The sequence below is a fragment of the Ranitomeya variabilis genome, chromosome 3 (assembly GCF_051348905.1).
Source record: "Ranitomeya variabilis isolate aRanVar5 chromosome 3, aRanVar5.hap1, whole genome shotgun sequence".
Lineage (NCBI taxonomy): Eukaryota > Metazoa > Chordata > Amphibia > Anura > Dendrobatidae > Ranitomeya > Ranitomeya variabilis.
The window spans coordinates 362,360,257-362,504,435 of NC_135234.1; the positions used below are offsets into that span (position 1 = coordinate 362,360,257).

Consider the following 144,179-nt stretch of genomic DNA (forward strand, 5'->3'; position numbering starts at 1 on the left):
GTCTGGTCAACGGAGGCCGATTGTAATGAGTGTCTGCCAGTTAGTAGTCCAAAACAACAACTAAATGTGAATGTCTCGCATTAAAACAAAACAAAAACACTAAAGGGTGCAATCATTAGGTTCAGGAGTGGGATCCTCTGCGTTGTTTCAGACCTACTAATTTTGCGCAAAGTATTTACTGTGGTAAATAGAGGACACTGCCCCTGACTATGTTAAGTACCATCATACATGTCAACACAATGGTATTGTTAGTGGCAGGTATGGAAGGATGTCAGCGCATAGACTTAACATTGGTGGAAGTGTGAGAGATAACTGTGGAAGTGGTAGAGCAATGTTTGACCTGGGGGTGGGTGAACTCTCTTGTGGCCGGCGTTACAGGCCCAAGGCCCCTCATGTTACAACAGTGTGTCTGACGTTGGGTGCGCACCACCACCGCCAGAGACACTTTATTGTACTATGAGGAACCCAGTAGCAATGCCGTCGACCAAAAGCGAGTACACCCACCTCTTCAGACAAACAGCAGTCTCACGGGTGCTTGCGCCAAGTCGCGATACCACGGCCCCGTGTGGGGAGTTTGGCCATTTAGGGAGGTGTAAACATATCGTATGCTGGACAATCAGCTGCAGCAAATTAGACATTAGAAAAGTAATTCACAGTAGTCCACAGGCAAGAGCTTTTCATAGGAAAGCTAGGTGTCGGCCGGGCAAGGTGGGGCAAAAGATTTCGAAATCCAGTTGTGGTTCATTTTAATGAATGTTAGATTGTCAACATTTTGGGTAGCCAGACGAGTCCTTTTTTCGGTTAATATTGAACCTGCAGCACTGAATACTCTTTCTGATAGGACACTTGCTGCCGGGCAAGCAAGCTCCTGCAATGCATATTCTGCCAATTCTGGCCAGGTGTCTAATTTTGATGCCCAGTAATCAAATGGGAATGACGGTTGAGGGAGAACATCGATAAGGGATGAAAAATAGTTAGTAACCATACTGGACAAATGTTGTCTCCTGTCACTTTCAATTGATGCAGCAGTACCTGTCCTGTCTGCGGTCATAGCAAAATCACTCCACAACCTGGTCAGAAAACCCCTCTGTCCAACGCCACTTCTGATGTGTGCACCCCTAACACTCCTAGTCTGTTGCCCCCTTGAGCTCGTGTGAGAACGATCACGTGCGCTGTGTGCTGGGAATGCCTGAAGCAAACGGTCAACAAGAGTTGATTGTTTGGTTGCTAATATTAGTTCCAAGTTCTCATGTGGCATAATATTTTGCAATTTGCCTTTATAGCGTGGATCAAGGAGGCAGGCCAACCAGTAATCGTCATCGTTCATCATTTTCGTAATGCGTGTGTCCCTTTTTAGGATACGTAAGGCATAATCCGCCATGTGGGCCAAAGTTCCAGTTGTCAAATCTCCGGTTGTGATTGGGTGAGGGGCAGTTGCAGGCAAATCTACGTCACTTGTGTCCCTCAAAAAACCAGAACCCGGCCTTGACACGCAACCAATTTCCAGTGCCCCCGGGAAAGGTTCCGCATTAAAAATATACTCATCCCCATCATCCTCCTCGTCCTCCACCTCCTCTTCGCCCGCTACCTCGTCCTGTACACTGCCCTGACCAGACAATGGCTGACTGTCATCAAGGCTTTCCTCTTCCTCTGGTGCAGACGTCTGCTCCTTTATGTGCGTCAAACTTTGCATCAGCAGACGCATTAGGGGGATGCTCATGCTTATTACGGCATTGTCTGCACTAACCAGCCATGTGCATTCCTCAAAACACTGAAGGACTTGACACATGTCTTGTATCTTCGACCACTGCACACCTGACAACTCCATGTCTGCCATCCTACTGCCTGCCCGTGTATGTGTATCCTCCCACAAAAACATAACAGCCCGCCTCTGTTGGCACAGTCTCTGAAGCATGTGCAGTGTTGAGTTCCACCTTGTTGCAACGTCTATGATTAGGCGATGCTGGGGAAGGTTCAAAGACCGCTGATAGGTCTGCATACGGCTGGCGTGTACAGGCGAACGTCGGATATGTGAGCAAAGTCCACGCACTTTGAGGAGCAGGTCGGAGAACCCAGGATAAGTTTTCAATAAGCACTGCACCACCAGGTTTAAGGTGTGAGCCAGGCAAGGAATGTGTTTCAGTTGGGAAAGGGAGATGGCAGCCATGAAATTCCTTCCGTTATCACTAACTACCTTGCCTGCCTCAAGATCTACTGTGCCCAGCCACGACTGCGTTTCTTGTTGCAAGAACTCGGACAGAACTTCCGCGGTGTGTCTGTTGTCGCCCAAACACTTCATAGCCAATACAGCCTGCTGACGCTTGCCAGTAGCTGGCCCATAATGGGACAACTGGTGTGCAACAGTGTCATCTGCCGATGGAGTGGTTGGCCGACTGCGGTCTGTGGAAGAGCTGTAGCTTCTGCAGGAGGACGAGGAGGAGGAGGAGGAGGGGGTGCGAACGCCTACAGCCAACTGTTTCCTAGACCGTGGGCTAGGCACAACTGTCCCTAAATTGATGTCCCCTGTGGACCCTGCATCCACCACATTCACCCAGTGTGCCGTGATGGACACATAACGTCCCTGGCCATGCCTACTGGTCCATGCATCTGTAGTCAGGTGCACCTTTGTACTCACAGATTGCCTGAGTGCATGGACGATGCGCTGTTTAACATGCTGGTGCAGGGCTGGGATGGCTTTTCTGGAAAAAAAGTGTCGACTGGGTAGCTCGTATCGTGGTTCAGCGTACTCCATCAGGGCTTTGAAAGCTTCGCTTTCAACTAACCGGTAGGGCATCATCTCTAACGAGATTAGTCTAGCTATGTGGGCGTTAAAACCCTGTGTACGCGGATGCGAGGATAAGTACTTCCTTTTTCTAACCAGAGTCTCATGTAGTGTGAGCTGAACTGGAGAGATGGAGATCGTGGAACTTGCGGGTGTGCCGGTGGACATGGCAGACTGAGAGACGGTTGGAGACGGTATTGTTTCCGCCGGTGCCCTAGATGCAATATTTCCGCCTACAAAACTGGTGATTCCCTGACCCTGACTGCTTTTGGCTGGCAAAGAAACCTGCACAGATACTGCCGGTGGTGCGGAAAATGGTGGCCTTACAGTGACGGAAGGGATGTTGCGTTGATGACTAGCTTCATTGGCCGAGGGTGCTACAACCTTAAGGGACGTTTGGTAGTTAGTCCAGGCTTGAAAATGCATGGTGGTTAAGTGTCTATGCATGCAACTAGTATTGAGACTTTTCAGATTCTGACCTCTGCTTAAGCTAGTAGAACATTTTTGACAGATGACTTTGCGCTGATCAATTGGATGTTGTTTAAAAAAATGCCAGACTGCACTCTTCCTAGCATCGGATCCCTTTTCAGGGATTGCAGACTGAGCTTTAACCAGATGGCAACGCTGTGCTCCAACAGGTTTTGGCTTTGACACGCGTTTTGGGCCAGATAGGGGCCCAGCAGATGGAACCTGTTGCGATGTTGATGCCTGCTGCGGCCCCTCCTCCACCTCCGCTTCTGAACTACTGCTGCCTGCACCCTGTTCCCCCAATGGCTGCCAATCGGGGTCAACAACCGGGTCATCTATTACCTCCTCTTCGAGCTCGTGTGCAACTTCGTCTGTGTCACTGTGTCGGTCTGTGGTATAGCGTTCGTGGCGGGGCAACATAGTCTCATCAGGGTCTGATTGTGGATCTGTACCCTGAGAGGGCAATGTGGTGGTCTGAGTCAAAGGAGCAGCATAGTACTCTGGCTGTGGCTGTGCATCAGTGCACTCCATGTCAGAATCTACTTGGAATGGGCATGGCCTGTTAAATGTTTCACTTTCTAAGCCAGGGACGGTATGTGTAAAGAGCTCCATGGAGTGACCCGTTGTGTCGCCTGCTGCATCCTTCTCTCTTGTTGTAGTTTTTGCTGAGGAGGACAAGGAAGCGACTTGTCCCTGACCGTGAACATCCACAAGCGACGCGCTGCTTTTACATTTACCAGTTTCAGAAGAGGAGGCAAAAGAGCTAGAGGCTGAGTCTGCAATGTAAGCCAAAACTTGCTGTTGCTGCTCCGGCTTTAAAAGCGTTTTTCCTACTCCCAGAAAAGAGAGCGTTCGAGGCCTTGTGTAGCCAGACGACGAAACTGGCTCCACAGCTCCAGACTTAGGTGGAATATTTTTATCCCCACGACCACCTGATGCTCCACTACCACTACCATCTGACAATGAACGCCCACGACGACCTCTTGCACCAGACTTCCTCATTGTTTTAAAAAATTAACCAAAGTAACTTTATTTGTTGCTGTCAAACAACTTACACGGTGAGCTATAACTTCAGTATGATTTCTATATCCCTTAACAGGTTGGTGAGACCACAAGGAAAATCAGGCACAATGTTACACACTCTGTTTTCTGTGGCACAAAATCACAGAGATGACACACACGCAGGACTGTCACTCAAGCACTAATGTCAATATTATTCTCCCACCTAATTTATTTTTTTTTTTCTCAGGGAGACTTTAGAAACCAAATAAGATAAAATGTTTTTTTCAGGGACAATTTAGAAACCAAATACTAATATAAAAAAAAATAAAAAAAAAAATAGCCTTTCTATGGCCCACAATTAGAGAGAGAGAGGTGGCACACCCAGGAGTCAAGACTGGCACACAAGCTGAAAGGGCAATATTACTCTCCCACTGTTTTTTTATGTATTTTTTTTTTTTTCAGGGAGACTTTAGAAACCCAATAATATTAAAAAAAACAAAAAAATAAATAGGCTTTGTATGGGCCACTGAATGAGAGATGGCACACACAGGAGTGGCACACAAGCCCTGACTGAGGCCAATATTTTTCTCCCACTGATTGATGTAGTGTTTTTGTGTTGAGGTAGATTTTAGAACACAAATCTAGGAAAAAAATAAATAGGCTTTCTATGGCCCACAATTAGAGAGAGAGAGGTGGCACACCCAGGAGTCAAGACTGGCACACAAGCTGAAAGGGCAATATTACTCTCCCACTGTTTTTTTATGTTTTTTTTTTTTTTTTCAGGGAGACTTTAGAAACCAAATAATATTAAAAAAAGCAAAAAAATAAATAGGCTTTCTATGGCCCACAATTAGAGAGAGAGAGGTGGCACACCCAGGAGTCAAGACTGGCACACAAGCTGAAAGGGCAATATTACTCTCCCACTGTTTTTTTATGTATTTTTTTTTTTTCACGGAGACTTTAGAAACCCAATAATATTAAAAAAAACAAAAAAATAAATAGGCTTTGTATGGCCCACTGAATGAGAGATGGCACACACAGGAGTGGCACACAAGCCCTGACTGAGGCCAATATTTTTCTCCCACTGATTGATGTAGTGTTTTTGTGTTGAGGTAGATTTTAGAACACAAATCTAGGAAAAAAATAAATAGGCTTTCTATGGCCCACAATTAGAGAGAGAGAGGTGGCACACCCAGGAGTCAAGACTGGCACACAAGCTGAAAGGGCAATATTACTCTCCCACTGTTTTTTTATGTATTTTTTTTTTTTTCACGGAGACTTTAGAAACCCAATAATATTAAAAAAAACAAAAAAATAAATAGGCTTTGTATGGCCCACTGAATGAGAGATGGCACACACAGGAGTGGCACACAAGCCCTGACTGAGGCCAATATTTTTCTCCCACTGATTGATGTAGTGTTTTTGTGTTGAGGTAGATTTTAGAACACAAATCTAGGAAAAAAATAAATAGGCTTTCTATGGCCCACAATTAGAGAGAGAGAGGTGGCACACCCAGGAGTCAAGACTGGCACACAAGCTGAAAGGGCAATATTACTCTCCCACTGTTTTTTTATGTATTTTTTTTTTTTTCACGGAGACTTTAGAAACCCAATAATATTAAAAAAAACAAAAAAATAAATAGGCTTTGTATGGCCCACTGAATGAGAGATGGCACACACAGGAGTGGCACACAAGCCCTGACTGAGGCCAATATTTTTCTCCCACTGATTGATGTAGTGTTTTTGTGTTGAGGTAGATTTTAGAACACAAATCAAGGAAAAAAATAAATAGGCTTTCTATGGCCCACTCAGTGAGAGATGGCACACACAGGGATGGCACTGTAGCAGAAATGCCAATCTTAATCTTCCACAAAAAAAAAACAAAAAAAAAAAAACAGGGACTGTCCTACAATTACTATCTCCCTGCAGTAATGTAAGCCAGGTATGGCAGGCAGCAATAGGAGTGGACTGATGCACAAATTAAATAAAAAGTGTGGACAAACAAAAAAGATAGCTGTGCAGAAAGGAAGGAACAAGAGGATATGTGCTTTGAAAAAAGCAGTTGGTTTCCACAGTGGCGTACACACAGCAATACAGCTATCACGGAGCCTTCTAGGGCAGCCCAATGAGCTACAGCGCTGAAGGAAAAAAATAAATAAAATAGCTTCCACTGTCCCTGCACACCGAAGGTGGTGTTGGACAGTGGAAATCGCTACAGCACAAGCGGTTTGGTGGTTAGTGGACCCTGCCTAACGCTATCCCTGCTTCTGACGAAGCGGCAGCAACCTCTCCCTAAGCTCAGATCAGCAGCAGTAAGATGGCGGTCGGCGGGAACGCCCCTTTATAGCCCCTGTGACGCCGCAGACAGCAAGCCAATCACTGCAATGCCCTTCTCTAAGATGGTGGGGACCAGGACCTATGTCATCACGCTGCCCACACTCTGCGTTCACCTTCATTGGCTGAGAAATGGCGCTTTTCGCGTCATTGAAACGCGACTTTGGCGCGAAAGTCGCGTACCGCATGGCCGACAAGCACAGGGGTCGGATCGGGTTTCATGAGACGCCGACTTAGCCAAAAGTCGGCGACTTTTGAAAATGAACGACCCGTTTCGCTCAACCCTAATTCCCAGTTCTCCATTCCCAAAGTTTCATCAGAATCTGGTCCTATACATCATTTGTTTCCACCCACACCTCCATGCACTTAACAGCACTTTGTATCTGGACTTGTACAGATACTGGCTGATGACTAGTTCATGCAACTTTATTGGAATTTAATATAAACATCACTGGACCAGGAACGACACGCACCTTGTATCCCACTATGTCTTATAGATTGCAAGCAGGACCCTCACTCTTCTTGTTTGAATTGTTAAATAATGTATTGCTGTGCAAGGTCTTCTATAGTTCGCACTTGTCCACTTCGATTTGAAAACTGCTGCAAAATCATTTTAAAATTTTACAGCGGTAACTTTTTAAAATTACTCTGGGAAAGAGTGAGCGCCTTCTCCATTACCTGAGTAAATCCTAGTAGGGTGCTTGTAATAGGAGTAAAAGGGGTTTGCCAGCCTGAGGAATCTTTTTTTGTGACCAGAAAAAAAAAGCTCTTGCACAATAATGGAAAATGCATTATATAATATTTGAAAGTTGTACAAAGAGACAGATTTCCATACAAATACACCAACAGCTATTTACACTGGACAAAATCATGAAAAAAAGATCTAAATTTTGCCAGAATTCAAGGTTAAGCATTAGTCTTTCATTTAGAATGGGAACAATCAGAAAGTGAACCATAATAAAGCTAGGGTTACTGGTCTGCTTCTCTTTAAGCCTTAAACAAGTAAGCAGTTATCAGGTTAATGCATGTTAAAATAAATTCTGGCCATAATGGTGCTGTTATACGGATTCACATTCAGTGAAGCAATGTGCAGCCTGGTTGTTGATTATTCCTCAGTAGATTGTGGGGTTTCCTAAAGTTTCAGTGCATTGGGGAAGGACTGTAGATAGGATCTCCAACTCTGCCCTATCCCCTCCGCTGCTTGCATCTTCATCCTGTTTTAAAGGGAACCTGTCACTCCCAAAGTTGAAGGTGAGCTAAGCCCACCGGCACCATTCGGTAATGCTGTAGATAAGCCCTCGATGTAACCTGAAAGATGAGAAAAAGAGGTTAGATTATACTCACCCAGGGGCGGTCCCGCTGAGGTCCGGTCCGATGGGCGTTGCGGTCCGGTCCGGGGCCTCCCATCTTCTTACGATGTCGTCCTCTTCTTGTCTTCACGCTGTGGCTCTGGCGCAGGCGTACTTTGTCTGTCCTGTTGAGGGCAGAGCAAGTACTGCAGTGCGCAGGCACCGGGAAAGGTCAGAGAGGCTCGGCGCCTGCGCACTGCAGTACTTTGCTCTGCCCTCAACAGGACAGACAAAGTACGCCTGCGCTGGAGCCGCAGAGTGAAGACAGGAAGAGGACGTCATCCTATGAAGATGGGAGGCCCCGGAACAGACGGCGACGCCCATTGGATCGGTCCACCCCTGGTTGAGTATAATCTAACCTTTTTCTTATCTTTCAGGGTACATCGGGGGTTTATCTACAGCATTACAGAAAGCTGTAGATAAGCTACTTATGCCGGTGGGCTTAGCTCACCTTCAGTTTTGGGGGTGACAGGTTCCATTTAAATTTCAGGCTGGGGCTGTCCTAACCACAGGTGGAGCTTGCACATATTTAGCTCCCAATGGGTTTCAGGAAAATGGTTAATGAAGGGCAGAGATCTCAATCTGCTCATACACCACCATTTTACTGAAGACCACCAGAGGTCAGTTTGGGCATGCGCCTCGACCGCAGACATTTTCCTGAATGCCGCCGCAAGATTAATCTGTGCAAGCTTTGCTCACAGTTAAGATGGCAGATAATTTATGACCAGAATATAGACACCAGAGGCAGTAGGGGGGCCAGGGCAGAGTCAAAGACCCTACCCACAGTCCCACACCAATGTTAGCAAGGCTTTGGAAATCCAGACTTTCAATGATGATTAACAACAACGCTGTGGAATTTCTTCACTGAAGGCATCTATTGAATCAGTATAACAGCGCTTTTATTTTGAACATGCATAATGCTGCCAGGTTCTCTTCAAAAGGGTTTGTCTGTTTTGCTATAAGTCTGCAGTCACTCCGTGTGATTGCTGACTTCTGAATCTTCACAGCATATGCACTGCACGCAGTTAGTATTCTTCAGTATCAGCAGAGAGTGGATGGTCATGTGATCACAAGTATGCGATTCACATACTTCAGGCCCCATTCTGAATAGACAGGCTCAGCCACTCTCAGTACAAGTGTGTTAAGAGAAGCTAGGCAAGTCTATTAGGAATATGGCTGTAAGTATTTAAATCCCATACTTGCAGTGATGTCACCACACACATACTCTTGATGCAGACACGAGAGAATCCTTACTGCATGCGGTATGCACACTATAAAAATGATTCATAGAGCGAGTGAGAGCAGACTTCACAAAATACAGGACAACCCCCTTTAAAAATTTAAATACCGATGCTTTTCTTCCTTAGTCACATTTTATTTTGCAATTTTAATCCAGGCATCATCGTTTAGATAGAATCCTGCATAAAGAGGTTTGTGGAAATCAGAATAAAATGTATAGAGGTGTTTAACAGAGTCAGACAACTCGTAAAAGGATAGCACTCCAAAATCATAATCTAGGTATATTCCAATATCTGGGCTTGGTAGAGAAGAATTCACGCCATACGATACATCATCTTCATCTGCTGTTAGTTCTTCTTCACACCATCTCAAGCACCAGGACTTGGAGTTTGCCCCAATAAGCGAGTTATCACCCTTTCGCTTCACATTGTTATAAGTGACACCAACTCTCCAGTCTCCATAATCACTGGTTTGAATTTCCCAATAATGTATTCCAGAAGTAATCTTTTTGGTGGATAAAACTTGCTGAGTGAAGAATCTCTCAGGGTGATGGGGCCGAGATTTTTCTTGGTCAGTATCGGTGGCTGTTTTCAGATCGTGTGAAAGAGCAATATAATTGTTTGCTGTATTGACATTCAAGATCAGATCTGCAGAGTCTCCTAGATTAAAGTCATACTTTTTCTTCCCCTTAAGAATGACTTCAGACAACTTGTACAATGCACTCATCAAAGTCACAGTTATTAACTCCATATTCAAATTGCCAACATAAAATGGAGACTCTTGCTCAAAGTCAGTTTTTATGGCATCTTGCTTCAGAAACATCAATGGATCTGTGATTTTACATACCTCTTCGATGTGATGCTTTTTCCTATACATGTCTTGTATTTGCTTATCCAACTTCTGAATGAATTCAGAGTAGGATGCGGAAATGCAGATTTCCTGCTTAGTGATTTCTGCAAGGACGATGTTTTCAAGATCATTTAGTTCAGTTCTGATATCTCCAAAAAGACATGTGACTCTTTTCTTTAGGCCAACTGATTTTTGCTGAAAGTCATTTCTATCTTTTTCTAGGGACCAGAATTTTTTTTCTGCTGCATCCGTTTTTGAAGACAACTCTGGAATGAACGCTTTCAGTCGCATTTTCTCTTTCTCGCTTGCTTCATTGAGCAGTTCTGTTTCATGGTCTTTGTGCTTCCAGTTCATAGTACAGCTGGTACACAGCAATGAAGAATCCCGAACACAAAAATATTTTAGAAGTTCATTATGGACAGGGCATTTTCTGTCCTCTGGAGAATTATAAGGTTCAATCAAGGTGTGGCTTGTAGACTTACTGTGGTTCTTCAGATGAAGTTCACAAAAAGAAGCTTCACAGCGTAGGCAGGTTTTAATCGCAGGACCTAGAGAAGGAGCACAATATGTACAGAAGATCTTGGTATCTGATGTATTTTCCTGAGTAGAGCGATAATGTTCAACAATATTGCACAACTTTAGGTTCTTCTGCAGAATAGGACGAGTTTCAAATTCCGCTCTACATTCAGGACAAGAGTAAACTCCAGATACCTTCTGCCTGATCCATAAAATTGTAATGCAGACCTCACAGAAGTTATGGCCACAGTTTAGTATTACAGGGTTGGTGTATATGTTAAGGCAGATAGAACAGCTTAGCTCTTCACTTAGACCAGAAGAAGCCATCTTTATCTGAAGGAGAAATTAAACATGTGACAATTGAGGTTGGCGAGACATTCTGCATCGGTAAGCTTAAAAGGGCCCGTCAGGTCCCACGTGCCCTCCAACCCAGTAGCATTCACATATGTGTGACTAAATTCTCTGCCTAACCAGCCCTGTATAATGTTACTCAGTTAAATCAATGTTTAAAAAAAAAAAAAGAAAAATAATTTATAAAAGGTCTGCTTTTCCTATGCTAATTAGGGCTTTAACTAGTTGATGGGGCGTTAGTTTCCTCAGACTAGTCAGCCCTCTTTCCATGTTATTACACCCCAGTGGGCATGATAATTTGTGTGAGCCAACATCATTGCAAGCTCCTGTAATTCTCTCGCATGCTGGTGCAGCAGCCCAGGTGACCGGTTGCTGCAGTGATGTTGCTTTTCCTTCGGGGAAGGTAATGTCATGCTCAGAGGCAATGGAGTTCTCTTCACCAGGTAAGGCACACACATGCAACACATTCTGAATCCAGGCCAGGAGGGGAGGAGCTCAAACCCGGATTCAGGGGAGCTTCCCTAAGCTATATGTATCCTGACCTGGAGGAGGAGCTAGACCGTTGGTCCAGGGAGACCAAGCAGAGCAGACGTCTAGGAGAGGCGTAGAGCAGACAGAGGGGCCTGGCAGCCATGAGGAAGCTGCAGCCTCTGGAAGGAGGAAGATCTGAAGGGTTGTATGTGGAGTAGCCAGAAGGGAAGGAGCAAAAGAGAGGAACAGGGATCAGAAGGGAACAGCGATAGGACGCCCTAAGAGCCAGAGCACAGTAGCCTGGAACCGGGAGCCCGAGGCCTTAGTGGAACTGTATGACACTTGGCAGTACCGAAGGACTAAGAACTTTATGTGATTGGCCCACACCTGAGGAGCCAGGGGCATGATAGAGTCCCTGTAAAAAGGCTCAAGCTGCCCGTCATGCAGGTACCTGTCTCAGGACAGGGGGAATAGAGGACTCTGCAGGACTTCAGGCAGCAGGGACCTCACCTTTAACTAGTTGGAAAGTCTCATGGACCTCTACTGGAACAAGGAAACCCACCATTGCCTCTGGGCCAGCCGGGCTATACCATCATCCGTGCCTGGTACCCTGGACTGTGGCCTGCTAACTACAGTAAACCAGGTAAAGACTTACTACTTGTCTCCTCCATTTATTCATCGGCACATACCATCGTCATCAACACCATAAACCTTAGGACGCCTGGGGACCCCGCTTCACCTGTAGGAAGTGTACCATCAGTGCTGCAATAACATACCCCAGAGGACCCCTTCAATGCAGCGTCTGTCCCACTGCTGACCGAACACTACAGGTGGCGTCACGACAGACTCAAACATTTTCCCCTTTAAAGACCGTAACCCTTTAACGTTGAGCCTCAGGGCCACGGGCCAGGTCACAGCCACCGTGACATCCCTCCCCCTTGAGACCGGACTCGGTACCGAGTACCCCACTGCCCTGGGTGGGGCGCTCCACTGGCCACTCATTTTGGCCTCTGTAGCTGGGTGTACGCTTCCCTGCTTCAGAGGCGCACTGCGAAGGACCGGAAGTTCAGAAGACAGACATACACCGAGGAGCCAAAGAACAGCCGGAACCAAGCAAGTGAAGTGAAGCAGGGAAGCGTACATCCGTTTTTTGTTTTTTTTGGGGGGGGGGTTGTTTGTTTGTTTTTTTACACTTTTGACCAATCTTGTAGTCTGCAATGCAGAGGTGTGTCTTTAGGGGCTAAATACCCCATCTTTAGCTAACCTAGTTATAGCTTAATAGGATTAATAATTAATAATAATATTTTAATATTTACTCTTTTACACCAAGGAGAAGGAAGCAGAGGGGCCATGCTGCCACGAGAAAGTGCTGCAGCTCCTAGAAATTCATGAGTCAGAGAAAGCCAGAGAGGAGCTTGTCACGGAACGGAGAGAATAGCTGAGCAGACGTGGGAGTCTGCAGCTCATGAACAGAGAAACTAAGAAGGAAGAACAGCGTTTAGTGAGCGTGCAGGAGAGCGAAGCACAGGAGAGTGACAATTGGGGAGGACAGCTGTGACTGGGCTACCTCCCTGGCAGAGCGCAGACTCCGGTAGCCGGAAGGCTGAGGCTTTTGTGGGACTCTAAGATACATAGCAGAAGCCATCAGGACAGCTGGATTATACATCACCTGTTCTCCCTAACACCCAGGAGGCACAGTGACACAGAGTCTGGGTCGTGATAGAGACCCTGTAAAAAGGCTCGAGTTACCTGTCATACGGGTTTGTGTCCTAACCTATATGGAAGCAGCACGGTGGTGCAGTAGTTAGCACTGCAGCCTTGCAGTTCTGGAGTCCTGGGTTCAAACCCAACCAAGGACAACATCTGCAAAGAGTTTGTATGTTCTCTCCGTGTTTGCGTGGGTTTCCTCTGGGTACTCCGGTTTCCTCCCACACTCCAAAGACATACTGGTTACAACCATAGCGGTCTGCTGGAGACCTCCGATTGTCATGCCAACCCAAGAGTGACCCGCAGTCATGTGACATGGGCGCCGATTGGCGGGATTTCTGGCGTGATTGCCAGAAGCGCGTGTTAAATGCCGCTGTCAGTTTGACAGTGGTATTTAATGGGTTAACAGCCACTGGTTGGCGATTCCACCTGCGGCTATTGCGTGCACATGTCAGCTGTTCAAAACAGCTGGCAAGTGCCTGAAAAGATGTGGGCTCACATCAAAGGGAGGGTGTCATACATCGGCGAACTTTTATGCCCCATGTCAGAAAGGGGTTACAAATGTAGCAGTAAGTTCTCGGTTTTTTTTGTTTTTTAATGGTAATTTTCAAAATTTATTTTTTAAGCTACTTATCCAAGTTTGAAGTGACTTTAGGGGTTCTAATATTGCAAAAAACCCAAAAGTGATACCATTTGAAAAACAGCACTCCGACATATTGAAAATTGCCGTCACCGAGTTTATTAACTCTTCAGGTGATTTTTAGGAATTTATGCAAAGTGACATGACAGGAATGAAAAAGTGTATTTTTATCACCTAAATGTCGCTAACTTCTGAACAGGCCGCTATAGCTGGCAGACTCTAAGGCCGCTATTTGGCTGTGAATTGCCATCGCAAACATCAGGACCACATGATCATGATCTCAGGGTGCCGATGGGGTTAAAAAGGGAGCCCCCACACTGTTAACCATTTACATGATGCAGTCACTATTGACAGCAGCATCTAAGGGGTTAAACAGATATGGATGGTGCCAGCAGCAAGTTGTCAGCTATAGTGTAGAGCCGACAGCTGCTGGATTGTCACCTTTATGGGGATGCTTTTCGCTTTTATCTCATGTCAGTAAAAAGATGTATTGGCGGTCATTAAGGGGTTAAACCCTCACTATATTCCTGCTCTGGACTACACTCTCCCTCTTAGGCCAGTCTCACAGGTCCAGATATTTCCGGTACCGTAAGAAACGGTCCCGGACCTATCCGTGTCAGTGTGTGCACGTAGGCCATCCGTGTGCTGTGTGTCCGTGTTTGCTGTCCGTGTGCCCGTGTATTGAAACAATTTGTTTCAATTTTAACCCCATGACTTTAAAAAAAACACACGGACGGCATCCGTGTGCGGTACGTGTTTACATGCACGCATTGACTTTAATGGGTCCGTGTGCTCCCATGAACACTGACATGTCTCCGTGTTTTGCACACTGACACACGGTCCGTGAAAACACTGACATCTGCAGAGACACATTTATTTGAATGTGTCTACGTGTGTCAGTGTCTCCGGTACGTGAGGAAACTGGCACCACACGTCCTAGAGCCACTGACGTGTGAAACCGGCCTTAGGACAACTTTCCCTGAACACAGTGTGTCATCACGTCATCAGGTTTAAATACAATCATGATGCAATGTGGCCGGCCACAGTAATGCTACAGCATTAGTGTCAAAACCTAAGAAAATCAAAGTGACCAAATACCCGGCAGTAAGAAAATAGAAAGTAATAATGCAGGGTACTAAGCCAACATCATTTTGATAAAAAACAAAACCACACTTAAGCCATCACATCTCGGTGACCCTTTTCAGAACAGTCCTAACCTCCAGCATTAAAATAGCGAAAATGTGAATAAGGACTGAGAAGGCCTGGAGCCTTGACTATTGGACACCCAGTACAAATGTAATGCCCAACTCAAAGAAAAATAATTATTTTCATGCATTATTGCCATTTATTTACTGACTGAAGGGTATTTGCTCACTTAGTTTTTGTCTTTTTAGTGGCCAATGTGAACATGCGCCTACACGCTGCATGCACACCAACTTATATTCCAGTACATTTCTTTCGGTTTTTGTATGAGATTACCATGCATGGCGGGCAATCCCCACTTGTTCCTTGGTTGTCTAACAGTCACCAAACATGTGGGGCAGGGACTTGGGCATGGCGCTCAAGCACCCGCAATGATTTAGTAACGAGCGTCCTGGAGCACTTGATCGAGTGTCGAGCACATTCACTTATCACTATTTTTTTACCTCAGTATTTGTAAGCCAAAACCAGGAGTGGGTGAGAAATACAGAAGTGGTGACATGTTAGTGTCAATCTGAGGCGTAGTTAGGGTTTTGGTTCGGGGGGGGGGGGCGAAGCTTCTGAGTGGGCCCTTAACCAGGTAACCTTCATTACAATTCAGTGATGCGCCCTAATAGTGGAGGAGAACCTCTTATGATGACCGTGCTATTATTGAAGATATAACGACCAACATAGATATTACCACCATATGGTCAGTGGTAAATACCAGTCCTATAGAACATAGAAGAGATCACAGCACAGTTACAGATAATGTCTTACTGCTGATGTTCTCTGATGGAATCGTTCACTTTTTCCCGTCTTTTCCATCTGGCCCAGACCGACATGACAACTTCTTCCAGCCAGGACTCGTCTGCAGAGAATACAACAAAGACACATTTCAATTCTCATATTCCAGCCCCATCACCATCTATTCCCAACCTGCACAAACTCCTCATCCTGCTGATATCTCAATACTGAGCCGCTGCTGCCATATGTGTCCCTATTACTGCCCCTGATACCCCAATACTGAGCCGCTGCTGCCGTATGTGTCCCTATTACTGCACCTGATACCCCAATACTGAGCCGCTGCTGCCATATGTGTCCCTATTACAGCACCTGATACCCCAATACTGAGCCGCTGTTGCCGTATGTGTCCCTATTACTGCCCCTGATACCCCAATGCTGTGCCACTGCTGCCGTATGTGTCCCTATTACTGCACCTGATACCCCACTACTGAGCCGCTGCTGCCGTATGTGTCCCTATTACTGCCCCTGATACCCCAATACTGAGCCGCTGCTGCCGTATGTGTCCCTATTACTGTACCTGATACCCCAATACTGAGCCGCTGCTGCTGTATGTGCCCCTATTACTGCCCCTGATACCCCAATACTGAGCCGCTGCTGCCGTATGTGTCCCTAGTACTACACCTGCTGTGCGGTTCTCTGTGCCTTCTAAATTTTAAAGCACCCCTCTATAATATAGTAATGCCAGGTGCAAGTGCCCTAGAAAACAATGCCCACATTTTGCTCCCTAGAAAGTAATATTGCCATGTGTGCCCCTTTGATTGTCATAGTAACCTGAGATCTCCTATAACAAGAAGTGCCCACTTTACATTTAATAATGTCCTGAGTCTCTCCCCTGTACAGCTCCCCTATACAGTATAATGCCCCCTCACTATATAGTACCATCCACACAGTATACTGACCCCTTAGTAGCCCCCAAACTGTTTGATGGCTCCACTGTAAGATGGCCCCTTCACTAATCTCCACACTGCATGATGGCCTCCATATAGTATAATGTACCAGATCATCCTAAATATAGTATAATGCACTCCCCATAGGTCTCCATATAGTATGATGCACTCCCCATAGGACTCCATATAGTATAATGCACTCCCCATAGGACTCCATATAGTATAAAGAACTCCCCATAGGCAGACTCTATAGCACAAGGCAGCACCGATAGGCAGACCCTGTAGTATAAGACAGCACCCCATAGGCAGACCCTGTAGTATAAGACAGCACCCCATAGGCAGACCCTGTAGTAAAAGGCAGCACCCATATAGGCAGATCCTGAAGTATAAGGCAGCCCCCCCATAGGCAGATCCTGACGTATAAGGCAGCCCCCCCATAGGCAGATCCTGAAGTATAAGGCAGCCCCCTATAGGCACATCCTGAAGTATAAGGCAGCCCCCTATAGGCAGATCCTGAAGTATAAGGCAGCCCCCCTATAAGCAGATCCTGAAGTATAAGGCAGCCCCCCATAGGCAGATCCTGAAGTATAAGGCAGCCTCCCCATAGGCAGATTCTGAAGTATAAGGCAGCTCCCATATAGGCAGATTCTCAGATCCTGAAGTATAAGGCAGCCCCCCATAGGCAGATCCTGAAGTATAAGGCAGCCTCCCCATAGGCAGATTCTGAAGTATAAGGCAGCACCCATATAGGCAGATCCTCAGATCCTGAAGCATAAGGCAGCCCCCTATAGGCAGATCCTGAAGTATAAGGCAGCACCCTTATAGGAAGATACTAAAGTATAAGGCAGTCCCCATAAAAAAAAACAAAAATACTCACCTCTCTTCATCCTTGTTCCAGCAGTGCTCCGACCTCCAGATCATCTTCTGACAGCGGGCGCCGGGTGGTGACGTCATCGCGCCCACTGTCAGCGTCGGTGACGCCAGACGCTGACAGGGGGATAATGGGAGAAGGAGCGCAGCGCTCCTTCCTTCATCAGTGCGGCGACGGGCAGGGGCCCCACTACTGGCACCGGGCCCTCCCGGGCCTGCTCAGGAGCCCCATAGCGGGCGGCAGAGCAGGGAGCTCCGGGGCGATGGCCCCCTCTGACCCCCCGGTACCTACGCTACTGGTGTCAATGCATGATGATAGCTGTCTATCCTGCAGTGTCGATGTGTTAGGCCAGCGTCATGCTAGAGAGTTTTACGGACGTATGAGAGGCGCAAAAACAATGGATTGCACACGGACCAATAATTCTGTATGGGGCAGCTCCTATCTGCCGTATATTTCGCAGCCGTATTTTACGGGCGTAGAAAATCGCAGCATGTTGCGTCTGTCAGCGTATTGTGCAAAAAATCCGCCAATGAAAGTCTATGGGTGCGCAAAAAATACAGATTACACACGGACCAGCAGTGTGACTTGCGAGAAATACGCCAGACATCGCCAGGTGGCAGGAAATGTGCCTAGCCCTCAATCAGGAAGCTGAGACATGCTAATTAGCTGAAAAGGCCAGAGTCCTGGTCGTTGCAGTACTGTTGCTCCGCCACTAAGGGGAGTGATGGTATGTCCGATGGCACTTAAGGAGTTCACCTGACCAGGTATCACAGACACCAATACACTTCACAGTCTGGCCTCCAGGGGGAGCAAAGGGTGCTATGTATTAGGCCACTCCTCACAATCTGGTAAAACTGGGGGTTGGATAGGAAGTTAGTCAGAAGCTGACTGGGTTGGAACCAGGCAACATCCTGTGGCAGAGGGTGTTGCGGGGAAAGATTCAGGGGGGTCCCTGTCAGGGGTGGGATCCTGACAGAGGCCTAGCGAACAAGACAGAACGTTAAGGAACCGCGCCTGCACTTCATTGCGGCGGTAACTCAAGAAAGGACAAGAAGCGAGGTTTATTGTGGAGAAGTGAGAAATGAGATCACAGCAAAAAGGAGATAATACCAGTAGGAGTCGTGCCGTAAGATCGAGGCAACATCCTACTGAGGCGCATAGCCGGTGGCCGGAACGCCGAGGAAGTATTGGGCTCCACGCATTACTTCAAACCAACGGCAGGACAGTTAATTATAGGTTGGCTGTCTCACCTAAATCACCTAAGCAGACATAGGGGGCAATTGTGGGAGAGGGGCGACGCTAGGGTCCCGGAAGAACTCCAGGCCTACCCGTCATACTCGTGCGTCCTATCCATATCATCTGGGGGACGGAGAAGAACATCAGAATAGATACGAGTTGTGAGAAAGAAGAACATCAGAAACAGACACAACAGTTGTGAGGACTATCCCGTGGTGCTCAGCAGGGAAGTACTACAACACACAGGCGCTAGAAGGTAGGCACTGATTTCCACGTGCAAAGGGAACTCTGGAGGTGCCTTCGGACCAGCCGGTCTCAGCCAGCCCTGTTAGCAGTACTCTGGATTGAGGATCCTGAAGCCTTCAGTAAAGAGGTAAAGAGACTGCAACCCTGTGTGCTCGTTATTCATCGCGACCTGCATCACGCACCATCATCTCATCTTTCATTGTACGCCCCTTAGCAGGGTCACGGACCGGGTCTAGCTACCGTGACAACCCAAGAACTGAGACAGAGAGGCCCGGTACCGAGTACCCCGCGGCCCTGCGTCTGGGGGTGCTCCACTTTCACATCTCCGTTCGCACACCCAGCAGCCGCTGAACTTTGATAAGTGACACGGTTCACTTATCAAAGCTCTCGTGCCTGCCGTTTTTGTTCACATCTACGTGCGCTCACCCAGCCGCCGCGTCTAACCCGTGCCTTCCTTTTCTTTTTTTTTTTTCTTCACATCTCCGTTCGCACACCCAGCAGCCGCTGAACTTTGATAAGTGACGCGGTTCACTTATCAGAGCTAGGGCCTGCTGTTTTAGACTTTTCTTTCACAGGTATTTTTTTCCCCCCCATTTGCTTTTTTTTTTACCTTTAGCTTTTTCTTTTCAGAGTAGTTTGCACCAAGCACTATCCCCCCCACACTTACACATAGTTACCAATAAAGTACACCCAAGCACCACACTTATAAAAAAAAGTCCCGCTCATCCCAACAGCGCTATTCAGCGGAGGAGGCATATTATTTTCTTGCCTCCGACACTGATAGCGAGGGAGAGGATCCCACTTTTCTTTATTTTTCCGATTCTTCCTCATCCTCTTCCCACTCCTCATCTTCCTCCTCCGGCCCTGCGGAACCACCACGCAGACGCCGCAGGACAGAAGATGAGGCAAGGCCCATCATTGATAAAGATGAAGCGCCCACCATTACTGATGACGAACCAGCGCACCCCACTGCGGACCTCATATGGACCTCGCCACCCGAAAATTATGAGCCACTGATTCCTGATTTTGTGGCAGAATCAGGAATCAAGTTTGACACCACTGGCCTCTTAGAACTAGACTTTCAAAGTCTTTTTCTCTGAGGATTTCGTTAACCTCATGGTGGAGCAAACTAACTTGTATGCTCGGCAATTCTTGGACCAAAACTCGGGTTCATCATATTCTAACTGGTTTCTTGAAGATGCAGTTGAAATGATGCAGTCTTGGGGCCTGGTCCTCCATGTGGGGATCCTGAAGAAGCCTGAACTTCGGCAATATTGGAGTGTTGATATTTTATATAACACTCCAGTGTTCCGAATGGTCATGACCCGGACGCGTTTTGAGGCCATCCATAAAGTTCCTGCATTACAACGATAATGCACGGTGTCCCGCACGAGATGACCCCAACTTTGACCGTCTGTTCAAAGTTCGGCCGGTCATCGAACACTTCAACAAAAAGTTTGCTAAAGTGTACGTGCTTCAAAGGGACATCTGCGTGGATGAGTCCTTAATTCATTTTAAGGGGCGGCTCAAATTCCGTCAATACCTGCCCAGCAAAAGGGCCAGGTAGGGAATCAAACTCTACAAGCTGTGTGAGAGTACCTCAGGGTACACCCACAGCTTTAGAGTTTACGAAGGGAAGGACACCAGGATTGAGCCGCCTGAGTGTCCTTCTATCTTGGGAATAAGTGGGAAAATTGTGTGGGATTTTGTGCACCCACTGCTGGATAAAGGTTATCACCTCTATACCGATCACTTTTACACCAGCATCCCACTCTATAAATCTCTCTCTGCGTGAGGTACCGCAGCCTGTGGTATTGTCCGCAAAAATCAGAGAGGCCTCCCGAAGACGCTACTTGGGCAGACTCTCAGAAAAGGTGAGAGCAAAGCCCAATGTAGCGACCACCTGCTGGTGGTCAAGTACAAGGATAAAAGGGATGTCCTTCTATTGACCACCATACACGGTGATGGCAGCTCCCTCAGCACTTTAAGGGGTACCTCTACAGAGGTCAGCAAACCGACCTGTGTACTGGGGTACAACAAAAACATGGGGGGCGTTGATCTCTCTGATCAACTCCTCCAACCGTACAGTGCTTTGAGAAAGGCCAGGGTGTGGTACAAAAAGCTGTCCGTGCACATTATACATATGGCAATGCTCAACGCTTTCCTGCTGTCACGATGTGCACACAACACCGATATGTCGTACCTTCATTTCCAGGAGGTAGTGGTTAAGTCCCTGATGTTTGGCACGAGGGAAGGAGCGGGCCCCAGTACTTCTAGAACTGAAGGTACACGTATCGTACCAGGTCAGCATTTTCCGGGGGTGGTCCCGCCAACTGGAAGAAAAGGTAAGCCGCAAAAAAGGTGCAGAGTGTGCTACAAAAGAGGAATACGCAAGGACACCATCTATCAATGCGACACCTGCCCCGAAAAACCTGGCCAGTGTATGAAGGATTGCTTTAAATTGTACCACACCTCCATGCACTACTAATTTACAGGAAACAGATTTATTCCAAAGGAGGCACATCTACGCAAGTTCTTTGGGGGCCTACTTTCCAAAATGTTGTCACTTGTGGGTTTTTTCCTGTTTAGGCACATCAGGGGCTCTGTAAACGGAACATGACGCCCGCAGACGATTCCATCAAAGTCTGCATTCCAAAACATCAGTACTCCCATTTCGAGCCCCAACGTGTGCCCAAACAGTTTTTTCCCACATATGGGGTACCAGCGTACTCAGGACAAATTGGACAACAACTTTTGCGGTCCAATTTCTCCTGATACCCTTGGGAAATTAAAAAATTGAGGACCAAAAGATCATTTTTGTGGGCAAAAAATAGGATTTTTTATTTTCACACCCGGGCGTTATAAACTTTAGTGAGACACTTGGGGGGTTCAAAGTTCTCACCACACATCTAGACAAGTTCCTTAGGGGGTCTAGTTTCCAAAATGGGGTCACTTGTGGGGGGGTTTCTACTGTTTAGGCATCAGGGGCTCACCAAATACGACATGGATTCCTGTCAATTTCAGCCAATTTTAGGTTGAAAAAAATCAAACGGCGCTCCTTCCCTTCCGAACCCTGCCATGCGCCCAAACAGTGGTTCCCCTCCACATATGGGGTATCAGCGTACTCAGGACAAATTGGACAACAACTTTTGCAGTCCAATTTCTCCTGTTACCTTTGGGAAAATAAAATTGTTGCTAAAAGATAGTTTTCATGACTAAAAAGTTAAATTTTCATTTTTTCCTTCAATATTGCTTTAGCTCTCATTAAGCACCTGAAGGGTTAATAAACTTCTTGAATGTGGTTTTGATGAGCTTGAGGGGTGCAGTTTTTAGAATGGTGTCACTTTTGGGTATTTTTTGCTATATAGACCCCTAAATGTGACTTCAAATGTGAGGTGGTCCCTAACAAAAATGGTTTTGTAAATTTTGTTGTAAAAATGAGAAATTGCTGGTCAACTTTTAACCCTTATAACTCCCTAACAAAAAAAAAAAAAATTTGTTTCCAAAATTGTTCTGATGTAAAGTAGACTTGTGGGAAATGTTACTTATTAAGTATTTTGGGTGACATATCTCTGTGATTTAAGGGAATAAAAATTCAAAGTTGGAAAATTGCGAAATGTTCAAAATGTTCGCCAAATTTCCATTTTTTTTTTTCACAAATAAACGCAGGTAATATCAAATAAATTTTACCACTATCATGAAGTAGAATATGTCACGAGAAAACAATGTCAGAATCGCCAAGATCCGTTGAAGCGTTCCAGAGTTATAGCCTCATAAAGGGGCAGTGGTCAGAATTGTAAAAATTGGCCTGGTCATTAACGTGCAAACCACCCTCGGGGCTTAAGGGGTTAATTCCACTTCACTTGTCCTTTTAATTCACTCATTCAACTCACCTTTTATTATCTCACACTCACATTAATTTAGTCTTACACCATTCTACATACATAATCCCTCTTTCCCATTGGTACTCACCCCCTTAGCACTCACTCGGCTCAGCATCGTTTTTCACCCATGCGTTCCACGGTGGAAAGCATTGTCACTCTCCTCCCTTTCCGCTTTACCCTCACACTGGACACCATCACACTTGCGTTCCTCTGTGCAATGCAGTCTCCTCACACCTCCGGTCTGTGTGATGCGTGTTTTGTGGCACCGGAAGTTGATTGAGAAGTACCATGCATGGTATCACGGTCTCACATCTACCTCTGGTGAACTCGTAATTTGCAGACCGCATCTCCGATTGGCTGTCCATGCCTTAAATAGTCCACTCCCTCTGTTTCCTTGTCCCTGAGCTGTGGCGAAACGCGCGTTGGGCAAGGTGGTGAGAGAAGGTAAGCAGTCCATTGCACTATCTGGCACCTTTACATTGCCATCCTTTTAGCACTAGTTACTTTACATATTTACCGTAATTATTCCTCACAGCCTGGTGCTGTATATGTACTTGTATTATGCTCTGCAGTAGGTTACTTCACTAAAGAGTCAAATACTGAATGGTCATCAAACGTCAACACTAGGGATCTGATCTTTTGCGTCATGAAATAATTTTAAATCATTACGGTTATATCCTCTAGTGAACCTCAGCTTTATTATTTCTCCTATTGGGCATTACTGTATAATTACACCTCACACTGCTACGTTACTTTATTATATATTGTTAATCTCCTGTATCATGCTCTATTAAGAGATTTTAATTCTTACTGTCCTTATATGTGCCATCATGCTAATAAACTAATATTTAATCTAATTTTCAGTCATGTGTCTTAGTATAGGTATTTTAGTCTTTAAGGATAGATAGATAGACTGACCTATGGATAAGTTCAGAATTTTACCTCAGTATGTGTAAGCCAAAACCAGGAGTGGGTGAGAAATACAGAGGTGATGACGTGTTTCTATTATACTTTTCCTCTGTTTCACGCCTGATGTTGGCTTATAAATACTGAGGTAAAATACAGAACATATGAACGTGGCCTAATGGTAAGAATAACCAGAGTGTCTCACACGGAAAAAAAAAAACCCATCTCTGAAAAAGAAGCAGTCTTACCACCACCAGGCCAGATTACCAAAGCACTGACAGAATGCAGGAAACCCTCCTGATAAAGGTGGGGGCAGCACAGGTGCAAACTAGAACCACTCACAAATCTACCCAGCAGGAGGGGGTGGTGGCCTAGAAATGCACACAGACTAGTAGAGGGCACCAGTCACACAGGTACGCGTCATGCACAGGTTACTGAGAGCACCTATACTATGAGGTCAGGCGGGATGCCCAGCAATATATAAGGGCACCCCACAAGACAGACACCTCAATTCAACCAACCAGCACTAAAGGGCCTCACTGCATCCTGCATAAAAATGGAAGCATGTGCAATAAAAAGATGAAAACTTACATAAGGTATTGGTTGACATTTTGGCCAAAATACACAAGCTCAAAACCCACATCCATACTTGTGAATATCAGAAGCCACTTGACAATCCATGTACTTCTAGAAATCCTGTAAAACCGTGTTCACACGTTCAGTATTTGGTCAGTATTTTACTTCAGTATTTATAAGCCAAAGCCAGGAGTGGAAAAATCAGAGGAAAAGTATGAGTATGTGCACACATTCCGAAATTGGCAGCCCTTTGAACGCAGCACATGTCTGTTGCCTCCAAAGTGCTGCTGGCTTTTGAGCGCAGGTGATTCCGCTTGTGTTCATTGAACCGTACGAATCTTTGTGTCCAATACATTGTATGGATGATATTTATCTTGTGGAGGCTTGTATCTCCGCAAGATAAATAGACACGCTGCGGTCTGGAAAGATGCGCCGCATGTCCATCGCAACGGGAGAGCCGCAGGTGTCTGGGCACTATGCTGTAACATCTGGCTGCTGAGGGTTGGACACTGCACAAGTACACAGCGTCCAACCCACAGCGCTTACTAATAGAAACACGTCACCACTTCTGTGTTTATCACCCACTCCTGGTTTTGGCTTACAAATAATGAGGTAAAATACTGACCAAATACTGAATGTGTGAACATGGCCTAATGCTGTGGGTTGCTGCTTTACATTACCATGGAGTAATTACTAAAGATTTTCACAAAACCGTTTCTGTGAATGTCAATGATGGCTGAACACCAGAAGGAGGAGCTGTTACCATAAGCACCACATGGGGAAGCTCTTATCATAAGCTCAATGTGGAGAGCTCTTACCATATGCTCCACATAGGAGAGTTGCTACAATAAGCTCCACATGGGGAGCTCTTACCATAAGATCAACACAGGGGTGCTCTTACTATGAACAAACGAGGGAGCTGTTATCATAAGCTCCACAAGAGGGTGCTGTTACCATAATCACCACATGGGAGAGCTGTTACCATAAGCTCCACATGGAGGAGCTCTTACCATAGGCTCCACATGGGAGAGCTGTTACCATAAGTTCCACAAGGGGGTGCTGTTACCATAATGACCACATGGTAGAGCTGTTACCATAATCACCACATGCTAGAGCTGTTACCATAAGCTCCACAAGGGGAAGCTGTTACCATAAGCTCCACAAGGTAGAGCTGTTACCATAAGCTCCACATGGGGGTGCTGTTACCGTATGAACACGAGAGGGCTGTTACCATAAGCAGTAGCACCACAAGTTGGAGCTATCACCATTAGTTACACAAGAGAGCTGGTACCATGAGCTCCAGAAGGAGGAGCTGGTACCATGAGCTCCACAAGGAGGAGCTGTTACCACAAGCACCAAATCAGGGAGCCGTTACCACGAGCATCGCAAGGTGGGGTTGTTACCATGAATACCACAAGGGGGAGCTATTATCATGAGTTCCACAAGAGGGTTAGTTTTCACCAGCGCTACCCTGGCTCATTGAGTACCACAAGGGGGAGCTATTACCACGCCGACCAGTGTTTACAAGTGCTTCACTGTCTCTCCCTGAAGGCCACCAGAGAGAGGGAGCTGCTACCTCTGTCCCAACATGCGCTGCTGTTTCATTGAGCACCAGATGGGGGAGCATCAGCCATGAGCAGCATTAAGAGGAACTTTTGCCTCACTGTCCAGTCTGAGGCTATGTGCACACGTTCCAGATTTTTCTGCACTGTTTTTGCAAAATCCGCAGGTAAACCGCACTGCGTTTTACCTGCGGATTTGCCGTGGATTTACCGCGGTTTTTGTGCAGATTCCTAATGAAGAGTAGGTGTAAACCACTGCGGAATCCGCACAAAGAATTGACATGCTGCGGAAAATACAAAGCTGTGTTTCTGCGTGTTTTTTTCCGCACCATGTGCACTGTGGATTTTGTTTTCCACAGGTTTACATGGTACTGTAAACTCAGGGAAAACTGCTGCGAATCTGCAGTGGCCAATCCGCTGCCGATCTGCAGCAAAATCCGCAACGTGTGCACATAGCCTTAGGCTATGTGCACACGTTGCAGATTTCCTGCATTTCTGCAGCTTTTTTTTCCCGAGCAGATTCGCTGCAGATCCGCAAGTGATTTACAGTACAATGTAAATCAATGGTAAAATAAAAATGCTGTGCTAAGGCTACTTTCACACTAGCGTTATCAGGCGGACGTCGCAATGCGTCGTTTTAAAGAAAAAACGCATCCTGCAAAGTTGTCCACAGGATGCGTCTTTTCCCCATAGATTTACATTAGCGACGCTTTGTGACGAATGCACTGTATATTGGCGGACCGTCGGCACAAAAAAAGTTCCATGTAACGTTTTTTTGTGCGTCATTTTCGATGGCGTATGCGCAGCCGAAACTCCGCCCCCTCCCCCCGGACATTACAATGGGGCAGCGGATGCATTGAAAAACTGCATCCGCTGCCCCCGTTTGTGTATTTATTTCAGAGCATGTGTCGGGCCGACGCATGGCGACGGCCCCGTACCGACGCTAGTGTGAAAGTAGCCTAATGGTGCAGAAAACTCTGCACGGAAAACGCAGCAGATTCAAAAAAAGGACCATGTCACTTCTTTTTGCGGATCTGCAGCGTTTCTGCACCCATTCCATAATAGAAATCCGCAGGGGTAAAATAGGAAGAAATCTGCACAAAAATCTGCAACATGTGCACATACCAACAAAAAGGCGCAGATTCTGACCTGCGTTTTCTGCCAAGAAATGCAAAATCTGCACAGAAAATTCCAGTCAAATCTGCAGTGTGTGCTCATAGCCGAACACTGCAATGACTCACTGCCCACCACAAGGGGGAGCTGCTACCAGTCCTCCCTTGCGCTGCACGGTGTCATTGGAGGCATGAGAGGGCGCTGTTTTCACGCCGTCCAGTTCTCGTTGGCGCTAACACTCACAGAGTACCACAAGGGGGCGCATTTGCTTTGCTGTCCAGTTTTCACTGCGCTACACCGACTCACTGAGCACCACGTGAGGGAGCTGTTATCTCGCGTTACTATGGCTGGCTGAACCACAAGCTCCACATACCATTACACCACCTCTGCCTCGCTGAGCGAGTGAAAACTGGACAGCGAGCACCACAAGGGGGCGCTATTTCCGCGCCGTCCAGTCCTTACTCCGGTAGTTACACTGAGTCACTGAACAGCACGGAACTTTGATTCTAGTCCACTGAGACGAGGGGATACAGTATTGCGCTGCACTTGCTATTTCCGGTTCGGGCCTTCCAAAGATGGAGACTATACTGGAGCAACAGCGGCGCTACCATGAGGAGAAAGAGCGGCTCATGGACGTAATGACCAAGGAGATGATGGCGAAGAAACCTACGGTGAGAGAGCACGTGACCGGCCGCGCACAATGACTTTCCGTACAGAGCCCCGTGCGGCCATTCCCGGTGTCTCTGCCTGTTACACGTACATAGTAATGTTCGGTATCCCACCTGTGGGTGATGGCTTTCCCTGGTACAGGCTCCTTCCAGTGCACATCTGGGCAGTGTAAGGTGTGTGCCTGCAGGACTGCAGGATGTCTGTAGGATGGGGGTGTCATCACCCGCACACCACAGCCGGTGTGCATGTATGAAGGTGACGTGGCCGCGTAAGGCATCCCCCCCCCCGTTTGTGGCCTCGCAAGGCATCCCCCCCCGTTTGTGGCCGCGCAAGGCATCCCCCCCCCGTTTGTGGCCGCGCAAGGCATCCCCCCCCCGTTTGTGGCCGCGCAAGGCATCCCCCCCCCGTTTGTGGCCGCGCAAGGCATCCCCCCCCCGTTTGTGGCCGCGCAAGGCATCCCCCCCCCGTTTGTGGCCGCGCAAGGCATCCCCCCCCCCGTTTGTGGCCGCGCAAGGCATCCCCCCCCGTTTGTGGCCGCGCAAGGCATCCCCCCCCGTTTGTGGCCGCGCAAGGCATCCCCCCCCCCGTTTGTGGCCGCGCAAGGCATCCCCCCCCCGTTTGTGGCCGCGCAAGGCATCCCCCCCCCGTTTGTGGCCGCGCAAGGCATCCCCCCCCCCGTTTGTGGCCGCGCAAGGCATCCCCCCCCCGTTTGTGGCCGCGCAAGGCATCCCCCCCCCGTTTGTGGCCGCGCAAGGCATCCCCCCCCCCCCCCGTTTGTGGCCGCGCAAGGCATCCCCCCCCCCCCGTTTGTGGCCGCGCAAGGCATCCCCCCCCCCCGTTTGTGGCCGCGCAAGGCATCCCCCCCCCGTTTGTGGCCGCGCAAGGCATCCCCCCCCCCGTTTGTGGCCGCGCAAGGCATCCCCCCCCCCCCCCCCCGTTTGTGGCCGCGCAAGGCATCCCCCCCCCCGTTTGTGGCCGCGCAAGGCATCCCCCCCCGTTTGTGGCCGCGCAAGGCATCCCCCCCCCCCCCGTTTGTGGCCGCGCAAGGCATCCCCCCCCCCCCCGTTTGTGGCCGCGCAAGGCATCCCCCCCCCCCCCCGTTTGTGGCCGCGCAAGGCATCCCCCCCCCGTTTGTGGCCGCGCAAGGCATCCCCCCCCCCCCCCCCCGTTTGTGGCCGCGCAAGGCATCCCCCCCCCCCCCCCGTTTGTGGCCGCGCAAGGCATCCCCCCCCCCCCCCCGTTTGTGGCCGCGCAAGGCATCCCGTCCCCCCGTTTTTGGCCGCGCAAGGCATCCCGACCCCCCCTTATGGCTCCTGTACCTCTTCATTGTGGAGATATTTCGCAGCCTGTGTATGAGATGTGATAAAACTCATGCACTTCTGTGGCTTTAAACACAGCAGATTGTCATATGTTTATATAAAAATTAAATTCGCCCCTCTTTTCAAACATTTATTATCATTTACCAAAAAGTCCATTCTATGAAAATGTTATAAAGTTATTGAAAATGATACGTTATAATGCCAAAAGGAAACTGAATTCTGGTACTTTTTTTCTTTTTATCTCTGCACTTCCCCAAAAAATGTAATGTACTCCAAAATGATATACCGTATTTTTCGGATTATAAGACGAACTTTTGTTCCCCCAAATTTTGGGGGAAAGTTGGGGGTGCGTCTTATAATCCGAATCTGTGTGATGTGCTGTAGAGGAGGGGGGTGGCTCTGGAGTGGTGTCAGGGGGCTGGCTGCAGAGACAGCAGGAGGTCCTGTGCTCCCGCTCATTAGCCTCATGTAATATTCACTGCACCTGCTGTCCATCACCTTGGTGCTGAACCTGTGCCGATTTGATTCACAGGGGAGCAGGGAATATTACATGTGCCTGCATCTTCCCCCTCCCATCATGGATATGCCCCCCCCCCGTGCTGCTGGCAGACAGATGCCCCCCCCTGCGCTGCTGGCAGGCACATGATAAAATAAACACTTAAAGGGAACCTGTCACCCCGTTTTTTCCGTATGAGATAAAAATACTGTTAAATAGGGCCTGAGCTGTGCGTTACAATAGTGTATTTTGTGGACCCTGATTCCCCACCTATGCTGCCGAAATACGTTACCAAAGTCGACGTTTTCGCCTGTCAGTCAGGCTGGTCTGGTCAAATGGGCGTGGTGACATCGCTGTTTCTTTCCCCAGATCTTGCTTATTTTTCCGTTGGTGGCGTAGTGGTTTTCGCCGACTCCACTGCATAGGTGAGGAAAAAGAGCGCGATCTGCGCTATTCCCCTGGTGATCAGTGGGGGCGGCCATCATCCTGAGGCCGCGCGTGCGCAGATGGAGCGCTCTGCTGCCCGGGACTTCAGGAAAATGGCCGCGGGATGCCGCGCGTGTGCAGATGGAGATCGCGGCGGACATTTTCCTGAAGCCGAGTTACGCACAGCTCAGGCCCTATTTAACGGTATTTTTATCTCATACGGAAAAAAACTGGGTGACAGGTTCCCTTTAACTCACCTTCTGATGATGGCTCCGTGCTCACAGCTCCTCGGTTGTGCGTCCTGGGTCTGTGCTGACATCCGATCATGTGATCGGCACAGCACAGTGATGACATCATTGTGTGCCCAGGTCACATGATCTGATGCCTGGGAAACAGGAAGCACAACCGAGGAGCTGTGAGCACAGAGCCATCATCAGAAGGTGAGTTAAGTGTTTTATCATGTGCCTGCCAGCAGCACAGGGGGGGCATCTGTCTGCCAGCAGCACAGAGTGGACATGTCTGCCAGCAGTACAGGGGGGGGGGGGGGGGGCATGTGCCTGCCAGCACAGATTGGTATATAGTGACCCAGGGGGGGGGTCTGTGTCTGCCAGCAGCACAGGGGGGCATATAATGACTAGGGGGGCATGTGCCTGCCAGCAGCACAGGGGGGCATAATAGTGACCAAGGGGGGGCATGTGCCTGACAGCAGCACAGGGTGGCATGTGCCTGACAGCAGCACAGGGTGGCATGTGCCTGACAGCAGCACAGGGGGGCATGTGCCAGCACAAGGATGGGGGTTATATAGATACCAGGATGAGGGACATATGATTTGTAAGACGTACACTGGCATTATAAGACAGACCCCCATTTAACATAAAAAAATATTTTTTTTCTCTTTTTCTTCACCATATTTGGGGGTGCGTCTTATAATCAGGTGCGTCTTATAAAGCGAAAATACGGTAATTTAAAAAAAAGCCATCCCTGCAAAAAAAAATAATTTTTTTTTTCTCGAATCTCTAAAAAAAACCCCACTTAAAATATCAAAAAGCTGGAAATGTTTGATACGGCCGTAATAGAACTGTCCTGGAGATTCATGCTGCCAGGTCATTTTCTGCACAATGAACGCTGTTAAGACAGAGGTGGAATTGCATTTTTGTTTTCACTATTTTACCACTTTCGGAATATTTTTCTGCTTTTCAGTACATTATATGGTAAAATGAATGGTGTCGTTCAAAACTACAACTCGGCCCACAGAAAACAAGCAGTGGAAACATAAAAAAAAAGTTAGGACTTTTGGAAGTGGTGGAGGAGAGAGGAAAAGCATAAAAATATTACAAATAGTGGGTCGTTTAGAGGTTAAATGTGCTTTTTCTATATCTAAAATATAATTTCTATTTCTACAGTTACGAGAGCAGATAAATTCAGATCACAGAGCCAGAGCAGTGCTCGATGTAAGTATTGGACTCTTATAGTGAGGGAAGATCAAATGGTGGGAAAATCTGTTCGGTTACACTTTTTTCTTTATATTTGTAGAGATATATGGACGTAAGCTCCAATGCCAGAGATTTATATGAAGATAAAGATGGGTAAGGAGTTTATATTTTCATGCCCTTTTTATATGAACCCATGGTAAATATAGCTGTACACTGTAAGGAACGTCTCCAGTCATTCCTGTGAGTGCCGAAGCATCCATCCACCTGATTGCAGGATTTTCTGTGCATTTTTATTTTTTCAGCATGCAAGTTGCGATGGATTTTGACTTTTTCAATGGAAAAGGCTAAATCTTGTGCAAGTCTACAGCAAAGTCAACCTCAGACCTAATACAGACTATTGTATATAAATGCAATGTACTGAATGGTTTAACGTAACATGGTTGTGTTTGTATTTCAGGTTAAGGAAAGAAGAACTGAATGCAATTTCTGGGCCCAATGAGTTTAGTGAATTTTATAACAGACTCAAATTAATAAAAGAATTTCATCGGAAGCATCCAAATGAGGTGAGTACAAGATGGAGTGGCATTAGCGTAATAGGACACGTGGGGATGTGTTGTACCTATGGGCCTCTGTAGGTGCAGTGTATGCCGAATAGCTAAGCGACTAGTTTGTTTTTGTGTAGAGTGATGTAGCCTATATATTGTGTATGGGTGTGTGATATATATCTTTATACAATACTATAAAATAGTACGGTATGTTATACTGACTGTACACCACAAAATGTAGAGTACACATCTACTATAAAAATCTATCTTTGTTCTTGAGAGAGGGAAGAATTTGCCTTAGTGCTATTCCATAACTTGCTATATCGGACGGCTTACTTATGATTTATTTCTTGCACACCAGATTAGATTTTTAATTATGAAAAATCCATAAAAGGAATTTCTCTGTAGTTGTAACTTTTTTTTTTTTTTTTTTACTTTTTTGAAAGATATGTGTTCCTATGTCAGTCGAGTTTGATGAGCTGCTGAAATCCAGGGAGAATCCAAGTGAGGAAGCTCAGAGTAAGTCTTAGTCCATTCCATGTCTCTAAAATTCCCAAGCTAGCCAATCTTTTAATGTGAGAATACGAGTTGGCTTTTTGCTTAAAGGTTCACTTTTGATAATTGAAAAGATGTTTAGTTTTTTTGTGAATAGCCCTTTTAATTTCTTTTTTACAGGGAGGTGGCTCTCAAGCGCCACACATCACATGTGTAAAAAAAAAAAAAAAATTTCCTAAATAAAGAAAAAAATATATATGTTGTTCCAATAAATACATTTCTTTACCTAAATAAAAACAATAAAAGTACACATACTTAGTATCGCCGCGTCTGTAACGACCCGACCTATAAAACTGTCCCACTAGTTAACCCCTTCAGTGAACACCGTAAAAAAAGAAGCAAAAAACGACACTTTATTATCATACCGCCAAACATAAAGTGGAATAAAACGCAATCAAAAAGACGGATATAAATAACCATGGTACCGCTGAAAACGTCATCTTGCCCCGCAAAAAACGAGCTGCCATACAGCATCACCACCGAAAAACTAAAAAAGTTATAGTCCTCAGAATAAAGCGATGCAATAATAATTTTTTTTATATAAAATAGTTCTCATCGTATAAAAGAGCCAAAACATAAAAAAATGATATAAGTGAGGTATTGCTGTAATCGTACTGACTTGAAGAATAAAACTGCTTTATGAATTTTACCAAACGCGGAACGGTATAAGCGCCCCCCCAAAGAAATTCATGAATAGCTGTTTTTTGTTCATTCTACCTCAACAAAATCGGAATAAAAAATGATCAAAAAATGTCACGTGCCCAAAAATGGTCAACTTGTCCCGCAAAAAACAGGACCTCACTTGACTCTATGGACCAAAATATGGAAAAATTTTAGCTCTCAAAATGTGGAGACGCAACAACTATTTTTTGCAATAAAAAGCGTCTTTTAGTGTGTGATGGCTGCCAATCATAAAAATCCGCTAAAAAACCCGCTATAAAAGTGAATCAAACCCCCGTTCATCACCCGCTTAGTTAGGGAAAAATAATAAAATTTTAAAAAATGCATTTATTTCCATTTTCCCATTAGGGTTGGGGCTAAGGCTGGAGCTAAAGTTAGGTTTTGGGCTAGGGTTAGGGTTGGGGCTAAAGTTAGGGTTGGGGCTAAAGTTAGGGTTGGGGCTACAGTTAGGGTTGGGGCTACAGTTAGGGTTAGGGCTACAGTTGGGGTTAGGGCTACAGTTGGGGTTAGGGCTACAGTTGGGGTTAGGGCTACAGTTGGGGTTAGGGCTACTGTTGGGGTTAGGGCTACAGTTGGGGTTAGGGCTAAGGTGTTTGGGTTAAGGTTTCAGTTAGAATTGGGGGGTTTCCACTGTTTAGGCACATGCAAAAAGTAAAACAGTGTTCCTTCCCTTCCGAGCTCTCCCGTGCACCCAAACAGGGGTTTACCCCAACATATGGGATACCAGCGTACTCAGGACAAATTGGACAAAGATTTTTGGGGTCCAATTTCTCCTGTTACCCTTGGGAAAATACAAAACCGGGGGCTAAAAAATAATTTGTGTGGGGAAAAAAAAAAAGATTTTTTATTTTCACGGCTCTGTTATAAACTGTAGTGAAACACTTGGGGGTTCAAAGTTCTCACAACACATCTAGATAAGTTCCTTGGGGGGTCTAGTTTCCAATATGGGGTCACTTGTGGGGAGTTTCTACTGTTTAGGTACATCAGGGACTCTGCAAATGCAACGTGACGCCTGCAGACCAATCCATCTAAGTCTGCATTCCAAACGGCGCTCCTTCCCTTCCGAGCTCTGCCATGCGCCCAAACGGTGGTTCCCCCCCACATATGGGGTATCGGCGTACTCGGGACAAATTGGACAACAACTTTTGGGGTCCAATTTCTTCTGTTACTCTTGGGAAAATACAAAACTGGGGGCTAAAAAATAATTTTTGTGGAAAAAAAAAAGAATTTTTATTTTCACGGCTCTGCGTTATAAACTGTAGTGAAACACTTGGGGGGTTCAAAGTGCTCCAAACACATCTAGATAAGTTCCTTAGGGGGGTCTACTTTCCAAAATGGTGTCACTTTTGGGGGGGGTTCAATGTTTAGGCACATCAGGGGCTCTCCAAACGTGACATGGCGTCCCATCTCAATTCCAGTCAATTTTGCATTGGAAAGTCAAATGGTGCTCTTTCCCTTCCGAGCTCTGCCATGCGCCCAAACAGTGGTTTACCCCCACATATGGGGTATCGGCGTACTCAGGACAGATTGCACAACAAATTTTGTGGTCCAATTTCTTCTGTTACCCTTGGGAAAACAAAAAATTGGGGGCGAAAAGATCATTTTTGTGAAAAAATGATTTTTTATTTTTACAGCTCTACATTATAAACTTCTGTGAAGCACTTGGTGGATCAAAGTGCTCACCACACATCTAGATAAGTTCCTTAGGGGGTCTACTTTCCAAAATGGTGTCACTTGTGGGGGGTTTCAATGTTTAGGCACATCAGGGTCTCTCCAAATGCAACATGGCGTCCTATCTCAATTCCAGTCAATTTTGCATTGAAAAGTCAAATGGCACTCCTTCCCTTCTGAGCTCTGCCATGCGCCCAAACAGTTGTTTACCCCCACATATGGGGTATCAGCATACTCAGAACAAATTGTACAACAACCTTTGGGGTCCAATTTCTCCTGTTACTCTTGGTAAAATAAAACTAATTGGAGCTAAAGTAAATTTTTTGTGAAAAAAAGTTAAATGTTCATTTTTTTTTTTTTTTTTTAAACATTCCAAAAATTAATGTGAAACACCTGAAGGGTTAATACACTTGTTGAATGTGGTTTTGAGCACCTTGGGGGTGCAGTTTTTATAATGGTGTCACACTTGGGTATTTTCTATCATATAGACCCCTCAAAGTGACTTCAAATGTGATGTGGTCCCTAAAAAAAAAATGGTGTTGTAAAAATGAGAAATTGCTGTTCAACTTTTAACCCTTATAACTCCCTAACAAAAAAAAAAATGTTGGTTCCAAAATTGTGCTGATGTAAAGTAGACATGTGGAAAATGATACTTATTAAGTATTTTGTGTGACATAACTCTGTGATTTAAGGGCATAAAAATTCAAAGTTGGAAAATTGTGAAATTTTCAACATTTTTGCCAAATTTCCATTTTTCTCAAATAAACGCAGGTAATATCAAAGAAATTTTACCACTAACATGAAGTACAATGTCACGAGAAAACAATGTCAAAATCACCGGGATCCGTTGAAGCGTTCCAGAGTTATAACCTCATAAAGAGACAGTGGTCAAAATTGTAAAAATTGGCCCGGTCATTAACGTGCAAACCACCCTTGGGGGTAAAGGGGTTAAACTTTTGCCTCTGTGCAAAAGCACCATGTCTGGCCCTTCTCCACCGCAGCCCTGATACTTTCCAATGAATTAAGACATTTTTGCTCCTATGGTCCACAAGCTTCATTGTTGTCTGCTGCTCCTCTGGTCTCCTTGCAACCTAGGACCTGTTATACAGGAAGTGAACAGTACAGCTTCCTGTTACCGGTGCTGGCGATAGAGGGTAAGGAGAGCTTAGCACGTAGTGCTGGACTACAATAAAGTGACGCCTGGCCAAAGAGGCGTGCCCAGTTCACGGCTGATGTGGCTATAATGTAAGAGAGGAAATCAGGGTCTGACCGCTGTCTCCTATGCCCAGGGGCTGCCAGTGTTGTGCAGCTACCCTTACAGACCTGCAAAGTATGGCAGCCCACAGTGGCTTCAGTAAACAATAATTTTAAAAAAACCATTAAGGGTATGTTTCCACATTCAATAAACGCTGTGGATTGGACTCTGCGTACATCCCCAGCGTCCAGATGTTACAGCATAGTGGAGGGGATTTTATGAAATCCCATCTCCACTATGCGTGTGTGGATGCCTCCGGCTTCCCTGCGGAGACAGACATGCGGCACGTCTTTCTACACCGCAGCATGTCTATTTATCTTGCAGAGACGCTCAGTCTCCGCACGATAAATATCACCGTCCTATGTATTGGGACGCTGTGGAAAAAGTGAATAGCGCCCCCCAGAGTCGGATTTTCTCTGGGGTCGAGACCCCCGAGAACATGATTTGGGGGTTTATTGGCCCCCGGGTTGCGATCGCCGGTAATTAACCGTTTACCAGCGGTCGCAAAAAAAACCAATACGCGTTTTCCTATTTAATTTCTCTGTCCTCCGATGTGATCGTACATCAGAGGACAGAGAAATGGGGTCCCCGATCGCCCTCCCGATACTCACCTGCCGGGGGTAGCCGAGACCCCAAAGAACATGATCGGGGTCGGTTTTCACCGAACACTGTTTTGCGATCACCGGTAATTAACTGTTCATCGGCGACCGCAAAAAAAACCAAACGATGTGTAATTCTCTCTCTTCTGATGTGATCGCACATCAGAGAACAGAGAAATAGTGGGATTCTTGGACCCTGTTATACTTACCGGTGTCCCTGGGTCCTCCTGTGTCCCCCTCCTGGCCGTCGGCTTCTTCCTCCGGTAAGAAAATGGCGGGCGCATGCGCAGTGCGCCCGCCATGATCGGCCGGCAGCTAGAGGAGTTGGGGCTAAATTTAGGGTTAGGGTTGGGGCTAAATTTAGGGTTAGGGCTAAATTTAGGGTTAGGGCTAAATTTAGGGTTAAGGTTGGGGCTAAATTTAGGGTTAGGGCTAAATTTAGGGTTAGGGTTGGGGCTAAATTTAGGGTTAGGGCTGGGGCTAAAGTTGGGGTTGGGGCTAAAGTTAGGACTAGGGTTGCGGCTAAAGTTAGGGTTAGAGTTGGGATTAGGGTTAGGGTTTGGATTAGGGTTGGCATTAGGGCTACGTTTGGGATTAGGGTTAGGTTTGGGATTAGGGTTAAGGTTAGGGTTGGGATTAGGGTTAGGGGTGTATTGGGATTAGGGTTAGGTTTGAGGTTAGGGTTGAGATAAGGATTAGGGGTGTGTTGGATTTAGGGTTCTGATTAGGGTTATGGTTGTTTTGGGGTTAGGGTTGTGATTATCGTTAGGGTTGTGATTAGGATTATGGATCGGGTTGGGATTAGGGTTAGGGGTGTGCTGGGGTTAGGGTTGGAGTTAGAATTGGGGGGTTTCCACTGTTTAGGTACATCAGGTGGTCTCTAAACGCCACAGCCAATTTTGCGCTCAAAAAGTCAAATGGTGCTCCCTCCCTTCTGAGCTCTGCCGTGCGCCCAAACAGTGGTTTACCCCCACATATGGGGCATCAACGTACTCAGGATAAATTGGACAACAACCTTTGAGGTCCAATTTCTCCTGTTGCCCTTGTGAAAATAAAAACGTGGGGGCTTAAAAATCTTTTTTGTGGAAAAAAAACATTTTTTATTTTCACGACTCTGCATTATAAACTTCTGTGAAGCACTTGGGCATTCAAAGTTCTCACCACACATCTAGATAAGTTCCTTGTGGGGTCTAGTTTCCAAAATGGGGTCACTTGTGGGGGGTTTCAATGTTTAGGCACATCAGGGGCTCTGCAAACGCAACATAACGCCCGCAGACCATTCTGTCAAAGTCTGCATTCCAAAACTGCGCTCCTTCCCTTCCGAGCTCTGCCATGCGCCCAAACAGTGGTTTACTCCCACATATGGGGTATCAGCCAACTCAGCATAAATTGCACAATACATTTTGGGGTCCACTTTCTCCTGTTACCCTTGTGAAAGTAAAAATTTGGGGGTGAAAACATAATTTTTGTGGAAAAAATATGATTTTTTTTATTTTCATGGCTCTACTTTATAAACTTCTGTGAAGCAGTTGGGGGTTCATAGTGCTCACCACACATCTAGATAAGCTCTTTGGGGGGTCTAGTTTCCAAAATGGGGTCACTTGTGGGGGGTTTCTACTGTTTAGGTACATCAGGAGCTCTGCAAATGCAGCATGACCATCCCATCAAAGTCTGCATTCCAAGTGGCGCTCCTTCCCTTCTGAGCCCCGATGGGTGCCCAAACAGTGCCCCCCCACATATGGGGTATCAGCGTACTCAGGACAAACTGGTCAACAGATTTTGGGGTCCAATGTCTCCTGTTACCCTTGAGAAAATAAAAAACTGCAGGCTAAAAAAATCATTTTTGAGGGGAAAAAAAAAAGATTTTTTATTTTCACGGCTCTACTTTATAAATTTCTGTGAAGCACTTGGGGGTTTAAATTGCTCACCACACATCTAGATAAGTTCCTTGAGGGGTCTAGTTTCCAAAATGGTGTCACTTGTGGAGCGTTTCCACTGTTTAGGCACATCAGGGGCTCTCTAATTGTGACATGGCGTCCGATCTCAATTCCAACCAATTCTGCATTGAAAAAGTCAAACGGTGCTCCTTCTCTTCCAAGCTCTGTGGTGCACCCAAACAGTGGTTTACCCCCACATATGGGGTATCCGCGTATTCAGGAGAAATTGCACAACAAAATTTATGGTTAAATTTCTGTTTTTACACTTGTGAAAATAAAAAAAAATGGTTCTGAAGTAAAATGTTTGCAAAAAAAAGTTAAATGTTCATTTTTTCCTTCCACATTATTTCAGTTCCTGTGAAGCACGTAAAGGGTTAATAAACTTCTTGAATGTGGTTTTGAGCACCTTGAGGGGTGCAGTTTTTAGAATGGTGTCACACTTGGTTATTTTCTATCATATAGACCCCTCAAAATGGCTTCAAATGTGATGTGGTCCCTAAAAAAAAAAAAATGGTGTTGTAAAAATGAGAAATTGCTGGTCAACTTTTAACCCTTATAACTCCCTAACAAAAAAAAATTGTTTCCAAAATTGTGCTGATGTAAAGTAGACATGTGGGAAATGTTATTTATTAACTATTTTTTGTGACATACCTCTCTGATTTAAGGGCATAAAAATACAAAGCTTGAAAATCGCAAAATTTTAAAAATTTTCGCCATATTTCCATTTTTTTCATAAATAATTGCAAGTAATATCGAAGAAATGTTACCACTAACATGATGTACAATATGTCACGAAAAAACAGTCTCAGAATCAGCAGGATCTGTTAAAGCGTTCCAGAGTTGTTATAACCTCATAAAGTGACAGTGGTCAGAATTGTAAAAATTGGCCTGGTCATTAAGTACCAAATTGGCTCTGTAACTAAGGGGTTAAAGGGAACCTGGCAACAGTTTTTTACTATCCCAACAAAAGCCACCACCTTTTTCTGCTGGTATGCTATTCACAAATGATTACATTGCTTTCTGACTCCCCCTACACCTCAAATACCATAGCAATGTAATAATTTGTGAAATGCTTAACGGCAATGGAAAAAGGTGGTGGGATTTGTAGGGATACAAAACAATTGATGACTGTTTCCCTTTAAAGACAATTATGCCTAAAAGCTAGTGCAATTCCAGTGATTAAGGTACATTTAACACTTATTTTGCAGTGAAAACTTGATTTTTTTTCCTCTGTTTGACCATATAATGCTTTTCACAGATCTGGTGGAGTTTACAGATGAGGAAGGTTATGGTCGTTACATGGATCTCCATGACTGTTACTTAAAATATATCAATCTCAAATCATCAGAGGTAAGGTAACATGCAAATTATTTTTGAAGCGAACCAGTCACCAGGTCAAGTGTCCATGTTTTATTCCCTATGATCCCCTAAGTGTTCAGTTTTCTTTTTTTTTTTTTTTTCAAATTCACCATACAATTTCAGAGCTATGGGTTTTTTTTATGTAGCACTAATTTTATGGTCTTAACAATGTGGTGTGGCTCACAGAGTAATGATTCAGTGCAGCCAAAAGACACTCTCCCCAAAAATCATATTCGCTATGCCCTTTTAGTAAAAGCCAGAATTAGCACAAAATAAAAAGTCTGTGGAACCGAATGGCAGAGTTTATGAAAAAAAAAGGATACTTTGGAACAACAGGAATAAAATAAGAGCAAACACTGGCAACTTTCTTTCTCAGTCACATTCTCCTTGGGGAGAATATCTCCGTACACATGGTGGCTGTACAACTCTACTATAATTTTTTGGGGGGCAATTCCATTATGACTGATGTAGTGCACGTCTATCTTAATGAAGCGTTTGCTGTAGTATACAGACATGATTCATTAAGCGTTGTTAACCACCCAATGAATTAGGCATGTGTGATACCCAACACCACCACAAAAAAGATGATACTCAAGTCCCAATTAAGTCAAAAAGTACAAACATTTCTTTATTATTTAAAAGCTTACAGACACGTGGACAGGAATGAAAAAAATAAGCCATAACCATAAAGGAATACTGTGCAAAAAGTAGGGGAGCACGGATCCCTGGACACACACCACTAAGTATATAATACTGATACCTGGCCGTTTACAATAACAATAGGCTATTACCACTATAGCAAAAAGACCAGTCCTCTAGGGGTTATCCATTAACGCCATAATCACAAAGCATCCCCACCCCTATTAGTACATTACTATTACCAGTGTGATACCCAGCATTTACCGGCGCAATAAATGTATGCAAGCCATAGGTTAGCGTACAGTTGTGGAGTAAGTTATGCCACTTTAGTGGCGTATCTTATAAATTTCACAGGCGTGCGTGACCTGACCAGATCCGCCCATGTCAGCCATATTGCAAATGCCAAAAGTCGCAATATTTTTCTGCAACTGCAGTGTTAACCACTTAAGTGAATAAGTACCTTAATGACAAATGACGGACATAGCACTTCATGAGCAGGTGTCAGTTTCCACACCATGACGTTCTATGCCCATCAGGACTTTGAACTGTCACTGCATGTATTTCAGTGCCGACAACTGAGCAGCACAGGAAGGAGTCCACACCTATGCCATCGGTCCCCACACCTATGCCATCGGTCCCCACACCTATGCCATCGGTCCCCGCACCCAGATCGCTATGATTGGTCAGTCAATCTGAAATATCAGCACCTCCTGCCCGATCAGAGCAGGAGCTCAGCACTGCCAGTGTCTGAGCTTCTGCACTTAACAGCCAGGAGCAGTGTCGGCTGAGCCCTTGACAGTTAACTTCCTAAATGCTGCGATCAGTCGTGACATTCAGGAGATAGGCTCAGGGACAGGAGCTCCCTATGCCCTCAGAACGGTGCCATGGTGACCTGGGGATCGTCATGATGACCCTCAGGTTACCAAGCTACGGAAAGCTTCTGAGATCATGCTCACAGCATGGTCTAAGAAGCTTTTAATATAGGTATAATGCAATGCATTATGCCTGTGATCAAAGTCAAAGTACCATAAAGGGACTAAGTAAAAAAGTTAAAACAAAAAATATTACACTAATAAAAACACACTTATGTACAAAAAGGAAAAAAAAAAACAGTTCACATTTAGTATTGCTGTATCTGGAACAACCCGCCTATAAAAGTGTCTCACTAGTCAACCCTTCTGTCAACCCCTTAAAAACAAACCAAAACGTAGGAAACTATGCTTTTTCATCATACCGCTGGAAAAAAGTGGAATAAAACACTATCAAAAAGATGAGTATAAATAAAAATGGTATCACTGAAAACATCATCTTGTGCCTCAAAAAACAAACCGCCATATAGCTCCATTAGCAGAAAAATAAATTATAGCTCGCAGAATAAAGCAATGCAAAAAAATTTTCTATAAAAGTTTTTGTGTGAAAGCATACGGTGTACGGTGTACTCACCGTAATATCCTTTTCTCCGAGCCGTTCATTGGGGTACACAGACCGTGGGTGTATGCTGCTGCCACCAGGAGGCTGTCACTAAGTGACACAAAGAAAGTTAGCTCCTCCCCTGCAGTATACACCCTCCTGCTGGCTCTCAGCTAACCAGTTCGGTGCAAAAGCAGTAGGAGATCAATAACAATATATGAGCGAAAAGCATGTCACATTATATATGAGAGTATAGCATGTCAAATTATAAAACAAGCGCAAGCTAATAGGGTGGGAGCTGTGTCCCCCAATGAATGGCTCAGAGAAAAGGATTTTACAGTGAGTACACAAAAATCCCTATTTCTCCTTCGCCTCATTGGGGGACACAGGCCGTGGGACATCCCAAAGCAGTCCCTGGGTAGGGACAACATCAGATCAGGCCTTGTGAAATTGCTACATACAAGTGCGCCACCGCGGCCTGCAGAGTCCGCCTGCCCAGACTGACATCTGTGAAAGTCTGGGAATTATAGTGCTTCAAGAATGCATGCGGACTGGACGTACCCGCAAGCTTGCAGATGTGCTTTGCCGACGCCTGGTGCCTAGAACCCAAGAAACCTCGATAGACAGGGAGGTAGGCTGACATCTAACATGGAAGGACTCCTGAATGGTGTAATGAATCCACAAGGCTAACATGGCCGATGAAACGGCTAAACCCTTCCTGTAACCGTCAGGAAGCCGTCCTCTTACCGTGAGGTAGTCCAAATAAAGTGTCCAACCTTCGGAAGGACGCCGTTCTCGAGACGTACCATTCAGAGCACTCACCTCGTCCAGAATATGGGGAACCCATTCCGTTTTGTGGACTGGTGCCGAGACATCTGCGGTTGGCATCCGACCCTATACTTTATATTGAGCTGCTCCCTGCCGTGATCTGGCCACGGCCCCTAAACCGTCCACACCACAGCAGAGGCAGGAGATCGGCGCCATCTTTCTGGAGCTCACAGTGCATCTGTGAGCTCCAGTTTCCCAGTATAATCGCAGGAGCCCTGTGGTTATGGGAGGAGGAGGAGACCAAGGACGGGAGGGAGAAAGGACTTGGCAGCGAAGCAGTGAAGTAAGTATCAGTGGGAGAGGGGGAGCGGCAATCTAATTTTATCCTTTGTGATGCTGACTCTGAGCAATGTATCTCCTCCCATGTGTGTTACTGTGCTGGCTGTGTATCTACTCCTCTCCTGTGTGATACTGTCTGCTGAGCCATGTATCTAATCCTACCCTGTGTGATACTGTGCTGAGATGTGTATCTAGTCCTGTCCTGTGTGATACTGTCTGCTGAGCCATGTATCTAATCCTGTCCTGTATGATACTGACTGAGCCGTGTATCTAATCCTCTCCTGTGTGATACTGTCTGCTGAGCCGTGTATCTAATCCTCTACTGTGTGAAGCTGTCTGCTGAGCCGTGTATCTAATCCTCTCCTGTGTGATACTGTCTGCTGAGCCATACTGTGCTGAGATGTGTATCTAATCCTGTCCTGTGTGATACTGTGTGCTCAGACGTGTATCTAATCCTCTCTTATGTGGTGCTGTCTGCTGAGCCGTGTATCTAATCCTCTCCTGTGTGATGCTGTCTGCTGAACCGTGTATCTAATCCTCTCCTGTGTGATACTGTCTGCTGAGCCATGTATCTAATACTGTCCTGTGTGATACTGACTGAGCTGTGTATCTAATCCTCTCCTGTGATACTGTCTGCTGAGCCATGTATCTAATCCTACCCTGTGTGATACTGTGCTGATATGTGTATCTAATCCTTTCCTGTGTGATACTGCATGCTGAGCCATGTATCTAATCCTACCTGTGTGATACTGTCTGCTGAGCCATGTATCTAGTCCTGTCCTGTGTGATACTGACTGAGCCATGTATCTAATCCTCTCCTGTGTGATACTGTCTGCTGAGCCGTGTATCAAATCCTCTCCTGTGTGACTGAGCTGTGTATCTAATCCTCTCCTATGCACTCCTCCCCCCCCCCCCCCCCCCCCCCGTTATGTGTGATCTATATGGCGGTATTATGTGTGATCTATATGGCGGTATTATGTGAGAATACTGGCAGTATTATGTGAGCTCTATATGGCGGTATTATGTGTGAAGTATATGGCTGTATTGTGTGCTCTATATGGCGGTATTGTGTGCTCTATATGGCGGTATTATGTGAGATCTATATGTCAGTATTATGTGAGAACACTATGGCGTCGTTATTTACAATCTATATGATGGTATTATGTGAGAACTATAGGACAGTATTATGTGTGATCAATATGGCGGTATTATGTGAGAACACTATGGCAGTATTATCTTCAGAAAGGGGACCCAATCTAGGGTGGTTCTCGTTGAGCACCTGCACACGGGTCTAGGGTAATAGAGGGGGCAGCATGACCTCCAGTTAGGTGCAGTCAGGTCGGGTGAGGCAGCTGAAGAGAGGGGTCTCATTTTTATCTTTACTATATGGCTGCATTTCCTTCCCAGCGTCACCCCGGACTGCGCCTGTCGCCTCACTTTCACACATCGCCAGGACAGGATCTGAGGAGGGGAATGGGGTCTTTGCATGCAATGTCTGGGTCAGAACAGGCCATCAATCAGCAGAAATATTTCCTGGATTTCTGTGGAGGAGACAAGCAGTCGACCCATCCATGTGTATAAAAGACAGCGCTCTATGTACAATCCCTGGCTGCTCCGCGCACCAAACATGATGCCTCCCATAGACCTGCACACTGCTCTCCTGAAATACTCTGTGCTGCTGTCACCCTGCTCCCTCCACCATATGTCTCCTAGAATCCTTGCTGCCTGCCATCCTCTGTGACTGTCTACTTGTCAGTATAACTCTGCAGTCACCAACAAAATGGCTGCTCACTGGGTTCCTGAATATCATCCTCTCTTATCCCTTAGCAAACACCCAGGAGGGAAGGAGAGGAGTGGCATCACACCCATGTCAGCAGACTCTGCCCATAATTACTGCAGTGCAGTAATGTGAGCTAATTGTACACTAGGTTTTTGTCAAATTTCATTAGCTGCTCCCCCTAGTGTTTAAAAGTGGAAATGCCAAACCTTTTCAAATTATTTTTCATATTTTACTAAATTATAAACAAATGCCAATTTTTTTAAAGAAAATTGAAACATTAATTCTTTACATTTTTTCAATCGCTGGAAAAAAAATTTTTTGATGGCACCTTACCTTTAACCCCTTCCCGACCTTTGACGCATACGCTGCGTCATGAAAGTCGGTGCCAATCCGACCTGTGACGCACCGTATGCGTCATGGAGGGATCGAGTCCCTGCAGATCGGGTGAAAGGGTTAACTCCAATTTCACACGATCTGCAGGGACAGGGGGAGTGGTACTTTAGCCCAGGGGTGGCTTTGCCCCCACGTGGCTACGATCGCTCTGATTGGCTGTTGAAAGTGCAACAGCCAATCAGAGCAATTTGCAATATTTCACCTATGAAAATGGTGAAATATTGCAATCCAGCCATGGCCGATGCTGCAATATCATGGCCATGGCTGGAAATCCTGATCTGCCCCCCCCCCCACTGCCACCGATCTGCTCCCCGGTCCTCCGTTCAGTCCGGTACTCCCCTGCGTCTGCCTGTCCGCTCCCCCGTCCTAGTGTCCGCACCCCCCTGTGCTCCGATTCACCCCCCCACCACCCCTTCATACTTACCGATCCTCCCGGAGTCGGTCCGTCTTCTCCCTGGGCGCCGCCATCTTCCAAAATGGCGGGCGCATGCGCAGTGCGCCCGCCGAATCGGCCGGCAGATTCGTTCAATGTACATTTTGATCACTGTGATATAACCCATCACAGTGATCAAAATAAAAAAAATAGTAAATGAACCCCCCCCTTTATCACCCCCATAGGTAGGGACAATAATAAAATAAAGAAAATATTTTTATTTTTTTTTTCCACTAGGGTTAGGGGTAGAGTTAGGGGTAGAGTTAGGGGTAGAGTTAGGGGTAGAGTTAGGGGTAGGGTTAGGGGTAGGGTTAGGGCTAGGGTAAGGCTATGTGCACACGTATTCTGGTACTCTGCGGATTTTTCCGCAGCGGATTTGATAAATCCGCAGTGCAAAACCGCTGCGGATTTACCGCGGATTTACCACGGTTTTTCTGCAGATTTCACTGCGGTTTTACAACTGCGTTTTCTATTGGAACAGTTGTAAAACCGCTGCGGAATCTGCAGAAAGAAGTGACATGCTGTGGAATGTAAACCGCTGCGTTTCCACGCAGTTTTTTCCGCATGTGCACAGCGTTTTTTGTTTCCCATAGCTTTACATTCAACTGTAAACTCATGGGAAACTGCTGCGGATCCGCAGCGTTTTCCGCAGCTTTTTCCGCAGCGTGTGCACATACCCTTAGAATTAGGCTATGTGCACATGGTGCGGATTTGGCTGCGGATCCGTAGCGGATTGGCCACTGCAGATTCGTAGCAGTGTTCCATCAGGTTTACAGTACCATGTAAACCTATGGAAAACCAAATCCGCTGTGCCCATGGTGCGGAAAATACCACGCAGAAATGCTGTGTTGTATTTTCCGCAGCATGTCAATTCTTTGTGTGGATTCCGCAGCGTTTTACACCTGTTCCTCAATAGCAATCCGCAGGTGTAATCCGCACAAAAAACACTGGACATCTGCGGTAAATCTGCATGTAAAACGCAGTGCCTTTTACCTGCGGATTTTTCAAAAATGGTGCGAAAAAAATCTCACACGAATCCGCAACGTGGGCACATAGCCTTAGCCTTAGGGTTAGGGTTGGAATTAGAGTTAGGGTTGGAATTAGGGCCGGGGTTGGAAATAGGGTTAAGATTAGGCTTGTGGTTAGGGTTATGGTTAGGGGTGTGTTGGGGTTAGGGTTGTGGTTAGGGTTAGGATTAGCGTTGGGATTAGGGTTAGGGGTGTGTTGGGGTTAGGGTTGTGGTTAGGGGTGTGTTGGGGTTAGGGTTGTGGTTAGGGTTAGGATTAGCGTTGGGATTAGGGTTAGGGTTGTGTTGGGGTTAGGGTTATGGTTAGGGGTGTGTTGGGGTTAGGGTTGTGGTTAGGGTTAGGATTAGCGTTGGGATTAGGGTTAGGGTTGTGTTGGGGTTAGGGTTGTGGTTAGGGGTGTGTTGGGGTTAGGGTTGTGGTTAGGGTTAGGATTAGCGTTGGGATTAGGGTTAGGGTTGTGTTGGGGTTAGGGTTATGGTTAGGGGTGTGTTGGGGTTAGGGTTGTGGTTAGGGTTAGGATTAGCGTTGGGATTAGGGTTAGGGTTGTGTTGGGGTTAGGGTTGTGGTTAGGGGTGTGTTGGGGTTAGGGTTGTGATTAGGGTTATGGCTAGAGTTGGCATTAGGGTTAGGGGTGTGTTGGGGTTAGAATTGAGGGGTTTCCACTGTTTAGGCACATCAGGGGTCTCCAAATGCAACATGGCGCCACCATTGATTCCAGCCAATCTTGCGTTCAAAAAGTCAAATGGTGCTCCCTCCCTTCCGGGCCCTGACGTGCGCCCAAACAGTGGTTTACCCCCACATATGGGGTACCAGCATACTCAGGACAAACTGGGCAACAACTATTGGGGTCCAATTTCTCCTGTTACCCTTGTAAAAATAAAAAATTGCGGGCTAAAAAATCATTTTTGAGGAAAGAAAAATGATTTTTTATTTTCACAGCTCTGCGTTGTAAACTTCTGTGAAGCACTTGGGGGTTCAAAGTGCTCACCACATATCTAGATAAGTTCCTTGGGGGGTCTAGTTTCCAAAATGGGGTCACTTGTGGGGGGTTTCTACTGTTTAGGCACATCAGGGGCTCTGCAAACGTAACATGATGCCCGCAGGCCATTCCATCAAAGTCTGCAATACAAAGCGTCACTACTTCCCTTCCGAGCCCCGGCATGTGCCCAAACAGTGGTTTTCCCCCACATATGGGGTATCAGCGTACTCAGGAGAAACTGGACAACAACTTTTAGGGTCAAATTTCTCCTGTTACGCTTGGGAAAATAAAAAATTGAGAGCTAAAAATCATTTTTGAGAAAAGAAAAATTATTTTTTATTTTCATGGCTCTGCATTATAAATTTCTGTGAAGCACTTGGGGGTTCAAAGTGCTCACCACAGATCTAGATTAGTTCCTTGGGAGGTCTAGTTTCCAAAATGGGGTCACTTGTCGGGGAGCTCCAATGTTTAGGCACACAGGGGCTCTCCAAACGCGACATGGTGTCCGCTAATGATTGGAGCTAATTTTCCATTCAAAAAGCCAAATGGCGTGCCTTCCCTTCCGAGCCCTGCCGTGCGCCCAAACAGTGGTTTACCCCCACATATGGGGTATCATCGTACTCAGGACAAACTGGACAACAACATTTGGGGTCCAATTTCTCCTGTTACCCTTGGGAAAATAAAAAATTCCGGGCTAAAAATCATTTTTGAGGAAAGAAAAATTATTTTTTATTTTCACGGCTCTGCGGTATAAACTTCGGTAAAGCACCTGGGGGTTTAAAGTGCTCACTATGCATCTAGATAAGTTCCTTGGGGGGTCTAGTTTCTAAAATGGGGTCACTTGTAGGGGAGCTCCAATATTTAGGCACACAGGGGCTCTCCAAACGCGACATGGTGTCCGCTAACGATTGGAGCTAATTTTCCATTCAAAAAGTCAAATGGCACGCCTTCCCTTCCGAGCCTTGCCGTGCACCCATACAATGGTTTACCCCCACATATGAGGTATCGGCGTACTCAGGAGAAATTGCCCAACAAATTTTAGGATCCACTTTCTCCTGTTGCCCATGTGAAAATGAAAAAATTGAGGCTAAAAAACATTTTGTGTGAAAAAAAAGTACTTTTTCATTTTTACAGATCAATTTGTGAAGCACCTGGGGGTTTAAAGTGCTCACTATGCCTCTAGATAAGTTCCTTGTGGGGTCTAGTTTCCAAAATGGGGTCACTTGTGGGGGAGCTCCAATGTTTAGGCACACGGGGGCTCTCCAAACGCAACATGGTGTCCGCTAAAGATTGGAGCCAATTTTTCCTTCAAAAAGTCAAATGGCGCTCCTTCCCTTCCGAGCCCTGCCGTGAGCCCAAACAGTGGTTTACCCCCACATATGAGGTATCAGCGTACTCAGGACAAATTGGACAACAACCTTCGTGGTCCAGTTTCTCCTTTTACCCTTGGGAAAATAAAAAAATTGTTTCTAAAAGATCATTTTTGTGACTAAAAATTTAAATGTTCATTTTTTCCTTCCATGTTGCTTCTGCTGCTGTGAAGCACCTGAAGAGTTAATAAACTTCTTGAATGTGGTTTTGAGCACCTTGAGGGGTGCAGTTTTTAGAATGGTGTCACTTTTGGGTATTTTCAGCCATATAGAACCCTCAAACTGACTTCAAATGTGAGGTGGTCCCTAAAAAAAATGGTTTTGTAAATTTTGTTGTAAAAATGAGAAATCACTGGTCAAATTTTAACCCTTATAACTTCCTTTTGTTTCCAAAATTGTGCTGATGTAAAGTAGACATGTGGGAAATGTTATTTATTAACTATTTTGTGTCACATAACTCTCTGGTTTAACAGGATAAAAATTCAAAATGTGAAAATTGCGAAATTTTCAAAATTTTCGCCAAATTTCCGTTTTTTCACAAACGCAAAAATTATCGACCTAAATTTACCACTAACATGAAGCCCAATATGTCACGAAAAAACAATCTCAGAACCGCTAGGATCCGTTGAAGCGTTCCTGAGTTATTACCTCATAAAGGGACACTGGTCAGAATTGCAAAAAACGGCCAGGTCATTAAGGTCAAAATAGGCTGGGTCATGAAGGGGTTAAGGTCTCTGACCAGGAGACCATTGCTCTACCAACACATGCGGCGGCTAAGGAAGGGTAGAGGGCTGAACCGGAGGCCGCAATAAGGAACGAACCAGATTTGCTATCTGCCAGTCTGTTGTATTTTTAATTGATGACCCATCGGGCAGGGATACTGATAGGTAATATGCCAAGTGGCAGAATGCGCGGCTGCATGCAGAAGGTCAGGAAAAGCCGTCTCTTGCTATCGCCGCTCTCTTTTGACGGTGCGGAGTTAAAATGAACCCTCGATCCACCATCCTCTTAGCAGGGAAGTGAAGAGGTATTGTCCGCCTTCTTGCATCATCTGCTAAATAGTGGAGATGCTGAGGGGGAGGGGGGTGCTTGGACGCCAAAAAAGGGTGCCTCTGTACATCCACAGAGTTAAGGTCCCCGGGTGGACAGAGCTGGTTGTCCGGCGTTAGGCCTGGCTGCAGAAGAGGATACATGGAGGCGACACTCCATGTGCTCGTCTATTGATGGTGTGGAGAGATCGCTGCCCTTTAAAAGGACCCGCCGCCCCTAAGAATCAGACCAGGCATGGCATCTCACGTCTTAGGTGGGAATACGTGGAGGGAACACCCCGCGTGTTTGCATATTGGCTGAAAAAGGATACCGCGCTTGCAGATGCTTCTGTCCAGTGGATCACTTATCCGGAAGCTCCCTGTCCGGGTGAATGGCAAATGCTCTGCTGGGAGTTTAGTTTCCTCATGAGGGACACACTGCGTGATCTAGATTAGAACCGAAGTCTTAGTCAATCTACAGAGATTGGATGATGATATCAATAGGCGAATCCATAGTTTTCTGAATTTCTGGTGAGTCCAGAACCAAGGCAATATCCGATCCATATTCAGAGACTTGTTCTCAGCAAATCATTGGTGAGGGATCAGGAAATGAAACTTCTGTTTTCTAGGCGCGTGTACGTTTCTAGACGCCTGTACGTTTCTAGAAAACTTGCGGCTCCTGCTAGCCGACGGCTCGCATGAAGGAAAGTGACCATCTATATTGGTCCTGCGAGCACTCCGAACCAGAGGGTTCACGGACTAATTCAATCTCTTGGTCAGAGAAGCCATGGGTTGCGGCAGTGACGAAGCCTACTCGGGGAACTAGGTACTCTGGGATAAGCTGGGATCGGCGGCGGAGGGCTCCTGAGCTCATTTAGGGTGACTGGCTTCGGACTGGTCATATGCCTTTAAGACAGGGAATATTGGTCATGAGCCTTTGACAAGGGGATACTGGTTCTGTGCCTTTAAGATTAGGTAATACTGGTTATGTGCCCTTAAGACCAGGGAATACTGCATGTGTATTGAAGACTAGGGAATACTGGTCGTGTGTATTTAAGACTAGGGAATACTGGTCGTGTACCTTTTAAGACCAGGCAGGAGATACTGGTCATGTGTCTTTAAGCACAGGGGGAAGATGCAGGGGAAGAGAGCAGTACTTCCTTACCTGGTTGCAGAGTCATTGTGCCCCTTTAATGCAAAACCATAGCTCGTGTGTGTGTGTGTGTGTTGGCAGGGTGGATCAAGATGGCCACCTGGAGTTGCAGAGGTGGTTAAGTCTCGCAGAGAGCGAGAGGCGAAAATTTGGGAGGCGGATCCTAGTGACTTTCATGAATAGGCCCAAGTTGGGGCTTAAATTTCTGCAGCCACCGTGATCAATACCAGTGGTAGAATAGTGGGGTGTTGCCGAGAGAAGCGATTGCTCCCGTGCCAGGGAAGAAGTGCCAGAAAAGACGGGCAGAGCCACCTTAGCGCGGGCACGGCTTCCGGGATGCGGCCTATACATTGGCTAAATTTTTGCAGCCGGCCGGAGCGTTACCTCAGGGAGGTGGGCCACAGGGAAGCTGAGGTTGCCTGTCCGCATATGAATATCCACTGCAGAGGCCCACCACTGACTAGATCCACTCACCATCAGTGCACGTCCCGGCATGGAGCTGCCGCCTATGACTGGGTTTCAGCACCGAGGAAGGCGCACGCACTCTATTGTTCTGCTGCAGGTCAGGTATTGTAGCGTGGACGGTGCAGGGATAGAGGGAAAAACCTCAATCCACCATTCCTTTGTTAGGGAGGTGGAGAGGAACCGTCCGCCTCCTTGTGCCATCCTCTTTTACAGTGATGGGACAGTGGGGGCTGCTCGGATGCCGAAGAGAGGAGGGGGCCTATGTACATCCACGGACTTCAAGCCCCCGGGTGGACAGGGCCAGTTGTCCGGCAATAGGCCTGGCTGGGGAAGAGGGTACGTGGAGGCGACACTCCATGTGCACGTCCGTTCAGGGTGTGGGGAGATAGGTGCCCTTGAAGGAACCCATCGCCCCTAAGATTTAGCTCAGGCGTGGCACGTCGCAGGAGAGGATACGGAGAGGCGATACTCTGCTCGCCTGTTGATGGTTCGGGGAGATCGAAACCTTGAAAGGATCCTTCGCCCCTTCGTTGTAGAAAGTAAAATCAAAAATGTAAAAGGTAAAAATAAAATAATGAGTTTTGGGTCTGAATAGCAGACCCGTCCGCGTGCCTCCTACTGACACTAAGCAAGAACTGGTTAGCTGAGAGCCAGCAGGAGGGTGTATACTGCAGGGGAGGAGCTAACTTTCTTTGTATCACTTAGTGTCAGCCTCCTAGTGGCAGCAGTATACACCCACGGTCTGTGGCCCCCAATGAGGCGAAGGAGAAAATATAAATGTGCTATCGCTGTAATCATACTGACCCGAGGAATAAAGCTGCCTTATCATTTTTACCACATGTGAAACAGCATAAAAAAATTCCAAAAAACAATTCCTGAATTGTTGCTTTTTCTTCATTCGGCCTCCCCAAAAATCGGTATAGAAAGCGATCAAAAAGTCATGTGTCCAAAAAAAGGTACCAATAAAAACGGCAACTTGTCCAGCAAAAACAAGCCCTCACATGACTGTCAGACAAAATCTAGAAAAATTACTCTCAATATATGGCAATGCAAAAAAACAGTTTTTGCAATAGAAAGCGTCTTTTAGTGTGTGACAACAGCCAAACAAAAAATCAGTTGTAAATCTGTATATACACTGCCCACGTAGTGTATAACACTGCCCACGTAGTGTATAACACTGCCCACGCAGTGTATAACACTGCCCACGCAGTGTATAACACTGCCCACGCAGTGTATAACACTGCCCACGCAGTGTATAACACTGCCCACGCAGTGTATAACACTGCCCACGCAGTGTATAACACTGCCCACGCAGTGTATAACACTGCCCACGCAGTGTATAACACTGTGGGCACCATATCCCTGTTATAAAAAAAAGAATGAAAATAAAAAAGTTATATACTCACCCTCCGGCGTCCAGCGAAGCTGTCCCTATGCGCGCGATGCGGCCGCCAGCTTCCGTTCCCAGCGATGCATTGCAAAATTACCCAGATGACTTAGCGGTCTCGCGAGACCGCTACGTCATCATCTCGCGAGACCGCAATGCAAGGCCCGGAGCATCGCGATAAGCGGGAAAGGCGCCGGAAGGTGAGTATATAATGATTTTTTTTTTCTTATTTTTAACATTAGATCGGCAGCATCAATAGTAAAAAGTTGGTCACACAAGGTTAATAGCAGCGTTAACGGACTGCGTTACACCGCGGCATAACGCGGTGTAACACAGCCATTAACCCTGTGTGAGCACTGACTGGAGGGGGCACTGACAGAGTAGGAAGGGGCGAATTCGCAACCAATCAGCGACGTGGGATTTCCGTGACAGAGAGACAGACAGACAAACATGGAAGTGCCCCTTAGACGATTATAGATATATATATATAGATAGATAGATATAGATGGATCCTTCAGGGGCTTAATCTGAATTACGTCACTCAGAGATTTAGATGGAAACCTCAAAGTTAGTGCTCAGCGTGGAGAGCAGGATAAATGTGACCCCAAATGTTATGTAAAATGTTCCCAATAAAAGCTTCAACTCAATCGTTCAAAAAAAGCAAGCCCCTACTCAGGTCTGTCATCTCTTAACAGAAATATAGCGGGCTTCCTCGTTACTGGTAGTATAAAATAAAAGGCTCTGTAATAGCGCTGTGACTCCTTGCCCCCCCCCCCCCCCCCCCCCAAAAAAAAAAAAAATTTAAATTCTACGCTCCCAAATCCAAAAGCCCCCCCCCTTCTGAGCCCCCACAGTGTGCCTAAACCACATTTAGCGTTCACATGTTGGGCGGGGGTATAATTTCCAAAATGGGGTCACTTGAAGGGGAATTCTGCTCTCCTAGCACTTACGAGTTCTGTATATGAAGTCAGTAAACTATTCTAGGAAAATCTGCACTCCGGGAGGCAAATAGCACTCTGTCCCTCCCGGGTCTCACTATATGGCTAAGCAGTACTGTACAGCCACATATGGGGTATTGCTACATTCAGCAGAAATTGTTTTACAAATTTTGGCACCATTTTTACCCCTTTCCCAGCGTGAAAGTGTAATATCTGGGTCTGAAACAAAGTTTTGGTGGTAAAAATGTTTTTTTCTTCATTGCTCAATGGTATAAAATTCTGTGACACACCCCTGTTATCAATATGATCACTGCACCCCTAGATGAATTCATTGAGCGGTGTAGTTTGTAAAATGAGGTCACTTATGTGTATTCTGGCACCTCAGGGGCTCTCCCAGTGTGTCATGGCACCTGCAAACCGTAACATTAAAAGAGGGATTTTTGGTACTTACCTTAAAATCTCTTTCTTCTTCTTCATTGGTGGACACAAGTAACCATGGGGTGTATGCTGCTGTCGCTAGGAGGCTGACGCTAGGCAAAAAAAAGGAAAATAGCTCCTCCTCAGCATTATACACCCGCCGACAGGCACCAAGTACCTCGGTTAGTGTTAAAGCAGTAGGAGTAGCAACCAAAACTCAACATCTGTACCAACCCAACAACAAAGGCACATGTAGGCCCAAAGCGGTACAAACAGTTAGGGGTGCTGTGTTCCCCAATGAAGGCTCCAAGAAAGAGATTTTATGGTGAGTACCAAAAATCCCTCCTTTATCGCCTCATTGGGGGACACAGGTAACCATGGGATGTCCCAAAGCAGTCCCAAGGGTGGGAAACAAAAAGAAAGCAAAGAAAAACAGACTTAGATCAGCCGGTGTGTAACCGCTGCCTCCAAAACCTTCCTTCCCAGTTCTGCATCAGACGAGGCATGGGTAGGACCCCTGTAAAACCTCACGAAAGTGTGCAGAGATGACCAGGTCGCAGCTTTACAAATCTGTAAAGCTGAAGCCTGGTGACGAACTTCCCAGTAAGCTCCCACCGCCCGTGTGGAGTGAGAGTTTACCCCCGGAGGAAGCTGTTTGTCCTGAACGCAGTATGCCTCCAATATTGCTGAATGAATCCAACAGGCAATAGTAGATTTGGAAGCTGGAAACCCCTTACGACGACCTTCAAAGATGACAAAAAGGGTATCCGAGAGGCGAAAGAACAATACTTGGGAGGTAAACTCTGATAGCTCTGACCAGATCCAAGTTGTGGAGCGTCTTCTCCAGGGGATGAGCCAGAGAGACATAGAGAGGGAAGGGACAATTTCTTCATTTATGTGAAATGAAGAAACCACCTTAGGCAAGAAGGAAGGAACTGGTCTGAGAACTAACTTGTCCTGATAGAGAATCAGGAACGGAAAACGGCAGGTCAGTGCCGCTAACTCAGAAACTCTCCTGATGGACGTAATGGCAACTCAATAGGCCACTTTCCATGACATTAGAGAAGATGGAATGTCTTCAGTGGGCTCAAAAGAAGTGCACCAAGGGCCAGCTGAACTCTCATCTTCTCCAGAACTCTCATGCAGGACCGTGGGGGAGAGGAGTTGGTCGCTTTAGAATGCTCATCCCCTGGCAGAGAGAGAGATACGTTTCCTTTGGAAGGAAGACACGGGCTAGGGCCGTGTCAAACCTCATGTTCAGAAACACCAGGTGCTGAGCTGAGATCAGGGAGAGCCTCTCTCTGTTAACAATCCAGCCGAGGCGGACCAGAATGTCCCAGGTGATCTGGAGACTCAGGTCTCAGTCTTGGCGGGACTGCCCCTTGATCAGAAGATCGTCCAAGTAATGGATTATGAGAATCCCCTTGGAACGAAGGATGGCCATGACTGCTGCCATTATCTTCGTGAATACTCTGGGGGCAGAGGCCAGGCCGAAGGGAAGAACCGTGAACTGATCGTGGTCCTCCTGGATTGCAAACCGCAGGAATCTCTGTTGCTGAACACAAATAGGGCTGTGAAGATAAGCATCCTGAATGTCTACAAAGCGAATAAATTTTCCCCGTTCCATGGAGGCGACTACTGAACGTAGGGACTTCATTCTGAAATGACTGATCCGAACTTCACGGTTCAGTCACTTAAGGTCCAGAATCGGACGGAGCGATCCGTCTTTCTTCTGGACTACGAAAAGATTCAAGTAGAACCCTGAAAACCGTTCATTCTGGAGAACGGGTACAATTACTTCTGTGCGTAGTAGGGTAGAGACGGCCTAAAGAATCCCTGGGCCCTAAGATGGGAGTCTTGGCGGGCGAGACAAAAAGAAATGTTTTCCGGGGGGGGGATAAAAGTCGATTTTGTAACCGGACGTAACATCGTCAACCACCGACAACCATGCTTCCTGGAAGAGAAACCGGCCTCCCACCCTGGAGAGATTCCCGGGTGGGGGTGACCCATCACGTCAAGGAGAGTCTGTTGTCGCGTGACCCTGAAGGATTGGAAGAGCGACCCTTTGGTTGCCAGTGAGGAGCTGGTTTGACGGACGGCTTCCTTTCCCTTTGGGCAGAAGAGCGGTCCTGCTGAGAGGAGGGTCCCTGAAGAATAGAAGGGCCAAAAGGAACGAATTGAAGCAACCTTTTCCTATTGAAAAAACGTTTAGGCTTGGACTGGGGAACAGAGGTACTTTTCCCGCCGGTAGCTTTCAAAATTATTTGATCCAGTTTGGACCCAAATAGTCTAGATCCTTGAAAGGCTAGGTTAGTGAGAGACACTTTTGAGGTTGGATCTGCATTCCACGCTTTCAACCAGATAATGCAACATATAGCAATGATGTTGCCGTTTGCCCTGGCGGAACAGCCAGCCGCATCCAAGGAGGCGGTTAGAAGATATTTACCGGCATGAGCAAATCTGGTCTGCCAAATCTGCCATCTCATCCTGGGGAGCTGGGATACCTTGGCGAAGCATTCTTGACCAGGCAGACATGGATTTTGTCACCCAGGTGGAGGCAAAAATGGGGCAGAGCGAGGTGCCAGCCACTTCAAAGGCTGATTTAGCCAAGGACTCAATCTGCCTATCCGTAGCATCCGTAAGAGATGCACCGTCAGGCAGAGACAAGACTGTCTTGGAGGACAGGCGAGAAACCGGCGGGTCCACATTAGGCGACTCTGCCCATCTACCAACAAGATCTGGACTAAAGGGATAAAGGATGTCTAGCTGCTTCCTTCCCGGGAAGCGCCTCTCAGGATGTTCCCAGTATTTAGCCATAATCGCCTCAAATTCCCTGTGATTTTGAAAAAGTCCGGGAAAGACTTTTTACCCATTTAAAGGAAAGAGTGCTCCTGAGCTGGTGCCTCATCCTCCTTTAGGTTAAGAGTTTGGGTAATTGCCAAGATAAGGCAATTAACCATATCCTGCATTTTTGAGACCTGGTCCGTATCAGACTCAGACTGGGAATCTGCATCTGACCCAAAAGCTGCCTCCGAGGAGGGGCATGGGGAGAAGAGGGCATTCTAGAGGATGCAGAGGGACCCGTGGAACTGGAGGAGGAACTGGAAAGAGCCCACTTCCTTTACTTTGTACCCGATCTGTCCCTGCAAAGATCTTGGTTAGGTGCATGCGAATCATCATGAGAGGCATTCGGAGTACTGGTGGCGGCAGACAAATGTGGAAGATGCTCCAGGACCTGGACCAGGGACTGAGATACTTTTGTCAGGTCAGAGACCGACTGTGACATGGTAACAGCCCACTCAGGAGGGAGGGGGGGGGGGTGTGCTCTCATCCCGTGCGTTAGGGTGCTCCTGTGGGGCAGACATGGTGGAATGACTGCAGGATGGGCGGAAAAGAGAAGATTGACCTGAAGACCACTTTCTTTTGCAGAGGGCACAGGCGTAATGAATTGCAGTAGGCTTACAGGGTCAATGAGAAGCCTCTCCAGGGCTGGGCATACAGTGGGTACAGAAAGTATTCAGACCCCTTTTAAATTTTTCACTCTGTTTCATTGCAGCCATTAGGTAAATTCAAAATAGTTCATTTTTTTCCTCATTAATGTACTCTCTGCACCCCATCTTGACTGAAGATCACAGAAATGTAGAAATTTTTGCTAATTTATTAAAGAAAAACTGAAATATCACATGGTCATAAGTATTCAGACCCTTTGCTCAGTATTGAATAGAAGCACCCTTTTGAGCTAGTACAGCCTTGAGTCTTCTTCGGAAGGATGCCACAAGTTTTTCACACCTGGATTTGGGGATCCCCTGCCATTCTTCCTTGCAGATCCTCTCCAGTTCCGTCAGATTGGATGATGAATGTTGGTGGACTGCCATTTTCATGTCTCTCCAGAAATGCTCAATTGGGTTTTGGTCAAGGCTCTGGCTGGGCCAGTCAAGAATGGTCACAGAGTTGTTCTGCAGCCAGTCCTTTGTTATTTTAGCGGTGTGCTTAGGGTCATTGTCTGTCTTGTTGGAAGGTGAACCTTCAGCCAAGTCTGAGGTCCAAAGCACTCTGGAAGAGGTATTCATCCAGGATTCTCTGTACTTGACCACATTCATGTTTCCTTCAATGACAACCAGTCGTTCTGTCCCTGCAGCTGAAAAACACCCCTATAGCATGATGCTGCCACCACCATGTTTCACTGTTGGGATTGTATTGGCCAGGTGATGAGCATTGCCTGGTTTTCTCCACACACACCGCTTAGAATTATCACCAAAAAGGTCTATCTTCGTCTCATCAGACCAGAGAATCTTATTTCTCATAGTCTGGGAGTCCTTCATGTGTTTTTTTAGCAAACTCTTATGCGGGCTTTCTTATGTCTTGCACTGAGGAGAGGCTTCCATCCGGCCACTCTGCGATAAAGGCCTGACTGGTGGAGTGCTGCAGTGATAGTTGATTTTGTGGAACTTTCTCCCATCTCCCTACTGCATCTCTGGAACTCAGCCACAGTGATCTTCAGATTCTTCTTTACCTCTCTCACCAAGGCTCTTCTCCCACGATTGCTCAATTTGGCTTGACGGCCAGGTCTAGGAAGACTTCTGGTGGTCCCAAACTTCTTCCATTTAAGGATTATGGATGCCACTGTGCTCTTAGGAACCTTGAGTACTGGAGAAAGTTTGCTTTAACCTTTGCCAGATCTGTACCTTGCCACAATTCTGTCTCTGACATTCTTGGCAAGTTCCTTTGACCTCATGATTCTCATTTGGTCTGACATCCACTGTGAGCTGTGAGGTCTTATATAGACGGGTGTGTGCCTTTCCAAATCAAGTCATATCAGTTTCATTAAACACAGCTGGCCTGCAGTGAAGGAGTAGAACCATCTCAAGGAAATGGACAGCATGTGACTTAAATATGATTGTCTGAGCAAAAGCGTCGAGGATATGTGCGCAAAACGGGGTTTGGACAGTTCAGTGCAGTAGAATCTCTGACCTATCGAGACCTGATAGGTGTAAAAAGAGCACGCAATTCAAACGCGCGGTGGAGAGTGGCCAGGGAAGCTAGGGAGGAGGTGCGGCCAGGAAGAAATGAGGATGGCCCCAAGGTCTGGGAGAGAGAAATGGTCATGGGCTGTGCAGGGATTATTGCATTAAAGGGAATCTGTCACCCCAAAAATCGTATCTGAGCTAAGCCCACCGGCATCGGGGGCTTATCTACAGCATTCTGTAATGCTGTAAATAAGCCCCCGATGTAACCTGAAAGATGAGAAATAAAGGTTATATTATACTCACCTAGGGGCGGTCCCGCTGCGGTTGCGGGTCCGATGGCAGTCGCGATCCGGGTCCGACGCCTCCTATCTTCATTCGATGACGTCCTCTTCTTGTCTTCTTGCAGTGGCTCCAGCGCAGGCGTACTTTGTCTGCCCTGTTGAGTGCAGAGCAAAGCACTGCAGTTCAGGCCCCGGGCCTCTCTGACCTTTCCCGGCCCCTGCGCACTGCAGTTCTTTGCTCTGCCCTCAACAGGGCAGACAAAGTACGCCTGCGCCGAAGCCGCTGCAAGAACAGAACGTCATCGAATGAAGATAGGAGGCTCCGGATCGCGACTCCCATCGGACCAGGACCGCAGCGGGACCGCCCCTGGGTGAGTATAATAGAACCTTTATTTCTCATCTTTCAGGTTACATCGGGGGCTTATCTACAGCATTACAGAATGCTGTAGATAAGCCCCTGATGCCGGTGGGCTTAGCTCAGATACGATTTTTGGGGTGACAGACTCCCTTTAAAGCCGCCCTGCCCTATGACTGAATGGGGCGAAAAATTGACGTGCGCCACTGTAGGGGGAGAAACATAAATACCTGCACTGTGGGCTTGTGGGTCCACGGTTCCTCTTCACTGATTGGGAGCTTGTGAAGGCATCCTCGATGGATGGGGGTCCTGGTGTGATAGATCCTCCTTCCCGCACCATATCCTGATGATGCAGAAGACCGCTGGTGACCATAGTCTTCCTCCCAGCCCTCTCCGAGGAGAAGGGTGGGGAAAAGACAAGGACCAGCCACCGGGAATCACCCTGAAACACCCATAAAGGTGACAGGGGATTACGTCCTGCCTGCGGGTCCGAGAGTGGGCGATGTGGGTGACACCACTCTGTCGCATAGGTACGTACGGGAAAACAAGGTGAGAAATTACACCCTGTTACCCTAAGGAAGAAGAACCTGAAAGCAAATGGAAAAGATTAATAAAACACAACAAGAAACCCGAAAAGGAAAAAATACATATCTAGGATCAGATTCAGGTCCGCCTCCTACAGACACTAAGCTTAAACTGAGGTATTTTGTGCCTGTTGGTGGATGTATACTGCTGAGGAGGAGCTATTTTCCTTTTTTGCCTAGGGTCAGCCTCCAAGCGACAGCGGCATACACCCCATGGTTACCTGTGTCCCCCAATGAAGCGGTAAGGAAATCTGCAAATTAATATGGCTCTCCTTCCCTTCTGACTTTTTCACTGTGCATTAAAAGTTCCCTATTACATGCAGGGTATTGGCACAATCAGAAGAAATTGAACAACAAACTGAGAGGTTCATTTTTCCCTATTAGCCCTTATTAAAATTTGGGGCTTAAACAACATTTTAGTGGAAAAAAATATTTTTCTTTCTTGATCGCACAATGGTATAAATTTCTGTGAGACACATGTGGTATCAACATGCTCACTGCACCCCTAGATGAATTCATTGAGAGGTGTAGTTACTAAAATGAGATAATGGGTTTCTGCTGGTCTGGCACCTCAGGGGCTCTGCCAGTGTGATACGGCAGCCTCGGACCATTCCAGCCAACTCTGAACTCCAATATGGCGCTTCTTCCCTTTTGAGCTTTGCGCTGTGCCTCAAAAATAGTTTTCCCACACACACAGGGTATTGGCACTCTCAGGAGAAATTGCACCACAAATTTTGGAGTCCATTTTCTACTGTTACCGTTGTGAAAATAAAACATTTGGGGCTAAAATAAATTTTTTGTGGAAAAATGTGATTTTTATTGGTTCTACGTTATTAACTTCTGCAGAGCACCTGGGGGTTTAACCCTGCTGTTTTGTTCGCATTTACTATACACTTGTAGTGTTCCGGGTCACTATGACCCGGCTTATTAAACCTTGATTTTAGACACTCTAACTCCATTTTTTTTTTAATACTTTTTGCTTACTAGACTGTTTGTGAACATGTTTGGTAGTAAAAAAAAAAGAAAAATGAACTAGAAATCTTTTTTTTTTTTGTTTTTATTCTGAAAAAACAGATCAATGAGCAAAACGAAAATAGAAAACTACACATATTTTGTAAAAAAACAAAAACAAAACGTGTACTGATAAGAGAAGATAAGAACCCTTCTGAAAACAAGCAGATAAGCCAGGAAGACAGACTTACTTAGCAAAAAAAAATTATTTGCAAGACTTTACAGCTCAGCTTTACAAAAAAAAAACGTCTTAGACAGCGCGTTCTGAGCAGTCCGCTCTGCGCATAATATACACGTGTAGTGCACACCTAGTGATCTCTCCGGATGCACTCTACATTTTAGAATAGACTGCGCACCAAAAATAATCAATATAAAGCCATTTTTATGGTGCGCAGATCTCAATGCATACCCCCGGTAGAGCGCGTGTACGACCCCATTGAAATAATTTAGGAAATAAATCAATTGATATACAATAGTAGATGCAATAAATAGACCCAACTGAGGTTATAACTCCTTTATTTCACTGAAAATATGGCCTCACAGCTGTAAAAAACGATGTCGGGTCACTATGACCCGAACACAACAAGTGTAACTTTTTGCGCGTAGCAAAAAGTAAACGAAAAAAAAAAAATACTCATAGGTAGGTCCCCCCAAATGAGGAAAAGTCAAGGAGTCTCAAGTTTTATAGACTTACAGAAAAAAATCTACAGGGCCGCAAAAGTCTGTTCGGGTCACTATGACCCGAACAGAACATTAGGGTTAAGTTGCTCATCACACATCTAGATAAATTTCTTGAGGGGGTCTAGTTTCCAAAATGGTGTCACTTACATTTCTACTGTTTAGGCACATCAGAGGCTCTCCAAACACGACATGGCATTCACTTCCAGCCAAGTCAAATGATGCTTATTCCCTTCTGAGCCCTGCTGTGCGCCTAAACAGTTGTTTTTCCCCACATATGGGGTATCTGCGTACTTAGAAGAAATTTCAGAACAAATATTTGGGTCCATTTTCTCCTAATAGCCTTGTGAAAATAAAAAAAAAATTGGGTCTAAAGTAACATTTTTGTGGAAAAAAAAAAGTTAAATGTTATATTTTTCCATCCACATTGCTTCAGTTACTGTGAAACACCCCTTGAATGTGGTTTTGAACACCTTGAGGGGTGCAGTTTTAGAGTGGTGTCACTTTTGGGTATTTTCTGTCATATAGACACCTCAGAGTCACTTCAAATGTGATTTGGTCCCTAAAAAAATGGTTTTGTGAATTACGTTGGAAAAAAGAGAAATTGCTGGTCAACTTTTTACTCCCTAACAAAAAATTTTTTAAAAAAAAATTGTACTGATGTAAAGTAGACATGTGGGAAATGTTACTTATCCACTGTTTTGTGTTACATTATTGATTTAAAGGCATAAAAATTCTAGGTTTGAAAATTGTGAAATTTTCAAAATTTTTGCCAAATTGTTTTTTTCTCACAAGTAAACGCAAGTCATATTGAAGAAATTTTACCAATATCTTGAAGGACAGTATGTCACTCAGAATCAGTGAGATCCACGGAAGCGTTCCAGAGTTATTACAACATAAAGTGAAAGTGGTCCGATGTAAAAAATGGCACAAATAGGCTCGGTCCTTAAGGCTATGTGCACACGATGCGGATTTGCTGCGTATCCGCAGCGGATTTTTCCGCGCAGAAACGCTGCAGAACCGCACTGTGATGTACAGTACAATGTTATTCAATGGGGAAAAAAAAAAAAGCTGTGCAGATGGTGCGGAAAAATCAGTGCGGAATTGCTGCGGATTTCAAAGAAGTGCATGTCACTTCTTTTGTGCGGATCTGCAGTGTTTCTGCACCGCTCCATGTTAAAAATCCGCATTGGCAAAAACCGCAAAAAATCCGCACAAAATCCACATCAATTCCGCATATAAACCGCACAAAACCTGCATAAAAACCGCGGCAAATGCACGGCTGCGGATTCTGCCAGGAGATGCGGATTTTGTGCAGAAAATTCTGCACTTCTTTTCCTACGTGTGCACATAGCCCAAGGGGTTATTGAATTTAGCCCTTATTTTTGTATCTGTTTTCATGTAAAGAAATAATGATGTACTGCAGAGATTTATCCTCTGATGCTACAAGAGCTTTATGATAATGTGAGCGTATATTATAAATTTATGCCTTCTGTAACACAAACATTTGACTTTCTTTTTTTCAGAAACTGGACTACATAACATATTTATCATCTTTTGACCAACTCTTTGACATTCCCAAAGAGCGGAAAAATGCAGAATACAAAAGGTAAAAGTTTAATGCATTTTGGGGTACTTAAAATTGTAATTCATTATATAGTGTTTTGGTGTGTAATTTAGATACTTGCGTATGTGTAATGCTGTTCTACGTAGATTCCATAGTTACTTGGAATTTTGTTTGTTTTTATAACTATATTCACACAGGTACTTGGAAGTGCTTTTAGAATACCTCCAAGACTACGCTGACAGAGTAAAGCCTTTGTTGGATCAAAATGAACTATTTGGAAAGATACAGATTGAATTTGAAAAGAAATGGGAGACTGGGAGCTTTCCAGGATGGCCGGTATGTAATGAATAGCATTGATAAAACATAAATTCTCTGAATTTCTTGTAAATGTTAAACCGGAATTGGTCAGTAAGTGACCGCTGTATGTTTTGTCAACAGGGGAGTGACAGCAGTATATTATCTATCTATATAATCGTCTAAGGGTCACTTCCGTCTATTTGTCTGTTTTTCTGTCACGGAAATCCCACGTCGCTGATTGGTTTCGCCAGCTGCCTGCGACCAATCAGCGACAGGCGCAGTACAGCCGCGAATTAGCACGGGATTTGAACCACGCTTCACTGATTGGTCGCGCCTGGCCGGCCACGACCAATCAGCGATATTGGCTCGAGATTTAAATTTCACTGATAATGTATATATTTTACCCGGAAAGTCCTGTGTATTCATTGCATTATTCTTAAAACTTCATAAATAAACTACATACATATTCTAGAATAGCCCACACACATGGTTAATGGCAGCGTTAACGGACCGCGTTAAGCCGCGGTGTAACGCACTCCGTTAACGCAGCTATAAACCCTGTGTGACCAACTTTATACTATTGATGCTGCCTATGCAGCATCAATAGTAAAAAGATCTAATGTTAGAAATAATAATAATAATTTAAAAAAAAAAAAAGGTTATTGTCACCTTCTGACGTCGCGTGCTGTCCCCGGCAGTGCAAGCGGCAGGTTCCGGTGCCAAGGATGCTATGCGAGAAGGACCTGCCATGACGTCACGGTGACATGTGACCGTGACGTCATCACAGGTCCTGCGCTCATACCAACCCTGGGACTGGAAGCTGCCGCGTGCACCGTACACAGGCGTCAGGACTTCAAGGGGCCTTCGGAAGGTGAGTATGTGTTTATTTTTTACTTTAAGTCTTTTTTAACCACGCGTATAGTGGCCACATTGCTATATACTAGGTGGGCTGTGTTACATACTGCGTGGGCTGTGTTATATACTACATCTCTGTGATATATACTATGTGACTGTGCAATATACAACGTGACTGTCCAATATACTACGTGGCTGTCCAATATACTACGTGGCTGTGCAATATACAACGTGCTCTGTGTTATATACTACGTAGCTGTGCAATATACTATGTGGCTGTGTCGGTTCTGTTATATACTACGTAGACTGTGCAATATACTGCGTAGCTATGCAATATACTACGTGCCTCTACAATATACTACATGCCTATGTTATATACTACGTGGCTCTGCTATATACTACGTCGCTGACCAATATACTACATAGCTGTGCAATATACTACGTAGCTGCAATACACTACGTGACTGTTACATACTACGTGGCTGTGCAATATACTACGTAGCTGTGCAATATACAACGTGACTGTCCAATATACTACGTGGCTGTCCAATATACTACGTGGCTGTGCAATATACAACGTGCTCTGTGTTATATACTACGTAGCTGTGCAATATACTATGTGGCTGTGTCGGTTCTGTTATATACTACGTAGACTGTGCAATATACTGCGTAGCTATGCAATATACTACGTGCCTCTACAATATACTACATGCCTATGTTATATACTACGTGGCTCTGCTATATACTACGTCGCTGACCAATATACTACATAGCTGTGCAATATACTACGTAGCTGCAATACACTACGTGACTGTTACATACTACGTGGCTGTGCAATATACTACGTAGCTGTGCAATATACTACGTGGCTGTGCAATATACTACGTGGCTGTGCAATATACTACGTGCCTGTGCAATATACTATGAGGCTCTACAATATACTACGTGGCTATGTTATATACTACGTGGCTCTGCTATATACTACTTGGCTGACCAATATACTACATAGCTGTGCAGTCTGTGAGGGAGAGAATAACATGGAGGACAGTGTGTGAGGGAGAGAACAACATGGAGGACAGTGTGTAAGGGAGAGAAGAAAAATTTAAATTTTCACCGTTTTTAAGTTTATCATATGGTAAAATAAATGGTGTCTTTGAAAACTATGTCATCCCGTAGAAAACAAGTTGTCATACAGCGATAGATGACTAATAAAGTTTTGACTCTTAAAATAAAGACAGGAGAAAAACAATGGCAGTGTGTCCAATGGGTTAAAACATAAATGTAAGCACCAATGTTTATATGAATACTAGATGGTGACCCGATTCTAACGCATCGGGTATCTACTATATAATCATCTAATTTTGTCTGTAACGGAAATCCTGCGTCGCTGATTGGTCTCGCCAGCTGCCGGCGACCAATCAGCGACAGGCGCAGTCCGGCCGCGAATTGGTGCGGGATTTGAACCACGCTAAGCTGATTGGTCGCACCCGGCTGGCCGCGATCAATCAGCAATATTGGCGCGGAATTTAAACACCGCTTCGCTGATAATGTATAAATTTTACCCGGAAAATGCTGTGTATTCATTGCGTTATTCTTAAATCTTCATAAATAAACTACATACATATTCTAGAATACCCGATGCGTTAGATTCGGGCCACCATCTAGTATATAATGTTATGCTTTTATAGCGCCAACATATTCTGCAACGCTAGACAGACCTAATCATTATTGTCCCCATTGGGGCTCACAAGCCCCATAGCAGTATGAATTCAGTGATTCCACGCCTCATTGGATTCAGGCTTTGAAGAAAGTAAGCAATGGGAAAACTATAGTTTCCCATTTGATCAAGTGAATACTGGGAAATTAGACAGTATCCTAAAATCAGGGCTTCTATTCATTTGTGGGTCATCTTTGTCCACAAAATGCTCACAAATGTATTTTTAGAGTAGGAACAGTGTGGAGGCTCCGAGGCCTCAATAGATGCTCTCATCCTCTGGTTTGAGATTACATGGACCAGATCTAATCCCACTGAACTCCCGCTGTTTTCCCGTGGACACAATACTACTCAGATTACACGGTGAGGGTAAAACAGCGTGACAATAATTGACTGAACCACCAACAAACAATAACATACAGAACAGTCCCAGCAAGATACCCAAGATGGTGTAAAATTATAGAGTTTCACCCTTCCGCTGACTCGCCGGGATTAGAGCAGCTGCGACTTTGAGCTTCCAGGGCCGACTACCCCCACCAGTGGCACCCTGCTTTTTGGCACCCACAGAGAGGAGGTAACGACAAGCCTAGGAAGCTGACAGTACATTGAGGCATGTGACCAGATGGTCCCAACCTGGCTTCTCAAAACATATTCATTCCTAGCTTCCTCAAATGTATCCACGGATTCCAGGGGACTGGAGGGTCACAACCTGGCTTCTCCAAACCTATCAATGGGTTCAGTGATAGTCATTGGAGCTGATCTGTATTCTTTCAGCTTGGGCCATTATCTTAAGCTGATATCCCGTAGAATGTCAAATCTGTGTTGTTCTTCTGGCCTACTGAAAAATAGATATCTGGATAATTAAGATTAAATGCTGTCTCATCACAAACTGCTTTCAGTATAGAAGCCAAGGAGATGGACAGATTAATCAGAATATTTACGCTTGTTTTCTGGCATAAATATGTTGAATAATATTGCGTTAGTGCTAAAAAAAAAAAAAAAAAAAAAAAAAAGGATTAAGCACCACTTTTTTATTTTCCAACACCTTCAAAACTATTTTCTATTTTTTAAACTGCTTTGCCTCAAGCAGTAGATTGGGCTATTTAACCATTCACAACGTGCTCCGTACTAGTACTGCACATATCGTATCCTCTACCTTTGATGTGGGCTCTGGTGCTAAGCCTACATCTTTCCCAGCACATGTCATTTGAACAGCTGTGCCTCTAACAGCCGCAGGTGGAATCACGATCCACCAACGACTGTTAACCCCGTTAAATGCTGCTGTCAATCGCTGTTGGCGGCATTTAATGTGATTGTGCCAGAAGCGCGTCACTAATCCATCCCATCGGTGACCCAGTCACATGATCGCGGGTCACTGATGGGTCAGCATGACAACCAGAGGTCTCCAGCAGACCTCTATGGTTGTCATTGCCGGATTGCTATAAGCGCCGCCCGGTGGATGGTGATTATAGCAGGTGAGCATTGCTGCTACATACAGGCGATCTGATCATCGCCTGTGAGTAGCAGAGGCGATTGGGTTATTGCAGCTTCTAGTCTCTGGAGACTATTGAAGCAGGTAAAAAAAAATAGCTTATACTCGAGTGAGTATATACGGTGAGATTTTCAGCCCATTTTTTTAGGCTGAAAGTGCCCCTCTCGGCTTATACTCGAGTCATTCCCAGGGGGTTGGCGGGGGAGCGGCGGCTGTCACATCATACTCACCTTCTCCTGGCGCGGTCCCTGCCTATCCGATGCGATGGTCTCCAGGCTGCGGCAGCTCTTCCTGTGTTCAGCGGTTACGTGGTACTGCTCATTAAAGTAATGAATATGGACGCGACTCCACTCCTATAGGTGTGGAGCGTATATTCATTACTTTAATGAGTGGTACCAGTGACCGCTGAACACAGGAACACGCTGCCAGCCTGGGACGACTGAGAAGCAGGAACTGCGCCGGGAGGGTGAGTGTAACGGAGGAGGGGAAGCATTGCGATATTCACCTGTTCCCGTTCCACCGCCGGGCTCCGTCTTCCACGTCCTCTGGCTGTGACGTTCAGGTCAGAGGGCGTGATGATGTGGTTAGCGGCGCAAGGCGGTGGAACGGGGACGGGTGAATATCGCTAGTCCCGGGGGCCTGAGTGACGAGGTGAGTATGACATTTTTTTTTTTTTTTTTCATTGCAGCATAATCTACGGTGCATCTTATGAGGCCATCAACCTTTGTGCAGCATTATTTAGGGCATAATCGAGCATCTTATGGGGCCATCAACCTTTGTGCAGCATTATATGGGGCATAATCTGTGGAGCATCTTATGGGGCCATCAACCTTTGTGCAGCATTATATGGGGCATAATATTCTATGGAGCATCTTATGGGGCCATCAACCTTTGTGCAGCATTATATGGGGCATAATATATTCTATGGAGCATTTTAAGGGGCCATCATTAACCTTTTGTGCAGCATTATATGGGGCATATTTTAATATGGAGCATCTTATGGGGCCTATCATGAACTTTATGGAGCATTATATGGGACGTATTTTGTATGGAGCATCTTACCAGGCCCATCATGAACTGTATGGAGCATTATATGGGGCTCCTGATTCAATGTGGATTTTCAAAAACACTTAGCCTACTGATGTCTCAATTAATTTTACTTTTATTGGTATCTATTTTTATTTTTGAAATTTACCAGCAGCTGCTGCATTTCCCACCATAGTCAATAAGTTTTCCCAGTTTTTTGTGGTAAAATTAGGGGTCTCGGCTGATACTCGGGTCGGCAAATACTCGAGTATATACGGTATATTAAAAAGATAAAAAAATATAAACGTTCAAATCACAACTCATTCACCCTATTCAAAATAAAACAATTTTTTTTTAAAAATAGACATATTTGGTATTGATGCGTTCAGAATCGCCTGATCTATCAAGCTAAAAAAGAATTAATCCGATCTGTAAACGGCGCGAAAAAAAGTCAAATCGCCAGAGTTTTGGTCATCGCAACATTGGATTAAAATTTAGCTATGAGCGATTAAAAGATCGTATCCACACCAAAATGGTATCATTAAAAATATCAGCTCAGCAACAAACTTTGGAATTTTTTTCACCATTTAAATAAAAACAACCTGTACATGTTAGGTGTCTACGAACTCATAATGACCTGGAGAATCATAATGGCAGGTCAGTTTTAGCATTTGGTGAACATGGTAAAAAATTCCAAAAAACAGTTGTGGAATTGCATTTTTCCAGGACATCCCTCCTGACAGCACCCTGGAGGACGTCCTCCTCCCCCTTGCTGGGACAGAAAGCACATGAGAGTTTAAAAGGTCATGTCCCACCCCCAATCCTCAGTGTTTTTCCTGTCCCCTGCAAGGAGGGATGCACGAGAGAAGCTGTGCAGGCTTACCGGAGCTCAGGGGGATCATGCAGCTTGCCAATACCCTTACCCCTGTCAAGTGGCTCAGGGTAGAAACTCTCCGGGTGGGGAGTCCCTCTGCTCCAAAGACCAGAAGCGGGACGAGACTCCTGGTGGCAGCGGCTCTCGGCTGCGGATGCGGTTCCACGTGGCAGGGAGTCGCGGCATCCAGAGCGGCGTCTCACCCGGCACGGCATCTTCCGGAACTCCGAGGGAACCGCATCACTTCCGGTATAGCGACTTCCGGTAACCGTCACTTCCGGTGACGTTGTAAAGGCGGGGAAGTGCGTGCGCTCCAGCGTTGGAACGCATAGCAGCAAGGGCGCTCCTATCCAGCCTCGGAATCGTGGGGAACCTTCTGCCTCAGTGCCATGGAAGGAGGCATGCCAGGCGAGGAAGGGGTAAGTGCGCATAGCGCAGACTTCCCTCACTGCACGCACAGGCAGGCCTATCCTATTTTTACTCCCTATCTTATGTCATTTAAGGATAAGGGAACCCCCACTGTTCCCCCCACTCCAGCTAAGAAACCCGGCAAGGTCTCTACAAAGTCCAACAGATGCCCTATATGCCACATGAAGCTCCCGGACTCCCATGGGAAGACCTTGTGTGCATCTTGCACATCTAAGGTTATGAGGGACGAACAATCTTCACTTTTGTCAGAGATGAGGTCCCCAATCCGGGAAGAAGTTCATGCTTCCTTGTCCAGTATTTCAGGGCAGTCCAGCCCTATCCCTGGCCGCAAAAGAGCCAGACGGGAGCGAGACCTGAGAGAGCCGGAGTTTAGTTCTGACGACAGGTCTGACCCAGAGGACTCGGTCGCAAGAAGAGGGGGAGCTCCCCTCAGGGAGCCAGGACCACCATAGAAAATACCTCTTCCAGGCTGAAGAGACGAATGAACTCGTGCAGGCAGTGCGAAGCACGATGCAGATAGAAGAGACATCTAAGCCACAATCCAGACAGGACCTGATGTTCGTGGGACTTATGTAACGTCGACAGACAGTCTTCCCCGTTAGTTAACATATTAAAGCTATGATACTGGAAGAGTGGAAGGAGGCTGAACGTCGGCTGGTACTGTCTCGTGACTTTAAGGCTCGCTTACCATTCGAGCCTGAGGAAGTCAAGCTATGGGAAGAGATACCCAAAACAGACCTTCCGGTGGCAAAGGTTGCCAAAAAGACAGCCATACCCTTTGAGGACTCATCCAATTTGCACGATCCCATGGACCGAAAGGCTGACATACTTCTTAAAAGGGCCTGGGAATCGTCTGCGGCCTTAATTAAGACTAACATAGCAGCCACTTCGGTGGCCCGATCTACGTACCTATGGATGGGGCAATTGGAAGAGCATCTGTCCAATAAAACCCTGATGTCCGACATTTTGAGCTCCCTTCCTATTATGAAATCAGCTATGGCTTTTCTGTCCGATATGACAGCAGAGTCGGTTAGATTTTCAGCTAGAAGCGGCTCGTTATCTAACGCGGCTAGAAGGGCGGTTTGGCTAAGATCCTGGTCAGGAGATAATGCCTCTAAGACCAAGCTCTACTCAATCCCCTTTTCAGGGTCAAGAATATTTGGTTCTTCTCTAGATACTATTCTAGAATCTGCCTCTGATAAAAAGAAAGGTTTTCCAGAGGACAAACCTAAAAGGTCTCGGTCCTTTCGGAAAGGATTCCCCTTCAGGAGACAGTACGATTTCAGAGGGGGTAGATCCAATAGAGGATCTTATAGGGGTTCCCGTAGCCAGGGCACTAAGAACAAGAGTTCCTTCTTCAGCCCCTCCTCTAAGTCCAAGACACAATGACGCCACATATATCGGGGGAAGGCTCCGCCACTTTGCAGAGAATTGGGCCCGAATCACTCAGAATCAGTGGGTCCTCCGGACTGTGGCAGAGGGATACAGCATTGAGCTCTATTCCCCTCCTCCAGAGAGATACATTGCACCTACGGTGGTCACGCAGGGCTCGGCCATGCTGATAGATTTGCAAGATATGCTCTCTTCAGAAGTCATAATTCCGGTCCCACCACTAGAAGTAGGCCAGGGACACTACTCTTCCCTATTCTCCATCTCAAAACTATCTGGCGACTACCGCACGATAAATCTGAAACCTTTGAATGCCTGGGTCAGGTACAAAAGGTTCCGTATGGAGTCCATACGATCGGCAATTCACCTCATAGATCGGGACGCTGTGATGTGCACTCTCGACCTGAAGAGTGCCTATTATCAGGTCCCCGTCCACCCGTCATCCCAGAGGCTTCTGAGGTTTGCTGTAGCTCTGCCGGCCCGGACCTGTCACTACCAGTTTCAATGCCTTCCCTTCGGGCTTGCCTCAGCACCTCATATATTCACAAAGCTGGTGTCTGAGATCATCGCCTTCCTGAGAAACCAGGGTATCATAATAGTTCCATCTCTCGACGACTTTCTCCTTGTAGCAAGATCGCCAGAGACACTGTCAGCCCACAGGAGCCGGACAGTATCGGTAATGGAACAATTAGGATGGGTCATAAACTGGCAGAAGTCCGACCTGACTCCGGAATACAGGAAGACCTTCTTGGGAGTGTGTCTAGACTCCAGAAGCAGGAAATCCCTGCTGCCCGAGAACAAGCTGGAGGCAATCCAGACTCAGATCAGGCTCCTATTACAGCACAGAGCCTCAATAAGGAAGGCCATGAGAGTACTAGGTCTAATGATGGCTTGCATACCGTAAATCAGATGGGCACAGTCTCATTCAAGACCTCTGCAGAGATTAATTCTCTCCAAATGGGACGGTCGCCAGTCTTCACTGGACAATATTTTGAAGCTAATGAATCCAGTACGAAGGTCTCTCCTCTGGTGCACACAGCCAGAGAACCTAAGAGTCGGAGTACTATGGTCTACCTCCCCCTACGTAGTAGTCACTACAGACGCCAGTGCATGGGGCTGGGGAGCCCATCTAAAAGGCAAGATCCTACAGGGAAGGTGGCCAGCAGATGTAATTCACAGCTCCTCCAACTTCAAGGAGCTCTATGCTGTTTGGGGGGCCTTAAGAAGAAATCGACACTCTTGCAAATTGTCACGTCAGGATACTATCCGACAATGTGACAACGGTCTCTTTCCTGAAACCTCAGGGGGGCTGAAGACACCATCTGCTCCAGGATCTAGCTGGAAGAATATTTTGCTGGGCAGATAATTCGGTCCTATCCATTTCCGCAATTCACCTAGAAGGCTCTCAGAACGTGATAGCAGACTATCTGAGCAGAAGGCGGGTGTTCGCAACAGAGTGGGAACTCAGCCAGGATATCTTCCAGGATTTATGTCTTTGTTGGGGAACTCCCAGTATAGACCTGTTTGCAAACAGAAGAAACTCGAAGGTCTCAAGATTCTTCTCTCTGAACCCACTGGACCTCCCGGAAGGGGTAGACGCACTGAGCCAGGACTGGACGGAACCTCTCATACGCGTTTCCACCTCTGGCACTGATCCCAGCCGTTCTCCGAAAGATCAAGGAGGTTCGAGCTCAGGTTATCTTGATCGTTCCATACTGGCCAAGAAGGAGCTGGTTCTCTCTGCTAGCGGACCTGGCGATCGAGAACCCAATAGAGCTTCCTCTCAGGGAGGATGTAATCCACCAAGGTCCAGTTTTCCACCCGAATCCAGGGAAACTCCATCTCTCAGCATGGATCCTGAAGTCGGGACATCTTGAAGGCAAGAGGCTTATCAGATCAAGGGATAGCCACTATTAAATCCAGAAGGAAGCCAGTCACATCGGCAATCTATTTAAAGATCTGGAAGCGTTTCTGTCTGGAGGGTGGCAGGTCTGAGGTTGCGGCAGACACTCCTGACATACCTAGAATCCTAAATTTTCTGCAGGCTGGGTTCAACAAGGGTCTTAGACCAAGCACCTTGAAAGTGCAGATCTAGGCACTTAGCTCTTTTTTGCACTATCCCCTTGCATCTCACCCGTGGTGGTCAAATTTATCCGAGCTACTCAGAGGTTACGCCCCACCATTAGGCAATTGACGCCTCCCTGGGACCTCAACTTGGTCTTCAGATTCCTATGTAGAGACGCATACGCCTCGGCTGATATGCCCATATCAATCCTCACACGGAAAACAGCGTTTTTAGTGGCAGTCACCACGGCCAAAAGGGTGGGGGAAATTCAGGCCCTGGGTACTAGGGACCCGTACCTACAGATAAGAGAGGATAGTTTAATCCTTAAACTAGATCCCTCGTTTATTCCGAAAGTAGGCTCTGCAAAGAACAGAAATCAGGAAATTGTTTTACCTTCATTTAGTAATAAGCCTGCCAACGCAAAAGAAAAAGCCCTTCATTCCCTTGACGTCAGACAGGCAGTCTTAGATTACCTAGCAGACACCAGCTCATGGCGGATAGACCCAAACTTGTTCATTCTGTTTGGGGGAAAGAATAAGGGAAGGAAGGCCTCTAAGGCCTCTATCTTTTGTTGGATCACGTCTGTAATCTCTGAGGCCTACCAGTCTGAAGGAGTCTGACCTCCGGAGGGTCTTCATGCACACTCTACACGAGGGATATCTGCCTCGTGGGCTGAGAGGGCAGGCGCCTCTCTGGAGCAGATTTGCAAGGCAGCAACATGGGCTAGTGCCAATACAAAACCTTTTGTAAACACTATATAAACTTGATGTTTTGTCTGGTCAACACACTGCATTTGGGAGAAAAGTTCTCCAAGCGGTAATCCCACCCTAAGGAGGTGCTTTGGTACTCTCCAGGAGGGACGTTCTGGAAAATAGGCATTAGACCTACCGGTAATTATGTTTCCAGGAGTCCATCCTGACAGCACTGGTTGTTCCCTCCCTGGTTTGATATTTATATGCATGATGTAATATGTTCCTGGCATATGATGTAATATGTTCCTGGCATATGATGTAATATGTTCCTGGCATATGATGTAATATGTTCTATTTATCATTAAAGCACTTTTTGCATTTCCATGAGGCGGTTCTTGTTACAACACTGAGGATTGGGGGTGGGACATGACCTTTTAAACTCTCCTGTGTTTCCTGTCCCAGCAAGGGGAGGAGGACGTCCTCCAGGGTGCTGTCAGGATGGACTCCTGGAGACATAATTACCGGTAGGTCTAATGCCTATTTTTTTTTTTTTTTTTTGCAATTTCACCGCACTTGGAATTTTTTTTCCCCCATTTTCGAGCATACAACATGGTAAAGCCAATAATGATGTTCAAAAGTACAACTCGTCACGCAAAATGCAAGCCGTCGCATGGCCATATCTTAGTAAAAATAAAAAAGTTATGGCTCTGGGAAGAATGAGTGAAAAAACGGAAACGCTAAAACAAAAAGGGAAGATGTTTTCTGAGCTGCCATGGATTAAATCTCTCAATGAAGTGTGACCACCTATGTACATATGACTACTACTTGTCATTTAAGATCTGAAGTCACCATGACCAGACATGTTCAGTGTTTTTCTTTGCAGCTTCTAGAACTCTTTTCTTTGAAAATATAAATGAAAAGTTTTTATGTCTTACAGAAAGAAACCAGCAGCGCGCTTACTCATGCAGGAGCTCATTTAGACCTATCTGCATTTTCATCATGGGAGGTATGGTGTAATTTAAGCAGCAATCGAAGTTTATGTAAATCTATCTATCTATCTATCTATCTATCTATCTATCTATCTATTTATCTATCTATCTATCTATATATACACATGAGTGTATGTGTGTATCGACGATAGTTGCCATGGCGATGATATAATGTTTGCCATGGCGACGATGCTGTCATGGATTGCAATGGTGATGTCATAATGGTTGCCATGGTGACAGTGTCATAATAGGTTGTGATGGTTATGTCATAATGGTTGCCATGATGACAATGTCATAAGTTGCCATGGCGACGATGTCAGAATGGTTGCCATAGAAGATGATGTCATAATAGGTATATGGAACTATGGGATGGGGGATGTGTGATGGGTATGTGGGCACGGGACTATGGGATGGAGGATATGAATGATGGGTATGTGGGCACGGGACTATGGGATGGAGGATATGAATGATGGGTATATGGGCACGGGACTATGGGATGGAGGATATGTGTGATGGGTATATGGGCACGGGACTATGGGATGGAGGATAATCATTATAATGTGTTATAACTAACCACAGTTAGTTACTACGCCCGGGCAATGCCGGGCTCTTCAGCTAGTCAAAATTAAACTAAACTTAAAAGGGTTATCCTACTTTGAGCATTATTAATAGCAATAAATGCATAATTCACAGGGCTCAACTGTTGGCCCCCCTCCCCTCCCAATCCTAATAACAAGGGTCCCAAAGTTACATGTCAAGTGGTAGTATATATACATGGTCATTGCTGTATACACTATAAGAGCATTTGTGTAAGCACCTGACCAGAGCTCCTGTAAACAGTGAATAGAACAGTTATCACACACGGTAATCACAACAGGGACCCCACCCACCACTGATTATGCAGTTATTTATCCTATGGATATTGATGATGTGGTTTGTCCAATAACCCATTTAAAATGAGCATCCACATTTACTTCCTTGGCAGAGTGCAAGTGTTCTGGTATACAAGTTCACAGTATAGACTGTAAGGGTTCACTCTCTCAGGTAGGCAATAGGTAGCGTTCACACAGGCAGTGCAGTTTGGTCCAAACAGGTGCAGTTTTAATTGCTTTCATAAAACTCCCAAGGGATTCAAAAGCAAAAGCCTTTTCTGGGCACAAAGGTATCATAGCTAAGAAACCGTTCATTCTGCAGTAACATACATGTCAGTGCAGGCTTCCCTGAACAGATTACAGTACTTTTTTTACGAAGCAAACTTTATACACAGAAGAGGCCCGATCCCACTAGTTGCAGTATCACCTTCAGCCAGAGCTCCAGCGCCAAACAGAAGTGTGTTCAATTCCATGCACAGTTCACACTGAACAGGCTGCATTTTCCACATGGTTCTCCAATCAGAGAGAGACCCCTGCACGTCTCTCTCATCTACAGCTCGCATTTTGTCTGGTCACTCACCAGCAGCACGCTAGACTCTGCTCCATCTAGCAGACTAACAGACTTCTAGTGAACATAGACCCTGGTCCTAGTAAAAAGCTAGGCAAGCGCATCTATTCAAATCCTGCAGACTTAGCCCTGTTCTATCTGGCTCTGCTGCAAGACTCAGATATAAAATTATGGCTGCCTGTAAAAGATAGAGAGGGAGAGGGATATTAGCTCTTTTCCGCCTCTCCTTTTGAGACCGTGTTTTTGAATTGGTGCTCATGTAAATAGGTAATGATTACTTTGTTCACTGTCATCAAAGGTGTTATCTTAATATGTTGCAGACATCTATAATATAACGCTGGGAGCGTCACTCTGTCCGAAGCCTTTATAGACTGCGCAAGCGCCGGCGCAGTCTGGACCCCACAGAGTGACGCTCCCAGGAGGAGATCGCGGTATGCGTAAGCAGTGAACGCACACCGCGATCTCCAACGGAGAAGCAGGGACGAGCCAGGAGGGTGAGAATGTGATATTTACCTGTCCCTGTTCCAGTGATGCGCGCTGCTCCATCCTCCGCCTGCGACTGTTCAGTCAGAGGGCGGCGCGCATTAACGCGTCATCGCGCCCTCTGAACTTAACGGTTCAGAGGGCTCGATGACGCGCTTAATGCGCGCCGCCCTCTGACTGAACAGGCAGAGGACCCGGAAGATGGAGCGGCGCGTAGCAGTGGAATGTTGGACAGGTAAATATAGCAAGTGCCGGGGGCCTGAGCTAGCGGCGACTCCGGCACCTGACCCCCCCAGCGCGCCGGTGTCCCCGCCTGCTCAGGCCGCCAGCACTCGGCGCCCAGCACAGCCACGCACAGCCGCCCACACTCACCAGAGCCACGCACAGCCGCCCACACTCACCAGAGCCACGTACAGCTGCCCACACTCACCAGAGCCACGCACATCCGCCCACACTCACCAGAGCCACGCACAGCCGCCCACACTCACCAGAGCCACGCACAGCCGCCCGTACTCACCACCGCCACGCACAGCCGCCCGTACTCACCACGCACAGCCGCCCACACTCACCACCGCCACGCACAGCCGCCCGCACTCACCACCGCCACGCACAGCCGCCCGCACTCACCACCGCCACGCACAGCCGCCCGTACTCACCACCGCCACGCACAGCCGCCCACACTCACCACCGCCACGCACAGCCGCCCGCACTCACCACCGCCACGCACAGCCGCCCGCACTCACCACCACCACGCACAGCCGCCCGCACTCACCACCGCCACGCACAGCCGCCCGCACTCACCACCGCCACGCACAGCCGCCCGCACTCACCACCGCCACGCACAGCCGCCCGCACTCACCACCGCCACGCACACCCGCCCGCACTCACCACCGCCACGCACAGCTGCCCGCACTCACCACCGCAACGCACAGCCACCCGTACTCACCACCGCCACTCACCACAGCCGCCCGCACTCACCACAGCCGCCCGCACTCACCACCGCCACGCACAGCCGTCCGCACTCACCACCACCATGCACAGCCGCCCGCACTCACCACCGCCACGCACAGCCGCCCGCACTCACCACCGCCACGCACAAACGCCCGCACTCACCACCGCCACGAACAGCCGCCCGCACTCACCACAGCCGCCTGCACTCGCTACCGCCGCCCGCACTCGCCACCGCCACGCACAGCCGCCCGCACTCCCCACCGCCACGCACAGCCGCCCGCACTCGCCGCCGCCCGCACTCGCCACCGCCACGCACAGCCGCCCGCACTCACCACATCCGCCCGCACTCACCACCGCCACGCACAGCCGCCCGCACTCACCACCGCCACGCACAGCCGCCCGCACTCACCACCGCCACGCACAGCCGCCCGCACTCACCACAGCCGCCCGCACACACCACCGCCATGCACAGCCGTCCGCACTCACCACCGCCATGCACAGCCGCCCGCACTCCCCACCGCCACGCACAGCCGCCCGCACTCACCACCGCCACGCACAGCCGCCCACACTCACCACAGCCACGCTCAGCCGCCCGCACTCAGCACCGCCACGCGCAGCCGCCCGCACTCAGCATCGCCACGCGCAGCCGCCCGCACTCACCACCGCCACACAGCCGCCCGCACTCACCACAGCTGCCCGCACTCAGCACCGCCACGCGCAGCCGCCCGCACTCAGCACCGCTCAGCACAGCCGCCCGCACTCAGCACAGCCGCCCGCACTCAGCAGATAGTACTGTTGTCGCCTCAGGATATCGTGTACAAAATTTCCTCCATATTTTTGTATATATTGCTGAAGTTTTCTACTATTCTGAATAGTTGTTATGACCGAATCTGAGAGACCTCAAGATCTGCTGCTCAGGATCCAGGCAGCCAACTGTAGGATCTTCACCTTGGAATGGTGTACTGGTCCCTGGAACAGTAGATCGTGCCTTTCTGGAAGGATGATAGGATCTTTTATGGCCATCTTCCTTAGGGGAAACCAACTCCTTCTGGGCCAAAATGGTAATATCATGATTACCGTGGCTTGATCCTCCCGTATCTTCGTCAGCACTTCTCAGATTAGGGGGAAAAAGGGGAAAGGCATACGCTAGGTCCATGTTCTGTTCCTGAGATAGGGCATCCACTCCTGTCGGTCTGTCTCCCTGATTGAAGGAAAAAAAATTCTCTGCTTTTGATTTTTTTCTGGTAGCGAACAGGGGGGGTACTTGGGGGGGTACCCCATCAGCGTATTATCATTGTATTCTTTCCAGTCCAGCTCCCATTCCCACTGCTGAATTGTTTCCTGACTGAGAACATCTGACACCACATTCTGGGACCCCTTCAGATGTACTGTGGTCACTGTTAGCACCGTCCCCTCTGCCCAAAGGAAGATTTTTTTATGCTACCGATTGTAAAATGTGGTGTCTTGGACCCCCTTGATGCTTGAGGAAGGCCACTGTGGGTAACATTGTCTGATAGAATCCGGATGTGTCTGTTTTTTAGTCTTGGCCCACATCGCTTCAGTATTTTCCAGACTGCCTGAAGTTCTCGGAGGTTGGATGATCTGGGAGGATCTGAACTCCGCCAGGTGCCCTGTATAAACTGATCCTGCACCTGGGCCCCCCCAGCCTCTGCCGCTTGCGTCCGTGGTGATCAATACAAATGGGGACCGTCTCCACATAATCGCCTTCCTCAGGTCGCTCATGGACGTCCACCAGGTTAAAGACCCTCTTGTTACTGCTGACAGTCTTACTTTCTTGTCTAGCCCATCCGTCCTTCTGTTCCAGGTCGATCAGACTTGATTTTGCCGTTGTCTTGAGTGGAATTGACACCACCGGACCCTTGCAATAGAAGTCATCAGTTCCAGAATCCTCATAGCCTTCCTGATGGACACCTGAGATCTCCTTCTGAAGTCTAAGACCTTGTCCCTGAGTTCCTCCTGTTCTCTGGCAGAGGGACATCTGTTGCTCGGTGTCCAAGAGAATTCTTAGAATGACCTTTCGTCTTCCTGGCACTAGATTTGACTTTCCCCAGTTTATAATCCACCCTAGGTTGTTTATCAATAAGATGGTTGACGTTAAACTGGCTCTCAGTTGCTGGGGGGACTCTGCCATCAACAGGAAGTCGTCCAGATACTGGACAGTCAATATTCCTTGTTCCCTGAGAAAGCCCATAATTTCTGCTACCAGCTTGGCAAATATGAGTGGTGCCAAGGTAAGACCAAATGGGAGGCATCTGAACTGATAACGTTGAACTTTTTCCCCCTCCATCACCGTAAATCTCAGATATTGTTGGCTGTGAGGATGAACAGGCAATAATCTAGCGTGCAAATCACCATATTTTCTTTGATTATTGGAGTCGTAGATCTTATAGACTCCATTTTGAATTTTTTGTATGAAACCCATCTGTTTAGTAATTTCATATTTATTTTGGTGCGATAGTCTCCCCCTGGTTTCTTGATTGAGAATAGGCCCGAATAGTAGCCGAGACCCTTCTCTGCCTCTAGCACCGGAATCACTGCTCCCAAACACCAATTTTTTTACGTCTGCCAGCAGTCTTTTTGTGACCTGGGGAGACTGGACAGCTGTCGGGTGGAATCTTCCTTAGCGTATCTGCAGGAATTGAATCTTGTAACCTTCTGCTACCTTTTGCAATATCTACGGATTTCTGGATACCTCTGCCCATGCTGGAAGAAAATTTTGTAGTCTTCCCCCTACTTTCCTGGCGTCATTGTTTCCGTGAACTATTTGCCGAACTGGAAAAGGCACTTCTTCCTTTACTGCTTTTCGGGTAGCTCCATCTACTGGTCTTTCCTTTCCCTTTGTATTCAGGTTTCTGATGGAAATAAGGCCTCCGAAAGGACAAAACTTTCTTAGGTTTTTCTCCTGGGAATCCTTTTTTGTCATCCGATGTCCTGGACCAAAGTACTGGACCAAACACTCGAAGGCCCGAAAAGGGGATGGAGCACAATTTATTTTTAGAGTTACAGTCCCCTGAGCAAGTTTTCAGCCATATTGCTCATCTTGCTGTATTTCCGTTTCTCAGCTCCTCTCCGTCTATACTTTAAATAGTATTGCCTCACTTGTCTTCCATCTGAATTGTCAAAAGGTGGTACTCCTTCAAAATAGGAGTCGGCGCCTTTTTTTTTTTTTTTTTTTTTTCAAATCTACCGGAAGTGCGTTCCACGGTGGAACGCGCGTCATCCCTCTGTAACCGGAAGTTCTTCGATGTGTGTTGGAGCCACGTGTTGGGGTGAGCGGAGAGCCCCTTTGAAGGGGAAGCGGCTCACTCCAGGAGCCACCGCTCACCTGGGCAGGCTGAGGGACCCCTTGTTTGGAGGGGTGTCAGCCTCCAGACCTCCAGCAGGTGGAAGGGGAGAGATGGTGAGGACCCCGTCCCGATTCTCCCCCCCCCCCCCCCCCCCCCCGCGTCCGGCATCAGGAGCTCCTGCTTGCTGGAAGTTGTAAGCAATACCTCTTTTGCTTCTGTCCCTGATAGGAACAAGAAAAACACTGAGGGGTGGTGGAGGGAGGGGCCTTTTAACCTCTTGTGTGTTCCTGTCCCTATCAAGGATAAGAAGGACAACCTCCTGATGGAACAGTCAGGAGGAACGTCCTGGAAAATGAAGTTTTAAAAAATATTTTCATTTTAAAAAACATGTTCAATTCACCCCCCTTTTGCACCATTAAAAGTAAAACAATAAAAAATACACATTTGATATTGCTGCGTTCAGAAAGGTCCGATCAATCAATTTAGTTTAAGTAAATTAATCTGATCAGTAAACGGCGTAATGAGAAAAAAAAACAGAATTACATTTTTTATATCACTGCAACATTGCAATAAGAGACGATCCAAACATCACATCAAGCTTAAAAAATAAGACCTCACCCAGCCCAAGAATCCTGAAAAATGGAAATTCTACAGGTATTTTTCATACAAATCTTTGACTTTTTTTTTGGACTAGAGGAGGAAAATAGGAACAAAAAAGAATTTTTAATGTGAAAATTGGGGTTCGTTTTAGTCTCAATTTAGCTTACCGGGGATGGGGGGTCAGGAGCAGGGTTGCTTTTGCAGGAAGCTGGCGGCGGCAGAAGTGTGGCAATGCTGTGAGCCTTGGGATGGTGTGTTGGCGATGCAAGGCAGGAGCTATTGATTTCCCAGCAATGGGTATCAGGAACATGACTCCAGAGATGGCACATGCGCAGACTGAGATCTCGGCTCGTCATTGGGCCGAGATCTGATAAGGTGCATGCGCCAATACGGGTGCCATTTTCCTATAGCCCACCGCCAGAAGATCAATTTGCGCTGTGGGGACTCGGGTCCTGCTTCGCACTTCCATGCCACCCCCTCCTCGCAGCATGACCCCACTCCATGACTTTCTGCAGCCGCAATCTTGCTTCCTGTGACCCAGCTCCACTGCTCCCATTTTCATCCCACATTTTTTTGGGGGGAAAAGTGCATCTTCTAGTCCAAAAAGTATGGTAAATAAAAAAGAACCGATACAAGTTTGGTATTTGCATATTTGTTTTACTATGGTGAATCATTGCTAAATCTCTTTTACAATATAGTGAAAATGGTTAATAAAAAAAAATTGTGGATTTGCACTTTTACCAATTTCACCGCACTTCGGATTTTTTCTTCCTGTTCTCCAGTACATTATATGGTCAAATCAATGGTGTCTTTCAAAAGTACAACTCGTTCCACGAAAAACAAGCCCTCATAAGACTAGAATGATCAAAAAATAAAGTTATGACTCTTGGAAGAAGGGGAGGAAAAAATAGAAAATCGCTATTGATAGCATGATTAAGAGGGAATGATTTTTCTGAGGAAAACCACACCCCCATGATTAGTAACCAGATACCGTAATTAGCAAATATCCACCACAGTTCTAAAATTTTTGGCAATATGGAATAATCCTTTAGACAATAAAAGGGGATTGTTAGAAATAGTATTTACATAGCAGTAAATACACACTGGCGGTTTGGGAGGTCTGGGCAAGCTGTCAGGCTCTCTTTTATTCCAAGTTAATTCTGCTATATTCATACATGACTTGAAAGCTTATCTGACTAACCTTTTAATATTTTTGGTAGTCCGTAACATGATGATTTTTGTGTTTTATTGTTTTGTCAGGAATTGGCTTCTCTTGGGTTGGATAGATTGAAGTCTGCATTACTTGCATTAGGTCTTAAATGTGGAGGGTAAGTGGAAAATCTACCCAAAGTTGTTGTCTTAAGGTTTATCAAACGTATGTTCTTACGACTCGACAAAGGGCAGTATGGTTATGAAGTTTAATACAGATTCATAGCTCCAACATGCAGTACAAAAATGTTTAAAGCATTTGCTCCCTATCTTAGCCATGTCACCCATGCTGTTATTTTAAGCCTTAACATGTGTAAAAATGTTTGATCTGTGGTAATAAGTATATAAGATGTCTCTACAACACTACTTTTAAATTGGTCAAGAAGACAATGGGGCACATTTATCAGTAATGTGCCCCATTGTCTTCTTGACCAATGTAAAAGTAATATATTCTCAGCCTTAAATATGAGAACTGACAGCTCTTGACAAAGTGATTTATTATTTACAGTATACTTATTGACTGGTACAAGATTTCAGTCGTGGCTATACGTTTTTATCAAGTACTTAGTTATGACAGCTTCCAGGTAATATCCTGCGAGGCAGCTTTCTAATCACCCATATGAAATAATAGAGAACCTGTCAGCAAGATTTTGCTAAGTAAAGTAAAGGCCCCCAGTAAAATGGCGCCAGCGGCGCATGCACGGTTGCATCCACAAATCGTGCGTAAATTCGATGATTTCTAGATGTGAGCTCGCATGCACCGACAACTGTAGTTCTAGACTTAGTAAAAACCACTTTGTTGTAATAAGATGTCTTTTTCTGATACCTTTAGAACATTTTCTATATACAGTGTAGTATTAAACCAATCTCCATTTATTTTTAGAACATTAGAAGAACGGGCACAGAGACTTTTTGGTACAAAAGGAAAATCTCTGGAATCTCTAGAACCTTCATTGTTTGCCAAGAATCCAAAGGCAAAAGGGGTCCGAAGGTACAGTTATCTTACCTTTTAAGTGGAATGGAGATGCTTTTGGTTTAAATAAATTTTTGCGGTCTCTTGTACAGTTATTCAGCTGCGTGATGGACATTGTTTAAAAGCCTGGAATGAAAATAATGATTGGAGTCATACATTAATTTTTAATATTTGGAGGCTCAACACATAATACTTTCCATTAGAATAATCATGTTTTATATCAAGCACTTTAATAAAGACATTTCACTATTTTGTACAAGTTAAACTGACCACATCATGAAATAGTGGCTGCAGAGCTAGTAAAACATACTTTTTGTTTTTTAATTTCTACTCTCCCGAGATACTGGCTTGTAAAGTTTTAGGTTATACTTTATGTTGTGGTTTAAGTGGGCTTTACCAAAGATTGGTCAACCTTATACAGAGGAACAAGTACATGCCCCCCAAAGACAAATCAGACAGCAACACACAGGGGCACAAAGGGCACACTCCCTTCTTACTGATTTCTTCCGCTACTGTGTAGAGTTACAGCAGATATGAGTTATGTATCATTACAAACCCTTGCAGATCTCATGGCAGTCAGTGTTGGTGGTTAGTGAGAGCTGACAGTACTGTGATATGAGATCTAGAAGCGTTTCTAATGATGCATGATGCATAACTCTGCAGCTACGGTGTAAAAATACAGCAAAGCTGAGTTATGTATCACTACAATTATTTCCAGATATAATTTGAGTGCTTTTAGCTCTCACTCTTCACCCACACTGACTGCTGTAAGATGAGATCTGGAAGGGTTAAGGCCATGTTCACACGTTGTAGATTTTACCACGGATCCGCGGCGTTTTTAACGCTGCGGATCTGCAGCAGTTTTCTATGTGGTTTACAGTACCATGTAAACCTATGGAAAACCCAATCCGCTATGCACATGCTGCAGCATGTCAATTCTCTGTGCGGATCTGCAGCGTTTCTGCACCCATTGACTTGCATTGAGTCGGGCACATCTGCAGCAAAACCAAAGATGTAAAAAAGATCTGCAGTTTAGCTGCAGGGAAAACGCTGCAGATCGGGAGGAGAGAAGTGTGTGGGCGGAGACTGTGCGTGTCTGTGTGCGGGCGGGGTCTGCGTGTGTGGGGGGGCTGTCGGGGGGGGGTCTGTGCGGGGCTGTCGGGGGGGGGGGGTCTATGCGGGGCTGTCGGGGGGGGTCTGCGGGGCTGTCGGGGGGGGTCTGTGCGGGGCTGTCGGGGGGGTCTGTGCGGGGCTGTCGGGGGGGTCTGTGCGGGGCTGTCGGGGGGGGTCTGTGCGGGGCTATCGGGGGGTCTGTGCGGGGCTGTCGAGGGGGTCTGTGCGGGGCTGTCGAGGGGGTCTGTGCGGGGCTGTCGAGGGGGGGGTCTGTGCGGGGCTGTCGGGGGGGGGGGTCTGTGCGGGGCTGTCGGGGGGTCTGTGCGGGGCTGTCGGGGGGTCTGTGCGGGGCTGTCGGGGGGTCTGTGCGGGGCTGTCGGGGGGTCTGTGCGGGGCTGTCGGGGGGTCTGTGCGGGGCTGTCGGGGGGTCTGTGCGGGGCTGTCGGGGGGTCTGTGCGGGGCTGTCGGGGGGTCTGTGCGGGGCTGTCGGGGGGTCTGTGCGGGGCTGTCGGGGGGTCTGTGCGGGGCTGTCGGGGGGTCTGTGCGGGGCTGACGGGGGGTCTGTGCGGGGCTGTCGGGGCTCTGTGCAGAGCTGTCGGGGGTCTGTGTGGGCTGTTGGGGGGGGGGGGTGCAGGCATCGTCCAATGGGACTACAAGTCCCAACGGGCTATGCCTGCTGCAGTGACAGTGATTGACACATTAGCCAATGATGGGACAGTAGTAGTCCCATTGTCCGGCTAATGTGTTGAATGTAAAAAAAAAGACACAAACCTATAACAGTACATACAACAGTACATACAACAGTACATACAACAGTACATACAACAGTACATACAACAGTACATACAACAGTACATACAACAGTACATACAACAGTACATACAACAGTACATACAACAGTACATACAACAGTACATACAACAGTACATACAACATATAACAAAACATACATACATACATACAGTACATACATACATACATACAGTACATACAACATAGAGTACATACTCACCATCACCTTGTCACCTTGATCCCCGAAGCCATTGTCACCTGTAAAAAATATTAAAATAACAAACAATATACTCCCTGTGTCCGCAGATATCCAATTAAATCGAGTGTCCCACGACGATCTCCCGTGCAGAGCAGCCACATCAGCTGATGCGACCGCTCTCCAGTGGCTCCAGGAATACAATGACGGAAGGTATCCTTCCGCAATGTATTCCTCCACCACTGTAAAAAATAGTCCCTAGTCTCACTTGTAGCACTGCTGTGTGGGGAAATTCCCACACAGCTTTGCCATAAAGTGAGACCCTGAACTAAGGTAGCCTCTTCAGTGATGCACTGCAGGAGCCATTGTCTCCTGTCAGTGTGTCACTGGAGGTCCTATAGAGCAGTGACATCACCCTATGTCACTGTTCTATAGGGGAGATCGTCATGGGACACTCGTTATTAATTGGACTGCGTTGGACGGAGTATACGGTTTATTATTTTTAATTTTTTTGCAGGCGATCGAGTATGGTAAGTATGGGTAAATTAAGAATATTAAAATACTTTTTTTCTGGCTGTGTCTTTATTTTTTTTTTTAAACCCTTTCACTAGTATAGGATTAGTAATGGATAGGTGTCTTATTGACGCCTCTCCATTATTAACCGGGCTTAATGTCACCTTACATTAGCAAGGTCAAATTAACCCCTTATTACCCCATATCCCACCGCTACGGGGGGCTAAGTGCCGGAACTGGCGCATCTTACAGATGCGCCATTTCTGGGGCAGTTGGGGGCTGGTATTTGTAGCCGGGGGGGTGCAAATATCCATGGCCCCTCTCTGCTACTGCAGTGCCTACACATGAGGAAAGAGACATAGTGAATCAGAAGAATACTACATTCCTAATTGGAGGCATTTGCTAATATTGTTATTATTACACCTATAATATATTGGGATAGCATCTGGGAGATGGAAATGCCCCTTTAAACATAAATTATATCACCTAAACCTGACAAGCTAATATCTCTTCACCAGAAAGGTGAAAGAAAACTGCATTGCTCTTTAGCCACTATTCCATGATATGGCCAGTTTAACATGCTTAAACTGGTGAAAGCGCTATAATTTCAATACTTTGGGGAAGATTTCCCAAACTAGTAGAGGGTTTTCCTTAAGGGGGATATCCATTTCTTTTTGTATGATATCAACTGGCACAGTATGTAAAAGACCAAAAAAAAAAGCTTCTATTATCCCAAGTTTCTCATCTGTACCACTAGTGGCTGGGTTCCCAACGGAAAAAAAATGTATTGGCCGCTCTTTTTAAGACAAACATATTGCTAGTTTCAGATTTACAAATGGATTTTAAACTTGAGACCTGATTAGTTATAATTGACCGTTCCACCAAATTTGAATTCAAATTAATATTCGAGCTATAGCAAGTGATGGCTTATTCCTTGGTAGAATAAAGGGGACGAGACTCTGAAGTACTGGTTCCTTTTGAATGTTTCTGTTCACGCTTTTTACATCCACCAAGCAATGTGCTTTTTCCTGTTACAGGCTCCTATTTTCTCTTAAAGGGAATATGTCAGTTGGATAAACCCTCTTAAGCAGTCTTCATGGGAAGCTGAATAAAGTTATGCCTTGATATCTGCAATTCGATGTCTTATTCCAGAGAAATCCACGTTTTTCTTAACATGTAAAATAACTGTTAAGATCTATGAGCCAGACGTGGATCTCCTCCATTCCTTCTCAAGCATGTCAGCCTTGTATAGGCAGCTGACCTGAAGCCCAGGGGTTAGTAATGGAAAGGCTTCTGTAAGACGCCATCATTACTAACCCTATATTCAAATTGTAAATAAAGGAATTTATTCTGGGTGTTTTTTTATTTGAAATAAATGACCACACGTTTTACACATTTATTTAAAAATAAAATACACATTATACTCACCTTAACACCTAATCCCCAGTACCAAAATACTCACCTGTCCGAAGTGAACAGATAATCCACAATGTCCCGTGACAATCCTGATGACTGATGTGACTGCTTTCGAGGACAGCAGGCTCACATTGAAACAGGAGGTAAACGCTCCTGTGTCAGTGAGTAGCACTGAGCTGTGGTGAGAAAGTTCACCGGAGTTCATCAGCTGATGAACCCCGATGAATTCACTGCTGCTTGAGAACGTTCTCACACAGCGGTGGTGACATAAGTGAGATCACCTGGTCTCATCAGCAGATGAACTTTGATGACTTTTCACACTACAGCTCAGCGCTATACACTCCAGGAGCAATTACAGGCTACTGTCAATGTGTAGCCGGGTAGACCAGTCGCATCAGCTGATGTGACAGCTCTACAAGTGATCCGAAGCGTTGTCGGACTGTATGGATTACGACTGATAGGTGAGAGGGATATGGTGGTTTATTATTTTTTCTCTTTAACAGGTGACATGGGCATCGGGTATTAGGCATTACGGTGAGTATTGGTGTGTTTTTGTTTACAGGGGACAAGGGCTTCAGGGATTAGCTGTTAGATGATTATAACTGTGATTTTCAATATTTTAACTTTTTTGTTTGTTTGTTTTACTTTGAATACAGGCATCGGCTGATGGCTAAGCCCATCAGCAGCACCTGCTCTTGCCGTTATCAGTGACAGCAGGCATAGGCTGATGGGAATAGTAGTTTCTCATCAGCCAGAAGCCTGTGACTGGCAGTAAGCTTTTTACTGCCAGTCACAGCTGCAGGCTCACGTTGACATCTGACACCGTGACCCTGAATCCTGAAAGGAAAATACTGATTATGTGCACAGTACTTCAGATTTCTCATTGACTTTTCTGTAATAAGGATTCCCTAGCATTTTGGGCCAATTCCGTGTGGGAAAAAACGGACTATGTGCACACCGCCTAAGTGGTAATCGGGCATAGCTCTGCAGCTAAGCTGATATCAGAAGAGGAGAGATGCAGATTTGATTGTGATGAGACAAAGTTCAGTCTGCTGTACTGTGTCAGTTGTAAGCACACACACAGCGCTGCAGTGAGATCAGCAGAGCAAACTATCAGTCATTATATGCCTCACACTAGGAATGCTCTATTTAATTTATAATAAGTTCCAGAGGAACCTTTGTGGAGAGATCTATTTCCAGCCCATAGATCTTAACATTTTGTTTACATATTAAGAATGATGTGGATTTCTCTGGAATGAGACATCAGATCACAGATATCAAAGTATCATTTTATTCAACTTTCTAGGACCTGCATGCCCATATTAGATGACTTAGGAGGGTTGATCCTGCTGACAGATTACCTTTAACATCTAATCTCTCTTTAGGGGTATACATTCACATTACTATATTTCTATGTTTTCAGGGACACAGAAAAGAACAGAGACATTGCTTTTCTTGAAGCACAAATTTATGAATATGTTGAAATTCTTGGGGTAAGTTTTATACTTCAAATACATACTACCTTTCTTGGATGGGTTGAAATTTGTGCCAGTCACAATGAAATATATACTCTTGATTCTGCAGTAATCAAACCCCACAGGTGGGGCATTATTTTGCATTGAAAGGTTCGATAAATGTGTGAACCATAGCGTGTTTACCATGTTTCATTATTATGGCTTTGATATGTCTCAATAATGGAAAGATGAAGGCTTTGTCATCTTATGTATTCATCAAGTATAACAGATATCTTCTAAAATGTGTTAACAATAAACAATATGTATGCTTAACCCCTTAACAACTGCCGATACGCCTTTCAACTGTGGCAGTTAAGGGTACTTATTCCTCAGCGCTGCTTTTTAACGGCGCTAAGAAATAAGTGTATTGCGCCCCCCAGCATTAAAATGGTGCCGATTTGGGGTATTTTCTGTTATATTGACCCCCAAAATCATTTCAAATGTGAGGTGGTCCGTAAAAAAATGGTTTTGTAAATTTTGTTGGAAAAATTAGATCTTTTAAACCCTTATAACATCCTAGCAAAAAAAAAAATTGTTTCCAAAATTGTGCTGATGTAAAGTTGACATGTGGGAAATGTTATTTATTAACTATAGAAAAAGTGCCACAAACGGGCAGAGTGATGCCGCACTTAGGGGTAAATACTATGTACTAATGGGTTGCAGATCGCCGATATCAAAATAAACTGCGCAATAGTTGCGTGGTGAGAGGGTGCTTACCCTATGTGCAGATGCGTTGATCGTCCCGCTGCAAAGCCCCAAGGAGTAGTCTGATCCGGTCACCGCTGCTGGTTGTTGCGGAGTCAGAGGGGGACAGAAGGGGAGAGCGGGAGGGCGTGTAGCAGCTGACGCGATACCTGGGAGCCCCGGCCGAAGGCGTCCCTGGTAACCGCGAGGAGAGAGATGGCTGCTGGCGCCGGCTCGCGAGTGCCTGAACTGTGACGTCACACAAGGTACGGAGCGGCGTTGGGGCCAAAAGAGAATGACTAAACCAACGCATTTCGAAGGTGCTCGGCCTTCTTCATCAGGGTTCTTTATTAACTATTTTGTGTGACACCACTCTCTGATTTAAGGTTACAAAAATTAAAAGTTTGAAAATTGCAAAATTTTCAAAATGTTTGCCAAATTTCCGTTTTTTTCATAAACGCAAGTTATACCGAATACATTTTACAACTAACATGAAGTACAATATGTCGCCAAAAAAGTGTCACGGAATCAGTGGATGCATTGAAGCGTTCCAGAGCTATAACCTGAAAGGGACAGTGGTCAGAATTGTAAAAATTTGCTTGGTCATTAAAGGAAAGGTGCCATCTAAAAAAAATTTTTTAGAGCAATTGAAAAAATGTAAAGAATTAATGTTTACATTTTCTCAAAACATATTATCATTTGTTTATAATTTAGTAAAATATGAAAAATAATTTGAAAAAGTTTGGCATTTCCACTTTTAAACACTAGGGGGAGCAGCTACTGAAATTTGACAAAAACCTAGTGTGCAACTAGCTCACATTACAGCACTGCAGTAATTATGGGCGGAGTCTGCTGAAATGTGTGATGTCTCCTCTCCTCCCCTTCTGGGTGTTTGCTAAAGGAAAAGAGGATGATATTTAGGAACCCAGTTAGCAGCCATTTTGTTCGTGACTGCAAAGTTATACTGACAAGTAGACAGTCACCGAGGATGGCAGGCAGCAAGGATTCTGGGAGATATATGGTGGAGGGAGCAGGGAGACAGCAGCACAGAGTATTTCAGGAGAGCAGTGTGCTGGTGTATGGAGGCACTATGTTCAGTGCGCGGAGCAGCCAGGGTTTGTACATAGAGCGCTGTCGTTTATACACATGGATGGACCGTCTGCTCCACAGAAATCCAGGAAACATTTCTGCTGATTGATGGCCTGTTCTGATCCAGACTTTGCATGCAAAGACCCCATTCCCCTCCTCAGATCCTGTCCTGGCGATGTGTGAAAGCGAGGCGACAGGCGCAGTCTGGGGTGACGCTGGGGGGAAATGTAGCCACGTAGTAACGATAAAAATGAGACCCTTCTATTGAGCTGCCTCACCAGCCCTCCCCTGACTGCACCTAACTGGAGGTCATGCTGCCCCCTCTATTACCTCAGACCCGTGTGCAGGTTCTCAGTCAGAACCACCCTAGAATAGGTCCCCTTTCTGAAGATAATACTGCCATAGTGTTCTCACATAATACCGCCATATAGATCACACAATACCGCCATATAGATCACACATAATACCGCCATATAGATCACACATAATGCCGCCATAGTGTTCTCACATACCACCATATACTTCTCACATAATACCGCCATATAGATGTCACATAATACCGTCAAATAGTTATCCATAATATTGCCACATATGTCTCACATAATACCACCATATAGATCACACACAATACTACCATAATTCTCACATAATACTGCCACATAGATCACACATAATCCCACCATATAGTTCTCATATAATACCGTCAATACAATAACATAATAACCTCAAACCTAATACCACCATACAGATCACATATAATACCGTAATATAGATCACACATAATGCCATAATACAGCATGACCCCCGCAGCTCCTGTTATTGCACACACTGAGCTGTGCAATGGGGAAAGACATGCAGGGGGGAGAGGATTAGATACACGGCTCAACAGACAGTGTCACAGGAGAGGATTAGATACACGGCTCAGCAGTCAGTATCACACAGTATAGGAATAGATACACCACGGTCTAATGTCCTGATCAGGAGCTGCAGTGAGAGGCAGGATGGAAGCAGCACAGAGCCTCCCCCTCTGCCTGTCTCTGTGTTACTACCTCTGTAGCTCATAATAACGACATTAGACCGCAGCTCTTCATCCTCTCTAGAGATTACAGCCAGCGCAGCAGGTAACAGAAGAGGACAGGGAATGCCCGCTGATAGTGTGAAAGGGGTGATAGAGCTGCCCCTCCCAACAGCACAGCTCTCAAGTGGAGCTCACAGATGCTCCAGAAAGATAGCGCCTACCTCCTCCCTCTGCTGTGATGTGGACGGCCCAGATCACAACAGGCAGCAGCTCAATACAAAGTATAGGGTCGGCATCCGACCGCTGACTCCTATGCCCAGGGTAGCCGTATTTGCAGAGCGTAAGTGTCGTGCTGGGACGCTTACACTCCTGCAAAGCAAAATGGCGGCACCCAGTGGCTGCAAAAATAATTAATAATAAAAAAGATATTAAAGTAAAAAAAAAATAATTTTGTATTATAAATACTTTTTTATATAAACAATCATTTTTAATGTAAAAAAAAATTGCGGCGCCTTCCCTCTAAGTAACAAATTGGCTCTCTGTCACTAACAGGTTAAAATAGCCACTGCCCTCAAGGGGTGTAACTGTATACCACATTGCTCAGTATGTAACCCAGAGTCTTTTGTATTTCAGAAACCTAGGTACCTTTTACCAAATTCTTCTGTACTTAGATACATAGTCAACTATGCTAAACAATAAAGCTGAAAAAAGGCACGCTGACTTTTTCTGTATTGAACCTAGGCGAAAAGGACATGCTTCCATCTGATGGATGGAAATGCCGATCGTTACGAATAGAGCAATTCCATGGGCTACAGTGAATGTAAATGGGGAAAAAGCTTTGTCAACAAATTCAAATGAGAAAAATTAATATTAGAAACCATTTTTTTGTTTCATTATAGAAGAGTGCCTTTTTTTCACATCTTCCAAGTCTTTGAAAGCTTTTGTTAACTATTACACTAAACATTCAAGTTGATGTGAATTTAGTCACACGTTTCAGTACTTTGGGCACGACAGTGTTGTGCGGTACGGAAGAGGGGGAACCTGGCCTGGCACAGTGTCCTCGTTGTGTGATGCACATGTGACGTCGCGCCAGGGCCGGTTAATCAAAAGATGATCGAGGCATGACAGAGCATAAGAGCGGTGCTCCTAGTCCTGTGTCAAGGTTGATGGAATACGATGTGCAAATTATTTCACATCAACTCCATTAGTTTTTTTTATGTTTTGATTAATTTATCAGGCGATTAGTCCTGTAAAAATAAAGATTTTTTTTCTTTAATGTCATAATGAAGCATATTTTCAGGTTGGGCTGGTACATCTCTCAACTCATATGGAGTTATCTAGGACAATAAAAGTTCAACTGTACACAAGTGGCTCTAAATCTTTCTGATTTGGTATGTTCATACAGACGGACATTAATTTAAAAGACTCACATGTAATGCTACTTTGTGACTTCTGACAATTACCAAAACAGATCATACTAACAGGTTATTCCCCAAAATCACATTATTTTTCACAAATCACAGTAAATGCATACGTATTGGTAATATACAGGCTAAGCCCAGCATTGTTTTTCTTTTGCTATTGTCTATTTGCACTTCTATCATCCTGCTAAAAGTACTTTGCCAGCAGCGCCCTGCTTCTCCTAGTGCCGCAGTCCCCTCCCTCACGCTCCTTTATGTTATTGACTTGCCTCACCCCTCTGAGTTGATGGCTCGGCTGCATCCACCACAGATATTCGAGATATCATGAATTTAATCTAGATAATTCTATGCTATTTGCAGCAACATAGCTGCATTTGCAGCTTGGCATCACTCAGATGTCTGATGTAGGTATCTAACACGGCTCAGCTCTGCTTATGTCTCATTTCTGCTGAGCGAATTGTGGAGAAGTGCAGGATAGTTGAGCTGTGTTGAAAACGAGCTAACAGAGCAACAATGGGAAAAGAGCAGCAATGCTGATGTTTATGGCAAAGATTAATTCAGCAAGGCAGAGTTGTGCACAGTCATAGTTTATTCCACCTTTAGAATACTCTGTCAGAGGTGGAGGCCGAGCTATGGTAACAAAGTCAGCTGAGAGAGACTGCATAGCACATGATCAACCAGGAGCACTGGAACTACATCAGCACAGATCCAATGGCAATTAGAGAGCAAATAGGGCCCAGCGTGGCCTTCTTTCTTGGGTGATATGTGAAACAGGGTAAATTTAGAAAGGAGTTAAGCAAACAAATCTGGCTTGAGGTTCTGTTTGTGGATATTTTTGTGTAGTTATCACAGATCTATGGCCAAATCCGCAGAAGTTATTCTCAATATGTGAAAATGGCATAACTAGATCAGGAGTCTCTGGAGTTAAGAAACAGGTCTGTGGAGTCAGTATAAAATGCACCGACTCCTAAAATATATAATAAAGTGGGATCAGTAGTACAATGCAGAATGTGAAGTAAATGTTTTCATTATTTTGGAAAGTTCTAAAATGTCCTATAAATGTCTGTTCTGTTACTGATCTAAGGATTTCGACGGAGTTTAATCTGTGCTGCACTTTATGTACATGCTCATTATTGGGGCAGTGCTGTGGAGTCGGAATCGTGGCATCGGAGGTTGGGGAAATTGAGGACTTGGAGTCAGTGGTTTGGCTTACCGATTCCACAGCCCTGTTAAGAAGGCACCACAACCATGACCTAAGCGAGCGTGTGTGAGTGCGCGAGCGTTGGTATTTTCCTGTGTGTGAGCGTGCATGTGTATTTCCCAGTTTGATACAGCGAGCAGCACCAACTAACAGAATCCTTGCTGCCTGCCATCCTCGGTGACCGTCTACTTGTCAGTATAACTCTGCACCAACAAAATGGGCTCCGCACTATGTGCCTAAATATCATCCTCTCTTATCCCTTAGCAAACACCCAGAAGGGCAGGAGAGGAGACATCACACCCATGTCAGCAGATTCAGCCCATATTTACTGCAGTGCAGTAATGTGAGCTGGTTGTACACTAGGTTTTTGTGTCAAATTTCAGTAGCTGCTCTCCCTAGTGTTTAAAAGTGGAGATACCAAACCTTTTTAAATTATTTTTCATATTTTACTAAATTAAAAGCTAATGGTAATATTTTTTTAACAAAATTTAAACATTAATTCTTTACATTTTTTTCAGTTGATGAAAAAAAAAAATATTTTTTTGATGGCACCTTCCCTTTAAGAAATAACGCGCCAAAAAAAGTGCAGCAGTATTTACCAGCCAGGTGACAGAAACTAATGCACTGTCAGGATGCAGCAAACCCAGTAATAAAGATGGCGGCAACACAGGTGTAAAATACTGATGAGACAAACACAACCTACCAATTCATGGATAGGGTGATTGCTTAGTATTAAAATTGCACACAAAAAAGGCTTGTATAGGGTACTGGTCACACACAGGTGGTGTTCAATGTCTGGCTTAGAGCCTGTTAGTGACGCACATACTATTACCTTAGGTGGGCTGCTCAGCATTACATACGTGCAACCGACTTGGACAGACACCCTAGTTTACAATGACAATATTGATGGGCTTGACTGCATCTGGAATAAAAATAAATATATATCTGGGGCGTTGGTCGATATTTTGACCAAAATATGCCAGCTCGCAAGCTACATCAAAGGTTCTCATACTTGCTAGTCCCTACATTAAAATTCAATTTTCACAACCTAAAAACCCACCAACCTAATATCAGTGGAAAAGTGGGGGGATCCCTGGTCAAATAAATAACATTAAACGTCAAAGGAAAAAAACAGATGATTTACTTAATTCCTCTGCTTATTTTGCATAAGATAAAAATTAAGAATTTAGTTATACAGTTTTTGTGTTAAACGCGTAAAACTTTGCTGTTGCTATTTATTCTTTCAATGTATTCATGGTAGTGGAATCAATATTTTCTTCAATCTGTAGGAACAGAGACACCTAACACATGAAAATGTACAGCGCAAGCAAGCTCGGACTGGGGAAGAACGGGAAGAGGAGGAGGAAGAACAGATCAGTGAGAGTGAGAGCGATGATGAGGAAAATGAAATAATTTATAACCCCAAAAATCTTCCTCTTGGGTGGGATGGCAAGGTAAGAATAGTTATAAAAACAAGTATTTCAGCATCATGTAGCAATGTACTGCAGACTTTTCCAGTACCAGGATTAACTTTGTAACATGCGTACATGTCGGTGTGTAGAAGCCATAAGGGTCGCTGTGTGTCCACTAGGTGATTCCAGCGCTGGTTGCGTATCTTCCTCATTCTTCACCTTTTCTTCTGCAGCCTATTCCATACTGGTTATATAAGCTGCATGGACTGAACATAAACTACAACTGTGAGATTTGTGGAAACTACACCTACCGAGGGCCCAAGGCTTTTCAGCGCCACTTTGCAGTAAGAATCTCTTTATTCTTGAGACTTTTTTGTATTATAATATTTTTATTTAGAAAAATAAATTGTGGATTTAATGATATACCCACTTATTCAGTTTGCAGATTTATTTAGATCCCTGTCTATGGCTTAGAAAACTTTCACTGCTTTCTTGCAAAAACCGCCCACAACTGTCCACACGTTTGTTGTGGTATTTCTGCTTAGCTCCTTTCATCTCAATGAAGCAGAGCTGCAATATCCAACACAACCTATGAATTGATCATGATTCTGTAATCCTGAACCCCTCACAAATGATACAGTAATGCCATCTCCAGTATGGCATGTTGTTTGCTCATCATCCATGACTAACCTTTGACTAATTTCATCCTGTCAATAATACTTAGGAATGGAGACATGCTCATGGCATGAGGTGTCTGGGAATCCCGAATACTGCTCATTTCGCCAACGTCACACAGATTGAGGATGCAGTTTCATGTAAGTTATTTATATTTTCTCAACGTTAACACCGTCCGGTAACACAGGAATTTGAGGATATGCCCATTCCAAAAGTAGCACTAGAGAGCGGAGAAATACATAATAATATTTATTTATATAGCACCATTGACTCCATGGTGCTGTACATGAGAAGGGGTTACATAAAAATACAAATATCACTTACAGTAGACAAACCAACAAAGGTAGACTGGTACAGAGGGAAGAGGACCCTGCCCTTGCAAGCTTACATTCTACAGGATGATAGGGAAAGAGACAGTAGCTCAGTGGTTGCAGCAGCTCCGGTGGTGTTGATGTGGCAGCATCATTATTACAGATTGTAGGTTTTCTAAGGCTGTTTCACATTTGCCTTGGGCAGAGCTGCAGAGGGCTGTGTATTTCCTCTGTTAAGCCCCGCCCACTGCCACACCTCTTCCATTCAGCTCCGCCTATGTCGACATGCGTCCTGCATACCTATCTTTAGCATTGGGTATGCAGGCCATGTGGATGCCTCCGCATGCTTCGTTTTGACGCTGCGCCGACCGCAACAAAATGCAACATGTTGCGTTCGCTCGACACAGCGTCAAAACGACGCATGCGGAGGCATCGGCATACATTCGCATGGCCTGCGTACCCAATGTTAAAGATAAATACGCAGCACGCATGCCGACGTAGGCGGAGCTGAATGGAAGAGGTTCGACAGTGGGCGGGGCTTAATGGAGGAACTACGCAGCCCTCCGCAGCTCTGCCCAACGCAAATGTAAAACCAGCCTTAGAGATGGGTTTTCAGGTTCCGTCTGAGGGATCCAAATGTGGTTGATAGTCAGACGTGTTGGGGCACAGCATTCCAGAGGATGGGGGATATTCGGGAGAAGTCTTGGAGGCGATTGAATGAGGAGCGATTAAGTGTGGAGGAGAGAAAGAGGTCTTGGGAGGACCGGAGATTACGTGAGGGAAGATATTGGAAGATTAGTTCAGAGATATATTGAGGAGAAAGGTTATGGATGGCTTTCTAGGTCATTTTTTAGTAGTTTGAACTGGATACGCTGGGAAATTGGGAGCCATTGAAGGGATTTGCAAAGGGGGGAAGCAGGAGTGTAAAGAAGAGTGAGATTAATTATTCGGGCAGCAGAGTTAAGGACAGATGGTGCAAGAGTGTTAGAAAGTAGGCCACAGAGAAGGATGTTGCAGTAGTCAAGGCAGGAGATGATTACACAAGCATTTTGGTTGAGTGAGGGTTGAGGACGGATTCTGGAAATATTTTTGCACTGGAGGCGACAGGAGGTGGCTAGAGATTGGATGTGCGGTTTGAGGGACAGAGCAGAGTCAAGGGTTACTCCGAGGCAACGGATTTCTGGTACGGGGGAATGGGTGAATTCATTTATTGTAAGAAGTAGATCGGGTAGGGAAGATATGCGTGATGGAGGAAAGATAATTAGTTCAGATTTGTCCACATTAAGTTTGAGGAAGTGAGAAGGAGGAGGATATGGCTGATAAACACTCTGGGATTCTGTACAGCAGAGAGGTGACATCTGGGCCAGAGAGATAGATCTGAGTGTCATCAGCATATAGATGCTACTGGAAGCCATAGGACCTTATGAGTTGTCCCAGGCCAAGGATATAGATGGAGAAGGGTGTAGGGGTCTTAGGACAGAGCCTTGAGAGAGGGTGAGATGAGGCGGTGGTGTGGGAGTAGGAAACGCTAAATGTACAGTTGGTAAGGTATGATTAAATCCAGGATAGGGCAAGGTCTTTGACGCCAAAGGAAGAGAGGATCCTGTAGTAGGAGGCAGTGGTCAACTGTATCCAAGGCAGAGGACAGGTCTAGAAGGAGGAGTATAGAGAACTAGATGGCAGCCCGATTCTAAAGAATCGGGAGTCTAGAATCCATATATACTTTATTTATTCAAATGTAAGAATAATACAATTAATAAATAATAGTAAGAAAGAACAAAAAATGGCTGCACTCACCAGCTCTTGACAATTCTTGACAGTACGGCACATTTCTGATTGGTCGCTCGCGGCAGGTGGCAACCAATCAGAAAAGTGCCGCGCACCACGAAGGCATATATCTTTGTCCACCCTGAGCGGGTGTAGGACGCTGGTGACGTCACTTATCTCCGGACATTATCTCCGGACAAAGCCACGGAAGTTGGCACAAATTGCCGGAAGTAGTATTCTAGGCAATTATATATTAGATTTTAATGTTATCAGTGTTTACCTTTGAACGTTTATATTGTATTGTCCTGTCACCAGCCATGTGTACGATTATCGGCCGAAAGCCTCTCTGGAACCAATAATCACCCCATGTAAAGGTATCTTTATAAGTTAAAGATTCAGAATACTATGACTTTTATCATATCCTGAACAGTCAAGTTTTTTATGAACCGTTAAGGTTTTCTGGTTGAAGTAAAAAAAACTGAGTGTTTACAGTTTGAAACCATAAAATGTTGAAAAATTATGTCATTCTTGAGTATATCACTCAATGGTGCTCATAAACGTGTCAAATTTGATCTATAATATACTTTAATATACGTTACTTTAATCTTTAATATACTTAAGAACAGGGCCCCAGACATCACACAGGGGGTCTGAAACACCGCACAGTGGTCCAAAATATCGCTGTGCTCTGCCTGGGGCCCCATATGCTGCCTGGGGCCCCTGTGCTCTGCCTGGGGCCCCATATGCTGCCTGGGGCCCCTGTGCTCTGCCTGGGGCCCCTGTGCTCTGCCTGGGGCCCCTGTGCTCTGCCTGGGGCCCCATGTTCTGCCTGGGGCCCCATGTTCTGCCTGGGGCCCCTGTGCTCTGCCTGGGGCCACTGTGCTCTGCCTGGGGCCCCATATGCTGCCTGGGGCCCCTGTGCTCTGCCTGGAGCCCCATGTTCTGCCTGAAGCCACTGTGCTCTGCCTGGGGCCCCATAGGCTGCCTGGGGCCCCTGTGCTCTGCCTGGGACCACTGTGCTCTGCCTGGGGCCCCATATGCTGCCTGGGGCCCCTGTGCTCTGCCTGGGGCCCCATATGCTGCCTGGGGCCCCATATGCTGCCTGGGGCCCCATATGCTGCCTGGGGCCCCATATGCTGCCTGGGGCCCCTGTGCTCTGCCTGGGGCCCCATGTTCTGCCTGGGGCCCCTGTGCTCTGCCTGGGGCCACTGTGCTCTGCCTGGGGCCCCATGTTCTGCCTGGGGCCACTGTGCTCTGCCTGGGGCCCCATAAGCTGCCTGGGGCCCCTGTGCTCTGCCTGGGACCCCTGTGCTCTGCCTGGGGCCCCATATGCTGCCTGGGGCCCCTGTGCTCTGCCTGGGGCCCCATATGCTGCCTGGGGCCACTGTGCTCTGCCTGGGGCCCCATATGCTGCCTGGGGCCCCTGTGCTCTGCCTGGGGCCCCATATGCTGCCTGGGGCCCCTGTGCTCTGCCTGGGGCCCCTGTGCTCTGCCTGGGGCCCCTGTGCTCTGCCTGGGGCCCCTGTGCTCTGCCTGGGGCCCCTGTGCTCTGCCTGGGGCCACTGTGCTCTGCCTGGGGCCCCTGTGCTCTGCCTGGGGCCCCATATGCTGCCTGGGGCCCCTGTGCTCTGCCTGGGGACCCATATGCTGCCTGGGGCCCCTGTGCTCTGCCTGGGGCCCCTGTGCTCTGCCTGGGGCCCCATGTTCTGCCTGGGGCCCCTGTGCTCTGCCTGGGGCCACTGTGCTCTGCCTGGGGCCCCATATGCTGCCTGGGGCCCCTGTGCTCTGCCTGGGGCCCCTGTGCTCTGCCTGGGGCCCCATATGCTGCCTGGGGCCCCTGTGCTCTGCCTGGGGCCACTGTGCTCTGCCTGGGGCCCCATATGCTGCCTGGGGCCCCTGTGCTCTGCCTGGGGCCCCTGTGCTCTGCCTGGGGCCCCTGTGCTCTGCCTGGGGCCCCTGTGCTCTGCCTGGGGCCCCTGTGCTCTGCCTGGGGCCACTGTGCTCTGCCTGGGGCCACTGTGCTCTGCCTGGGGCCCCATGTTCTGCCTGGGGCCACTGTGCTCTGCCTGGGGCCCCATATGCTGCCTGGGGCCCCTGTGCTCTGCCTGGGGCCCCTGTGCTCTGCCTGGGGCCCCATATGCTGCCTGGGGCCCCTGTGCTCTGCCTGGGGCCACTGTGCTCTGCCTGGGGCCCCATAGGCTGCCTGGGGCCCCTGTGCTCTGCCTGGGACCACTGTGCTCTGCCTGGGGCCCCATATGCTGCCTGGGGCCCCTGTGCTCTGCCTGGGGCCACTGCTCTGCCTGGGGCCCCATATGCTGCCTGGGGCCCCTGTGCTCTGCCTGGGCGTAGGACACTGGTGACGTCACTTATCTCCGGACATTAGCTCCGGACATTAGCTCCGGACATTAGCTCCGGACATTAGCTCCGGACATTAGCTCCGGACATTAGCTCCGGACATTAGCTCCGGACATTAGCTCCGGACATTATCTCCGGACATTAGCTCCGGACAAAGCCACGGAAGTTGGCACAAATTGCAGGAAGTAGTATTCTAGGCAATTATATATTAGATGGGCATTTCCTGAAGGAAATACATGGTGCTTGAACAGCGCTACCAGCTTTACAGCAGCACTTTTCACACACGGGACTGGGGGGCGCGCTTACTTTTGCACCCGGGGCCGGGGGCGCGCTTACTTTTGCACCCGGGGGCGCACTTACTTTTGCACCCGGGGGCGCACTTAGTTTTGCACCCGGGGGCGCACTTAGTTTTGCACCCGGGGGCGCACTTAGTTTTGCACCCGGGGGCGCACTTAGTTTTGCACCCGGGGGCGCACTTAGTTTTGCACCCGGGGGCGCACTTAGTTTTGCACCCGGGGGCGCACTTAGTTTTGCACCCGGGGGCGCACTTAGTTTTGCACCCGGGGGCGCACTTAGTTTTGCACCCGGGGGCGCACTTAGTTTTGCACCCGGGGGCGCACTTAGTTTTGCACCCGGGGGCGCACTTAGTTTTGCACCCGGGGGCGCACTTAGTTTTGCACCCGGGGGCGCACTTAGTTTTGCACCCGGGGGCGCACTTAGTTTTGCACCCGGGGGCGCACTTAGTTTTGCACCCGGGGGCGCACTTAGTTTTGCACCCGGGGGCGCACTTAGTTTTGCACCCGGGGGCGCACTTAGTTTTGCACCCGGGGGCGCACTTAGTTTTGCACCCGGGGGCGCACTTAGTTTTGCACCCGGGGGCGCACTTAGTTTTGCACCCGGGGGCGCACTTAGTTTTGCACCCGGGGGCGCACTTAGTTTTGCACCCGGGGGCGCACTTAGTTTTGCACCCGGGGGCGCACTTAGTTTTGCACCCGGGGGCGCACTTAGTTTTGCACCCGGGGGCGCACTTAGTTTTGCACCCGGGGGCGCACTTAGTTTTGCACCCGGGGGCGCACTTAGTTTTGCACCCGGGGGCGCACTTAGTTTTGCACCCGGGGGCGCACTTAGTTTTGCACCCGGGGGCGCACTTAGTTTTGCACCCGGGGGCGCACTTAGTTTTGCACCCGGGGGCGCACTTAGTTTTGCACCCGGGGGCGCACTTAGTTTTGCACCCGGGGGCGCACTTAGTTTTGCACCCGGGGGCGCACTTAGTTTTGCACCCGGGGGCGCACTTAGTTTTGCACCCGGGGGCGCACTTAGTTTTGCACCCGGGGGCGCACTTAGTTTTGCACCCGGGGGCGCACTTAGTTTTGCACCCGGGGGCGCACTTAGTTTTGCACCCGGGGGCGCACTTAGTTTTGCACCCGGGGGCGCACTTAGTTTTGCACCCGGGGGCGCACTTAGTTTTGCACCCGGGGGCGCACTTAGTTTTGCACCCGGGGGCGCACTTAGTTTTGCACCAGGGGGCGCACTTAGTTTTGCACCCGGGGGCGCACTTAGTTTTGCACCCGGGGGCGCACTTAGTTTTGCACCCGGGGGCGCACTTAGTTTTGCACCCGGGGGCGCACTTAGTTTTGCACCCGGGGGCGCACTTAGTTTTGCACCCGGGGGCGCACTTAGTTTTGCACCCGGGGGCGCACTTACTTTTGCACCCGGGGGCGCACTTACTTTTGGGGCCGCACCCCCTTATCCTCCGATTTGGTGGGCGGGACTCTCGGCCTCCGATTTGGTGGGCGGGGACCTTCCGCCTCCGATTTGGTGGGCGGGGCCCCTCGGCCTCCGATTTGGTGGGCGGGGCCCCTCGGCCTCCGATTTGGTGGGCGGGGACCCGGCCCCTCGGCCTCCGATTTGGTGGGCGGGGACTCTCGGCCTCCGATTTGGTGGGCGGGGACCCTCGGCCTCCGATGTGGTGGGCGGGGCCCCTCGGCCTCCGCTGTGGTGGGCGGGGCCCCTCGGCCTCCGCTGTGGTGGGCGGGGCCCCTCGGCCTCCGCTTTGGTGGGCGGTGCCGCTCGGCCTCCGCTTTGGTGGGCGGGGCTCCTCGGCCTCCGATTTGGTTGGCGGGGCCCCTCGGCCTCCGATTTGGTGTGTGCTCTGCCTGGGGCCACTGTGCTCTGCCTGGGGCCACTGTGCTCTGCCTGGGGCCACTGTGCTCTGCCTGGGGCCCCATATGCTGCCTGGGGCCCCATATGCTGCCTGGGGCCCCTGTGCTCTGCCTGGGGCCCCATGTTCTGCCTGGGGCCCCTGTGCTCTGCCTGGGGCCACTGTGCTCTGCCTGGGTGTAGGACACTGGTGACGTCACTTATCTCCGGACATTAGCTCCGGACATTAGCTCCGGACATTAGCTCCGGACATTAGCTCCGGACAATAGCTCCGGACAATAGCTCCGGACAAAGCCACGGAAGTTGGCACAAATTGCAGGAAGTAGTATTCTAGGCAATTATATATTAGATTGTCTGATATCTTTGGCTGTAAGTAAGTCTTTAGTAAGTTTGGTCAAGGCAGTTTCAGTGGAATGGTGGAGAAGGAAGCCAGATTGTATGTTGTCGAAGAGTGAGTTAGATGCAAAGTGAGAGGAAAGTTCAGCATGGATGTGCTTGCTGCTCAAGGAGTTTGGAAGTAAATGGGAGCAAAGCTACGGGGCAATAGCTGGACAAAAATCTCGGGTCAAGGAAATGGCTTTTTGCGGATAGGTGTGATTGTGGCATGTTTAAAAGCAGAGGGGAAGGTACCAGAAGTTAATGATACATTGAAGAGATGGGTTAGGGATGGGATAAGTGTGGTTGTGAGGTTGGGGAGGAGGTGAGATGGGATGGGGTCAAGTGCACAAGTGATGAGGTGTGATTTGGAGAGGAGATGAGTAAGCTCTCCTTCAGTGATTTTGGAGAGGGAAGTTATGGGGTTAGGGCATTGGTCTGGTATACCAAGGGGTTGTGGTGGTGGGACATTAAAGACTTGTCTTGTTTGGTCTATCTTATTTTTGAAGTGTGTGGCAAAGTCCTCAGCAGAGATTAGGGAAGTTGGAGGGGGCAGTGGTGGGCAGAGGAGGGAGTTGAAAGTGTTGATTAACTGTTTGGGGCTGTAGGATAAGGAAGAGATGAGAGATGTAAAGTAGGCCTGTTTAGCAGAGGTGAGGGCTGATTTGAATGCGAGTGTTGCTTGTTTGAATGCAGTGAAGTCGTTGTGCGAATGTGTTTTCTTCCAACGCCGCTCTGCAATTCTGATGTTGTTGTGCCAGGGTTTTCTATTGATTCGTCGCACTCTACTATGCATGAGAGGGGCGACCAAGTCGATAGCCGATGTGAGAGTGGTATTGTAGAAACTAGTGGCAGTGACTGTGTTGTGGAGTGAAGATATAGAGGACAGTGGTAGAATAGTCATTAGAGTGTGTGTGTCTAGATGTGCAAGGCTTCTGCTGGGGTGCGCTATTTGTTGGACATGGGTAACAGGTGAGGAGGACAGTGATGAGAATGTGAGTGGATGGTGGTCAGATAGTGGGAAAGGAAAGGTTGTGACGTTAGGGAGCAGAGACAGATGAAGATCAGATCTAATGCATGTCCGTCTGTGTGGGTGGCTGAGGAGGACCACTGAGTAAGTCCAAAGGATGAAGTGAGCGACTGGAGTTTGGAGGCTGCTGACTGGCAGGTGTCAATGGGAATATTGAAGTCACCCATGATGATGGTGGGAATGTCAGCAAAGAGAAAGTGAAAAAGCCTGGTGGAGATCTTGTCAATAAAGGCAGTGGCCGGGCCTGGAGGTCGGTATACGACAGCTACTTGGAGGTTGCGGACAGAGTGGACTTCAAAAGAAGGGAGGATGAGGGAGGGAAGAGGTGGGATTGAGTTAAATGTAAGATTTACTGTTTCATTGTGCTCTGCATGCGTTTCATAATGATAGTGGTACAGTAGCCACGGACAGTCATTTAGTTGTTTAGTAAGTTTAGTCAGTAACAGATAAAAGGCTTTTTCATTTTTCCAGTTTGGTACCATATAGTTATTTCATATACAATCTAAACGCTTTTTCATATGACTAAAACTAAATGGCTAGTTGAGAGAGAGATGTCCGCCCATCCCTAGTGTTTACTGTAGTGGGAAAAAATTGTAAAAAAAAAACTGCCCCTAAATCTCTCTCGAGAATTCCCCCCCCCCCCCCCCCCCCCCGTTTGTTCGGCAATCCCTGCATGTGTTGCAGCTATCCTAAGGATAGGTCATCAATGAAAAAGTGGATAACGTCTTAAGTTTTATTGTGGCCCACTAGTAGAAAAAAATGACAATGCAGCCTTCAAATAAAAATAAGGTTATGCACCACTGGACTAGATAGTTTTGCTAGTTATTCCTTATTGCATTACTGCTACAGGCACTCGCACAGAAAAGTATTGCTTTCTGCTAATACATAATGTTTGTTCTGTTATTTTTTTACAATTTCTTTTTGTTGCTTTTGCATGAAATCCTTCATTCAATATGTTCATTTTTGCCGTGTTTTTTTTTTTTTATAGTGTGGTCAAAACTCAAGCATCAGAAAGCGTCAGAGAGGTGGCAGCCTGACACAGAGGTAAGCCAATATCAAGCAGGAATAAATGACTATTGTACGTTGCATGTGATGAACAGAATACAAGCTAGTTATTCTTGCAGATCTACTTTCACTTCATCATTTATAAGAAATAAATACTGTTGGGATTTGGTAGAAATCTCCCAGGTCTATGGCTAACTGGTCTCTAGGACAGGCTCTGATGTGCCTGCTGTGCTCATCTCTAACTTGGTAACCCAACAACTGATGTCACAACAGCGCAGGGCTGGGGAACATAATACATGTACACAACAAGCGGGCTAGTTCATGATCACGCTTTCCAGTCTGCATTTATAAGTTTGCAGGTAACCACTGTTAGTTTTTCTATTTCATAAATTTAAAGAAAATTGGAAATTATGAAGAAAAAATTGTAAGCACAAATATATGTAGACGATCTATAGTGCATAACGGATTTTTAAAACAGTGCAGATAGCATTTTATCTGGAAATATTGAAAAAAAAATCTGTAGTGCTGAAAAATGCGTATAAAACGTTAAAGGGATTGGGTTATCCATATCAGATTAGTTGGGTCCAGCACCTCAAATGATTGGCAGCCAGGTGTAAACCGTTTATGGAGGAGCAGAATATCACTACTCCACACACTGCTTAGTGGCCTCTGTGGGGTACTGCAGCTCAGCTAATACTCAGATTAAAAGGAGCTGATCTATAGTTTGCGGAAAAGGCCTGTAAACATTGTGGGAACACCGGCTGACAGTAATGACAATCTTAGTGGCAAACCTTTTTTAAAGCATTGTAAACTTCATACAGTACAGACCAAAAGTTTGGACACATCTTCTCATTTAAAGATTTTTCTGTATTTTCATGACTATGAAAATTGTAAATTCACAATGAATGCATCAAAACTATGAATTAGCACATGTGGAATTATATACTTAACAAAAAAGTGTGAAACAACTGAAAATATGTCTTATATTCTAGGTTTTTCAAAGTAGCCACCTTTTGCTTTGATGACTACTTTGCACACTCTTGGCATTCTCTTGATGAGCTTCAAGAGGTAGTCACCGGAAATGGTCTTCCAACAATCCTGAAGGAGTTCCCAGAGATGCTTAGCACTTTTGCCTTCACTCTGCAGTCCAGCTCACCCCAAACCATCTCGATTGGGTTCAGGTCTGGTGACTGTGGAGGCCAGGTTATCTGGCGTAGCACCCGATCACTCTCCTTCTTGGTCAAATAGCCCTTACACAGCCTGGAGGTGTTTTTGGGGTCATTGTCCTGTTGAAAAATAAATGATGGTCCAACGAAAGGCAAATCGGATGGAATAGCATGCCACTGCAAGATGCTGTGGTAGCCATGCTGGTTCAGTATGCCTTCAATTTTGAATAAATCCCCAACAGTGTCACCAGCAAAGCACCTCCACACCATCACATCTCCTCCTCCATGCTTCACAGTGGGAACCAGGCATGTAGAGTCCATCCGTTCACCTTTGCTGAGTCGCACAAAGACACGGTGGTTGGAACCAAAGATCTCAAATTTGGACTCATCAGACCAAAGCACAGATTTCCACTGGTCTAATGTCCATTCCTTGTGTTCTTTAGCCCAAACAAGTCTCTTCTGCTTGTTGCCTGTCCTTAGCAATGGTTTCCTACTAGCAGCTATTTTACCATGAAGGCCTGCTGCACAAAGTCTCCTCTTAACAGTTGTTGTAGAGATTTCTTCTGCTAGAACTCTGTGTGGCCTTGACCTGGTCTCTAATCTGAGCTGCTGTTAACCTGCGATTTCTGAGGCTGGTGACTCGGATAAACTTATCCTCAGAAGCAGAGATGACTCTTGGTCTTCCTTTCCTGGGGCGGTCCTCATGTGAGCCAGTTTCTTTGTAGCGCTTGATGGGTTTTTGCAACTGCACTTGGGGACACTTTCCCAATTTTTCGGACTGACTGACCTTCATTTCTTAAAGTAATGATGGCCACTCGTTTTTCTTTACTTAGCTGCTTTTTTCTTGCCATAATACAAATTCTAACAGTCTATTCAGTAGGACTATGAGCTGTGTATCCACCAGACTTCTGCACAACTCAACTGATGGTCCCAACCCCATTTATAAGGCAAGAAATCCCACTTATTAAACCTGACAGGGCACACCTGTGAAGTGAAAACCATTCCCGGTGACTATCTCTTGAAGCTCATCAAGAGAATGCCAAGAGTGTGCAAAACAGTCATCAAAGCAAAAGGTGGCTACTTTGAAGAACCTAGAATATAAGACATAATTTCAGTTGTTTCACACTTTTTTGTTAAGTATATAATTCCACATGTGTTAATTCATAGTTTTGATGCCTTCAGTGTGAATGTACAATTTTCATAGTCATGAAAATACAGAAAAATCTTTAAACGAGAAGGTGTGTCCAAACTTTTGGTCTGTAATGTATACAAAGGTAGTATTGTAGAGATAAAACTACAACTTGTATTAAATAGTCAAGAATATTTGGGCCCTGCAGCTGCAAATCCTCTAATAATATGGTATATGCATGATGTAAAAAATCTTTACCGAGGTCTATCTTCCCTGAAACACATGAACTTGTATTTGTTCACGTAGTTGCTTTTTTATCACATTTACCTATAGTCCACATGTTAATATCCACTAATTATTTTTCTTGCAGGAGGAATATGAAGACTCAAGCGGGAATGTTGTCAATAAAAAGACTTATGAAGACTTGAAACGCCAAGGACTCCTTTAATATAATTCATTTTTCCAGATGCTCCATTCTGTTTTTCTTTTATCAGATTAGCAATCCTTTATTCCATTTCTCTTTTGTTTAGTAAAAGCCACTATCGCTTTGGCTTGTACATGTAAAATTGTCTTTTTAAATTAAAATGTATGCAACATTTTCATTAATTAACTTTTTAGAGTTCTGATTGTTTATTTTTAAACTCAGAAAATCATTTGTGTGCAGTCGCTACTCCCATTCTTGTAGCATAATTACAGACATACTTCCCTGTCTCTCAGATTAAAATATCAACTTAGATTTATGATCAGTTAGCTTTAACCCTATTACAGACTATGATTTACAGATACGTCAATGTTCACATCCCCCTCCTTAATGCGGGCTCTGGCACTGAGCCATCATATTTTCAGGTACATGACAGCTGATCTTTCAAGTCTCATGTTGCTTATTTTTTCCTTTTCAGATTTGGTGCAGGTTTAAATCTGCAGCATATAAATATTATCATTAATTGTCATTATTTTATATTAATATATCACTTAATGTTGAGAAGAATTAAGTAGACTGATATATTATTATATAATATGAGCCCTCACACAGCCCCTTTTAATACCGCAAAAGCCCATATACACCCTCCATATATACTGTATGAGTCACAGCCCTCTATTTAAGGTATGAGCCCCTGCACTGCCCACTATATACAGTATGAGCCCCCACATAGCCCTTCTATATACAATATGAGCCCCAACATAGCCCCTATAGTATAATCCCTCCATTTCCTCATATATACCATATGAGCTCCCACAAAACTTCCTAAATATTGTAGAAGCCACACAAAGCCAATTATGTACCGTGTGAGCCTCCACATATCCTTCAAAGTACAGTATGAGCCCCATATGATCTATATACAGTGTGAGCCACTGCATAGCCTCCTATATAAAGTATGATCAGCCACATAGTCTCCCATATACAGTATAAGCCCCGACATAGCCTTCTATATACAGCATGAGTCCAAACATAGCCTCCAAAATACAGTCTGAGCCCCTACATAGCAGGGCTGTGGAGTCAGAGCCCATTTTGGTGAACTTGGAGTTAAAATGGACCAACTCCGACACCTAAAATATTTAATAAATTGGGTAAAGAAGTTCAATGCAGTTTGTTGAATATTTTTTTCATAAAAATTTGGGAAAGTTAAGAAATTTCCTATAAATGTCTGTCCTATTCCTCATCTAAGGTCTAGACTTTTAGCTGAGATGAATCTGTGCTGCAGTTTATGTTCATGATAAGTAGTGAGGCTCCTCCTCTACAGATAACGGGAAAAAAAATAACAAACACACAGGGAAGGAAAGCTTACATTCATCTCAGAAGTTCTGGAGTGAACAGGAAAGCAGGATTAAGGAAGGGAAGTACTTCTTAAAGCACATCTGAGCTTTCAATAAACTGTGCATAAATCAATAGTCCAGTATATGTTGTCTCTGTATGCTTGATGTTTTAGTTTGTTTCTCCTTCGCCTCATTGGGGGACACCGACCGTGGGTGTATGCTGCTGCCACTAAGTGATAGAAAGTTCGCTCCTCCCCTGCAGTATACACCCTCCTGCTGGCTCTCAGCTAACCAGTTCTTGCTTAGTATCCGTAGGAGGCACGCGGACGGGTCTGCTATTCAGACCCAAAACTCTTTATTATTTTATTTTTACCTTTTGCATTTTTGATTTTACTTTTGACAACAAAGGGGCGGCGGATCCTTTCAAGGTTCCGATCTCCCCGAACCATCAATAGGCGAGCACGGAGAGTGTCGCCTCTCTGTATCCTCTCCTGCGACGTGCCACGCCTGAGCTGATTCTTAGTGGCGACGGGTCCCGACAAAAGCACCAATCTCCCTGCACCATCAACAGATGAGCACATGGAGTGTCGCCTCCACGTACCCTCTTCCCCAGCCTGGCCTAATGCCGGACTACTGGCCCTGTCCACCCGTGGGCTGAACTCCGTGGATGTACAGAGGCCCCCTCCTCTCTTCGGCATCCAACCAGCCCCCACTGTACCACCTCTGTTAAAGCGGATGGCACAAGGAGGCGGACGGTTCCTCTCCACCTCCCTAACAAAGGGATGGTGGATTGAGGTTTATCCCTCTATCCCTGCACCATCCACGCTGCAATACCTGACCTGCAGCAGAACAATAGAGTGCGTGCGCCTTCCTCGGTGCTGAAACCCAGTCATTGTGGTGGTTCCATGCCGGGATACGCACCGATGGTGAGTGGATCCAGTCAGCGATGGGCCTCTGCAGCAGGATATTCACATGCTGACAGGCAGGCTCAGCTTCCCTGTGAGCCACCTCCCTGAGGTAACACTCCGGCCGGCTGCAAAAATTTAGCCCCCGGCTTCGGCCGATGTGTAGGCCTCATCCTGGAAGCTGCGGTCCCGCCCACCTTTTCTGGCGCTTCTCACCTAGAACGGGAACGCTCGCTTTTCTCGGCCACCACCAACGCCCCCTCTCTTCTACACCGGTATTGCTCCTGCCGGCTGCAGAAATTTAGGCCCCGGCTTGGGCCTATTCATGGAAGTGGCATGTGTCTTCGCGAATCTGTTTTTGGCAGCGTTCGATGAGAGACATGTCACCGGGCCCCAAAACCTATATCTCAAGCATATACGATTGTACTTGAGATTTGCCGATGATATTTTCATAGTGTGGGACGGCGGTGAGCAGATCTTTAATGAATTCTTAGTCTTTTTGAACAAGAATAATGACGAAAATATGAAATTTACTGCTGTGTTTGGAAATAAAGAATTAGAATTCTTAGATGTAAAAGTGGAGATTAAGGAAGAAATGATTAGAACTAGTGTTCATAGAAAAATAACTGCCACGAATAATATTTTGCATTTTCAAAGTGCCCATCCCAACCATACTAAATATAGTATCCCATACAGCCAAATGGTAAGGCTGAGAAAATCAACAACAATGAAGATAGTTATAAAAATCAGATTCGCGAATTAAAAACACGCTTTACAAATAGGGGTTATCCGGAACATATACTACAACGGGCAGAATCAAGGGCAGCCAATTTATCGCAGATCAATCTGTTAGAAAAGGGCAGAAAAGGTAAAAGTAAAATAAAAAACAGGGCAGAAAACCGCAATAAAAACCGCAGGTTCACTTTTACATTCAAACATAGTCCTCTTGATAGAGATATCCATGCTGCCATACGCAAAAATTGGCACGTTCTTCAAAAAGATGTGGATTTTAGAGATTTGTCGGTGTCTGCCCCGTTATTCACTTATAAGCGCTCTGTAAATATAAGGGACCTAGTAGTGAAAAATCGGCTGCAGCCAACCAGCAATAATTGGATTAATAAAACGATGCCACAAGGCAATTTCAAATGTGGCAATTGCAGTGTGTGTCATCTGCATAAAATTGATAATCCCCTAATAGTTGGCACGATAGAGCATTTCGTAAAGGATTTTATCACGTGCAAAAGCAAGTTCATAGTGTATGTAATTTTTTGCCCATGTAATCGTTTTTATATCGGTAAAACAATAAGACCCTTGATGGTCCGGTTTCGCGAGCATTTTAATTCAGTTTTGACAGGCAAAGGACGTGTACGCTTTGTGAAACACATGCAAGATGTACATTGCGGCGATCCTAGCCAGTTGCGCTTTGCAGGGTTAGAAGTGGTTAAATTACCACAGCAAGGCGGTAATCATAATAGATTACTATTACAACGCGAAGCCAGATGGATTCTAAAAACAAATGCCCAAGGGCCGTGGGGTCTTAATGATAAACTAGACATGGCAATTTTCATCTAATATTGTATGTAATATGCAGTCAGTAAATGGGAGATTTACTTGTTTTTAATTGTATATATTGTTTTGTAAAAAGAGGTGAGTTTAATCCTCTAAAAGGAAATGACATCACCAGCATTACTCACATGGACCCGTAGAAGCGCAGGCGCGCGAAACGGCCGTCGTCCCGTCTCTGCACTCTCCCGCTCCCCTGTACATTCCTGCCGATGCCGCGTTATGTCCACAATGGCTTGTTATGCTAAATAAAGGACACACGTTTTGTTGAAGACTGTGGGTGAGTGCTGCATTTCTTCTAATACAGTTGGCACTTCTATTCATGGAAGTCACAGGGGCGATGGTTTTGCATTGAAGGGGCACATGCAACCGGGTAAGAAAGTACTGCTCTCCCTCCCTGCATCTTCCCCCTGTGCTTAAAGGCACATGACCAGTATTTCCTGTTCTTAACCCCTTCATGACCTTGGGATTTTCCGTTTTTCCGGGTTCGTTTTTCGCTCGCCTCCTTCCCTGAGCCATAACTTTTTTTATTTTTCTGTCAATATGTGAGGGCTTATTTTTTGCGAAACAAGTTGTACTTTTGAACAACATCATTGGTTTTAGCATGTCCTGTACTAGAAAACGGGAAAAAAATTCCAAGTGCGGTGAAATTGCAAAAAAGTGCAATCCCACACTTGTTTTTTGTTTGGCTTTTTTACTAGGTTCACTAAATGCTAAAACTGACCTGCCACTATGATTCTCCAGGTCATTACAAGTTCATAGATACCAAATATGACTAGGTTCTCTTTTATCTAAGTGGTGAAAAAAAATTCCAAACTTAGCTAAAAAAAAAACAATTGTGCCATTTTCATGATCTGGGGTCGGTTGAGGGCTTATTTTTTGCGCGCCGAGCTGGTGTTTTTAATGATACCATTTTGGCAGATACGTTCCTTTGATCGCCCGTTATTGCATTTTAATGCAATGTTGCGGCGACCAAAAAAACGGAATTCTGGCTTTTCAAATGTTTTTTTCGCTACGCCGTTTAGCAATCAGGTTAATCCTTTTTTTTTATTGATAGATCGGGCGATTCTGAACGCGGCGATACCAAATATGTGTAGGTTTGATTTTTTTTTTTTTTTATTATTGATTTATTTTGCATGGGGCGAAAGGGGGGTGATTTAAACTTTTATATATATTTTTTTCCACATTTTTTTAATTTTTTTTTTTTTTTTTTTACTTTTGCCATGCTTCAATAGCCTCCATGGGAGGCTAGAATCTGGCACAACTCCATCGGCTCTGCTACATAGCAGCAATCATCAGATCGCTGCTATGTAGCTTAATAACAGGCTTGCTATGAGTGCCGACCACAAGGTGGCGCTCACAGCTAGCCGGGATCAGTAACCATAGAGGTCTCAAGGACCTCTATGGTTATCAACCTGACTCATCGCCGACCCCGATCATGTGACGGGGGTCAGCAATGCGCTAATTTTCGTCCGGAAGCGCCGGTTAAATGCCGCTGTCAGCGTTTGACAGCGGTATTTAACTAGTTAATAGCGGCGGGTGAATCGCGATTTCACCCGCCGCTATTGCGGGCACATGTCAGCTGTTCAAAATAGCTGACATGTCCCGGCTTTGATGTGGGCTCACCGCCGGAGCCCTGCATCAAAGCGGGGGATCTGACCTCGGACGTACTATCCCGTCCGAGTTCAGAAAGGGGTTAAAGGCACACGACCAGTATTCCCTAGTCTTAAAGGAACATGACCAGTATTCCCTAATCTTACAGGCACATGACCAGTATTCCTGGTCTTAACAGCACATGACCAGTATTCCCTGGTCTTAAAGGCACATGTCCAGTATTTCCCGATCTTTAAAGGCACATGAACAGTATTCCCTGGTCATAAAGGCAGATGACCAGTATGTCGTCATCTTAAAGGCACATGACCGGTATTCCCTGGTCTTAAAGGCACATGACCAGCATTCCCTGGTCTTAAAGGCACATGACCAGCATTCCCTGGTCTTAAAGGCACATGACCAGCATTTCCTGGTCTTAAAGGCACATAACCAGTATTACCTGGTCTTACAGGCACAGAACCAGTATCCCCTGGTCTTAAAGGCTCATGACCAATATTTCCTGTCTTAAAGGCACATGACCAGTCCAAACCAGTCACCCTAAATGAGCTCAGCCGCCCTCCACCGCTGATCCCAGCTTATCCCAGAGTACCTAGTTCCCCTCAGTGGGCTTTGTTACTGCCGCAACCCATGGCTTCTCTGACCAAGAGATTGAATCAGTCCGTGAACCCTCTGGCTCGGAGTGCTCGCAGGACCGATATAGATGGTCCCTCTCCTTCATGCGAGCCGTCGGCTAGCAGGGGCCGCAAGTATTCTAGAATCGTACAGGCGTCTAGAAAACTGAAGTGTCATTTCCTGATCCCTCACCAATGATTTGCTGACAACAAGACTCTGAATATGGATCGGCTATTGCCTTGGTTCTGGACTAATCAGAACTTCTGAAAAGGATGGATTCGCCTATTTATATCATCAACCAATCCCTGCAGATTGACGAGGACTTCGGTACTACTCTAGATCACGCAGTGTCCCTCATAAGGAGACTAAACTCCCAGCAGAGCATTTGCCATTCACCCAGACAGGGAGCGTCTGAATAAGCAATTCACTGGACAGAAGCCTCTGCAAGCGCAGTATCCTTTTTTCAGCCAATATGCGAACACGTGGGGTGTCCCCTCCACGTATACCCCACTAGTACGTGGGATGCCATGCCTGGTCTGATTCTTAGGGGCAGCGGGTCCTTTTAAAGGGCACCGATCTCCCCACACCATCAATAGACGAGCACATGGAGTGTCGCCTCCATGTATCCTCTTCAGCAGCCAGGCCTAACGCCGGATAACCAGCCCTGTCCCCTAGCAGATGATGCAAGAAGGCGGACGATCCCTCTCCACTTCCCTGTTAAGAGGATGGTGGATTGAGGGTTCATCATTTTAACTCCGCACCGTCAAAAGAGAGTGGCGATTGCAAGAGACCGCTATTCCTGACCTTCCGGATGCAGCCGCGCATTCTGCCACTTGGCAGATTAACCATGTACAATCTCCTGGGGTATACCTTCCAGTATCCCTGCCCAATGGGTCATCAATTAAAAATACCATGGACTGTCAGATAGCAAATCTGGTTAGTTCCGTCTTGCGGCCTCGGGTTCAGCCCTCTACCCTTCCTTAGCCGCCGCATGGGTTGCTACAGCAATGGTCTCCTGGTCGGAAACCTTAACTTGCTTGATTCACAACAGTAACCTTCTCCCGAAGACTGTACAGCTGGTAAATCAAATTTCTTGAGTGGGAGACTAGCTGCTTCACACCTCTCTGATGCGGCTATTTGCGCGGCGATGTCAGAAGCAAATGCCATTACACTCAGAAGGACTTTATAGCTCAGAGAATGGAAGCGTACTCTGCGTTCAAAAAGCCTCTGACATCACTCCCTTACCAGAGTGATCGGTTATTTGGTGAGAAGTTGGGAGCGTTCCCCACACAGGAACAAAGGATCGCATGTTACCTATAGACCCAACTAGCAATGGATGAGTTGACCAGGACAGTCTAGATCTATGGGATCTTGGTTCCAAAAAGGGGACCGAATTTAAGTCCGATCCTGGACCTCAAACTTCTACCAAGCTTGACAAGGTCCCCCTTCTTCAGATGGAGTTCCTCTGCTCAGCCACTACTTCAACGGGAAAAGGTGGAGTTTCTGGTATCCAACGAAATTCGGAATGCTTACCTTCACATTCCTATTTTTTCCTTCTTCAAAAATTCCTTCGCTTTTCCTTTTGCGAACAGCATTTTCAAATCACGACCTTGTCCTTCGGCCTTGCTACCGCACCCAGAGTGTTCGCAGGGGTTATGGCGGCTGTCATGTTCCTCTTGCACCCTAGAGGCATGGTCGTCCTGCCCTATCTGGTCGACTTTTTAGCCGCTCTTCCAGGACTGCGCTGAGTCGTCTATATCTCTTGCAATACCCTTTCTCAACCGGGCTGGCAGCTAATCTTAGACAAATTTTTCCTCATTTCCAGCCCAGCAGATATCCTTTTTGAGGATGATCCTGGACACTTCCAGAAAGTTGGTAATTCTCTCTTGAGACAAGGCCGTGGCCCTTCAACGGGGAGCTCGCGTACTTGTTCACTCATCCCTTCATTCCATTCAATTTGCTAGGAGGGTTCCGAGGGAAAATGGTGAAGACAGTGGAAGTGGTTTCCTTCGCTCCTCTCGTTTTATGCAGGTCAAACAGGCTTTCAGAGGGTAGTCTCTGAGCATTGTTCTGGGGATCCAAACGGTATGGCTAATTTTACAGCAGATCCACTGCCTTCTGGCGGGTCACCCCATCCGAATTCAATCGGACAATGCCACGGCGGTGCCATACATCAATCATCTAGTAGGTACCCATGGTCAGGCGTCATGGTCGACGTACCTCACAGTCTCTGATGGGCCGAGATCTATAATTCAGGTGATCTCGGCACTACACATCCCAGGAGTACAACTCTAGACGGCGGACGCCGTCAGGGTCCCTCCTCCAGTGAGTGGGAACTTCACCCGGAAGTGTTTCATCAGATCTGCCTTCTCTGGAGCACTCCAGATGTAGGCCGGATGGCGTCCAGACTGAACACCAATGTACTCTAGTTCTTGGTTCGGCCTCGAGATCCAAAAGCTATCGCAGTGCATGCTCTGGTTCTTCAATGGTACCAGTTTCCATAACCCCTCTTCCACTACTTCTGAGAGCCTTTCGGAAGCAGGAAGGGCCCCAGTGATCCTGGGAGATCCGCACTGACCACGTCAGGTTTTTTTGTTTGCGGAACTAGTATTTTTCCGTCTTATTGCAACAAAACTGCAAGTAGGGACTTCCTCGCAGGGAGTTTTCACATGTGGTTCTTCCCTATCGCATACCGTTAGATCTTTGAGACCTTAATGGTCCTGGGAGTCTTACAGTAGACTCCTTTTGAGCCGGACAGACTTTACTATCAAGGAAGGTCGCCTTTTTTTCTCTGCAATCTCGTCATCCTGATGACACTTCGGAGCTAGCCGCTCTGTTCTTTCAGACTTTTTTTCCCTTATTACCTTCAAGGCAAGGTTGTCCTCAGGCCATCCCCGTCCCTTGTTACCAAGGTGGTATTGTATTCCCACTGTTATGAGGGCATCGTTCTTCCCTCATCTCTTTCAGCACCAGTCCACAAAATGGAATGGGTTCCCCATATTCTGGACTAAGTGAGTGCTCTGAGAAGGTACGTCTCGAGGACGGCGTCCTTCCGAAGGTTGGACGCTTTATTTGGGCTTCCTGATGGTAAGAAGAAGGCTTCCTGATGGTTACAAGAAGGGTTTAGCCATTTCATTGGCCATGTTAGCCTAGTGGATTCGTTACACATCCAGGAGTCCTTCCGGATTAGATGTCAGCCTATCTCTCTGTCTATCGAGGTTTCATGGGTTCTAGCCACCAGGCATCGGCAAAGCACGCCTGCAAGCTTGTGGGTTTGTCCAGTCCGCATGCATTCTTGAAGCACTATAATTCCCAGACTTTCACAGATGTCAGTCTGGGCAGGCGGACTCTGCAGGCCGCAGTGGCGCACTTGTAAGTAGCGGTTACACAGGGCCTGATCTGATGTCTCCACCCAGGGACTGCTTTGGGACGTCCCACGGTCTGTGTCCCCCAATGAGGCGAAGGAGAAGTAGGGATTTTTGTGTACTCACCGTATAATCCTTTTCTCCGAGCCATTCATTGGGGGACACGGCTCCCACCCTGTTATTAGCTTGTGCTTGTTTTATAATTTGACATGCTATACTCTCATATATAATGTGTCATGCTATACGCTCATATGTTATTGATCTCCTACTGCTTTTGCACCAAACTGGTTAGCGGAGAGCCAGCAGGAGGGTGTATACTGCAGAGGAGGAGCTAACTTTCTTTGTATCACTTAGTGTCAGCCTCCTAGTGGCAGCAGCATACACCCACGGTCTGTGTCCCCCAATGAATGGCTCGGAGAAAAGGATTTTATAGTGAGTACACAAAAATCCCTATTTTTCCTCTCGGTTCATGTTTCGAGAAATTAGATGCTCTAATTACTTATATACACTATACATAGAATATAATGGGAAAAACTGTTTTCTAACATCTCAAATTCGGAAATACAGTAACAGGATCGATGAGGACATGTGTGTGTGTGTATGTATTCTGGAATATGATTCAGCACAATTATGATCCCTCCCTCCTCCCCTCTTCATAGACTGTGAAGAAATATGATGTGAAGCATTTAGTAAGCTGTACTGAGACAAGCCTGTTCAGAGTAAAGCCATCTAACAACATATTTTACAAACTTTATACTTATCATCTGTCCTATTGATTTATGCAAAGATTGTTTTATGTCTATCCTAAATTATACAGTGCATGATTCAATATTCTTGCAAGAATTACAATATACCTTACTTTTTTACAGGACAAAATTATTTTAAGGGCAATTTATATAATTTCAAAATGTCTAAGAAGCATCTTATGAAGTCAGCTGTATTTGAGCATTTCACAGTGACTCAAGATAAAAAAAAAACATTTTGTGTGTCACTATATAAGTGACCCAGATGAAAACAAATGCTGTGATGCCAAAATCAGTGAATACTCAGGCAGTGATAAAAATGCTCCGTCAAGAGCTTTCAATCTAAAAAGACATTTACAACGCTGTCACCCAGAAGTTTACAAAGCTGTGATTGAAAAAGACCACAGCAGCACCAAGAAACCAGAGACTAGCACTTCCCACCAGGCAAAAGTGGAGGAAAGAGCATCTCAAACATCAGTTACAAGATATTTTGTAAGTGACAAAAAGTTACTGTAACCATGACAGCAAATGTGTTTAAAAGACAGCTCATCAAGCTTGTTGTGAAGGACAGTGTACCATTATCATTATTTGCATGACCAGCTCTTAATGGCGAAATTGCCCGCAAACTTTGTTTTTCTCTGGAAAGAGAAAGTATTACAAAATTAGTGATTGATGAAGCCCTTAACCAAAAGGAAGATCTTAAAAAGACTCTCAAGAGACTTTTTGTGTTTCTTAAAGTGGATGCCTGCACACGTCACAGAGTGAACTGTTTTGCTATCAACGTTCGATATGTTTGTGACAACAACAAAAATTGTTACTAAGACGCTGACAGAAAAAGATACTAAAGTTCATCACAGCAGCCAGTTTCTCCAGACTTTAGTGGAAAAAGTTCTGCAAGATTACCAACTCAAAAAAGAACAGGTTCTTGCTATTGTAACTGCTTGTAATGCTTCAACCATAAGTACAATTAAACTGATGAATGAGAATAATGAAGATAAACAGCAGCTAGAAGAACATTTCACATTCAGTATGTTGGAGTTGGAAGGCCACAGTCCTGTTACCATAACGGAGGAGCAAACATATATTACTACAGAAGAACAGCAAAATGATCTTGTTGAAGCTCCTTTACGCCTCTATCCTATTCATCACATGCGCTGTGTTGTGCACATGCTGCAGCTGCCAATACGATATAGTTTGCAAGAGAGACATGTTCAAACTCTGATTAGCAAAGTGAGGAAATTGGCTATTGCTGCCAGAACCCCTAAAATTGATTCCATCTTGAAGAGACGTGCTGGAAAAGGTGCAATTGTGGATCAAGCCACCTGGTGGGGCAGCACCTATTTAATGATTGAGCAATTGCTTGAGCTGAAACCCTTCCTTGTAGATATGGCCAACCCTCAGGTAACACTACATGAAGGTCAATGGACACAGGTGAATTGAAGGCATTGTTTCATCACTCATTTACAGTGACTAAATAGTTACAAGATGAGGATTTAACTCCTGGCATTTTTATGAAGCAGTGGAAGAACTTGTGGTTTTGTCTGTCCAAAAGCGGAGGTTTAATCACAGATGGCATTGCTGCTTCAATGAAACGTAGAGAGACACTGCTATTAGAAAATAAAATTCTTCTGGCAGCTGTTTGTGGACCCAAGTCATCGTATATGGCTGGATGAGCAACAGCTTACTAAAGGAAAAGAAGCTCTGATTGAGATAGCAGTTAGGATGAGTGGGCTACAGGACAGCCAGGAGCAAGCTGCCGTTTCTTCATCCTCATCAGATGAGGAGTTTAATTTTGAAAAGTATTTGGACTACATGGACCAGGCAAAGCGTTGACACAGGGAAAAAGATTCCACTCCCATAGAAAACAGATTGACCATATTTCAGCTAAATTTTTCACTTGCTCTCAAAGTAGTAGAAGAGTTCAATTGTTCAGCAAAACTGACAGTGCACGAGTTAACTCCTTTATACCCTGAAATTGTTAGAAATGTTGCCTATGTGGCTACTGCTTTGCAACCAACCTAAGTTAGTGTAGAGCGGTTGTTCTCTAGCCTTAAAGGGAATCTGTCACCTAATTTTTCGTATATAAGCTGCAGCCACCGCCATCAGGGGGCTTATCTACAGCATTCTGTAATGCTGTAGATAAGCCCCCTTTGTAACCTGAAAGATAAGAAAAACAAGTTATATTTTACTCACCTGTCCGATGGCGGTCCTGTCCGATGGGCGTTGCGGTCCGGGCCCAGCACCTCCCATCTTCATGCGATGACGTCCTCTTCCTTGCTTCCTGTCGCGGCTCCTGCGCAGGCGTACTTTATCTGCCCTGTTGAGGGCAGCACAAAGTACCTGGCGCCTGCACACTGCAGTACTTTGCTCTGCCCTCAACAGGGCAGATAAAGTACGCCTGCGCAGAAGCTGCGACAGGAAGCAAGGAAGAGGACATCATCTCATGAAGATGGGAGGCGCCGGACCGCCCCTGGGTGAGTATAATCTAGTATGTTTCTCTTATCTTTCAGGTTACATCGGGGGGGGGAGGCTTATGTACAGCATTAGGGTATGTGCACACGTTCAGGATTTCTTGCAGAAATTTCCTGAAGAAAACCGGAAATTTTCTGCAAGAAATCCGCATTTTTTTTTTTGCGTTTTTTTTCCGTTTTTTTCGCGTTTTTTTAGCATTCTGCAAGCGTAATTAGCTTGCAGAATGCTAAAGTTTTCCAAGCGATCTGTAGCATCGCTTGGAAAACTGACTGACAAGTTGGTCACACTTGTCAAACATACTGTTTGACAAGTGTGACCAACTTTTTACTATAGATGCAGCTTATGCAGCATCTATAGTAAAAGATAGAATGTTTAAAAATAATAAAAAAAATAAAAAAATGCTTATACTCACCCAGACATCTCCTCAGCGGCCGTCCGGCTCCTCTTCTAGCTGGTCTGTGCGCACAGGACCTCCCGTGACGTCACGGTCACGTGAGCGGTCACATGACCGCTCACGACCAATCACAGGACAGTGACGTCATTCGGCGAGGTCCTTCAGCGCACACCAGCTACAGGAACCGAACGGCAGCGTGCGAGGAGGCGGGAATACATCGAGGGTGAGTATAGGACTGTTTATTATTTAATTTCTTATTTTTTGACCACTTATATGGTGCCCAGTGCGTGGAGGAGAGTCTCCTCTCCTCCACCCTGGGTACCAACCGCACATAATCTGCTTACTTCCCGCATGGTGTGCACAGCCCCGTGCGGGAAGTAAGCAGATCAATGGACCCCTAGGTGTGCGGAATCCCTGCAATTCCGCATTTTTAATGAACATGTTGCTTTTTTTTCCGCTATGCGATTTTTTCGCGGAAAAAATCGCAACATTTGCACAAAAAATGCGGAATACCCTGTAAATAATAGGAGGCTTATGTAAGCGTTTTTTTTCGCGTTTTTATCACGTTTTTATAGCGAAAAAACGCGAAAAAAACGCTAACAATCCTGAACGTGTGCACATGGCCTTACAGAATGCTGTAGATAAGCCCCTGATGTCTGTGGCCGCAGCTTATATACGAAAAAGGTGGCAGATTCCCTTTAGAATAATTAGGTCAGATTTGAGGTAATCTATGAAGGAGGATCTGATTGAGGCAATACAATTTCTCAGAACAAATTCATAGACTGCACAAATGTTATTCAGTACGTTTTTGTTGAAACCTGTTTTTTTTCCACTTACTGCATAGTGTATAGTTTGTAAATATGCTAAAGTTTTTTTGTTCTAAAGTTGTATTCCAATAAATATATTTTATGTTCTATTTAAATGGCTTGATTATTGTATCATAATAATGATTTAAAGCCTCATGTTACCATTTTACTACAGTAAATTTATCACTTAAACTTAAACATGAGCCATGTATGAGGGAGTCGTGGAGTCGGTGTCATGGAAATTGAAGAGTCGGAGGTTTGGCATACCGACTCCACAGCCCTGCTACATAGCCTCCTAAATACAATATGAACTCCCACATAACCTCATATACAGTATGAGCACCCACATAGCCTCCTATATACAGTGTGAGCCCCCATATAGCCTCCTAAATACTGTATGAGCCCCCACATAGCATCCTATATACCGAATGAGCCCCCACATAGCCTCCTATATGCAACATGAACCCCCACATAGCCTCCTACAGTGGCATGTAAAAGTTTGGGCACCCCTAGTAAAAATTAATTACTGTTATTGTAACGTGTTCACAATAACAGTAACTCTGACCAGTGGTGGCCAAACTTTTACATGTCACTGTATTTATAGTATGAGCCCCCAAATACAGTATGAGCCCTCACATAGCCTCCTAAATACAGTATTAGCCCCCACATAGGCTCCAATATACATTCAAACATACTATACACATGTAAAAAAAAAAAGCACAGACTTACAGTTGTGGCCAAAAGTATTGACACCCCTGCAATTCTGTCAGATAATACTCAGTTTCTTCCTGAAAATGATTGCAAACGCAAATTCTTTGGTATTATTATCTTCATTTAATTTGTCTTAAATGAAAAAACACAAAAATAATTGTCCTAAAGCCAAATTGGATATAATTCCACACTAAACATAAAAAAAGGGGTGGACAAAAGTATTGGCACTGTTCGAAAAATCATGTGATGCTTCTCTAATTTGTGTAATTAAAGAGCACCTGTAACTTACTTGTGGCACCTAACAGATATTGGCAATAACTAAATCACACTTGCAGCCAGATGACATGGATTAAAGTTGACTCAACCTCTGCCTGTGTCCTTGTGTACCACATTGAGCATGGAGAAAAGAAAGACCAAAGAACTGTCTGAGGACTTGAGAAACCAAATTTTGAGGAAGCATGAGCAATCTCAAGGCTACAAGTCCATCTCCAAAGACCTGAACGTTCCTGTGTCTACCGTGCGCAGTGTCATCAAGAAGTTTAAAGCCCATGGCACTGTGGCTAACCTCCCTAGATGTGGATGGAAAAGAAAAATTGACAAGAGATTTCAAGGCAAGATTGTGCAGATGTTGGATTAAGAACCTCAACTAACATCCAAACAAGTTCAAGCTGCCCTGCAGTCCGAGGGTACAACAGTGTCAACCTGTACTATCCGTCGGCATCTGAATGAAAAGGGACTGTATGGTAGGAGACCCAGGAAGACCCCACTTCTTACCCCGAGACATAAAAAAGCCAGGTTGGAGTTTGCCAAAACTTACCTGAAAAAGCCTAAAACGTTTTGGAAGAATGTTCTCTGGTCAGATGAGACAAAAGTAGAGCTTTTTGGGCAAAGGCATCAACATAGAGTTTACAGGAGAAAAACAGAGGCATTCAAAGAAAAGAACACGGTCCCTACAGTCAAACATGGCGGAGGTTCCCTGATGTTTTGGGGTTGCTTTGCTGCCTCTGGCACTGGACTGCTTGACCGTGTGCATGGCATTATGAAGTCTGAAGACTACCAACAAATTTTGCAGCATAATGTAGGGCCCAGTGTGAGAAAGCTGGGTCTCCCTCAGAGGTCATGGGTCTTCCAGCAGGACAATTACCCAAAACACACTTCAAAAAGCACTAGAAAATGGTTTGAGAGAAAGCAATGGAGACTTCTAAGGTGGCCAGCAATGAGTCCAGACCTGAATCCCATAGAACACCTGTGGAGAGATCTAAAAATGGCAGTTTGGAGAAGGCACTCGTCAAATATCAGGGACCTGGAGCAGTTTGCCAAAGAAGAATGGTCTAAAATTCCAGCAGAGCATTGAAAGAAACTCATTGATGGTTACCGGAAGCGGTTGGTCGCAGTTATTTTGGCTAAAGGTTGTGCAACCAAGTACTAGGCTGAGGGTGCCAATACTTTTGTCTGGCCCATTTTTGGAGTTTTGTGTGAAATGATCAATGTTTTGCTTTTTGCTTCATTCTCTTTTGTGTTTTTTCATTTAAGACAAATTAAATGAAGATAATAATACCAAAGAATTTGTGTTTGCAATCATTTTCAGGAAGAAACTGAATATTATCTCACAGAATTGCAGGGGTGTCAATACTTTTGGCCACAACTGTACCTCACTCTCATTCCCTCGGCACTACTCTGGTCTCCAGTGTACTGACTCTTCGTACAGTAGACGCGATTAAGTGGCGTTATTGTGCCTGCTGTCTCACACGCTGATTGGTAGAAGGAGCCAATGGCCCTCTCCTCCACCAAAGTATTCACCTCTGTCTGCATCCCGAGGATGCAGACAGCATTGAAATTGGGAAGTGCGTAGCGGCAGACGGGCTGTGGGCCACTGTTTTCAGCCCTTCGGATGTCTCGGGATGGACTGGAACAGCCAGAGGACCGGCTATGGCCGTCAGTCCAAACGTTGCCCAGCTCTGTTCTAGGAAGTTCCTGGGGGATATTACCGACAGCAGAATTATGGCCTAAAACTGGATTATAATCACATCTAATCAGCTGTCCACCTCAGCTCGGGAATCTAATAGACCCCTTTATTTTATCTCCTTTATTGAATATCAAGGTCAGATTTAAGGACAAGCAATGAGTATTGCAGATCTGTTCAATTTCCCATGGCCTACTCTTCCACCAGAAGCTGTCACGGGTTCAATTCGTAAGACTTACTGTATCTGTATTTTATCCCATTTATTTTATACTGTTTTTTCCTGAATGTATGCCAATCAGAGGACAAAAAAACAGACCCCAATCAGAGGACAACAAAACATTCACTCCTAATATAGGAACTTTCCAATATTTATGGACACAACTGTTTATCACTTATCACTGTCCCATAATGACAGTTCTGTGCTGTGTTGTGTATAAATATGTGATTCTTCAGAATTTGCTTTAGTCTGTGCCTGATGAAGAGACCTGAGTTGTCTCGAAAGCTTGCAATTTACGATCTTTTCAGTTAGCCATTAAAAGGTATCAACCACTGAGGACTCTCAATTCTGAATATTTGCCTTTTTATTATTAATCTTTTTTTTATTAGATCTTTTTGTATATTAAATCTAAAATTGAATACATTTGTTCCCTGCTGCTTTCCACAATGCTCACAAATCCTGAGGAGGGTAAGAATAGCTGGGTTGTATTAGCCTGTGTGTGCCACAGTGCAAGAAGAGTACCTATCAGGTTCTTGGAAAAGCTGGGTGGCATGTGTGCTAGTGTGTGACCCAGTGTCGGCATCTCGCTGGCCTATCAAAGCAGCAAGTGATGGCAGCAAAAAAGTGGGGTACAGATGTAAGCACTGGCTGGGGGGGTGTTTATCTCATTGTCAGCATATTATGATAGGTGATTGCGCCATACCTCCCAACTTTTGAAGAACAGAAAGAGGAACAGATCATTTGGTGCGCATGGCGTTCTGCGGCAAATTTTGGCTATAACTCTGGCTACACCCCAATCCACACATATTTACCATTTCTCCCTTGGCAGGAGGAGATGTCAGAGGGGTGCTGATAGTGAGGGAAATTCAGCAGATACCCAAGACTGCAGGGTGTAGATCCAAATCCGTGACTGTCTGCCGTATCCGGGATAATTGGGACCAGAGATGAGCGGATAGATTCATGGGTCTCTAGTCCAGAGTGCAGGTCTGTGGTACTTGGTGGCTGGATGGGAGGCCGCAAATCTCTTACTTTCCGGCGTCCCCAATGTAGCTTTTAATTAGCCAGAGCTGGCGGGACATCATCTGTGCATCCTGTTCCTCTCTAGTTGCCACCAGAACAATCCCATCTTGATGTAGCTTTACTATATAACATCTGGCTTTTTTCTGTCTTTAAGGCCGTGTTCACATGTTGCAGAAATACTGTGTTTTTGGTTTTCTGTAGAATCCGCACCAAACTACACAATAATAATCTTATCCCCCTTATTTGATGTGTTTTTGGTGCAGATGTGAAGCCGAGTTTTTAATGTGATTTATATAGTACAGAAAAGCTTTGATTCTGCACTTATTAAAGTATGTGTCAACTATCGGTAAATGCTGCGGGTCGGACGCTGCGTACTTGTGCAGCGTCCAACCCGCAGCGTCCAGCTGTTACAGCATAGTAGATGGTATTTCAAGAAATCCCATGCCCTCTGCGTCCACAGACACCTGCGGCTCACCCGCCGATACTGACATGCGGCGTGTCTTTCCAGACCACAGCATGCTTATTTATCTTGCGGAGACGCGAGTCTCTGAAAGAGAAATGTATCCCATACAATGTATTGGACGTGGTGAATCCGCACGGTTCAGTGAACACATGCAGATTCACCTGCGTTCAATAGATGGCAGTGCTTTGGACGTAGCGAACATGTGCTGTCATAAGCGATGCAGTTCTGCATCATGGGCATAATATACCCTTAACCTCTTTACCCCAAGGGTGGTTTGCTTGTTAATGACCAGTCCAATTTTTACAATTCTGACTACTGTCCGTTTATAAAGTTATAACTCTGGAACGATTCAACGGATCCCGGTGATTCTGACATTGTTTTCTCATGACATATTGTACTTCATGATAGTTGTAAAATTTGTTTGATATGACTTGCGTTTATTTGTGAAAAAAATGGAAACTTGACGAAAATTTGGAAAATTTCGCAATTTTACAACTTTGAATTTTCATGGCATTAAATCACACAGATATGTCACATGAAATACTTAAAAAGTAACATTTCCCACATGTCTACTTTAAATCAGTACAATTTTGTAACCAAAAATTTTTTTGTTGCGGAGTTATAAGGGTTAAAAGTTGACCAGCGATTTCTCATTTTTTAACACCATTTTTTTTAAGCACCACATCACATTTGAAGTCACTTTGAGGGGTCTATACGATAGAAAATACCCAAAAGTGACACCATTCTAAAAACTGCACCCCTCAAGATGCTGAAAACCACATTCAAGAAGTTTATTAACCCTTCAGGTGCTTCACAGGAATTTTTGGAATTTTTTTTTTTAAAATGGACATTCAGATCCAATTTGTTTTATTTTCCCGAGGGTAACAGGAGAAATTGGACCCTAAAAGTTGTTGTGCAATTTGTCCTGAGTACACTGGTACCCCATATATGGAGAAAACTACTGTTTGGGCGCACGGCAGGGCTCGGAAGGGAAGTAGTGACCTTTTGGAATGCAGACTTTGATGGAATGGTCTGCAGGCATCATGTTGCGTTTGGAGAGCCCCTGATGTGCCCCCCACAAGTGACATCATTTTGGAAACTAGACCCCCAAGGAACTTATCTAGATGTGTTGTGAGTACTTTAAACCCCCAAGTGTTTCACTAAAGTTTATAACGCTGAGCCGTGAAAATAAAATCACACAAAAATAATTTTTTTAGCCCCCAAATTTTTATTTTAACAAGGGTAACAGGAGAAATTGGACCTTAAAAGTTGTTGTCAAATATGTCCAGAGTGTGCTGATTCCCTATATGTGGGCGTAAACCACTGGGCGCACGGAAGGGAAGGAGCACGTTTGACTTTTTCAATGCAGAATTGGCTGGAATTGAGATCGGACGCCATGTCGCATTTGGAGAGCCCCTGATGTGCCTAAACAGTGGAAACCCCCCAATTCTAACTCCAACCCTAACCCCAGCACACCCCTAAACCTAATCCCAACCATAACGCTAACCACACCCCTAACCCGAGCACACCCCTAATCACAACCCTAAGCCCAACACACCCTAATCCTAACCATAATCCTAACCACACCCCTAACCCTGACACACCCCTAATCCAAACCGTAAACGTAATCCCAACCCTAATCCTAACTTTAGCCTCATCCCTAATTCTTACTTTAGCCCCAACCATAACCCTAACTTTAGCCCTAACCCTAATGGGAAAATGGAAAAAAATACATTTTTTTATTTTATTATTTTTCCCTAACAAAGGGGGTGACAAAGGGGGGGTTGATTTACTATTTATAGCGGGTTTTTATGCTTGGCAGCTGTCACACGCTAAAAGACGCTTTTTGTTGCAAAAAAATTGTTTTTGCAACACCACATTTTGAGAGCTATAATTTTTCCATATTTTGGCCCACAGAGTCATGTGAGGTCTTGTTTTTTGCGGGACGAGTTGACATTTTTATTGATACCATTTTCAGGCGCATGACATTTTTTGATTGCTTTTTATTACAATTTTTGTGAGGCAGAATGAACAAAAACCAGCAATTCATGAACTTCTTTTGGGAGGGGCGTTTATACCGTTTTCCGCGTGTGGTAAAATTGATAAGGCAGTTTTATTCTTTGGGTCAGTACGAATACAGCGAGATACCTCATTTGTATCATTTTTTTATGTTTTGGCGCTTTTATACAATAAAAACTTTTATATCAAAAAATAGTTTTTGCATCACTTTATTCTGATAGCTATAACTTTTTTATTTTTTCGCTGATGATGCTGTATGGCAGCTCATTTATTTGTGGGACAAGATGACGTTTTCAGCGGTACCATGTTTATTTATATCGTTTTTTTGATCGCATGTTATTTCACTTTTTGTTTAGCGGTATGATGATAACGCATTGTTTTTTGCCTCATTTTTAATTTTTTTACGGTGTTCACTGAAGGGGTTAACTAGTGGGACAGTTACGTTACGTGGACGTGGCGATACTAAATGTGTACTTTTATTGTTTTTTTATTTACATAAAGAAATGTATTTATTGGAACAATGTTTTTTTCTTTATTTAGGAATTTAAAAAATATATATTTTTACATATAATTTTTTTTTTTTTTTTACTATTTTACATTGTCCCAGCGATCTGATAGGCAGTGAAGGAGGCTTCTCAGGTCCTGCTCTTAACAGGCACTGAAAGGCCACCTCCCTGCAGGACCTGGAAGGACCCCCTGGCCATCTTGGATCTGGGGGTCTGCAGGCAGGGAGAACCTCAGAACAACGCGATCAAATGCTTCTCTATGCCACCGGAGAGCTGCAATCTTGTTTGAACGCAGTGTTCCTGGGGTTAAAGTGCCGGCAGCAGTCTGTGACCACTGCTGGCACTTGGTGTCGGGTGTCAGTTGTGAGAATCAGCTGACACCCGGCCCCGATCGGCCGCACACCACCCGTGTGCACAGCCGAACGGCTTCGATGTACTATTCCGTCCATGGTCATATGGGCCCAGCCCACATGGACGGGATAGTACGTCGGATGTCAGAAAGGGGTTAAAGTAACTGCAGCTTTTTACATGATTTTTTTTTAAGGTTCCACATAGAAGCATCTAAAGAAAAAAAAAAGCACCAAACCTGCACAGTTTAATAGCATCTTGGGCACACAGCATGTGCCTTTCTTGTTAGACTAGTTTTCATTAAGGATTTTTTACATAAATGGGGTAAAGAAAAAGTGGAGACAATCCCCCTCTCCCCCTCCTTTCACCCAACATTTCCACCCTTTTTCCCTTCTCCCCCCTCCCCATCCACCCTCTGCTAAGTGCTGATCAGTACTTGATCCCTTGATTTTTGGCATTTTTTTCTTTTTCGTGCATCCATCAGCTGCAGAGTGTTGATCTGCGACTCAAATCGCTGATCCGCGCTCATGCTCCCTGTTTTCCACAACTTTTTTTTCCACTGACTACTTTTCCTCCCCCCCTCTTTGCACCACTCCGTGTGTGCGTCCTACAGCCGCCAAGAAGCTGATCAGATGTACACCACTGACTAGCACCAGTGCTCATATTTGGCAAGGACCTTTTTTTTGTCCCCTTTGTGGAAGGTCAGCTCACATAGCTGCTCCCTGAGGTAGACACAGGAACACTTTTAGGTCAAAGTCTCTGTGTGGTTTATTACTTCATAAACCATAAAGCCCAATATAGTAACATAAACACAGCCTTTCTGGCACAAATGAAAATAAAAAGTCAATACAAAGTCTTTCCCATTATGGCTCCCGCCTTCTGGGACAAACACATGGCAGCGCTCTCTGGAGCTCAGCCTGGAGGCTTCATTCTTCCAAAACAACACAGACCAAAAAAAAGCACTGGCTGGACATTTAAATCCCTTCAACCACGCCCTTGAGGTGGATATATGGTGAGTAGGCTTCCTGCCCATTTCTGACCTCACAATGAAAGCTAGACCCTGGGAACTACTGATTTACTCTCCGCACATATCGATTTCACATCATGCAGGATAAAAAGCTTTTGTGACACACATTCCCCCTCACATACGGTGCCAGTGACCCTGTCAAACTGTCCATTTTTCTCCCCTCCTCCCCTTTTGTGTACGTGCATCCAGCAACCGATAAGCGTTAATCAGCGTCTCAAATCGCAATCACTGATCTGCACTCTTGTTCGCTGTTTTCTGCAACTTATTTTCCCCCCACTGACTTTTTTCTCCCCCCACTGACTTTTTTCTCCCCCCCCACCCTACCTTTGCAGTACATCCATGCCTCCTTCCTACACATATCACTGACCGGCCTCGGGTTGCTGCTTTTTTTCTTTAGAAAAAAGATAAAAGTTTGCACCAAGCACTCACACACGAATTAAGTTTGGTACTCACACAAACCTCACATACGTTAAAAAATGTCCCGCTCATCCGAAATCTGGTATTCAGTGGAGGAGGCATACGCTTTCCTTGCCTCAGACACTGAGGGAGAGGTCCCACTTTATTTTTTCGACTTCTCCTTATGTTCCTCCAGTGACACTGAACCGCCACATAGGTGCCCCAGGATAGAAATTGAACCACCGCTCACTGTTTCTGACCCTGTATGAACCTCACCCCCTGAAGATTACGAGCCACTGATTCCTGATTTTGTAGCGCAATCAGGAATCAAATTTGACACCACCAGCCTCACAGAAATAGACTTTTTCAAAGTCTATGTGCCCCAAAGGGACATCTATGTGGATGAGTCACTAATTCACTTCAAGGAGAGGCTCAAATCCCAACAATACCTGCCCAGTAAGAGGGACAGGTATAGAATTAAGCTCTAAAAACAGAGTACCTCAGGGTACACACACAGGTTTAAAGTTTATGTAGGGAATGACACCTGAATTCAACCCCCTGATTGTCTCCTTGTTCTGGGAGTGAGTGGGAGAATTGTGAGGAATTTGGTGCACCTACTGCTAGATCAAGGTTATCACCTCTATGTAGATACAGTAACTTTCATACCAGCATCCCATTGTTCAAGTCCATCTCTGCGCGAGCTACCACAGCCTGCGGTATTGTCTGCAAAAATCAGAGAGGCCTCCCTAAGACGCTAATTGCGCAACTGCTCAGAAAAGGTGAAAGCAGAGCCCAATGTAGCAACAATATAATGGTGGTCAAGTACAAGGACAATAGGGATGTAATTTTCTTGGCCACCATACATGGCGAATGCAGCGCCCCAGCACTGTACGGTGTACCTCTACACAAGTCTGCAAACCGGACTGTGTACTGGGGTACAACAAGAACGTGAGAGGGAGTTGATTGCTCTGATCAAGTCCTCCAGCCGTACAGTGCCATGAGAAAGTGTGGTACAAGAAGCAGGCAGTGCACATTGTCAGATGGCAATGTACAATGCTTTTGTGCTATCACGATGTGCAGGCCAGAGCGGTATGTCATACCTTCAGCTCCAGGGGGTAGTGATCAAGGCCCTAATCTTTGGAGGTTGGAAAGAAGTAGGTCCCAGTACATCCACAACTGAAGGTGCTCGTATCGTACCAGGTTAACATTTCCACCGAGAAGTCCCTCAAAGAATAAAAAAAGGAAGGTCGCAAAAGAGGTGCCGAGTGTGTTACAGAAAAGGGATACGCAAGGACACCATTTATCAATGTGACACCTGCCCTGACAAACCTGGTCTGTGTATGAAAGAATGCTTCAGACTGTATCACACATACATGGACTATTAAATCAGATATCGATAATAATGCACAGTGTCAAATAAATAGTTGACCCTTATGACCTTATACGGGAATTAAATCAAGAGGTCCAGTGCATGGAAACATGTGAAACATATAAGAAAAGGAATGCACATAAAAGAACCAGGAATAACCAGAATATTGTTTTAACAAAATTATGTTAAGAAATATACAAAAGTATTATAATCCAAAACAAAAGGTGATTAGACAGTGAAAAATACCAAAAGAGTGGAACCCCAGGTCAGAGGAAAAAAGAGGTAGTTTCAAGATGCCTGTTTATGATTCATCTACATACCGGGTGAATGTTAGATCAGTGTTAAAAAGAAATAAGACCACTAGTAGACTTTACAAAAGCAGTAGTTAAAGTATCCACTGGTAAAAAGAACATAAAGATGGTAAGTAGTTACCTCAGATCTGCGGTACCACCACCCCTTAGTGCTTCAAGAAACTAAAAAGCCTAAACCATCCTCTGAATCACTACCCATAGTATTATCCTTCCACAACCAAACCTTATAATTGGCCCAATGTAGTTGGGAAGGTAATGTATTCCTAGTATTCACTCAACCCAGACTTGTCCATCAGAGACTGCAAGATAGAGAAGTGTGATTCATAAAACCACGGAACATGTTTCCGCTGCTCCAGAGTTCAATGTCAGTATGCTTATGCCTTACACCACTCATTCCGATGCTTGGCATTGTGCTTTGTAATGTAAGGCTTGAATGCTGCTGCTCAGCAATGGAAACCCATGATGTTGCATTCTATATCTACACGGCATCCATATGGATTCTTTCCACCACATGTGAAAGGATTTATGTAAAATACCATTCACTTTCATTGTACAATAGTATTGCTACTAAATTAAATGTGTTAAAAATTTGAAACAACTCCACAGTAAGTAAACATTTCAATGAGCGAGATAAAATGATTAGGTTACTAAAAACTGGTACCGTGATTATCAGGTAATTGTCACACTTAAAAAGGAGCAAATCGAACCTTTGTAAGGCGGACCCTGGAGATCTGCTTTAATAATCCAGTATGCTACAAATTGTACTTAAAGCTTTGATGGAACATGTTTCTTAATTTTGCTCTATGTTGCAACCATTTTTAATAAACACACAATATAGAAAAGTGTCCATAGATATAAGCCCTTGCTTATAATCAACTGAATGCAACCAGAGCATTAAGCCCAGTATTTTATTTCTAACCCCACTTAATTGCTCTTGCTCTGGCACAATTCCAAGAATTGTAGCTATATGTTCCTTTTCACACATTACATTAGTGTACATGTTGAGGAGATCCATAAGATCAAATACTTAATTAACCTCAACACATAAGGTAATTGAGAGAAGCAACCTATAACATGTATTGTTTAACCTTACAAGTTTTCCTCAGACAAAGTGAGACACTGAAGATGGCCGCCATCTCCTGTACCAGAGCCGTGTGGTCTGGTATCCAAGATGAACAATGAAGACACTGAAGATGGCCGCCATTTCCTGTTTCAGCATGCCGTGTGGTCTGGTATCCAAGATGACGCCCACCCTGATGACCTCATGGATCCACCCACAGTGACGCCCACCCTGATGACCTCACGGACCAACCCACCCTGATGACCTCATAGATCCACCCATGGACTTGCTCATGCCCAACCCACTAACCAATGGAATACATCCGATCACTCCCATTTTAGAGCTAACCGAGCCCCCTTACAGGAGATATATAACATTGTGTTTTCACTAATAAAATACCCTTCTTGGAGCTGAGCCACACATTGATCAAGGAGAGTTACAGCTGACTGTGTCTGGTGTATTTCTTTAGTGCACATGATCAATATCCATTAGGCCAGGAGTAGGCAACTAGAGAATTGAACATTATTATTAATTGTTCAACCCTAATATTTGGCCGCCCAACCTGGGGCCAGCAGAGGAGAGCCCTGAACCCTGAAAACCGGCGAGTGGAACGGCTGGACGCATTGAGTACCCCAAACCTGGAGACTGATCAACTCCTTAACAGAACACGGTAAGTCTGCTGATTTTTATAATCTGTAGTCTTTACCTGTGTCCTTCGGGGTATCCTGTGCAGATTGCCTGACCGTGTCCGGTTTCCTTGGTATCTGTAAGACGGCAGAAGGGTCTCTCCGCTGCTGGTCATTTAATTGCAAGAACCGTCACATATTTTAGTTGCCTGCTGCCTGTTACATGTTGTGAAGAGGGGAGATGACTAGTAGTTAAAAAGAAGCAAGGTTTTTTTTTTTCACTTACAGAGGGATAGGCAAGTGATAAAACAGGAAAAACAGGTTTTTACAGAAGGAGATGACTGGTAGTTAGGAAAAGCATTGTGTTTGGAACAGGACAGATTTCTAGGAAAGAATAAGCAAGTGTTTACAGAAGGAAAAGCATGTGGTAGGACGGGAAAAACAAGTTTGTTTTTAGAGAAGGAAAGCAAGCAAGTAGAAAAAAAAAAAATAATAATAATTTTTGTCTGTGGTATACGGTTGTCGCCTGTGATAAGATTTTCAGTTCTGTACAAGAGAGACTAGGACCTGGAGTGATTGACTCGGCCTAGGGGGGCCCGGTAAATCTTGGAGCGAATTGGCTCAGTTCGGGCATAATAAATTGTGTAGCGGCTCATCAAAGCTTGGAGTGATTGACTCAGTTTGAGCCAATTACATTTATAGTTTTTCTTTTTTTTTTTTTTTTGCCCCGTGACATCGAGTGAGTGACTCTGCACGGGGACCGGTAAGTTAGGGAGCAATTTGACAAAGTAGGGAATAATTGGTTTGTAAAGTACGGAGCACGGAAGTCAGACAGGGACCACGTGACAAGAAGCAATAGGAACTGAGTACTGCAGACTCAGTTCCCAAAAAGAATCTCAGGTTTGAGTCATCTCCCCCGTCTTATTGTTTGTTTGGTGTTTGTTATCTTGATAGATAGATATATATACTGTATATCTATAGAAAGATGGAGAAATTAATGCAGTTCTGCCGTATAGGCACTAAGCCAAATTCAGATGGCAAGTTAGACTCATGCACATTAGTAGCGACTCGTGAAGGGAAGAGTCATATTAAGCAATGTAAAAAGCTTATGAAGTTGTGTGGAATGCCAGAAGGGGGAAGGTTGCAGCCCCTGGACTGGAAGCTTGTCTTGAAAGAAAGAAAAGGTATCCTAGAAGATAATGGATTGTTGTCTACTGCTAGGGCATGGGAAAGAGTCTCTGAAAGTCTGTATAGAGAAAATTGGATAGAGGAGGAAAGGAAAAAAAGAGGTAGAGTTTTGACCTATGTGTATTACAAAAATATATCCTGTGAGCGGCCACCACCGTATAATGGTGGCCCAGAGCCATGTGCTAAATGTAATGGTGGCCATTTTGTTGATGGCGAATGTGTTAAATGTAATAGCAGCCAAAATGGTGGCCCAGAGCCATGTGCTAAATGTAATGGTGGCCATTTTGTTGATGGCGAATGTGTTAAATGTAATAGCAGCCAAAATGGTGGCCCAGAGCCATGTGCTAAATGTAATGGTGGCCATTTTGTTGATGGCGAATGTGTTAAATGTAATAGCAGCCAAAATGGTGGCCCAGAGCCAGGTGCTAAATATAATTCTAATGGCGGCCATTTTGTTGGTGGTAAATATAATTCTAATGGCGGCCATTTTGTTGGTGGTAAATATAATTCTGACGGCGGCCATTTTGTTGGTGGTAAAAATAATTCTGACGGCGGCCATTTTGTTGGTGGTAAATATAATTCTGACGGCGGCCATTTTGTTGGTGGTAAAATATAATTCTGACGGCGGCCATTTTGTTGGTGGTAAAAATAATTCTGACGGCGGCCATTTTGTTGGTGGTAAAAATAATTCTGACGGCAGCCATGTTGTGGATGGCGAATGTGCTGCTCCTGGTGGTGAACATCTCAGATTAAGGCTACACGCCACATCACCAAATCCTTGTTACCCAGTAATGACCACTAATGGCCAATACTATATTCCTTCGGGAAGTGAACAGGCTTTACCCTTGTTTCCTATCTCAGTTGTTTCCAATGGGGCACCAACCCTTTCCTCTATCACTCCTGTTGTGAATCCAGCAGTCCTCCCACCTGGATCGTCCCCAGCACCTACCCTTTCTACTGTCACTTCCACTGCCAATTTAGCCGCACACCCACATGAGATGCTCCAAGCAGCGGCCTCTCCTCCCAATGCTTCCACAACAGCACTCTCACGCAGCCTACATAACCCTATGCCCAGTACCTCACAGGCTGTCTCGCAGCCAAGCGCACACCTGTATGGGACGGTGGCGACTGTATCAAGGGGGGGCTCAATGTGGGAGGGGGATACCAATAGCACAGGAAGCACAAAGGGGAGGGAATGTTGGCAACCTATTTTTGAAAAAGAACTTCCTGAGGGACCCTTGTTAGTGGTGGGAAAGGGTGACATAACAACAATGGAGACAGACGCTATTGTTAATGCTGCCAATTCTCGGTTAGAGCACAATGGAGGTGTAGCTAGAGCTATAGTGGAAGCAGGAGGGGTGACTATTCAAGCTGACAGTCGAATCATTGTTGAGTCACGTGGTCAGATAGCTGTTGGGGACATAGCGGTGACTAAAGCTGGCAATCTTCCATGTAGAATGATCATACATGCTGTGACCCCTACTTATGACCCTATTCATCCAGATGTTAGTGCTCAACAACTTCGTGCAGCAATAACTCGCATTTTAGAGTATGCAAATATTAGTGAGCACATTGAGACCTTGACAATTCCCGCCATTGGTGTTGGCATTTTCGGTTTCCCTGTTCATGCATGTACAAGGGAAATCGTTGAAATTATAATAAACAAGTGTAGCCCCCCAAGCATTTGCTGCCTTTCTGAAATCAGGTTAATTAGTAATGAGGACAGGACTGTTAAAGCTTTTAAGACTGCCTGCATCACCTGGACCCCACACCATGATACTGGAGCTGCCCAAATAGAGCCCATCATTCCAGGACTGTTGCCTCCTCCTGCTCCTCATAAACAAGGGATTACATCTGTACTCGCGGTGCCATCTCTACTCCCGCCTCAGGTGCCACCACCAACAGTGCCGATGCTCATGTCTGAAGAGCCCACCCTCTATGTCAAGTTTACACCCCAGCAAGCTGCTACTCTGTTGAACCAGCTTCCAGATCCAGAAAAACAGCCGATGCCTTTCTACAGAAGCATGCTTCAAATACAAAGGAATTACTCAGCCACGTGGCAAGATCTCATTTCCCTGGCAAATCTTAAAGCGGGCGATGCATATTGGCCTGTTATGGAGGCCGCATTCAATGATGCCTCACTTGTCAGTGACACCACATGGGACTCTTGTATTTTGTTCTGCCAACAACTTAAGACATGGGCCTCGGATAAGTTGGCTGATCAGTCAACATCTTTCAAGGATGTCACGCAGGAACCAGGGGAATCGGTGGAGAGATATCATGCTCGCTTAGCCCAAATGTTTAATGACCTTGGCTTCAGTAACCAGATAAAAGTTCAAAGGACACTGCTCGTTTCCTCTTTTGTTGAAGGCCTTCGAGAAGCCCTGAGGAAGCAATTTCAAGCAATCAGACCTGAATATGCTACATTGGATCCTAAGGATGTTTTAACAATAGCTAAGGGATTCGAAAAAACACTCCCTGAGAAATCGATAACCTCAAACAAAAAGACCCATACTCTATGGACTGATGTGCAATATCAAAACCAGCGACTTCTATCACCTCGTAGCAAAGACGTCTGCTTCAATTGTGGCAACCCAGGTCACCAAAAACGAGATTGTAGGGTCCCTTTTCCAAGACGCAGATTCAGGAATTACAACGAGGATAATCGCAGATTCAACTATCCTCGTTACAATGACCAATACTACGAACGACCACTACAAGCTCAGATGCATCCCGATGTCAATCACACCGCAGCTCTGATGGATCTAAGCACCCGATAGGACAAGGGCAAGCCCGTGTCCACTACTTTGGCTTCCATGTCTAGTCCTATAGCCAAAGTAACTATCAACGTTCAAGGCAAACCCTTACCGTTTCTTGTGGATACAGGTGCAGCCAGAAGTGTTATCAGATTACAGGACCTGCCTTTTCCCGATCTGATATCCTCGGAAGCCGTGACATGCGTGGGAGTGGATGGCAAGCCTACTTCTAACAAGCTCACCCGTAAGATACAGGTTGGACCATACGAAGATGTGTTTATGTGTCTAGTAGTGTCCCCCACTTGTCCTACCAACCTTCTGGGAGCAGACCTTCTCCAAAAGCTGAGAGCAACTATAGCTTATTCATCAGATGGTCTCACCATCACCATCACTGACCCGCTCGATCCGAGCGAAGAGTGTCAACTTCAAGCTGCACCTCTGCTTATGATGATGGATGAAGCTGCTAAAACAGTCTCGAGTGTTCCGCCAGAAGTGATGTCACAAGTTCCATCTACTCTATGGTCTACTGGCCCTGAAGATATTGGACGTCTTGCTGTGCCCCCGGTGCGGGTCATTCTTAAACCTGGAGCTCAGCTTCCAAGGGTGCCCCAATATCCACTCAAATCTGTCCAAGAAGAGTCTTTGGCCACTCAAATCAAGACTCTCTTGGAGAACGGGGCACTAGTCAAATGTAACTCTCCCTGTAACACACCTTTGTTTCCAGTAAAGAAGAGGACATTAAAAGGAGAAGCTCCGAAGTATCGTATGGTTCAAGATCTCCAGGCTGTTAACGCAGCAACTGTACTAGAAAGTCCAATTGTGCCCAATCCACATACATTGCTGTCGGAAATACCATCAGATGCAGAACGTTTCACTGTCATAGACCTGGCCAATGCTTTCTTCAGCATACCACTGCATTCAGAAGATTGGTACCTGTTTGCTTTCACTTACAGAGGATCACAATATACCTGGACGGTCTTACCACAAGGAGCACAGAACTCACCAAGTCATTTCTCTCAGGCCCTTGCCTGTTGTGAAATTGGATTCTGGGCTCCCCCGGTGGCCACTGGTGGAATTGAACTTGTGTGCATCATCCTCTCTGTTCACCTGTTCCCATCAGGATGTGGGAGTCTCTATATAACCTTGCTCCTCTGTCAGTTTCATGCCGGTCAACAATGTAATCAGAAGCCTTTCTTTGCATGTTCCTGCTACTAGACAACTCCCAGCTAAGTTGGACTTTCGTCCTTGTTTGTTTTTGCATTTTGTTCCAGTTCACAGCTGCTGTTTCGTTACTGTGTCTGGAAAGCTCTTGTGATCTGAAATTGCCACTCTGGTGTTATGAGTTAATACTAGAGTCTTAAAGTAATTTCTGGATGGTGTTTTGATAGGGTTTTCAGCTGACCATGAAAGTGCCCTTTCTGTCTTCCTGCTATCTAGTAAGCGGACCTCGATTTTGCTAAACCTATTTTCATACTACGTTTGTCATTTCATCTAAAATCACCGCCAATATATGTGGGGGCCTCTGTCTGCCTTTTGGGGAAATTTCTCTAGAGGTGAGCCAGGACTGTATTTTCCTCTGCTAGGATTAGTTAGTCCTCCGGCTGGCGCTGGGCGTCTAGGGATAAAACGTAGGCACGCTACCCGGCCACTGTTAATTGTGCGGCAGGTTTAGTTCATGGTCAGTTTAGATTCCATCTTCCAAGAGCTAGTTCTTATATATGCTGGGCTATGTTCTCTCACCATTGAGAACCATAACAGTTTGACCGGCCCAAAAGGGTTAAATTTTGGCTGAGAAAGGAGAGAAAAAAGAAGTCTGCTGAAAATTTTTTTTTTTTTTTCTCTAGTTCTGAGTGTGCTCATAATTGAATCACTTGCTAGTCTGCCTATACTGCAGCCTTCCTCTCTTTCTCTCCTTCTAATCCTTGAATGGCTCTGTGTTCACCTGTTTGAAATGGATCTTCAGAGTGTAGCTACAGGTTTGAATAATCTCGCCACGAAGGTACAAAATTTGCAAGATTTTGTTGTTCATGCACCTATGTCTGAACCTAGAATTCCTTTGCCTGAATTTTTTTCAGGGAATAGATCTTGCTTTCAAAATTTTAAAAATAATTGCAAATTGTTTTTGTCCCTGAAGTCTCGCTCTGCCGGAGATCCTGCACAGCAGGTCAGGATTGTAATTTCCTTGCTCCGGGGCGACCCTCAAGATTGGGCTTTTGCATTGACACCAGGGGATCCTGCGTTGCTCAATGTGGATGCGTTTTTTCTGGCCTTGGGGTTGCTTTATGAGGAACCTCATTTAGAGCTTCAGGCGGAAAAAGCTTTGATGTCCCTATCTCAGGGGCAAGATGAAGCTGAAATATACTGCCAAAAATTCCGTAAATGGTCTGTGCTTACTCAGTGGAATGAGTGCGCCCTGGCGGCGATTTTCAGAGAAGGTCTCTCTGATGCCATTAAGGATGTTATGGTGGGGTTCCCTGTGCCTGCGGGTCTGAATGAGTCCATGACAATGGCTATTCAGATCGATAGGCGTCTGCGGGAGCGCAAACCTGTGCACCATTTGGCGGTGTCTACTGAGAAGACGCCAGAAAATATGCAATGTGATAGAATTCTGTCCAGAAGCGAGCGGCAGAATTTTAGACGAAAAAATGGGTTGTGCTTCTATTGTGGTGATTCAACTCATGTTATATCAGCATGCTCTAAGCGTACTAAGAAGCTTGACAAGTCTGTTTCAATTAGCACTTTACAGTCTAAGTTTATTCTATCTGTGACCCTGATTTGTTCTTTATCATCTATTACCGCGGACGCCTATGTCGACTCTGGCGCCGCTTTGAGTCTTATGGATTGGTCCTTTGCCAAACGCTGTGGGTATGATTTGGAGCCTTTGGAAGCTCCTATACCTCTGAAGGGGATTGACTCCACCCCATTGGCTAGTAATAAACCACAATACTGGACACAAGTAACTATGCGTATTAATCCGGATCACCAGGAGATTATTCGCTTTCTGGTGCTGTATAATCTACATAATGTTTTGGTGCTAGGATTGCCATGGCTGCAATCTCATAACCCAGTCCTCGACTGGAAAGCTATGTCTGTGTTAAGCTGGGGATGTAAAGGGACTCATGGGGACGTACCTTTGGTTTCCATTTCATCATCTATTCCCTCTGAGATTCCTGAATTCTTGTCTGACTATCGTGACGTTTTTGAAGAACCCAAGCTTGGTTCACTACCTCCGCACCGGGAGTGCGATTGTGCCATAGATTTGATCCCGGGTAGTAAATACCCTAAGGGTCGTTTATTTAATCTGTCTGTGCCTGAACACGCTGCTATGTGAGAATATATAAAGGAGTCCTTGGAAAAGGGACATATTCGTCCTTCGTCATCTCCCTTAGGAGCCGTTTTTTTCTTTGTGTCTAAGAAAGATGGCTCTTTGAGGCCGTGTATTGATTATCGGCTTTTGAATAAAATCACGGTTAAATATCAATATCCGTTACCACTGCTGACTGATTTGTTTGCTCGTATAAAGGGGGCCAAGTGGTTCTCTAAGATTGATCTCCGTGGGGCGTATAATTTGGTGCGAATCAAGCAGGGGGATGAGTGGAAAACCGCATTTAATACGCCCGAGGGCCACTTTGAGTATTTGGTGATGCCTTTTGGTCTTTCAAATGCCCCTTCAGTCTTCCAGTCCTTTATGCATGACATTTTCCGCGATTATTTGGATAAATTTATGATTGTGTATCTGGATGATATTCTGATTTTTTCGGATGACTGGGACTCTCATGTCCAGCAGGTCAGGAGGGTTTTTCAGGTTTTGCGGTCTAATTCCTTGTGTGTGAAGGGTTCTAAGTGCGTTTTTGGGGTTCAAAAGATTTCCTTCTTGGGATACATTTTTTCCCCCTCTTCCATCGAGATGGATCCTGTCAAGGTTCAGGCTATTTGTGATTGGACGCAACCCTCTTCTCTTAAGAGTCTTCAGAAATTTTTGGGCTTTGCTAACTTTTATCGTCGATTTATTGCTGGTTTTTCTGATGTTGTTAAACCATTGAGTGATTTGACTAAGAAGGGTGCTGATGTTGCTGATTGGTCCCCTGATGCTGTGGAGGCCTTTCGGGAGCTTAAGCGCCGCTTTTCTTCCGCCCCTGTGTTGCGTCAGCCTGATGTTGCTCTTCCTTTTCAGGTTGAGGTCGACGCTTCTGAAATCGGAGCTGGGGCGGTGTTGTCGCAGAGAAGTTCCGACTGCCCCGTGATGAGACCTTGTGCTTTTTTTTCCCGTAAATTTTCGCCCGCCGAGCGGAATTATGATATTGGGAATCGGGAGCTTTTGGCCATGAAGTGGGCTTTTGAGGAGTGGCGTCACTGGCTTGAGGGGGCCAGACATCGGGTGGTGGTATTGACTGACCACAAAAATTTAATTTACCTTGAGTCTGCCAGGCGCCTGAATCCTAGACAGGCGCGCTGGTCGTTGTTTTTCTCTCGGTTTAATTTTGTGGTGTCATACCTACCGGGTTCTAAGAATGTTAAGGCGGATGCCCTTTCTAGGAGTTTTGAGCCTGACTCCCCTGGTAATTCTGAGCCCACAGGTATCCTTAAGGATGGAGTGATATTGTCTGCCGTTTCTCCAGACCTGCGGCGGGCCTTGCAGGAGTTTCAGGCGGATAGACCGGATCGTTGCCCACCTGGTAGACTGTTTGTTCCTGATGATTGGACCAGTAGAGTCATCTCTGAGGTTCATTCTTCTGCGTTGGCAGGTCATCCTGGAATCTTTGGTACCAGGGATTTGGTGGCAAGGTCCTTCTGGTGGCCTTCCCTGTCACGAGATGTGCGAGGCTTTGTGCAGTCTTGTGACGTTTGTGCTCGGGCCAAGCCTTGTTGTTCTCGGGCTAGTGGATTGTTGTTGCCCTTGCCTATTCCGAAGAGGCCTTGGACGCACATCTCGATGGATTTTATTTCGGATCTGCC

At 45.8% G+C, this 144,179-nt stretch overlaps 2 protein-coding genes across 3 annotated transcripts; one reads left to right on the plus strand and one right to left on the minus strand.

The window, feature by feature from the left end:
- Positions 1-8,401: 8,401 nt before the first annotated feature.
- LOC143816009 (E3 ubiquitin/ISG15 ligase TRIM25-like) lies at positions 8,402-24,102 on the minus strand. 2 transcript variants are annotated; one of them, XM_077295902.1, is made up of 2 exons: positions 23,972-24,102; positions 8,402-10,871 (listed from the first exon to the last, which is right to left on the minus strand). In XM_077295902.1, the coding sequence occupies exon 2, from the start codon at positions 10,863-10,865 to the stop codon at positions 9,309-9,311; it is 1,557 nt and encodes a 518-aa protein (XP_077152017.1). In that variant the 5' UTR covers positions 10,866-10,871; positions 23,972-24,102; the 3' UTR covers positions 8,402-9,308. The 2 variants fall into 2 exon arrangements, with proteins under 2 accessions (XP_077152017.1, XP_077152015.1); XM_077295900.1 differs by lacking the exon at positions 23,972-24,102 and adding an exon at positions 15,667-15,752.
- Positions 24,103-27,105: 3,003 nt separating this feature from the next.
- Positions 27,106-109,627, plus strand: SF3A3 (splicing factor 3a subunit 3). The gene is made up of 17 exons (XM_077295903.1): positions 27,106-27,645; positions 31,288-31,335; positions 31,418-31,470; positions 31,775-31,880; positions 32,309-32,381; positions 39,819-39,910; positions 63,849-63,931; positions 64,087-64,225; positions 75,660-75,728; positions 83,754-83,821; positions 84,586-84,693; positions 90,129-90,198; positions 96,922-97,086; positions 97,278-97,388; positions 97,769-97,859; positions 106,706-106,761; positions 109,388-109,627. Exons 1-17 carry the CDS (start codon positions 27,550-27,552, stop codon positions 109,463-109,465), a joined length of 1,506 nt encoding a protein of 501 aa, XP_077152018.1. The 5' UTR covers positions 27,106-27,549; the 3' UTR covers positions 109,466-109,627.
- Positions 109,628-144,179: the final 34,552 nt, after the last annotated feature.

Bases quoted from the DNA above. Each gene is read 5' to 3' on its own strand.
- LOC143816009 (XM_077295900.1), bottom strand. From the start codon at position 15,714: ATGGAAAAGACGGGAAAAAGTGAACGATTCCATCAGAGAACATCAGCA. The intron at 10,872-15,666 runs GTAAGACATTAT...TTTCTCCTTCAG, and splicing joins TCCATCAGAGAACATCAGCA to ATAAAGATGGCTTCTTCTGG.
- SF3A3 (XM_077295903.1), top strand. From the start codon at position 27,550: ATGGAGACTATACTGGAGCAACAGCGGCGCTACCATGAGGAGAAAGAG. The intron at 31,336-31,417 runs GTAAGTATTGGA...TTATATTTGTAG, and splicing joins GAGCCAGAGCAGTGCTCGAT to AGATATATGGACGTAAGCTC. The intron at 97,389-97,768 runs GTAAGAATCTCT...AATAATACTTAG, and splicing joins CTTTTCAGCGCCACTTTGCA to GAATGGAGACATGCTCATGG.